General features: G+C 46.7%; 2 protein-coding genes across 3 annotated transcripts; one reads left to right on the forward strand and one right to left on the reverse strand.

Annotated features, from left to right (window-relative positions):
- Positions 1 to 1,387: 1,387 nt before the first annotated feature.
- c1qtnf6b (C1q and TNF related 6b) lies at positions 1,388 to 13,669 on the forward strand. The gene is made up of 3 exons (XM_030094797.1): positions 1,388 to 1,504; positions 5,672 to 5,864; positions 12,558 to 13,669. Exons 2-3 carry the CDS (start codon positions 5,684 to 5,686, stop codon positions 13,103 to 13,105), a joined length of 729 nt encoding a protein of 242 aa, XP_029950657.1. The 5' UTR covers positions 1,388 to 1,504; positions 5,672 to 5,683; the 3' UTR covers positions 13,106 to 13,669.
- Positions 13,670 to 31,804: 18,135 nt separating this feature from the next.
- On the reverse strand, positions 31,805 to 115,544 carry mgat3b (beta-1,4-mannosyl-glycoprotein 4-beta-N-acetylglucosaminyltransferase b). 2 transcript variants are annotated; one of them, XM_030092956.1, is made up of 5 exons: positions 114,809 to 115,544; positions 48,674 to 49,100; positions 45,130 to 45,812; positions 43,570 to 43,852; positions 31,805 to 43,491 (listed from the first exon to the last, which is right to left on the reverse strand). In XM_030092956.1, exons 1-5 carry the CDS (start codon positions 114,820 to 114,822, stop codon positions 42,994 to 42,996), a joined length of 1,905 nt encoding a protein of 634 aa, XP_029948816.1. In that variant the 5' UTR covers positions 114,823 to 115,544; the 3' UTR covers positions 31,805 to 42,993. The 2 variants fall into 2 exon arrangements, with proteins under 2 accessions (XP_029948816.1, XP_029948817.1); XM_030092957.1 differs by lacking the exon at positions 114,809 to 115,544 and adding an exon at positions 103,836 to 104,468.
- Positions 115,545 to 118,709: the final 3,165 nt, after the last annotated feature.

Below are 118,709 nucleotides of genomic sequence, written 5' to 3' on the forward strand. Positions count from 1 at the left end.
CACGTCACTGACATTACAGGAGGGTCGCGTTCATGTTTAAGTCTTCTGTGGTTTTCAGGGGGGGTTTGAGGGACCTTTTCTCTGTGTGATTCTTTGTCTTTAAAGGATAAATTCAGTTTAAACAGTTTTCACGTTGTTTATAGAATGAAATAGAAGAATATACTCACCCTGAATGCTTTTCTGATCCAAACAGGAGAAATTTAGATCCAAAATGGAGCGGCGGACATCCGTATACGTCTAGCAGACGGGGCATGTGTATAGCTGCTCCTTAAACAGCTTTAATCGTCCAAAAACTCATTAGTTTCACCCATATTTCATCATGGTCCGCTCACGCTTCTCCTCCACGACAGCCCGGGGTCGCCAGATATGTCATATATGCAGATATATGTTCGATTTGAATTTACTACTTGGCGTCCACGTGTATCTAGCACTCGGTAATCGAAAAAACACACACACACACAACACCGCGGCTTCCGTAGCTCGTTACGTTACACTGCCGCCTAGACTTATAGACACAGATATCTAGATGTAGGTGTCTAGATACACGTGCACTTCTTAACTGTGCCAAATAGTAAATTCAAATCGAACATATATCTGCATGTATGAGAATCTCGACTCCGGGCTGTGGTGGAGGAGAGGCTGAGCGGGCCGTGATGAAATGTTGGTGAAACTAATGAGGTTTTGGACGATTAAAGCCGTTTTAGGAGCGGCGTTACTGATGCCCCGTCTGCTAGACCTGTACGGATGTGCGCCGCTCCATTTTGGATCTAAATTTCTCCTGAAGCACTGTTGGGATCAGAAAAGCCTTCTGGGTGAGTATATTGTTGTACTTCATTCTATAAACAACGTGAAAACTGTTTAAACCGAACTGATCCTTTAGGAATTAGATGTTAATGAAGCTGTGGGTTTTGTTGCCTTTTCACCCCAGCAGTTATTGACAGTACAATCCTGTAATGTGAAACTGAGTTTATTTTGCACCAGGAAGCAGCAATAAAACTCGCTTTATGTTGAGATTGTTGTAATTTTCCACGGTGACTGTTTGGTTTTGTGAAAAACTCAACATTTTGATCACGTCTGTGCCATAGCGAAGAAAATCTTCGGTGTTATTATGAATTGTTTTACTGTTACTTCCCCCGGCATGAGGAAGTCTGACATGTGGAGTGACTGTTAGGGGTGTGTTTATACACACTTTTCCGGCAGTAAAAATACACACACTGAGTTTTACATGTTGAAGCTATGGAATGTAGCTTCCTCATCGTGAATCAACAACTTTACAAGTCAAACGGGGGTCAGGAGAGAGGATGGAGCGAAGGTGTGGAGGCGCGTCCTGTGGGAGACAGAGGGAGGGAGCGAGGGAGTGCATGAGGAGAGAGAGAGAGAGGGAGAGAGAGAGACAAAGAGAGAGAGACAGATTTCTCCTCCAGCTCCTCCTCGTGTCTCACAGCAGCCCTGCTCTCTTCTTCTTCTTCTTCTCCTCCTCGCCTCTCGGCTCAGACTCCTGCAGGTAAGAAGCTCCAGACGCGCTGACAGGATTCACCCAGGCGGCTTTGCGTGAGACTCGCGCGCGGAGTTAAAACAAAAAAAAAAAAGTGTGAGCGCAGAGAACGCGCTCCGTGCGGGAGCGAGAGGAACACCCGGCGGCGCGGGGGCGAGCCTGCAGCTTCGTGCACGAGGAGGGGAAAGTTATGCACAAAGCTGCCAACTCAGCAGTGCTTTTACTTTTTCGTTTTCTTTTAAGAGGGGAATGATGTAGAGGTACTTCTCCGTGCACGTGCATGAACCGGCTTTGCGTTGCGTTGTTTTGGAGCTGTGCGCCCTAGCGCGCGCGCGCGCGCCCCTGCTGATCCGCCAAGTGGATGCTCTGCTGTTGTAGACGTGGCTCCGCAAACGAGTTCATTATGACTGCGTGCGCGCGTGTGTGTGCGTGTGTGTACCTATGGTACCAATGCATTATGCGTGACCAGATTTATGCGTTTCAATTCCTGCAGACTTGCCCAGTGCGAAACCACAATAGTTATGGCTGCAGAATGTATAATTAATGTATCATCATGTCTCTGCGAAGCTGAGATGCTGCAGAAGCCTGAAGTGAGGTAGATCCTGTCTGAATGCAGTCTGTATTCATGCTGTGGAAGTGAAGATATGCGGCCAATCAGACGGAGCCCTGCTGCCCAGGGTCATGTTGACAGCAGGTTATATCAGGACTACATCAAGAAAGCAAGAAACCAAAAGAACAAAAGTCAGGGGGAAAAAAATGGCAATGAGTAAACACAGTGTTCTTTCTGCTGCAGATATGATCACAGAAAAGACAAACAGTCGGCGTCCAGTTCATAAAACCGAGTCCAGGAAGAGAAAGAAAGTGGAAATCCCAAAGCACAGAAACATTTCTGTTTGTTCCCGGCGGATTCGAGACCACGATGCTGAATCTTTTAAATGAGAGCACGGATGAACAGAAGGTTCTGAACTCTGTCAGGAACAAATAGAACTTCCCTGTGGAAACTGATCACAGTGTCAGAGTCACATCAGGATATCAGTTGTTTATGTAATGTTTTAATCTCATATCGTTTCCCTGCTTTCTGTATATCAAATATAGCGGAGCAGGTGGACTGGAGCGAGCATTTTAACCAGACTTTTGATCTCCTGTCTACTGTTACTAAGTAAAAATGAATACCTCAGTCAAACTGTTTAATGGCTCAAATTATTTGTGATAATTTACTTTATTTTTCACCAATTTTTTATTTCTTTTCCTCTTTCCCTTCATGTGCGGCGCTGTTTGTGTGTCAGAGGGCACTGAGTTGACCTCTCGGGGTGAGCTGGGACCACCGCTCTGGGTCTTACTGGCGTGGGGGTTTTGCCTCCTCTCAAGGTTATGAAAACTAGATTTACACTTCTCAGAAAACCATAATCAGATACTGAAGATTACAGAGCGGTGCCGGTTAAACTCCCCTGGGTTATTCTCTGAAACCCCCTGCTCTGTGAGGATGGGCTCGTCTGCATCGTTAATGTTTCCAAACCTGTGAGTCAGTCTGGACGGCTGGGATCCAGCGGTCCAGGAGTCAGGAGGTACAGTCACTGAATGAGGTTGTTCTCATTATATAAAGCCAGAAAAACTGCTTTTCCTGCACAGTTTTTCTACATGACTTGGTGGGAAATAAATGAATGTTACTATAAACCAAATGCTTCATCAAGCATCGTATTTATTTTCCCACCGTGAAGCTGACAATACACTCAGTGTCTGCGTTACCCCCCAGAGGCCAGATTAATGATCACACACCAGCAAACATGGCTCTATGTTAATTGTTTAACGATGGTCTTTGAGGTCTTTTCCCTCCAGTTGACCCAGTAGTGAAACGAGCGGCTGCCTGCGGCGCCCCGCCGGCCGCCAGGTCTCCTGAGGACAGCAGAACACACACCCTGCTCTGCACGGTGAACGGTAGACAGCATGCTGCTCAGTGACGTTCATTAGCCTGAACCTGTAAACCTGGTGAGCATCAATATGTTACCGATTGATTGATATTGATATCGACATGGACAAGATGTGCCATAGAAGTGAAAACTGAAAACTTTCAGTCTGTTTTGGGTGGCTAGCAATTATGAAATGTAATCGATTATTAGTTTACAGCAGATGTCATCACTCTGTTCGTTCAGACATGAGTGTTTCGTCCCTATTATTAATGAACGACGCTCCAGAGAACAGCTGAAGCCTGCAGGAGCTGGCTGGAAGGCGCCGGTGTGGAAAAACTGAAGGATAGTCTGGATTTTATAATTTCACTTGGAGAGCTGCACAGCTGGACCGAAAACATCAGGCGGTAGAAACCTTCCTGTCGGACGGCGGCGGCTCAGAGCTGGAGTCAGACTCCGTGCACATTTCCAGCCGCAGCTTCATCAGAATGACAAAAAGAAAAGGAAGAAATTAGTTTGATAACTGACAGTTGTGAGAGGGTTTTTCCAGCGTTCTGTAACAGTGAAGCCGACTCCGGCGATCGCGGACGTATTTTACTATCAGTAGTCAAATAAAACGGCCCGGGCTCTGCTCCAGTCGTCTCATTTTCTCACAGTCCTGCTTCATCCATCATATCAGCTATTACCGTTCAGCCGCGGCCGTGGAAATCCCCGTGGGAACCGCTGTCACTCCTCTCAGCTGTGTGTTTCCAGCTTGTTTGAGAAACTTTTCCTCCTGATTGTTTTAGTATGTTGAACTGAATCAGTTAGAAGTGGTCGATGAAGATCAGCTTTCTGTACGAGATGTGTTAATAAGAAGCTGTTCTGAGGAATAACGATGAACAGAGCCGACTCAGGACGGCTGTTTTATCTGTCTGACGGACTGAAAGGAATCCACAATAGCCCTTCCATCATTTCATACAGGAGAGACGGGATCTAATCCGTCTTCTATACTGTTTCATATTCGTCCTCAAACTTCACACAGGAAGTGCCAGCCCGGATTTGAACCTACAACCTTCTCCCTATTAACCACCACACACCATCTGGTTATGATCCCGGACCAGAAAATACCACAGCTGGAAAAGCTCACACTATTTTTTTCCCTCCATTTTTGGCACCTGCGTACAACACCTGCATCCCAGCAAACCCTGCACCCTCAGCCCTCAATCACACTGGGGCTGAATCAACAACCGAAGTGTCCATTTTTTCAATTAAAAGTGATAAAATGACACAAAATATTTCTTGGTTTTAGGTCACATTGAACACAAACAGCTGGAAAGACTCCAGTCGACCAGGTTTTTGGTGTCTTCTTATATTTTAGAATCTTAGAATGTTCTTGACACACATGTGAGCCTTTAATTCAAACAGCCAGAGTATTTATTATTATTATCATGACAGGAGGAAAACATGGGAACCAGTGGAGAATATGTTCTGTAAAGTAATCCAAGCCGATCGCATTGGATCATTTCAGACAGAAATCAAGGCTGAAACAGATTTTCTATCAATATTTATGCCCTCATTCACACAGACGAGGCTTTTCCTTGGTAACGGACAGTAGAATCAAACTTCAAACATGAGAGCACTCTGGGCTTTTTGGGAGTTCTTCAGTTTCTTCCAGCCCTCCTGGATTATCATTCATCTTTGATATACAGTAACTTCCCCACTCCAGCTGCACGCCGTGTCCCACATGTTTTCAGTTACACTGAAACACGGCCTCACATTTTCTGCTTTCTTTGAGCGCATCATGTCGTCTCTGTCGGGATTTTTCCTAAAGTACTGAGCCGGACCATCAGATCAGATCATCTCCTAAACTTTTGATCTACTTTTCATTGATTTTGAGAGGAGAAGAGAAAGAAGAGAATCACATCACTGCTGGTGTTTCCCCGTCCGCTGGAGTCCAGATGTACTTGTGACCACAGAAACTCCCCTTCCTGGGTTTTAGTCCGCCGTGTTTCCCCGCTGGCTTAAACTCCTCGATCCTAACGTTCTGGATCCAATATGACAAATTCCACATCTGTCGCTTTGAGCGCCGCAGCACAGTTTTCTCTTATTGGTGAAGGTTGTATGAAAACTGCAGAAGCTTCGCTCAGTCCAGGACATGTGGAGTGTTTGGGTGACCTGCAGCAAATCTCTAATCTCTAATTCCCACCATCTTGTTTTGCTCTTCAAACTCTGCATCGAACAGCTCTCCCTGTAACCTCTCCGGGCCTCGGCCTTGTCGTTGCGCCCCCAGGTGGCGGCAGCCATGTGGCGGGTGTGTGTGAGGCTGCTCCTGCTGCTCCCCGTGGTCGTCTGCGTGCCCTCCCCCTCCAGACCGCCGTCCCGGCTGTGCAGACGCTGCTGCGACCAGCAGGACCCCGCGCCGTCCGCGGCCCACTACGAGATGCCCGAAGTCCGAACCGTCATCAACATGACCATCCTGAAAGGTAGCCCAGCCTCCGCGAGCCCTTTCAAACCTCACAGCGCTGGCAGGTTCAGGTCAACCCCTGCTTGAAGTGAAAATGCAGCGTTTTTGTGTTTACATGGCGATGTTTTGAAAATGGAAGCTGCAGAAAAACAATGGCAGTCAGTCAGTGCTGTGATGTTTGTTTCTTTATAATGAAATGGTGAGTACATGGACATTCGTATAAAAGTAGTAAAAAGTACCACATTAGTTAAGATAGAATCATCTCCAGCTCTTTTCTGGTTCGGTTAACCGTCTGTGTTTAATTCTCCTGATTCCAGCTGCTTTGTCTTAATGTCATCACTGCCTTCGCTCTCAGCTGAGTGTGTGACGGGGGTAAGACTCCATCAAAAGCATAATCAAGGTATATTATAATGGAGCGGCGCTGCTAAATGTAACCATGCACAGCTGCTTAGGTAGAATTGAGACCAAAAAAAAAAGAAAAGGCGACTGTCTGAAAGGAAAATGGGTTTTTTTCGCTGATAGAATCAACCTGGAACCACTTTTAAAAATCAGTCACATTATCTGAAAGAGGCAGGAGGCCAAGTGTAGAGTGAGAACGCTTCAGTCCGTCGATCCCAGAAAGGCAGATCAGCGCACGAGTTTAATGCAAACAAATCAGGGAAGAATGCCGTTAATGTAGGCTGAAAACTCCCGACTCATGGTCCGTCAAACAAGACGTTTCAGTCCGTGCATCAAAGTTAAAACAAGCCGGAGTCTCTCAGCTCTACTGCCACTCCGTCAGGATCAATCTGAGGGATCAAAGTCCTGGTCTCGAGCTGAGGAGTCCTCCTGACCGGCCGTCGGTACAGAGGGCGGAGTGTTAAAGGGAGAACCCGGAAACAACTTCCCTCTGAAATGAAAGTATTTCAATTCTATTCAGGAAGTTTCACACCAAATGTCCAACCAGGTGATTCCTGGAACCTTCTCCCTGTGGACGTCGAAGAAAACAAATCCCGACATGTCTTTTAACATCTGCAACGAGTTTTTACCAAGGATGGAATCTGCTGGATACGTTTCACCCAAACCTTTGGTCTGAGGATCTGCTTTCACAGCAGCATTAAGTGAAAATTGAAAACTTTTGTTGTTTCATGTTTTATTTACATGACAATGGCGCTTGGAGAAACTGAAAACACAACTTTTTGAAAATGGCTTCCAAAGTGGAACTTTTCAAAAATGCTCTAACTCGGTTTCTGTGTATTAGAGAAACCTTTATTAGTTGCACTGAGGTGGAGCATTGCACAGGAGAATTGAAAAGCTTCACTTGAAGCTTTATCAAAATGTAATCAGGAAGGCCTTCATCTCTAAACACTTGGATCTGATCAGAGAGACCTTGTCTCTGGACTACGACGCTGCAATTGAGGTAACTTCAGGGATCAAACCAGGGTTTTCCATCCTACATTCACTTCTTCTCACAGTAACTAACGCTGAGCAGCTCAGCTCTGGAGCAGGCTACGTTCTGGATCAGAGATCAGAGAGTATAAAAGCTCCGCCTCCTGACCAATCAGACCTTTTTAAAATGATCCACTCATTCTTAGAAGATCATGAGAGGAGAAGAGGAGAGACAGAGGTTTTATGGAGAGATGCAGCCTTTCAGCATAATAAAATAAAGCCTTGTCCCTGCGCTCTCTGAAGGAGGGTTTATTACGTCTTCTTGACTTGTTCCCAAGTCTGTCTGGCTCCACTGGGATTACATGAGAAATGCTGAGGTTAATGATGATAATGGTCACAGGTAGTGTAATTTATGGAAAGCAGAGCTTCTCGTTCTGTCTCAGTGAGGCATGAATATTCCAACACTTACTCCTCTGAGCCTCAAACGAGCTGAAAATAGAACCTGAGGGAGGGACACTGAGGAGGCTCTGCCTGGAGTAAAGTCAAACTGAGGGAGCAGAGCGTTGTCCACTCGACTGGACCGGCACGACTTCCACGTCCAGTGAACCGGGTTCCTTCACTCTGAGACGTTCTCCTGCCTGGACGGCTGGGAATGTCCACTCACACTGGTCTTTACTGTGAGCATAAACACAGTCTCGTCTCCCTGTAAGTGGACATTTTGAAATAATAAAATAAAAAAAACCGCTGTCACCCATTTCAATGTTCACTTGAAAGACAATGAGACCTGATTTGAGTGGCAGTCAGGAGCAGGCCGGGAGATAATTGCCCCCGATCCTTCCGAGAGAGAATCTGAGTATTAGCAGCGTGACTCAGCAGGATCGTGACTGGATTAGAAATGTGGGAAACCAGCCGATGGTTTCAGTGAGCCCCAGCCTGCTCTGTGCAGCAGCTACCTGCTGCAGCTGATTATTGATTGGCAGTGTTTTAATTTCATTTTTAGAGAACTCTCTGGAACATGAAGCACCTCACGTGTACTGTGAATATTTTAGAACATATCGAAGTTGATCAGAATAAATCAACTTTAAAAACCAGCGAATGGTTCATCCAGATGTGGACGGGGGGGTCAGAGGTTACGTATTTGACATTTTCTTGAACAGGTCCTGCTGACGCAGATCAGGACTGGAATAAATCTGAGAAGATAAAATCTGGATCCCGTCCTAATGTATTCCGGCTCTGCTCGACACCGTGGACTCGTGGTGACCTTTCCCGGTTCCAGACGGCTGACTGAGTCGACCTCGCAGTCGGATCGCCGACTTACTGTTGACGCTCTCGCTGAAAGGAAATGCCAGCAGCGGCGCTCTGATTGTGCATTTGTTTGAAAATATTTGCATGTGCAAATAAGTGCCGGAGCCTGGAGGAATAAGCCGAAAAGGAAAGAAATATGTGACAAGAGAAAGGGATTAAAATGAGGTTTCTTTTTTCTTCTAATGCGAGCAATGCACATCCGCAGCTGGAGACGGGTTCGTGAGCGAACATGTGTGTCTAATACGAGCCGGCGAGCGACCGGGCGGCGTAGAGCTTCAGGCCGAACCATGTGTCACCCCTCTCCTGTTTCATCTCTCCGTCCTGTGATAACTGGACATGCCAGCCCTGTCCCGACCCTCCGTCCAGCCCCGAACACGTCCGGCTTCACGCCTCACACGCAGACGCCACAGTTCAGACACGGTTCAGCCGGAGCTGGTTATCACCAAAGCAACGCAACAAACAAACTGGTCTGTCTGCAGAATTAAAGAGTGAAGCAGATCAATCCCAACAGTCCAAATCCACCTGCTCTGATAAACAGGAAAAAGATTCACACATTCAGATCGTTCGAGATGGAATACAGGAATACAGTGGTGGACGGTAACAGACATGGCGGCCTCTGCAGAGCCACGACTCCCAGTGTTGGTATGTTTATAGTTGAGAGTCACTCATCCACTTTGGGATAATTGCAGTATGTGAATAAGATGCAATTATGATCGTTCTCCTCCGTCTGCGCTTTAATATCAAAGCAGCGTTTGGCAAACACCACCTCAGCATCAAACGTGGATCAGCATCCATCTGTGTGGCTTCACAGTTACCGCTCCAGTCTGTCAACGCTGTAAGTCCACACGCACAATGTTTTTAATGTTCCAGACAGATGTAATGGTGTCAATCAGAAATGGGTCACTTGCTAAAAAAAATGTGTAATCCTGTCTCCACGGAGACGAAGTCAGAGTGTTTTTCGAAAAGTTCCACCTTGGTAACAGTTTACAAGATGTTTTCGTGAAATTCCTTCTCTTCTGAATTCTTTATTCCTTCTGAATCATGACACGAAAATGTCATCTAGTTTTACTGACCTAAAATCAGCTTGAACCATTCCAGAGAGCTGCAGCTTCCTAATTACATTGCAAAGGCTGAAACACTGTTTTATCTGCTTCTGTTCTGCTTCTGCATCGCTGGAATGAGTTCAGTTTGAGAGAAAAGTCTGTTGCTGCTCCTGTTAGGGACAAAGCTCCAAGACGCTGAGTGTTTCTGAATCTTAAAACGTGTCGCCGCTGGACTTTTCCAACAATCAACAACTCTCACAAGCTAATTAAAGTTCAGGACCTGGGTTAGAAAAGTGTCTGTAGGCTGAAATGTGTGGGAGGTTCAGGCTTCGCACGCTGCTGTTCCGCCGTTTAGGACGTCGCTTTAACTGCTGAAGAGAGAGTTTTCATAATTACCTCCACCACTTATGAAAATCAGTTCACCTGTCTGTTGGGACAATTAAAGTAAAACAGGCCTGAGGATGAGAAAACAAAAAGAAACAAGCTGAAAATAGTCCGAACAGAGAGAATAGTATTGGATTTATTCCTTTAATTTCACTTTGAGGACTTTTTTCACTGTAAAACCCTTGAAGAAATGTAAAACTTTGATGAATGTTAATGTTGGAGTAGGTTTTAATTTATTAATTTCAGAGCAGCTCACTGTACTGGCGAAGCAGATTTAACCACTGGGACATTTCTTACCTGATATTCATGCTGACAGTGGAAAACGGAGATAGCAATGGCCGCTTCGCCGCAAAGACTAATGAACCACTAGATTTTACTGCAGCTCAAGTTTAACTGTCCGTTCCCCCCGTCTGAGTAAAAGCAATTATTAAAATACAACTAGTTTCAATTTTATCTTTTTGCAAGAAATATTATGAAAGATTCCAGTAGTACTGCAAAAAAAATCACGACAATTATCACAAAGCAAGGTATGAGGCTAACAGTTGCATTCCATGATACAATAATGAGGCTGAAACTTATCTTAGAACCCACGAGAACGTATTGAGTGGAAACACAGTGTTTTGGCATTTTCTTTTCAGAAAAGTTTCACGATCACACAGTGACGTTTTGAATATGATGTCCGTTTACACGGGAAGGCTGAAAAAAAGTGTAGTTACCCCACCCGGCCACTAGTGGCCACTGTTTCTGTAATGAAACCCCAGAAACATGCTAGTCAGAGAACAATGGACTGTAAACATGAACAGTGGCGAGGATGCAAACATTTGTATGGACAGGCGATGAAGTTGGGTCGTGGTGTGTAGTAGCAACGTATCAGAACAGTTGCATTTCCCCCGTTTCCACCGCAAAAGTTGCACTGCAGAAGCTGTTTTCGAAAAGTTTTCAGTGGCTCCGTTGTCATGTAAGCCGAGAAAACACAACTGTGTCCATGTCAAAACCTGTAAATGAAGTCCTAAGTCCAATCACGTATTTTAAATACCTGTAAATCTTCGGATTTTAATCTGTTAGTTTGAAATGAAATGAAGACAAGATGCTGTTATTAACGGGATCCGTCGTTCTAAATGTGAATTCAGTTCAGTGTGAAGATGGAGCCATCAAGCAAAACGTATTGTGGCACAAAATGTTATTTTTGAACTCTAAGCAGGTTTGATGTCTTTGAGTTTCGGTCAGAACTATTGGATCACTTTCAGTTTCTCATTATTTGAAGATTTTCTTTTCCTGTATGTTCCCGCAGACTTGTTCTTGCTGCCTTCATGTCTGATTTTTCTCGCTCTGTGTGAGCGCCGCCGTCTGAAGTCTCGTTAACGACTCAGACCCGGCGGTCTTCTGAGCGCAGAGGTGCTGCTGAGCGGCTATTTGTGGAAATCCTCCCGCCTTCGCCCTCGGGACTCCTCGTCCGGCGCCGGCCACAGCTGGAGCGGTCGGTGTGAATCTGTCGGGAGAGCGAGGAGCGGTTTGTTTACCTCTCCGGGAAGCGGCGGTCGTGGGGGGCGGCGTCTTCCTGTGTGGCTCGCTCGGCCCAGAGGTGTTTACCTCTCAGTCAGATGAGGACCTGGGTAATGCAGCGTCTCAGAGGCGTTCGTCTTTTTTCATTATTGAAGCTCTTAAAATTAAAAGACCTCCCTGTACCGTTACAGAAAAATCACTGGAACCATCAAAAAACTTTCATCAAACAATCCATTTGTTTCTTTTTCTAGTTGATGGATGTTTTTGCTGACAGGCTGATGGCATTTAGAAACGTCCACCGCCTCAGTGGCGTCACTTCTCGTTGAAATATAGACTCAAACGGGCTTTTAATGTTCTGGGAACTATAGTAACACATCGGCTTGGATATTTTTAGTCTGGAAAAGGTCAGTGTCAGGATATCCAGCACACCGGCTCATTAATCATTTTCACAGTCTGTTCCCAAATTGTATGCAAATGTGAAATATCAAGGTCGAGCAGGGACGGTTTGAACAGGAGTTCACCCGAAGTCAACTTTAAGACAGAGATTAATACGACAGCGTGGGTTTGTTCACAGAAGAGACGTCAAATTAAAAGAAGAAAGAGGAAAAGAAACCCGGACTTCCTGATGAGTCTCTGGGTTATGGTTAGGGTTAGACGCGGGTAACGCTAACCTAACCCTAACCATTTAGCTAACGCCGTGGAGTGATGGTTCCTCTTCATTTCACCGTCATGTCAGACAGAACCCGTCACCACATCACCATCATCGTTGCGTTTTGAGGACTAAACCAGTGTTTGTAGCTGCTGATCCCAGGTCAGTTTGGGTCTCAGACCAGACTGCAGCTGCTCACACCTGTCGGGCGGTTCAGCTCCGGCTCTCAGTCCTCGTCTCGCTCAGCGGCAGGATAAGCCCCGTTTAGCTAAAACCCATTCCGATGCACGGGGAGGATTTGCAGAGCCAGACGCTGAGGCTTTGCTGGAGTTGCTTCCATTTACTGAAGACAGAAACAAGCTGAGTGGAAGTTTGGGCGGTCGCTCCTGCTGCTGGAACACAGATGCTCCGTTCTTCTGTCTGCATCTTGTCTGAAACTTTTTTTGATTTTCCCCTTTAGGTGATAAAGGCGACAAAGGAGACAAAGGGACACCTGGAAAGCCAGGTCTGGAGGGCTCCCCTGGCTACAGAGGCCCGATGGGTCCTAAAGGCAGCAAGGGCCAGGCGGGCGCCCCCGGCGACCCCTGCAAGACCCCCCAGTCCTCCTTCTCCGTGGGGCGCCGCAAGTCCCTGCACAGCCTGGACTACTACCAGGCGCTGGTGTTCGACACGGTGTTCGTCAACCCCTACGAGCACTTCAACATGTTCAAGGGCAAGTTCTACTGCTACGTCCCGGGGGTCTACTTCTTCAACGTCAACATCCACACCTGGAACTTCAAGGAGACCTACCTGCACCTCATGCACAACGACAAGGAGCAGGTGATCCTGTACGCACAGCCCAGCGAGCGCTCCATCATGCAGAGCCAGAGCGTCATGCTCAGCCTGGCGCTGGACGACGAGGTGTGGGTGCGGCTCTACAAGCGCGAGCGGGAGAACGCCATCTACAGCGACGACGTGGACGTTTACATCACCTTCAACGGGTACCTGGTGGCGCCCGTCACCCAGTGAGAACTCTGGATCCGGTGGTTTAGTCTCTGCTCTCCACCGACGCCGCTGTGGATCTGAAGAGAAGGACTTTAATTCGAGGAAACTGACATTTTTGCTGCTTATTAACCTTCCTTTTTTTCTTGGGAAGGTGCCTAATCTTTATTGAAAATGTTAAAATCTGAACCAGCAGTTCAAACTGTTCTCATCCAGGGAAAAAAAAAAAGTTCAAATGCTTCCTTTGCACTAGAAAAAAAAAAAAAAAACATGTTTTTTTTGTACAGAGTAAATCATTTTTCCTCCTCCGGTGCTGCAGGTCCCTCGTGGATCCTCCCTTCAGCGACTCGCTGGAGAAACACAGGCTGTGTCACTTGTCAGGAATTATAAATCTGTGCAATCAATTTTATCCAGCATGAGCGGTGTGGAGCTTCTGTCACACCGAGTCGTGTTCAGACAGGCTGTTGTCTCACTTCTGACAAATCTTTCCTCTGTGCTTTTCAGAAAAAAAAAAAAAGAAAAAAAAAATCTCTGAAAAGGTCAGTTCATCCAAAACACAAGAGAAGAAGTGTCCCACTTTCCTGTCCTGGCGCTCCGCCGTGCAGACGGCCGACACGGGATTTGTTTGAATCCAGACGGCCGCCGTGTCGACACAGACGAGCAGCAGAGAGACGAATTATCCTGCAGCGCGACATTTTAAAACAGAATCTAACCTCAGCGAGAGCTGCAGGACCGATCAGAGGCCTCGACGCCGTGGCGGTTCGTCCAACAGCCGTTTGGATCCCGGTGGATTTGAGGTTTTTTAATGAATGTATAACAGGATTTAAACTTTTTTTTTTGCTTCCCATATGTTATCAGGAGGCTTTCACACCATGCAGGGGAAGCAGCATGTTTTACTGGACTTTCCTTTAGATGCACGACTATATTTTCAAATGGAAATGGGAACTTTTCTCTACAATATTGGTGATATTATATGTTTTTATCTCATTTCTTAAACCAAAACGTGGACTGGTTTTATTTTGGCCTTTCGGTCAGGTGCTGTTCCTGATGGGTTTCATCATTTCTGACACATTTCCTGACCAAATGTAAAACAGTGATGAATAATTAAAGGAACATGATTAACCAAGAACAAAAGAAGTCCAGCCTTGTTTCGGACGGGAAGCTGACAGTGCGGTCCGTGTTTTGGTGAACTGACCATTTCAAACCCAGCCAGGTGCTTCACAGTGGAGAACCAGGACCAATCAGGAGTTAGACCATCAGTCTTGTGCATTTTTAAGAGACATCAAGCTGCAGAGCAGTTTATGTACTGTAAATAGTTTTAGATTTTCTGCGATAGCTACATTATATGTCTAAATATATATATATATATATATTTTTCCAGTTGTGCTGTGGAGGCTGTGCTGTATGTGTGTTTTGAATTGGTTTCTTCTTCACTAACCAGGCTTCTGCATCTCCGAGCTGCAAAAAAAAAAAGACTTTTGATAATAATAAATTAAATGTTTGCATCGTTTCACTTGAAATCTGCATTCTTTAATGTGCAAAAATACACATTTTGTGCTTTTTGCATTCTCAGTAGTTGTTTTCACTGATGCTTCACACTTGACGTCATGCAGCTTCGTGCTCGGTGCACAATTAAGCCTCCGAACCCTTTGAGGGGAAAACGGCATTTGCAGTTTAACCCTCGAAATTGGCCGGCTCTCCAAAACAAACCAGCAAACAAAAAGCCATGTGGAAGTGGAGCGGCAGCGGCGTGCCAGCTCCATCTGTCGAGCCAGATCCCTCCCATTAGCCGTAATGCCGTCCTCCGGGACGGGAAAAGCAGACTGCAGCGCTGTAAATACTTTAAGCCTTCAGTGGAGAAGTGGGAAGCTCTGCTGGGAGACGAAGCGGAGCGTCTCTCCCAGTTCATCAGCCCAGACTGGCGGAGGCGTTCCAACAAGCTGCTCCAAACTGCGAGCGCTGCGGGGCGCGTTCCTCCGCCCGGCTCCGCTTTGGAGAGCAAATAAGTCAAGACGGATCTGAAGTCAATCGAACTGCTGCAGAAAAAATAAAAAGCTGAAAAAAAAAGGAAATGAATCAAATCTAAATAGCTGACAGAAACGTATACCCCTTTCACACTGGCCAAAAAACCCGTTTAAACCCGCTAATTAACCGGGTCCTCATGGCAGTGTGAAAGCGTTCACTCGGCATTACACCCGGGGTTTTCAACTTAGCAATCGACGCGGGTTTTTAGCGGGTCGCTGCTATCAGCTTTTTAGTGGGAGGGGCCAAAGGGAGTGTGAAAGGCAGACAGGAGTCGAGTGGTAACTTACGACGCAGCGCGGCTACGTTAGCGCGCTAGTTGTTGCTTCTGGACACAGCGTGAGATTTCCTTCGTCAACATGACCCAGCATTGGCAAGATAACGAGACCAGAGAGCTCCTCTGGATCCGTGGGGAAGAGGAGACTCGTCTACAGGTAACGGGGACTGAGCTCTAGTCCGTTGTTTACTTTCGCTTTGCTCCGTCGCGCTGATGATGTCATCAACGCGGGACACTATCGGCGCAGGAAAACGCAGCGACTCGGCTCGCCAGCAGGCGGGTCTGCAGGCAGTGTGAAAGGACTAAAAAGGCGATTATTAGCAGGTCGAGAACACTGGTCGACCCGCTAGCTGCAGTGTGAAAGTGTTAAACTCTGAGACGGTGAAGAACTCAAGGAAAACTGTAACACGTTCAGTTTGTTGCCAGATAAATAAAGCAACAGGCAATCGTGTACATCTACACTGAGATGACTCCAGCGGTACAATGTACCACAAGAGTCCACTTCCAGTTCATCACCAAGCAGCGAACAGGCAGTTGGAGGTTAGAGGTTAAAGAATCCAGCCAACAGGTTACCGGAGAGGGTCACTGACCCCAATGTGACCCCTACATGACCCCTACATGACCCCTGCATGACCCCAAGCTGCCCACTGCTCCTCTGGCACTGGTACGGCAAATTCATTTCTCTCTGTTTCATATGTTTATTGATATGTACAGATCAAAAAAATGAATGAATTTTAATGTAAATTATTGTTATGTTTGTGTACATCTTTTTCCAATTTTTAAGCCCCCCCCCCCCAAAAAAAGGAGGTATCTATAAAAATAAAAATACCATACAATAAAAGAAAGAAAAAGAGAAAATACAAAACCAGGAAAAGAAAAGAAAGAGAGAAAAAAGGTAATAATGCTAATAATTAAAACACACAGATGGAAATTTTTGAAGGAGGGTCTAGTTAGTGCTGAAAAATAAAATGAATGATTGCCACTTTAAATTCATTTCTATGGCTCCATTCTGACATAATTTACAGGGATTTACAGCGATTTACAGTGTTTTCCAAAGAAATACATAAAAAACACACAAGAATAAATTGATGAAGAATCTTAATCTGAAGAGAGTAAGACCATGAGAAATATTAAAGGTATTAATAACCTCATTAAAAGGAGAATACGAAATGGTAAAATCTATTGTTTAATTTAAAGTGTGATCAAATATTGTTTTATGTTATGTGACGTAATATTACTTTATGCGCCTTTGAGAAATAAAGCAGCGCCGTAATGTTGCACAAGTCAGGATTTACATCACATCTGAACAAGATCCCGGTGGTTTAGTCAGTCTGGAGTCTCCGTCCACACTCCTCCACCAATCACACACATCAGAGCCATGAGAGACAATAATAATAATAATAATAATAATAATAATAATAATAATAATAATAATAATAATAATAATAATAACAAAAATAATAAGAGTGACGTGAAGTGAGTCCAGAAATCTGATGGATTGAAAAGTTGTGCAGGATGAGATCCAACCTTCTCTAAACAGAGTTTTTAATTTAATTTAATATTAATTTAAAGGAGTTCCGTCTCTCCAGCAGCGGATGATCTGTAACTCTGTGGATAATTCTGCATAGAACTGAATTAAATGTCTGCGGTTCCACTGGGAACCGAGCAGGAACTGATCTACGACTGACTCTGTAATGAAAAGAATCCCCAGCAAGACGAATGAGTTACTTATCTGAAATTAAAATACAAAACGTGAAACATTAAAGCCTCCATAACGTGATAGTCTGGATTTTCTCTGACAGATTAAATAGCGGTGGATGATATAGAAACCCCGGGGCAGTGAAGGATGCAGACATTTTGGACTCGTGTGGGGTTTTATGTCGTGTTTTGTATTTAAATCTTCACTTTAATAATGCACTTCCAAGTGGCTTTAATTTATCGACTGTTAAGCGCAGCTCCATCAAATCATCCATTCATCTTCCACACTTTCTCAGCAGATCTTTCATGGAAGCAGAACTTGGCCAGTGTCACACTGGAATTGGCTGAGCTTCAAAAAAGAGAATTTAAAAAATGCGTCGTTTGTCTGAATGTGGAGAGACATTTTTCATTAAATTCGTGTTAAACTTTCAGAATCGTCACTGTGCCGAGTCCAAAAACACAGAAACCATTTCCCCGGTGAACATGTCTGATTCGTCTTGTCACATGGACGATTTCCCGGGAAATAAACGGTGCTGAGAGTGAGGCAGAGCTGGAAGGTGACCCATGATTCCCAGCTTCACCTGAGATGATGGATCTGTTTCCTCAGAGGTTCAGGACGGCGCTGCAGGGCTCCGGCTCCATTTCCCTCACAGTCATGATTGTTTTCGCTGTTGTGCGTTAACATTTTTCAGGGGCTGACAGTCTCTGATTCTCCCGGAATAACAGCCGAAGTGGAGCTTTTATTGTGGTAAGAGATTGTTGGAGTTTAGTTTCCAATGCAATCCAACTTTGTTAAGTACGAGAACCACTGAAAGAAGTTAAAACAAGACTTTTGGCCTCATGAAATACATCATTGTGCCCGTCTCCCTCACTTAGATCCATGTGCAGCTTATGAAATGACTTATAACCTCTGAAAATGCTTCTATTTATTTGTTTGTGTTTCTGTTTTTACTCCATTTATGAAGGTGGTGAAACCAGGCTCCAGGCGTTTCCTCAGCTGGCCCGCCACCACTCTTACTTGTCGACTTTCAGAGCAAGATACAAAAAAAAAAAAACAAAATACAAAAAAAGAAAACAACAACAATATAGATAAAATTAATATAGAGATGATATTGATGGTCTTCTAGATTGCATCTTCTACTTTTTCCAGCTTCAGATTCGTTTTTTGCTGTTAAGCCCCAATATGTTTAATGACTTCCTCCACCAACAGGGGCAGCGTTACAGCCAGTCCCTCCACAGCGACCAGTTCACCGAGCCTGAGTCTCGCTCCAGCTTTGAAACAGGATCGAATGCATGAAGAAAAACAACAACAACAAAAAAAAAACCCATCTGATTCTGTTTGTCACTGATGTTACTCATAACGATATTCTCACTTCATCACTCTAAAAATCCACAAAAAACTGATTGTTCTTCTATTGTTCGTGATTTGGCACGCGTTCTGGAGGGTTTCAGTAAATCGGGTCCAGAAAAAGAGCTGGTTGTTTCTTTATGGCTGAATTAATGCTCAACAATTCCACTAGGTGAGATGTTGATGTGCTTTAAAGGTGCCTTAAGGAGTTTGCCCCCTGCAGGCCTTGGGCGTAACGCAGCTTAGTGAAAAACTCGTCCCTGTGGCTCCCGTGCACGGAAGAGGGGAACTCCGTCTTCGCTCGTTTAGTAGCGCTCAAGTAAGATTTAAGTTTCTTCTACCTGGTGGAGTCTGTGTGGAGCTGTGGCAGTGCTAGAAGCCAGTCTGTTCTGACTTTCTGGAAGCTCCTGCTCAGTTGTTGCTCACTAAGCATCTGGCGGAGTAATGGCGGACAAAGCGAAACTGAACAAGCCAGAGCGCGCATTATGTCATTCCTTTCAAATTCTCCCCAAAAAAATGCTGGTGCCAGACCGGCACTGTGACTTTCAAGTGACAATTTAGCGCTGTTAGAGGTACTGGTAATGAATATGTCAGGGCACATTGTACACATCATTAAAAATGTGTAACAGATTTATGGTGGAAAATAAGTATTTTTAAGGTTTTAAAACTCCTTAATGCACCTTTAAAGAGAAACTCTGTTGTGGCTTTGGAGGTTTCAGGCTTTGTGTTGTTTTGATTTCTGTCTTTTCAAGTATTTACCTTCAAAACTGAAATCCTTATGTCACAAAACAAAAGAAAAGATACGACTTGGATTTGTAAAAATCTGACTGGATTTTCTGCTCTGCCACTTTTCCAAATGCCTGAAAGGAATCTTGTTCTTCTGGACAAATAACACAAAAATCTCAACATTGCTCAGAAAACACACTATGGACAGAAAACACACTACTCTCCAAAAACTGTAGGAGGTAGGAAGAAAGTGCTGGAAGAATGAAAAACACAAAGGGAAATGCATGAAACTGCATCTGATGACAGACACACTCCGGTCGGGTCGGACGGATTTTTATACTGTTCAGTGTGAAAAGAGTGAAGTTCCAACACAACATCCCAACAAATGAAGCACGGCGGTGGCAGCATCATGCACCTGGCTGCAAAATGACACAGGCACCTCACAGAACAGGTGAGTTCATGAAGACTGAGAGTTGAGGAAAACACGGACAGAAAGGCTGAATGAGACTCTTCTTTACTTCCTGTATATTTTTAGATTGAACCAGACGACCTGAACACAACAGACCCATTAAACTTAAAATATCTGGAGAGATCAATGAAACATGATCTGTGCTTCATCTGAAAACAAAACGGATAACATAGCATTGAAAGACTCTGAATATGAGAGATTTGGAAATAAAAATGATTATTTTTGGCACTTCTTGTCTGCGGCTAACAAACTTCTGATTCCCACAAAATTAATGCAACACTGAAACACTGAAATAGCTCCAGAAACATTAGTATTCCTCATTCGACATTTAAAAAAAAAAAAACAACAGTCACCACTTTGATTCATGGTCCGTCAGTATTTTTCACTGTCTTCACATGAATCAGACCTCCGGGGCTGAGGCTGACAGCTGGACCGGAGCAGAGCCGGCCTCAAGATGTTGGACGTGGTTTAAAAAAACCAGCTGAAGGAGGGACGTTCGCCTTGATCTCACCTAATGATCCAAAAATAACAGACTCATAAAGCGTCTCTATAAAAGAGGCTGGATTTACAGCCCGGATGATCCAGAGCTGGAGGTAAGCTCTGCAGCCTCGCCGTGACGCCGCCTCGTGCCAGTGAATGGAGATCAGGGGGCGGAGCCACTGGGAGCATGAAGATGGATGTTATGAGGCCGGGGAGCCAGTTTAAAGACAGTTTTATTTCAGTTTGAAGGCCAAGCCGAGCCCGAGGCAAACAGCTGCTCTTCAGGCCTGGCTGGGCCGCAGCCCGCTCTGCTGCAGACCAGAAACAGGAAGTGGGGCCGAGCGGCGAGGCAGCGCTCCCCTAATCGCAACCACACGACCTCTGACCGGCTCATCTGTCAGAGCGTGACGGGGCGAGGAGGAGGAGGAGGAGGAGGAGGAGGATGAAGGGGGAGACTCAGGTAGAAACGAGAGTTTAGGGGAAAACCCATGCCAAATGAAATCTGTAAGGCAGATGTAAAGACATCCCTCAAATCCCAACAGATTCTTTAAATCCCCGACTTAAAGCAGAGGCCTGAGTTTCTGCGTCGGTGACGTGGAGAGTTAAACGGACGTTTACGAACTGCGAGGAAACAAGTGGATCCACAGACGAGGCGAGGAAGCTCCAGCCGGCAGAGAGATCCAGAGACGAGGAGCAGCTTCAGCTGTTTCATGTCTCTGCTAATTTAGCAGAGTTTGCACTTTTCAAAAGAACATTTCTTCATTTTACTTTAATAAAAAATTCCGTGTTTGTGTTCCCAAAAAATTCCTCTCTAAAATATCAAAATTACAGAAATGCCATTGAATAAAAGTTAATACTTTTCCTACTTTTTAGTATCTCAACACATCTTTCTCGTAATTTTTAGTCATTCTCAGCATGGAAATTCACTTTGTAATGGATTTAATATTGATTTTATCACAGAAAATATTTTAATGTTGATTTTTAGACACCAGTTGGATTATGTTGACAATGACAAAGATTTGAAGGTGTAGTTTTAAGTCAGTGAAATAGAAATACATCATCGTGCTAAAAAATAAACATTTGTGTTGTCTTAAAATTCAGTGGAAACTTCAATTTTTCGTTTCTTTACAGTTGTTTTTATCGCCCATATATCTGAACTTCTGTGGATGAAAACATCGAGTACAAAATCTATTCTCAGTTCCACTTCAGATTTCAGCATTTTCAGGTCTTTGGTAATCTCTGATGCACAGAGTAAACAGGTTTATGTGTAGCGAGTGAAGAAACAACCGTATTTTACTGAGAGTGTTGTGTTCAGTGTGTTCTACGTATCGTATGTCTTCTCAGTAATGAACGGCTGCAGTTTGTCAAACTATTAATTGTGTTCAGTCTGTAGCGGAGCCAGAGTGGGGGCAAGGGGGCGGTCGCCCCAGGGCCCACAAGGTCATAGGGCCCCATTTCATGTGATGTGTTCACATTTACTCGTAAATAAATTATTATAATAAAATGTGCAGTGAGTGCGAGAAGGTATACACATATGATTGTGGGCTCCAATTTGCCAATTCTTCCATTAGACTGTCCATGAATGCATCAGAGCTGTAAGCCAGCGCTGATTGGCTGTGCGGCATGAACCAGTTTTTTCTTTTGCACTTGATCTGAACTCTTTGGAGGGAAGTTCAACAGTATGCTAAACACTATGCTAGCTGCTAGCGGTACTACCCAAAACCTAACATCGGAGCCACTGGTGAGTCAGTGAAACCTTCAGAAATATTATCTTTATCAGAATGCTGTGGTCTTAAACACCTGCCTATTTGAATGTGCCTTGTGTTGCTCTCAACTACAAGAGACTGCTGAGTCTATTTTTTTCTAATATACATGAATTCCCAAATATATAGATAGCTGTGTCTATATCTATCTGAATAGATTGTGTAATTTTAGACCAGCTGTGTTCATTTTATATTTAAGCTGTATCAAAGATGGTCCAAATATAGCCAGTGACTATTTATCTGAGCTTTCAGCACCATGGACAGCGGACGATCTGAGATTGACACCTGTGAGGCTGCAGTTGTGTGTGTGTGTGTGTGTGTGTGTGTGTGTGTGTGTGTGTGTGTGTGTGTGTGTGTGCGCGTATGTGTATTTTTTCTTCAGAACAAGTTTGTGAACTGGTTTGTGACTTTATTCTGCTTTCTGAGGCATATAGGTTTGCTTGGCTCAATAAAAGTTAGCATTAGTGTTGTTTGATGGTAGCATGAGGGATTGTTTGAATGGTAAAATTACTGTCATCAGGGCCCCTCGAGAATGCTCCACCCCCTCTGTACTGAGACCCACGCTCCGCCTCTGTGTTCAGTGAATAAAATTCCTGGTTTTTTGTTTTTCAACTCAGTGAGTTCATCTGTTGAAAAGAAGTTTTATCTATTAGAATTTAACGCGTTAAAATTCCAACATGAGTGTGACCACTTAAAGAAAAACTTATTCTAAGCAGTAGAAGCTAAAATGAGCTCAGAAGACTGAATGTGTTTCTGTTTTTAATCAGCTGGTTTGTCACAGTTTGGATCAGAGACACCAAACTGGACCAAAACTCTAAAAACACAAAATCCTGGAGATTCACAGGACTGTGACGATCACAGAAAGAAAAACCTGCCAGAACAGAACCCACACAGACCAACAGTCAAACAGAGCCCAACAAAGATGCTCAATATAAACTGGATCCAGCAGGTGCAGCTGATCAGACTATCTGGAACGATCAGGAAAGAGATAAGCAATCAGACAGGAGGGGGGGAAAGCCTGGAGCCTGGAATGAGAAAATCAAAACGACACAAGAATCTAAGTTAGCCTAATGTGGTCGAAGATCATCAAAAGATCGCAGTTCAGAAAAATCTAAAACTAAATGGAGGCATTTCAGTGGTGCTGGCGACGCTCATTCACTTAGTATTAACAGAGGTTTAAAATTGGTAGATTATTGTTGGAATAAAATACATTTTTGAACTAATTGAAATGGTAAAACGAAATATTTGATCTTAAAGATCTTTCAAAAATGAAGTTTCAATCCAAAAATATTGAAATTAGAAATGTAGAAGAAACAAATGTGAAGTTATCTCGGTACGAAAACAATTAAAATGCTGGGAGAAAGCAGCAGCGAACACACCGCACCACATCAGCAGACCCGTATCAGTTTCTAAACTACATGAAGACGAAGAAACAGAAGCACAGAGGAGTGCAGGCCTACAGGGGAGTGAGTTATTTCTATATTTACTTTATCATCCAATTTATTTAGACTGACAGCAAAACTCAGTTTAAGTGTTGGATTTATTTGCCTTGAAAGTTTTATTTATTTTCCAGATTTATATTATTATGAAGGACTGTAGCAGATAGAGCATTTTTATGGTTCAAGTAATAAAAATGTTCATTCTGATTTAACTGAATCGGAATTTTTCCAGTATTTTGTGTGTGTGTGTGTGTGTGTGTGTGTGTTACCTAATGAAGACACATTCAGGTCATTCAGAGCTTTCCGTGGGCACCGCTCTGCAGCTGTTTTTCTTTACTCCTGACAGTGAGGCTGGTGTCAAATTACAAGTGATTAACCTCGCCTGTGGGCGGGCTCAGCATTAAAGATGGGTGACGAGGGGAAGTGGGATTTCAGGCCGAGAGGTCAAGAATGGAGAAGCTAAATAAAGGAGGTTTGTGTCAGTTTAACATCTGAAAAGCTTGTGGAACATAACTCTTGAAAATGACTTGAAAGCTCAGTTCAGCCATTTTCTTTGGTGAAAAACATGGATTAAGTTCTACTGGTGACAGCTGTTTGAGACATGAGATCTCCATTTCAAATGCATCTCCTCTCAACGGTAATCAAGTGTCCCTTTACATATAACTTCAAATGCTTAATCTGTCAGGATGCTTTATGGAGTCGGGCATTTCAACGTCTCTCTGTCTCCGTCAGACATTTTCCATTGTTGTTTCTGTCCATCCATCATCCCTCACTCGTCTGCGCTCCCCTTGTGAAAGCCCCCCGGCTTAATGACTGGATAATGGCCGAGCGGAGGACGGTGCCAGAGCGCCGCTCGAAGTGACGGTGGAGCGGCTGAACGTGGTTCTGACAGACACGGCTCCGGCTCCGCGCTCCACCGGCTTTAAATTATCTCTGTGTGAAGGTCATGAGTTCAGCTGAGACGGGCAGATTCAGGACTGGGTGAACGAGGGAAAATCTCATCCTGAGCCAGAGACTCGGGCCCGTCCATGATGGACAGACAACGGAGAGAGAGGCGTCCAGAACCTGCTCTGGAACATTGTGGGACTGAGTTCAAGATGATGAGGATGTTTGAGGTGTGTGATCTGAAGAAAAACGTGAGAAACAACAAGGAATATGTCAAAGTGAATATTTTTCTTTAGATATTGCCTCCACTTGACCTGCCTCAGCTCAGCCAGCGTCCATCACTGCACATCTCAGTCAGGACCCGTTTCATTGGTTTTCACTACAGTATTGAGTATCTGGAGTGAATGATAAGCCTTATCCTGCCTCGTCCCCCACTGTCCAGTACCTCATTCTACTGCCTTGCTCTCTCTTCCAAGACGGGTGATAAACAGGACCTCTGAGACATCTGAACTCACTGCACCGAGCCGCATGACAACATAGAAAAACTCAGATGTCTGACCTCCAAGTTCAAACCGAGGTGTTCTGGTTGCTTGTTTGGCGTTCCGACCACCGCGTGCTCAGCAGACACAAAACCAGCAAAACACTCCGTCTGAGCAACTTCCTGAGGCGAAAACACTACAACTGCTAAACCTTGTGCGTTTGCACTCAAACCAGTCAAACAGAGAACCGATGTTTGCAAAATGTTTGCAAAATGGAAACAGAAAACTTTGGCTGCTTTTCAGGTGTTAGTTGAGGTGGAACCTTTCATAAACTCTCCGACTCCATGTAAACAGGAAATGGAACTTTCCTGAAACACAGCTATTTTTGCATGTATCGCCACAGCCGTAGTAAAAACTTCTTCTGAACACTCAGGAGTAGATGGAAAACAGCAACAATGACTAGAGATAGGTACGTAGGTATCGTTCACATTGGGAACCGATACGGTACCAATTCCCGGCACCTGGGAATCGATACCAATTTTTGGTACTTTTGTGTGTTTATGTGTTAATAAATGCTAATTTGTTGCTGGCTGCAGATGAGTTGCTAATGGATGCTAGTATGCTAACGGAGGCCAGCATGCTAATGATGCTAGGAATGCAGGAGTTGTGGGCGTAGATCTGAGGCTGGTCTCTCCTCAGCTTTGAGAAAAATCTTGTTCTTAACCAGGAGCTTCCTAAGATTACAAGTTTTCCCACCGCAGCGAGCGTAACCTGCATTGTGGAGCCCTGCTTTGTAGCGCTTTCTAGTCACATTTGCTTTGTTTGCCTGCTTGCTATTATGATAATAATAATGTATGACTTATCTGGACACTCAAAGATGCTTTATTCATTAACTCCATACCCGGTGGTGGTTGGCTATAAGTAGCCACAGCTACCCCGGTGTAGACTGACAAGGCGAATGCCATTCTGCGCCATCGAACAATCACACACTGCATTCTCTCAGGCTTCCTGATGTTCCCTTGAGTTCTCCCGTCCAGGTACTGACCAGGCCCTCCTCTGCTAACCCTCTGAGACCTGACGGGATCGGGCATCAGCTCGGCGGTATGGCCATTGACGTTTGACTTCATTGCGCTCTTGAGCGTGTAATGCTGTATTCAAGTCCAGCATGGAAAATCGCCAACTCTTCCACTCCCTCACAGTCACAAGGATGTGTTGAGGTACCGAAACATAGTGCTGTTTGATTTTACGTGTATCGGTACTCGGTAGTGCCGAGGGAATTTGGTCAGTACCTTGAAAAGTACCGAATTCGGTGCCCATCCCGAGCTATGACTATTATGACGGGATTTTCACTGGAAACTTTGTATAAAAGGAACCTGAAGTTTATTTGTTTGATCCCTCTGCTGAAAGCTCACCACTGTGGCGATCTGGTGAAACATTATCTCTCTCCTACTTGTTTACTACCCTGGACTTCTGAAGGTCATCTGAAGGACAGATGTAGGTTTACAGAGTGAGAAAAAAACTCTCTTTCACACTGACTTATCTCTCTATCAGAGACTAATTCAGTGGTTTGGCATTCTGAGGCAGAGACAGCAGCTCAGAGCGCAGCCCTGAAGGAGAAGGAAAGGTTTTCTCTGCTGATCCAGGCCCTGATCTTCCCCGACGCTCTCTCCGGGCTAAAGAACAAAATACCAGCTCGCAAGCACACGCCTCAGGTCAGAGCTCTTATCTGGTCCCTGCACTGCGCGGAGTGTTGGGTTGTGGAGGAAGGAGGAGGAGGAGGCCGATTCTCTGGTCCACGTGCACACTTCTTCTGTTTCACGGTCTGATTCTGGGACTGAATGTTTACGCAGTGCTGCCAGAGATCTGTGGAATGTATATGTATGGGTCGTGTTAGGACGTTTATGCTGGAACAGAGAAAAAAAACAAACCCAGTGTGAACTTGTCTTTAATCTGTAAGGTGAAAATCTCACTGGAATTCACTGAACATGCTGGAGGAAGGTCTCGTGGGAACCACCGTCTGTGTAATTTATGTGTCTTTTTCTCCTTTTTAAAAAGAGAAGGTGAACTTTCATGAGTTGATGAACACAGTAGGAAGAGAAGACCAGTTCGTCCACGTCTGACAGACCAGCAGTCTTTAATAACAGCATTTTGTTCCTTGTGGGACACCCTGAGTTTCCTGTGCCTATATTAAGACTCGTTATGTAAGAAAAGGGCCGCGGCGTTGATCAGACGTCTGTGCGACCTCGGCCAAGTTTGAAATAAACCAGCGATGAACAGAAAGTTTCCAGCCGCCTGCCGTAAACATATGTGTGAACTCTTCCTACACTCAAAGAGTGTTTATGTGGACTCTGCACTCAGCAAGACATGAATATCTCCATCTCACACGGTATTTACTGTAAAGGCAGTCAAATTAAATCACAGATTCCTCCACGGGGCCAAAACGCGTTCCGGCATGCGCAAGCATCCGTCCACGCTCTGAATTAAAAGGCTGAAAGCTGCATTTTTTCCGTGCACCTGCGTTTTCAGGTGGTAACACGTCTGTCATGGCGGAGCGATTTACTGCAACGACAGAAACTGAACTGACTGCCACCCTGAGCCGCCGCCGCCGCCGCCGCCGCCGCTGCCGCCGCCGCCGCCACCGGCCTCAGGCAGTGGTGACAGAGAGACTGCAACAAAAACACTGGCCTGACATGGAGGGAGTAGCTGTTCTCACTTTCTGGAAGGGTCTGGTAAACACAGCGACGAGCCAAAAAGCAGAGAGAAGACATGCAAATTTATGTATGCTCACATTTCCAAATGCAGTCTTTTTTAAATGAAATGTTTTTGCGTTTCACACTGCTTGGTTTGAGTTGCAGAAGACTGGATTTGTGCAATAAGTACAATATTTAACCAGGAATTAATGTGCATTCCTCCCTCCTCATCTCCATTTTTCATCACTTTCATCTTTTCAGATTTACCTGCTCCACATTTATGAAACTTAAGCATACAGCTAAGGCCCCGTTTACGAAACACTTCGAGGGAAAATGCGTTTTTGTGTTTCCGGTTCAGTAAAGTTTTGCATTTACACGGCAACGTTTTGAAAACGATTTCCTTTTACACGGAAACAGCGAAACTGCTGAAAATGCTGTAGTTAACATGCCAAGCCATGGGGTGGCGCTGTTGGTTGTTTCTGGAACGAAACCAGATGGCGAGTTCACAAACGTTCAACCTGCCTGGACAGGCGACACGGTTATGAAGTTGGACTGTTACTCCAGGTGACTCTGAAACTCTAAAACTACAATTATTGATGGTTATGTTGAACAAAATAACGACTGGGTCATTTATTTTTGGACCCAGCAGATTCTCCAAATCACTAACAGTCATGTTAGTGAACAGCCGGCTGAGGTGATCCAGAGTAAATATCGGGGCTGTTCTCTTCCTGCTTCTGTTCTTTTCGTCAGTCTGTACACAGCAGCCGCTGTGGACCGAGAGTTTTAGTAACCATTTCAGTGTTTTTGAACTAGAGTGCCATTTTTCTGTGTGCATGAGAGGCAAAATGAAGAGGACTGTTTTTCAAAACATCCTTTTTGTTGTGTGTTGAAGCAGCCGGTCCCTCTGCCCACATGAAGGCGCGCGCACACACACACACACACACACACACACACACACACACACACACACACACAATCCCATAGGTACTCATTTCGCCGTGCACACGCTCACATGCAAAATAACTCCAGCTCCATCTTTCTGGGTTTTTAAAATTACAGACTTGCTTTGTCCCAGTTAGGCTGACTCCACCCCGAGCTTTTCTGAGAAGCCACACATGCACACACACACACACACACACACACATGCACGGACGCATGCACGCGCGCGTGTATGTGTGTGTACGATGCAATACTGAAGCAACCCCGCTCCACTGGGCCCGAGGCCCTGCGTAATCTCAGCCATCCAGCACCGCTGCCCCGATCCGGAGGTTTCCGTCTGCTGCAGGTTTCTCTGAGCTGCGATCATTACTGCCGACACGCAGCGCCTCCGGCCATCTCCGGCTCCATCTTCCTGTAATTGATCTGGCGTCTCTGCTAAATTTACTACATTGTAGAATTTTTCAGGAAAAGCACAGTCGTCCTGTTTAATCTTCAGCCACATAACAGAGTAAAATCTTTTTTTTTTTTTTTTTTGGATTCAGCTTGGTGAAAATGTCAGAAGAGAAGAACGTCAGTGTTGCATTGAAGCTTCTGCATGATGTGTTTTAAACTGGTGGCAAACTGCTGTAGATTTAGATCTGATGCACCCCTGTTATCCTCCCGGCGTCTGCTGGACTCAGCTCCAGCTGCTGCGATACCAAGTTTGATAAAGCAGCGGGCTAAAGTTAAAGGGCCGGCCGGAGGAAACAGGATTCGCATGGTGGAGTGGAAGAGGCGGAAAACACAGGCGGAGCTGAGAGAAAGACAAATCTCTCAGGGTTATTTTGCTGCTTCACGATTCAATTTAGCACTGTGGAACATTTAATTACGTGTCTCTGTTTGTCAGACTCGGCTCGCTTACTGCAACTTGAGGAAAAAAAAAAAAAAACAGCAGCATTTTAATTCAATGGTCATTAGCAGCTGTGGCGGCTGGTATCGGCCATTAGCCGTCTGCAGAAACACAAAGGAGAATTCACAGTGGAGAGATGGACTTTGTTGATGAATGTTGCCAGAAAAAAGCATTTTGAATGAAAAGTGTTGGACGGAGTTACTTAATGGCCTGTTTACTGCGCTGATGCTTTGTTTTCCTGATGACGGAGGAATCTCGATGGGGAGAAGTGAAGATGCGGCGCAGTAAATGTATAATTCTGTGTTGTGATGGCCTGAGACGAGCTCCCTGCGAGAGTGACGGCAGTCAGCATCGTCCCTGCGGCTCCAACTATCCGCCTCAATTATGATTCCAACGTCACTTTCAGGGTTCAGACGCCACCTGTGAAGAGGAGCGGCGCTATTCCCCGGGAAAGGAGTGCCGGGACTCAGCAGGCGGCGCGACGGCGTCTGAGCAGCGGACTGATTGGGACGCCTGTCAATGTCGGCGTGTTTGACGGAGCCCAGCCGAGCTTTTACAGCTAATCAGGCCCCCGTGATTTAATGTGACTTTGATTTATACGGCGAATCCACACACAGCGTTCTGTAAACAGGCGGAGGTTCAGCGCGGCGATCGGCCCGCTCGTCTGCTCCGAGTGGAGAGGTGAAAGAGCGCTGCTGATCCACCACGTCCAAATCCAGGAATAATGAGGCTGGTGTCCAATTACCGCACCATGACGCATGTTTGGGATTGCCAAAATTGAAGATAGTTGGAGTTTTTTTTTAATTAGTTATTTCTAAAGGCCTTAGAGACAGTTTCATTGTTAAACTGTGGCTTTAAAGCGGTTTGTGGAATTTGTGTGAGAATTTTGTGCATCAGGTGTGAATTAGTAAATCACAACGCCCAGCTTGTCTTTAATCTATTCCTTTCAGCTCTTGCCACAGTTTTAGAGGTATTTTCCTATTTATTCATGACCAGAACCTCTCTCCTCTTGGTCATTTACTCCTGAATGTGGTCTCATCCTGAGTGGTGTGTGTGTGTGTGTGTGTTTCTCTGTATTTGATGTGTAGATCTGCTGCGAGAGTCTTCAGATATTTAAAGAAGTTTTGTTTGCGGCTCCAGGAAGCACATATTTGGGTTTGTGTGGCCGAGCTGAGAGCCGGATTCCATCTAAATGTTTGGACGTGGCGGCTTTCCGTGTGCCGCCGGGCCTCCAAACACACTCGCTTCTAAACTTCTAGCTTCCATTTGATGAAAATCTTGAGAGATGCGGTTGAACTGCAGACTTTAATTGTCACTTAGTGCCTTTCATTATTTATTTGGACTGTGTGTTTCTGGTTAACAGTCACACCCGCAGACACAGGAAACATCTCTTCTTATTCTCAGAGTGTTTGATGGAAGCCGTAACAGGAGGCCTGAGACCGGCTCGCCGTTTACTACACGGCTTTATGGCTTCGTCTGGATTACCAGTGGCGCATTACGGGGCTCCAACTGAAGGAAACAAACCCACGTTTATTGCACGGGAGTTATTCTGATAAATTAACGAAATGGGCAACATTTGAAGAAGTCGTTTCTCAGATCTGACAGTCGGCTCGTTCCTCCTCGTGCAGACAGTGAAAGTCAGATTCCACCGTCGTGTTATGGACGTGCGTTTACTGAACAGATTCCAAAGATCACCTTCTTTTTGTACAGTTAAGACTTTCAGCCAACGTGGAAACACTTTCATTGTGTTTCGGGTGTCGGTTTCCATAGCAACGGCGCTCTGAGCCACCGACGACGCAACTTTTTGAACATGGTCTGACGATTGCTGCTACTGTCTACTACGAAAGTCTGTGTTCTCGCATTCTGAATGTTTAGAATGCATTGTTTGCACAGTCAGATGAGATCAGCTGAAGTTGGATAAGTGAAGAAGATGAATGGATGAAGGTAATAGTTAATGTTCACAGGCTCTCTGGTGATAATACGGAGTTGGAAGCAGTTTCCATTTTATTTTTCACAAAGATCAGTCAGTTAAAAATTGATTAAAACCTTCATTTAGTTACGTGATCATATAATTGTTAAATCGTAACAAAGATGACTTTCAGGCCGACGCGTTGATTCATTCTGATTTCTGATCAGACCAGACATTCTGTAAATGTAGAGCTGTGATTATAGAACAGCATAAGAGAAGGGTTCATGATTAATAGAGCAGTGAAATATATCTGTCAACAATGGTGAATTCTTAGGTTTGATTGTTCTTTGCAACAGTAGAATAAATGTTTACACACACACACACACACACACACACACTCACACACACCCATCAGGATGAACCCGGAGCAGTTCAGAGTGAGTTCAGCTGTGTGGAGCCTCCTAATGAGATGTAATGATGTGTGTTGCAGTGCTGCCCTCTAGTGCGCCGAGCAATGGATGATGCAAATCACAGCAATCCAGGACACACAGACACACACACACACACACACACACACACACACACACACACACACACACACACACACACACACACACACACACACACACACACACACACACACACACACACACACACACACAAAGCATGGGTAAAATTTTAAAATTAATTTATTATATGTCTTTGTCATAGAACTCAGTACTTTTTGTTCATGGTTAACATACAGCCATTCATATAGAGAACAAATGAGCTTTTTTTTTTTTTTTTTTTGAAATTCATCATTTTCAATTAACTTAGAAATTTACACTTTTTTGTGACGGCGCAGAGGAGAAAAATATCACTTTTTTTCCACCCAAAAAAGTATCTTGTCACTTTTGTATTTTTTTGTCCCTGTGAGGGAAAAGGCCCTCAGCCTCCTCCTCCTCCTCCTCCTCCTCCTCTTCATCTCCCTCTATCTCTCTCCATTTGGATGAGTGGATGTTGAGGCAAAGGGAACACCTGAACGCACCGGCACAATCAGGAAACACAGGCCAAAGGCTGATGGGGGCCGGACATGGAGCCACTGAGCAACACAGACAAAACCTCTTCTCACACACACACTCACTCACACACACACGTAGCCCCGACAACCCGTTCAAAATAATCAAAACGAAAGAAATAAACTCAGATAAAAACCAACCCCCCCCAACAATGATATAAAAAATAAAACTATGCGAGCATTTACAATCATCATCAGTGCACGGGGACGGAGGGAGTCCGGGTCGTGTTTGTGGGATCACAACAGGAAGCGGGGTTCGCTCATATGCAGCCATCGTGTTAAAAATCAAACAAAAAGAATCTCGTGAAAAAGTGCTACCAAACAAATTTAAAAAACATACTTTTAATCATCCTCCTCATCATGTAAAATATAGATTTTCCTTCTGTGTGTGTGTGTGTGTGTGTGTGTGTGTGATGAACGGAGGGCTAATTGCGGGCCGAGCAGCAGGGAGCGTGTGGCGGATTAGAGGATCTGGACCTGGCAAACGGCCCTGCTGGTTAATTGGCTGCAGACCGGCTCGGCCCCGGGGACGTGAGGCCGAGTGGCGGCGGCGCCACGCCGACTTCCCCTCATCTGCCCGAGGCCGACTGCCGGTGTGTGTGTGTGTGTGAACAATACGGTGCTGATTTTTTTTTGGGTTATTTTGACCTTTTCCGAGGACAAGCTGGACGGCAGGGAGAAGGGACACTGGCCGGTGTGAGAGTTCAACGATATGCAGACGACGCTTTACTGAGCAGCAGCGAAGAGCCGGACGAGCAGAAACAGCAGAAACAGCAGAAACAGCAGCTTCTACTCCAGATGGTGATCTAAACAGCTAGCAACTGTCTTGAGGTCTTTTTACAGGTTTTTTTTTTTTTTTTTTTTTTTTTTTTAATTTTCAATATAATTTTTCAAAAAAGTGCTAATAGGAGAGTGAAAAGCACCTCTTTTTTGATGTATATGATATGCTATAGAGGTGGATTGGATCCAATTGGAACCAAAGGAAAAGTCAGAATTTTTTCAATGAGAAGGAAAAAAAAGACGACTGTGCTGAAAGAGACAGTATTGTTGTTTTTCCTCTGGCGCTCAGTCTGGACTTCCTCAAATGCAAACAATTTATAAAGCCTGATCACAGGAAACTGACATTTCCTATGGATCTGTCTGCGTTATGCTCTCCGGCTCGGTTTCTGATGCTGCTTCGTGAAGCCAGCCTCCGACAAACAGTGACTCAGTCAGTTATATAAAATCAGGCAATTCTTTCAATGTAAAACAAATCAAAACCCTGTTTTAAGATGCATACACTGACTGACTGGCTGACAGTTACAGTATGCATATGAATAAAACAAAACCACATCTCGCAAATAAGGTGCAATTCATAGTTTAACAGGCAGAAGTCCTGTCAGCATTTCAGCATGCAACAAAAAAAGCAAACAAAAAAAAACAAGACATTTTATCATCCAAATGATTTTTTGACTGATTTGTCAGCTTCGACAACAAAAAAAAAGAAAACCAGTGATAAATGAAGTCAAATAAAAAAACAGTACAAACCGGAAATTAAGAAAAGATGAAAATCAAAGCTGTTTTTGTCCTTTTCTTCTGCTTCCTGGGTCGCTCCGGGGTCAGGACTCCGGCCACAGCCGGTTCTGAGCGGCTGAGCGACGACAGAAAGAAAAAAAAAAAGTTTTTTGTTCACACAATGGTGAGCCTTCATAGCGATCACATAACGGCGCCTACAGTGGTCGGACTGTTTGACCAGCAGGGGACGGAGCTGCAGTCAGAGATCACTTCACAGTTCTGATTGTGAGCATGTGTGTGTCTGTGTGTGTGTGTGTGCCCGTTATGTGTAAACAACCTCTGTATGATTAAAAAACATAAAAAAAAAAGAAGGCAAAAACAGAATCAAATCAAGTGGTTACGACACGGTCAGGAGGAAAGACGGCGAGGAAACAGTCCCAGAGATACGACGGAGAACCGAGTCCCTTCAGAGGAGGTTAAAACACGTCTGTGAGGTGAAGTGGGAGTGTTTCCTAGCAGTAGGCTGAGACAGTGCTTTGAGCTTACACACACACACTCACACACACACACACAGATGCCTTAAAAAGACATTAAATATCAAGCTGCCAAGTGGATGAAGTTTCCAAAAAGAAGTACAAAAATAAAGTTAAATAGAAAAACAGATGCGTTGCTTTTCCCTGTTTTTTTTTTAAACGTCCACCGAAAACAATATTAAACCTTTTCGAGAAGGAAAAGACTCGTCGATTGATTTTACATAGAGAGAGAAAAAAAAAAAGCGCGAACCAAAACAAACCGAGACGATGAAAGGTGGAGGGTGTGTGGAGGTGGGGGTGGGGTCGCGGCCTCTCTCGCTCCGTCTGCCTCTCTGGTTCTGATTTCGGGGGAAGGGGAACCCGGGCCACCATGTGACAAACAAGCCACACGTGTTGGGAAGTGAACGTGGGCGGGAAGTCATCGACTCTGAAACATCTGCCTGGGATCTGTGGGCAGAACGTCTGCAGCCAGAACAAAGTCCGGAGATCAAGTCTAAGTCAAAATGTTTTCTGTTCCCATTAAAACAGCATCAGACTGAGGAACGGCCGACTCGCTCTGAAGGTGGACTCTCAGGTATCAGACCTTCGGTTTGGGCCGGGATTCCGGCACAGATTTGCTCCATATGCCCGTCTCCTCCAGACGCAGCGGTGCCTGACAAAACAATGGGGCTGGTGTCAAATTACAAGAACTTGATGCTGCCCGTTGGCAGGCTGGGCACTGCTGAAACAGAGAGCGTCTGGACGCCGGCCAATCGGGACAAGACGGGCTCTGAAGCGGGAAGGCAGGGGTGGTAAAGACAGGAAGTGAGACGGCCGAGGGCTGGGAGGAAGAACCAGCCCGTTTCGTTTGGGATTCAGATTCAAGTTGAGCTGGTGGAGCTCCAAGAATCAACATTTGATTTGAAGCCATGAAATCGGGATGTTGTTGACTCAAACTGCAGCCAGTTCGAGAGATCTTAAACTCCTGGTTTAAACTAATCAGACTTTATTAATCTCATGAATCGAACCTGCAAACCCCCGGTCTCCCGTCCATCCTCTGGCCTCTCGGTCACCACCGCCCCGAACCACTGGCTGCTCCGTCCGTCCTGAATCCCGACACGAACCGAACCCGCAGCGATCCACTCAAACCGGCGCCGCGACAGGAGCGCTTGTTTACAGCGTGGACCCGTCACGTCGTCTGTCTCGCACCGACGCCCGCCCCTCTCGTCCCGGTTCCCGATGGCGTCGGATCAGCAGCCAGGTGTCGGCCCGTCTGCCGGCGAACGCCGCGTGTCACCGCGTCCATCTGCCTCGGCGGCGCCACACCGACTCTCCTCTCTTTGATCTGACGCCTCCCAGCATATGGACTCGGGGACCAGACTCGGCCCGCGCCCCCCCGAAGCCAACAATCTGTCCCTGGAACGCGCTCCGAGTGTTCCGAGTCCCGACTCCCAGAGACGGACTGACACACGCCTCTCCTCGCTATTCCAGACACGTCGGTGTTTGTCGCCCACTCGCCGTCGCTGTTGTCTCCACGTTTTCACGTCGGGAGCTGCTCCTAAACGCTGCCCAGCTTAATGCGTTTTGCTGCTCAGGCGACGCCGCTTCACCGAGTGAAGTATTTTACTGGCACTTTCATCAGACTCCTTTTACAAAGAGGTAAAGACGGAGTTATTAACAAGGCGGGCGGTAAATAAATGAAGGCTTCAGCGACTCAGAGGGGAGCTGCAGTTTTAGCTGATCTGGTTTTCATTCAGCGGCAGCCTTCAATACTTTCCATTTTGAGATCGTGGCATCAATTTGTTGTGCAGACGAAGTGAAAAGTACAGTTTTTGTTGGATTGACTGCAACGTGTTTTTAAGGTCAGCGTCTCTCTTCCGCTGAGTAACTCAACCCATCAGTCTTCACCACGATTTCTGGTAGAAAGTTCGTTCAAGTTCATTGATACTGAGCAGAAATGACAAATTTAGATAGTAGAGTAAAAAAAAAAAAAGATGCTACTTGTTTGTTCTGTTTGATGATCTTGTCTGCCGACTCCTTAGAGGCAATCAGTGAGCAATACAGACCAGTTTGTTCTGACCAAATCCAAGCCTGAAGCACCAATTAGGCTTAAAAACCATTCTGGAGACTCTCCCTTGTTTGGGTGCGTCACTCTCGGTCTGAAACTGAGTTCGTTCCAATCAGCAGTGACACATCGGCGCAGCTGTCGGAGGAAACGTGGCTGCGCCGTCTGTGGAATGTGAATTCATTCATTCATTTGCTTGCATAATGACATGTTTGTGGCGCTGCTGAGAGAAACGCTCCGCTTCCTTTTGTTCGCTGAGAAACCTTCTCCACACCTAAACGTCCTCCACACGTCTGAAGTTCCCACACTTCTCAGAGCCGCACAGGAACCATCGAGGCAGAAAGAGCAAACTGCTGCAGCAGCTCCGCTCGTAACAACCCCCCCCCCCCCCCAACGCCCTCCGCTCTTTGATTTCCGGCCCGCTCGCTGCTGAGGTTTCTTGGAAAAGATCAGTTGGTGGAAGCCACGGGGCTGGAGGGGGTCCAGGGCCGTGAAGGCATGTGAGCACCAGCAGCGGTTCTGCTGGTGGCTGGGAAACCCGACCCTGCAGAAACAGACGCGCCTGAACTGCGTCGATGCGAGGACGGAGGAAGAGCGACGGCTGATCAGATCCGCCTGCCGGGAGGACTGGCCTCATGTAAACAACGCAGGTGAAGACTTTCTCCAAGAGGCTCTTTTTCCAGATATTATCTCGTGTGAAATGAAGATGTCTGGATTTTACACTGTTTGCTACTGAAGATAACTACAATCTGGACATTAAGCCCATTTTAATGAAACCTGCTGGTGCAAAATATAGTAAAATGTCCAAAACACATCTCCTATAGCTGTTGCATTAAGCATGTTTTCAGAAACTCAAAAAAAATCATTGTTTTCTTTCGAAGTTTTCACCATTTGCTTGGTGGTTTGACGGGCTGGACCGGAGCCTCTTGTGGGCCGGTTCCATGTTTGACACCCAGAGTAGATTATTGTACATTCCTGACTTTGTAGGAGTGGAATATTTAAAAAAAAAATGAGTGGGAGTTTAAGCCTTCAGAAATAAAGCAAAGCCAGATACTGATAATTTGGCCATAAAATGTGGCTAAACTGGAGGGAGTGGCTGGCTGGAGCCCAGCTGTGGACCCAGGCCTGATCGTGACCTGATGCAGGCAGAACGATGCAAACGTCTCTTCAGAAAACATCCAGTGATATCTTCAGCTAGGACCACTCCACTTCCACACACACACACCTTCCAAATGGGTTATTTCCTGTTATCAGAAACTGAAAACAGCAGCAAAAAAAGAAAAAGACATAAAGAAAGGGGGGAAAAAAAAGCCTGCACTGAGCTGTTTCCTAGCAACACATCTCCAAACCTGTCTGCAGCGGCATCGCTCTGTCTGCTTTACAGCTCTGCATTTCACACTTAATTTATTCCCTCTGTTCCAATCAACTCCAGCAAGCAGCTGTGTTTATTGCACATTATTTGTTGGAGGGTTGCCCAAGAAGCCGGATCGAATTAAAAAGTCAAAACTCGCATCTTTGGCAGAACAGAAAAAAAAAAACGTTCGACACAAAATGCTGAAAACTGTAATCAATAAAGTGGTAACTAACTAGCATGTGGGCAAAACCGAGTTTACTCCATCGTCTCGGGCGGTCTGCATGACTGATGCCAGCGACCCAAGAACAGCCTCATCCGTCCTCGACCGGCCTGCATCCGCCTGGTAATCTGGGAGATCTGGGGTCGGGGTCGGGGTCGGTTGTACCGGGTTAGTTTCAGGGGTTTCAGGGCTACAGCTGCCTCGTCTCCATCGGGTCAGGCGCGAGAGGAGCGCTGCTTTGGTTCGGGTCTCTGTAACGGTTAGGAAACGTTCAGTTCTCCCATTTTTCAGCTGTATCGACAAACTGTACCCCGTCTGGAAAGACAAATGAACGAAGCCACATTGTGTGATTCGTTTGGACGTTTGAAGTATTTATTTATTTTTTTACTTTTGGCTCTCTGTCGGATTCAGATTGGATTTTCAAATATGAACAAGTTAGACTTTAAAGGTTTTCTCAGCCTATTTGAAGCCGCTGCCTTAAATCTCACAGTCGGACTTGGATTTTCTTTGCTTTGTTCTGTCTCCTCTCCCCCCGCGTGCCGCTCCTCTGTGCTGCAAATCATTCCCCCGCCATGCTGACGGCTCCTGCAGTATTTACAGAAAGCTCAGCGGCTTCAGACCGAAGGGTCCGGTCAAATCTCGCCTGTGTGGACGGAAGATTCGCGGCCGTTCCGAGATAAAGCGGCGCTAAGATGGAGGATATGGGAGCGTCGTTAAACTCAGCAGAGGAAGCCTCCTTTTCTCGCTCTCACAGCATCAACTCCTTCAGATCTGCAAAGGGCACTAATGCAGATTCAACCTCATCCTCAGCCGGGATTATTTATTTATTTATTTATTGAGTTTTGCTTCCATGATTCAGATTTCTGCGTCTGCAGAAGCTCGACACTCGGAGGAACCGCGTGTCGTTGCAGGGAGACATTTTAAGACGAGTCGAGAAACACTGCAGACCAAGGATTAGAACCGCGGACTCGTAAGAGCATCTGCTGAACGCTCACAATCTGAAGTGTCCTTGAGCAGCGCAGGCTATCGGCAGACGCACTCCGTTCTGTCAGCGTTACAGCTCAGCTTCACTCAAACTGTCGCCGCTCCATAGATTTTCTTTTCGGGCGCTGGGGGGTGAGAAGCTGCTCCATTCATTAGGACGCTTTTCCGTTTATCACAGGGACAACGGCGCCTCCAAGAAGTGAAAAATCAAAGCACTACGGTCCAGATTATCACCTCTGCATGACTGGCACTGGGATTATTGATGAAACGTCTTTCTGGTTGGTCCCTATTAAAAATGATAATAAATAACTCTTGTTTTTCATGTTGCTATTCACTAGCCTCATGTTTAATTCTTGAGCCCACCCAAGTTAAATAAATAAAATGAATGAAACGAGTAAATCCTGTCCTGCTGGTCTGGATACTGTGACGAGTCGGTCAGAGTTTCTTCTTCGCGTTGTTTCAGCCCTGCCCTGAGCAGGCGTGTCTGGGTGGATTTTCTCTGACATTTGCAAATAAAATGAATGAGGTATGAGATATTTTACATGTTTGACTCAGGTCACAAGCTACAAACTACTCTGGGAGGAGAACTGTCTGTGGAGACGCTAAATGCAGAATTTTTTCAAAGCATAAAAGACCAAACCGATATCTGTGTATGAACTGTGACAAACAGAATGCTTGGGTTAAGTCTAGGGTCAAAACCCATTTGGCTGGGTCAGTCTTTCAGAAGTTTGCATTCATAACATCTCAATCAACCAGTCTGGGTTCCTAAACCTCAAAAAATGTTGTTCTGTTGGCTTGAACTGTTTGGAATAGTACAAAAATCAAACACACGTTGGGTTGGAATACCAATCTAATGTCACAAAGGCTGACTGCAGATCAGGAGTGACCTTTGAGAAAAACCATCCGGCCAGCTCCGGGTCTTCCCTGCAGTCTAAACGGGGCGGTTCCTGCCTCTTAAAGCCTACATGTTCCTGAGCAGCCATGTCGCCTTGTTTTTCCAGATTTATGACAATATGCAGGAGCTTCAGGTTTGCGGTCAGTGTTGTTTCCACAGTGATAAAAGAGGCGACAGGACATGTGGAGTAACCCCCAACCACCCCATTTACCTGTTCAGAAGACGCAAAATCTGCTTTAGACGTGTTTGAAAACCGCCTCATAAAGCCTGGCTGCTCTCTCCTTTGTTGTCTCACGTCGAGTCCTATTTAGAGCTCATTTCTCCGCCGCCCCTCTCGGCTTCGGGCGGGATTCTGGCTCTCAGACAGCGACCTCAAACCCCGAACAGCTGCCGCCGAGTGCAGCGGGACGGACCGGCACAACTGTCAGCGGCCTGCTGGCTCATCTCATTCTCGACTCCGTGAGCTGACCGCCACCGGGAGCAGAGCTGAGGGGAAGAACGACTCGACGGGCAGAGCGGAGAGCTTCTACGTTAAAGGATTATCAACAAACAGGCCACACCTCATTGGCTCGTTTTGGTCGATGTTCACAATGCTTGAGTTTTTCAAGGTTTGTGTCTTACTGTAAAATGACGCAGATGTACCAAAAGTAAAACTACAGCCGCCATCAGTACCTTCCAAATCTACACTCATTGTACAACAGGGTGGTTTTTTTTCTCGGGACTATGGAGGACGGCCCGGTATTTCATGAGGGACTTGTTGTGTTTGTCTGCTTCCTTTCCCAAATCATCAAGGCGATAGTCTCTCTCAGGAGAGACCCTGGCTTATCTACTGAGGATGTTGCAATAGTAAGGAAACAAGTGTTTGAAGTGTCTGGAAAACGGCCGTTTAGTAAAACTCTTGCAGTTTGTTTTTTGTAGCTTTTGGTCTTTTTCTTTTGGATCAAACTGAAGTTGCCTGTCGCTGCAGTGTGAGAGGGAAAATCCTGTGACCATGAACACTGAGCTGCACGGTGACAATAACAAATAAATGAGTCTGATTAACGAGGCCTTTAGGAGACAAAGTCAACAGGAACAGAACAAATGAGGAGGAGGAAGTTTTAACTCAAGGACACTTTAAATGAGGTGGAAAATGAAAAAAAAAAAAAAAAAGGTTTTATGAGGTATTTTGTACTGAAATGATCACCAGTGTCTCATGAAATTAAAGCTACCACCTCAAAATGTTTCTATCTGAAGGATCTGATTTGTTTTCCTAATCTTTCTCCTCCCGAGGCGAGCGACAGCATTTCTTCCCTGAAACTTTTCATTCCTCTGGAGAAGTTCTTCACCTTGAAACCGCATCGCGCCTGAAGCGGCGGTAAACAGCGCGTGTGAAGCCCAGGCAGGCGTAGAGAAAGCAGATGGCGGCTACAGTCAATCTGCAGTCAAAAGAAAAATCAATGCATTTGCTCTTCTTTGATCATTCCTTGTCTGCTCCGTGTATCGCTTTGCGAAGCGCTCCGCGGCACAGTAAACACCGCCGCTACGATTTCCCTGCCCTTGACGGGAACGCGGCGAGGCTCCCCGCCGCCCTCAGACACGCATCACACACGGGTTAGCGCACACACACACGCGTACAGCCGCGCTCGCCAAATTGTCCGCAACGACGCCGACTCCCGCCGGAGCGGGCCGGGGCGGGGATCCGGGCATCCGGCCACATCGACAGCTGTTCATGGCGGCGGGAGACCGAGACGCGAGCCAGCGGCGCTCATGCCTGAATGTTCAGAGGACCGCGATTCGCGGGCGAAGGGAAGGCATCGACAGGTAACGAGCGGCGGGCGGGAGGAAGGGAAGAAATGAGGCTCGAAACAGACTCCGGCTGATCAAATGGGAGCATTCTTGGGAGGATTAACAGAAAATAGATACACGTCGGAGGGAGAGAGCCAGTGTGTGTGTGTGTGTGTGTGTGTGTGTGTGTGTGTGTGAGGATAGAGGAAGATTTTACCAGCTCTGACATGATGGAATGTCTGTAGAAACCCCACAAAGAGCAAACTGTTGATGTGGAATAAAAGGAAACGAAGACATATCTGGGAAAAATCAGAGCCGACGGAGAGAAAACAAGAAGAGTTCCGGCTCTGCGACTGGCGAACCCTCACACTCTGTTACCCCGAGGCGACCACGGTCCCTCAGCGGCCGGATGGACGATGGCGAGAGGGAAGAACTGAGAGGACGGTCTTTCTCCAGCCACCGGGCCCGAGCCGTCCAGGATCGGACGGAGGCAGAACGCCAATAAAACCTCAGATGCCGTCAGCGGGGCGTGATTTATTCAGAGCAGCATGTAGGCTCTGAGAAACACACGTTCACACACACACACACACTCTGCACACTCATCCCTGTGACACTCGTGCGTCAGCTGATTCCTTCTCATCAGCGCTCTCTTCCCACCTCATTACGCTCCTTTCTGTCTCGCCTTCTGTCTCGATCTCGCCGTCGGTTTTCGTGCCCACAAAGCCTCACAGCAGGACGCACGGGCGGACCGCGCACAGCCGCTTGTGTTACACAAACACCCCGCTGGGTCCGACCTGCCTGCAGATGAATGCAAGTGTACGTATGAGCCGACACTTCTTCTATATGGTCTTTCCTTTACATTTTGGGGGGGTTTAAGACGGATTTCTACCGAGACGCGACACCATTCTGAAGCAGAGTCTGGTTCTGGAAGTGAGGGTCACCATCATGACAGGAAGACATCTGAAAGGTGGGGGGTGAAGCGGGAAACATCAGCCGGTTTGTAAACTTTTAGTCGACAGAAAAAAACAAAACAAAAAAAACCCGACAAAAGACAGTCCTTCACTTCAAAGTTTCTCGTCTCCACAGGCTCCACGCGCCCATGAAGAATCCCTGGCTTTGCTTCGAAGCTGCCCCTTTCTCTCAGAGAACAGGCGAGTCGAATCGGGGGTGAAGGACGGGAGGACATGGGGCGGGGTGACGGACACAGAGATAGCTTGGCCCTCTCCCTCGAAAAGGAAGGAATGAGGAGATCCGTGACGGTGTTCGTCCAGTGGTTGAATCCTCTCCACGCTCGCTCTGCAGATCCACGGTGAATGTGACGCAGTGTTCCCTTTTTTAGCCCAAAATAATGATTTTTTCTTTTTGTTTTTCTTGTTTTAAAGAGATTTCAAATCCCTGCAACATCAGTGCTGCCTGGTGGAGATACATTTAGTTTTGTTCCATTAAGAGTTCATCAGTACCGCTGCAGACCTCCTAACTCAGTGCCGTGGACTCAGCGAGGCCCCGTTATTTATTTCACATGTTTTTTGTTTTTCTCATTCTTTCCCAGTTGAACTCCTAGCCCTCGTTCAGTCTGGACGCTTTACTATAAGGGTTCTCCAGGAGGTAGCGGTACCTGTCATAGTGCTCCAGCATGTACTTTGGGGCGTACATGTGCTCTTTGGGGTCCACGGGGGGATACTCCTGCAGGGAGCCGTCGAACCAGCCCCCTGTCCGGATCAGATCGCGGATGTAGTTGAGGTCGCGTTTGTCCTCGTAGTCGCCCCACCGCGGAAAGTCTCCGTTCTGCGCCGACACCAGCTTGAAGTAGATCCCCTCGGGCGTGAAGCACCAGGAGCAGTGCCAGCCGGCGAAGTGGAAGGGGCTGCCCACCGACCACTGCACCAGGATGTGGCCCGTCTCGTTCTCGTACTTGCGGAAGCCGGGCATGGTGTAGTACTCCCGCCGGCGCAGCTTGATCCCGTCGCCGTCGTAGACGACGCGGAGCATCCCCAGCGTGCAGCCGGACACCACCTCCAGGGAACCGAACTGCTTCCAGAAAAACCCGTACAGGGACTGCAAGGGAGGAAGGCAGCGTTAAAACCGACGGAAACCAATGTAGGGGTGCACTGATCCCCTTCATCTTCCGCTAACCTTGCGCATGTGGATGGCGAAAGGTTCCGTCCAGCCGTCGAACAGCTTGAGGAAGAGGAGGCCTTCGCGCGCGGGGATCTCGTCGGCGTCGTTGATGACGAAGACGTCGTCCGGCCGCGCCCCGACCACCCGGGACATGCCGTTGCGCGTCAGGAAGGTTCGCAGGTAGTCGTCGGCGATCCAGCCGTCCTGCCGGCCCCCGTCGGGGAAGTGGTCCAGGAACACGTAGAGGATCTTGTGGCGGATGTAGTCGTACGTACCGTTGAGAAGGAGCCTCAGGAAACTGGGGGGAACAACAGGAATCATTCAGCGGCTCCTTTCAGGAGGAGAAATTATGCTTTACACGACATATTTTACACATTTAGGGCAATACGAGGACTTCTCCTGGAGCACTTCACAAATGTTGAGATTAACAGTCACCACAGAAAAAAGATTGAACTTCTCCTCGCTTTTTTTTGTTAATGCCTTCAGAAACTTTTGACTTGTCAAACTAATTTCCACCTTAAGCAAAACCACATTAACATACATCGTTGTGTGTTCACTCGGTTCTTGCATTTATGGTTTTCTCTCATGGAAGTGGAGCTACTTTAATGATTAACATCAAACGTAGACACTGGCATCTAGCAATACTCATGAAAGAACAGATACAAGAGGAAGACCCAAAAACAAGGAGAAAGAGCCTTTAACTGTCATGAATCGCATAAATGAAGTTTTTCAAAAGGACACTAATTGATTTTCAAACTCTCCATCAGACAAAAGAGTATGACCAATTTGCACAATACTGTAAAAAGACTGCCGAAAACTTGCAGTGGAGATGAAGGACCAGCGGTCAGAAAGGCGCCTGTTTGACAAACGAGGCCTTTCAGCACGGAAAAGCGGCGCTCGGCACACCGGAGTGACTGGAAGAACAACTCAATTAACCTGTTGATATGCATAGCAAAAAGACAGCGTTCGCCAAACACAGCCGCTTTCACGCAGTGTCACATTTTATGATTGAATACACCAATCTCTCGCTTCAAGGCTACACGCAGAGTCAATCACGTCTCTCGTGTCGTAATCTGCTGTAAAATTGCTCTGGAGGCATCTCGTGTTGTTGCCAGAGGAAGCCCTGTGTAATTGTTATTCAGCACACTGACACCCAAGAAGCATGAAGGTTGGCTGTAAACAAAGACTTCTAACGGTAAGCACCGCCGCCGTCAAAGCTCAGCAACGAACTGGAACTATGTGCGCCAGTGGCAGCTTTTTGCTATCTTGATTGTAAAATCAGAACATTCAAGGGAATTCTGGGTGTCCGTTGAATTCCTCCATGCATATGAGTGCATTGTAACTTATGTGGCTTCTAGAAACCAAACAAATCAGGGTCCTGGTGACCATGGGAGGATAATTCTTAGATTTTCCTGGAAAATATATCATAAACCAAAAGAAACCTACCCCAAAAAATCAATCATTGCTCTTGCTGTACTGTTTATGCTTGAAGACGTTTCATTTTCTTTTGATTTTGTTACATATTACACCAATACTAGACGTTGATATTTATGCGCCCGAGACAGGAAGTCCTACCTGAGAGGCCGTCTCTCTCCATAGGCAGTGAAGTTCGATTCACATATGAGGAAGAGGTCCACGGCCTGGGCCAGCTCGTGGAAGCGGACGTGCAGCAGGTCGAACTCGTGGTTGACGTTGATGGCGTTGATCACCCTGCGCGGGGTCTCCCTCGGCGTCAGCCGCTCCTTGGTGGGCAGGTTGGAGTGGTACACCATGGTGGGAACGCCACAGTAAGGTCCGTGCCAGCCGGGCCGGCACACACACTTGACCAGGCGCTTGCCGCCGCCCCGGGACCTGGCCTTGGCCTTGGGAGGGCTGGGGGTCTGCTGCTGCTGCTGGAGCTGCTGGAGCTCCAGGAGTTTCCGCTGCGCCGCAGCCCCGGCCCGGGCGCCCTCACCCGCTCTGTTGGCCACGGTTCCCCCCGCCTTCCCAGAGGACTCCTTCTGGGTGGCCACCTCCGTCCCCTGCTTGAAGCAAAGCGCTCCGGCTTTGGTGCGGACAAAATACGGCGTTTTGTCATTTTGTAGCTGGTGAGTGCGAGTGTGGAGGTCTCCCATGGTCTCCAGAGGGTCCGACAGCGGGTCCTTGAGGAACACCACGCGGTGCTCTTTCCCCACCAGCGGCGCCTGAGGGAGCTCCGGCACGGCGGGCTGGCCCGGGTGGTTCTCGCTTTGTGGATTCAAGTGGTCTTCAGCTCCCCTCTAGGAGAGAAGAACAGTCAGAGAAGAGTCGGCACAAGGTTCAGATCACATCAGTTCAGTATCAGTGGATGTTTCTGACAAACGCTCTTCAGCTCCAGTTTAAACCACAATGTTTTCAAGAAAAAAATGGAAAACTTTCATTTATGAATAAAAGGTGTAAACAAAAGTAAAAAAAAATGGAAGTACAAAGTCAAAGAAAAGAAGGTGACAGTAATTAATTCAAATATACTGAAGCTGAACATTAATATTCTGAAGGACTAAAAGGCAAAACACGCTGTGACGCACCAACAAAAATAACTGAATGAAGCTTCCAGAACATCAGCTGTGTCAAACCAGCTTCATCTGACCTGAACCAGACCAAACCGGGAAAATGACCATAATATCCTGGATTAAACACAATAACACAAAAATACCAAGAACTATGTTTTCATTTTAGTGTATAACATTGATTCCATCCTGAAAGCGTTTAGATTTAATGTAGTTTCTACTGAAGTCACCACGAACAACCCGAAACCATCTGAAGTCCAGCCTGAAGAGAATCTCTTCAGATTAATCTGGAAAAAAACACGACCGCCTCTCAGGATGCAGGATTTAACTTGCATGTTTTTTAAAACATCACACTTTCACAGCCGCAGCACTGAGGAAATCTGCTGTTTTCGTCTCCCTCTTCCTTTAACGGCTTCGGGCAGGATCCACCTTGGAGAGGTCGCCGCTGTGGTGACCTCCAGTCTCACTGAGACCGGGCAGCAGCAGCTGTTACTGTTACTGCTGCTCTAAATGAAAGTCTTCTTTTTTATTATTCCACGTTTCAAGAGGCAGCCGCAGCATTTCAGAAAACTTACGTTTTCTCCCATCTACACAGAAGAGAACCACAGGAGCCACTTTGGGCACCGTTTTAAAAAAAATGCGGTTTCGGTGATTCCGAGCTCCGTCGCCTCAAAGTGCAACAGAAATGTTTGTTTCAGCCTCTATTTCTTTCATTAAAGATGCTACGAAACAGCCTTTTCCTCCCACGCACACATCAGACTTCCATGTTAAAAACAGCGTCTGACCCCGTGAGAAGACCTCTGAAGGTTTATTAAAAACGCACGAGTTGAAAAGCAGCATGCGAGGCCGGCGTCTCCTGACGGCCGAGAGATCCTCTCGGCGCCCTGACGGCGGTTTCAAAGACGGGCTGATGATAGTACTCCAGGAAAACAAGCGCTCTGCGGTCGAGACGAAGAACGCCGCTTCGTGTTTATACGACTTTACTGACCGGATCACAGAAGAGTTTCACAGTGACGGCCAGTGAGGGGAACGGGAACAAAGAAAGAAATAAACCTGTTTCTGTTAAACGCATCTGCATGATGAGCTTGTGAAAATGTCATTCAAGTCTAAAATTAGATCATTTAAAGGAGTTTATTTTACTACAAATTTGGACAAAACTTAAAAAACATCCAAATAACTGAAATACAAAACAAAAAGATGGCACTAACCGGACGTTTTCTAGAGAAAATAGAGAACGTTCGTTACATTGTGGGTGTCTGATTATTTGAAAATGTAACTTTTTCAAAACGCATGACTCCGTCTCAGTGTAAACAGGCGGAAACACAACTTTTTTACTAGTGCGTTTGGACACCACAGCTGTGATAAGCACGTCTTCTGCCCTTGCAGGCGAGAGTTGAGAATCACCTGTAAAACTACGTCGCTTTCAGTGTTTCTTCCGTTTTCGTGTAAATGGAAAAACAACAGTTTTCACTTGAAACGTTGTCGTGTAAACGTGGCCAGTGTTTAAAAGGAGACACCAACAATACCATCTGTACTCTAATTACTTCCTGAGCGATGCTCTGCGACCTGGCTGACGTCAGTACAAGCTGCAGTGAAGAAACTGCTCAGCGGCTGGTCATTTCTGTTTAGTTTTTAAAGTTATTTAAACAACCTGAAAAAGCGAATCTGAATCGGTTCAAGATGACGACGCAAAAAGAAAAGCGGATTTCTGCAGCTTTTAGCAGCACGTTAACAGTTACACCTCACAGTATGACTTTAATGCTAATCCGCTAACTAGAACGTCGTGTGACCCGGAACCCAGAGGGCAAATTAAGATCTGCTGGTGTTTTTATTGGAGAATTACAGTTAATTTCTTATTTTAATTTCATCTGACAGGTTTGATTTAACCTCGTCTTTCCATTGACCCACTGGATTAAAGGACCTGAATGATCTGTTGTTTTTATAACTTTGAATCATCTTTCAGAAATTATTTCCACATGACCAGAAACAAGTTTGAGATAAAAAAAAAAAAAAAAACTGTTATCAATAAAATAAACACTTGCCAGATAACCATTTTTCTGTGTTTTGAATAAAATCATTTCCAGACATCTATTTTTATCGTAGGAATCCTCGACAGCAGGGCTGATCGGCCTGACAGCCGATTGGACGATTCAGAGTTAAAATTAGAAGAAGGTCGAACTGTGAGATTAGCAGGCAAGACAACGCTGACCGCAGCAAGACGCTGCAAGTAATCACCAAATTATACTAGCATCGAATCACACTACAGTCAGGTGAGAGTTTTCTTGAAGATATGGGAGGTGTTTTGTTCAGACTGATATCAATGAGAGCGTTTTGGTGGTTTGTGGTCTGGCTGAACTGGCCGAGCCGCTGGACGTACGGAGGAGCTGCTGCTGACCGGCGTCTGCTGTGAACCCGTCCGTCCACAGCGCTCTGCGTTACTCCTCACTGAGAGCCGCTCCAGGTTAAGAACCACAGCGGGAAGATAACGCTCTGTTTTAATCACGGCAGCCGAGCGAAGCCTCATTAGTGTGCAGAATCCACCACGTCTTTCGTAGAGAGAAATAAAAACGCGCTCCTGGTTCGGCTCCTCCTACCTCGCTCTGAGCGTCTCCCAGTTTGTTCTCCTCGGGTTTCTCCCAGGGGTGAGGCGGCGCCGGCTCCTCCCTCAGCCTCGTCTCTATCGCCGGGAGGCCCGGGATCCCGGGGCCTCCGACCACCGCCGGCCCCGCCGCCCCTCCCCCGCCCCCTGCCGCGCCGCCCCTGGCCTTGGGGTCCGGCTGGCGGAGGACGGGGAGGGGAGGGGCCTCCTCGGGCGAGGCGGGGCTGAGCGCCGTGGCCGACGCGTCCTTCTCCCGCCAGAAGAAGCCGGTGACCATGATGAAGGACTTGATGTTGGGGTACGGCGCGGAGAGCTCGCGCAGCAGCGACACGTAGTGCAGGGCCTTGTAGTAGTGGAGGAAGGAGATGACGCACAGGCCCACCGTGCACAGCAAGAACACCCTGTGCCGCCGCATTTTCATCCTGCAGACAAACCAGAGGGGGGAGGAACGTTAGACGAATCCCAAGCCACACTTCTCTCCATTTTCAGTTAGGAAAACAGATGAACCACGAGCTGGAAGTGAGTACGATCAGCTGATCGGCGCCGCGCCGCAGCAGCAGCGTGATCGCTCCGACTTCCTGACGGCGGCCTGGAACCGGCGTCCCGGCGGGACGTCGAGCCACCGATTCAGAGCCGAGATCAAAGATAACGAGACGATCCTCCGACTCGTCGTTATCTTTCATCTGGGAAGGTCGAAAATCACACGGCGACGCCAAAGTCTGGAGGAAGCGCCCGGTTTTATCAAGATACACAAGAAGAGGCCTTGAGAATAACAGCAGCGCTGCTCTAGTTTTACAAATGATTCTTTCTCTTTTCCTTTTGACATTTGCACATCTAATTTTGGCATCTGAGCCGGAAAATCTTAAAAAATACACTAATCATCTGGAGCGGCCGTCAAAGATGTCTTCATTACACGTCTCTACGCCGAAGAGTTCATTCTGACAAAGAAACCGATAAGTGTTTATGTTCCTGCTCTTCACCTGGAGCAGGCGATGGCTTTACCTCTGGGATTTGTTCTCTCAATAAACACCTCTACTGTTCTAAGTGGTGTTTTTGCTTGTGTGTGATGTACCGAGCAGCTCCAATCACAAACTGGTTCAGCTTTCATCTTCATTTCGTTCTCTCAAAAAGGTCTCATATAGATAAAAGATATGAAAGTCGTCTCAAAGCTTCAGACTGAGAACCTGAAGACTGTGTCTCCGCTTTTAAAGTGGGATTTCCTTTTCAGCCCGGCACAGAGAACGGGGACACGGCACTTAATCAGCAAGTTTCTATTTCCACTCTTGAATTCATTAGAAGAGGAAAAAAAAAAAAAAAACAACAGAAAAACAAAAAGCAGTTGGACATCCGAACACATTAAGCAGACGGCGTTCAAGGTGGAAAGAAACAAAACAGCAAGGAAGGGAAAGGCGAGTCTGCGACAGGAGGAGCTGGGCGGAGGCGGAGGTCTGGTGAATGATGCGCGAGTACGAACCCGGCTGAGCAAATGTCAGGACGGAGACGGCAGAGGAAGCCAGAGGCTCTGGGGAACTGGTGCCGGTTTCGACGGACTGTTCTGTAATTCTGAGAAACGTTCCGATCGCACCGACTTGTTTCAGGGACTGGAAACCTCCTCCTGTCAGGCCCTCTTAATGACCCGGGATTTGAATTTCTCTGCGGCGATACAACAAGTCGAATGCAAATGAAACACGGTCAGTGACCAAAGCTGTCGAACTGCATCATTAGATACAGCAGGAGGGTAAATGTAGCGCCGCCACCACTTCACCAGAGCAAGCTGCCAGCCATCAGGAACACGCCTCACTTCTTAAAAAGACACTCATGTCCCCGACCGTCCTTTCAGATCTCCACCAGGCTTCTCCTGAACGACGTCTGCCTCGGTGAAACACACACCGCCCGGCAAGCAGGAGGTTGATCTGATCTCGTTTCTTCCTGCTAACTGGAGACCGTAACACAACATCCCTCCCTCCTTGACCTTCAGCGTGTTTGTTGAGCCGTCAGGAGGCCGTGCGGCCCGTCTGGAACCCGGACGCAGACACAATCCAGAGAGTCACGTGTGCAAAAACGCAGCCACCCACGTCTCGAACGCTGAACGAGGCAAACAGATAAGGATCACGCAGCGGTGAAGAGTATTTACAAGTCTGCCGGTTTGCTCTGCCAATAACACCTTTTCCTCATACGAGTTGTTTTTCTTCCAGGGTTTCAGCTTTCGGATCACGCAGCTCACGATCACTCCTTCGTAAATAACCTTTTTTTTTTCCGCCCCAAAAAAGGAAAGGAAAAATATCTCTGATCCTCAGCTCAAGATATGCATGTAGAACCATTTAGAAAGTGAACCTGTGACTTCATAAATAAAGTGGTACAGAGGTTAAATGTAGAGTCGTATCTGTCAGTAACAGCTGCTTCCTCCTGAAGCCCCAAAGTCTCCGCTCAGACGGTGAAATGACAAACGCACAGCGCCTCAGCCGGCATCAACGCAATTATACATGAAAGAGAGGAGGGGGTGGGTGGGTGGAGGTGTGTGTGTGTGTGGGGGGGGGGGGGGGGGGGGGGGGGGGGGGCGGTGCAGGGAGGAGGCGGTGTTCGCTACATCACCTCCCTCCACTCCCCGCTTTATTTGTCATCTCTAATTCCCCTTCAGGTTCGCTCCCTCCCGCCTTCACTCCGCTCCGTACGCTGCAGAATACAAAGAGCAGGGAAGTGAGGAGTGAAGGCTCAGCCCCCAACCCCACCCTCACCCCTCGTGAAAGGGGGTGGGGGGGGGGGGGGGGGGGCACCAAAGAAGAAGCATGGCGCTCTGGAGGTGATGGAGACCAAAGTTACACTGAATTCAATTTCATTTAAAAACATTACCACTTTTAAAATTTGCCATGAATTAAAATATTTTTCTGTAATTGAAATGTGGATTATTTTCACTTTTATAATAATAGAAAGCCTCATGAATCACGGCGTCATCTCAAAGCTTTCGCTGCAGTAACGCCTACTGGAGCCACCAGACCGATTCCACCGCTTTCCAGCAGCTGAACAGACGGAGCATCGAATCATGACAGAAAACACGGCGGCTGAGAGAGAAATGTTACAACTGGTTGAGAATAAGGATCTTTTAGACAGAGTTTTCAAGAAAAACGGAAAACCTTCGTTGCCGTTTGTCTTTTGATGTGAGTGTTTGAAAATTCAATCTTTAGAACGCAGCATCCCGCCTGTGACGTTTTCACACAGTAAATATGATGGATGTTTCTGAATTTGAAAGTGCTTCTTCAGCTGTTTCTCTTCCCATTTTAAACCATCGCATGGAAGAGTGGAGAGTGGAGACGTATTTCCCACATGCCCATGATACTGTGAACCTCTGTGACGAAGAGAGAGCTAATGTGTCGTTACATTACAAAAATAATAAAAAAAAACAAATCAAGCCGACTGGAGGCATTCAGTGTTGATTCCTTCTAGAAAACAGAAAAAAACCGACGCCATTCCCAGAAGGTCGCTCTTGTTTAAACAGGATGTTTGTGCAGAATTAGAAAAATGTGAGTTCAGCCTTTGTGACATGGTGGAAAATAGATGTTTTTAGTGTTTTTCTGCAAAGCCGAACCGTCTGCGAGACACAGAGCGTGGACACGTCAGGAAGATAAGACTTTAGATTATCTGACTCTTTACAACAAGACGGGGCAGAAATGACCCCTCAGGAAAGTTTAACCTCAGAGGTTCCATCTTGGACCCTTTTCCTGTAACCTGAGCGACCCCGGAGCTGGAAATCAATCCCCAGCAGGACCGCACGGCGATTGAGAAAACATGATAAAACGTATTGAGTTCTCAGACGCTGCCTTCACTAAACGGGACGTTAAAGTCGTGACAACCTTGACCTTTATCAGACACAGAGCGAACACGTGTCCCAGTTTTATATTTACGGGGGAAAACGCTGCGTCTGTCGCTCTCGGCGCCGCTTCACACGCCGACACGACGTGAACCAGAGTTAAAAATCGCAGTGACATCTCGTCTGCGTCCGTTCTGTTTTGGGTTTTCCGGGAGCGACATCTGACTCGGTCTGATCCGGTTTCTTGTATTCCAGGCGCGGCTGTTCGACGGTGGTCTTTCTGTTAGAACCAGACGTGGCCCGGTTCCAGCCCAGAGACCCTCGGAGCCGCAGCGGTTAAATTCTGATAAATTACTTGCAGATTAAACTTTGCGACGAAGCTGTTCGGGGAAAAGTGACTTTTTTAAATCTGCCCGGCTGATGTGTGGGGCGCCACCCTCCTCCGGGGCGATAAGCCAAGCAAATTAAAACTGGGCACGAGTTCAGAGCCGGAAAGCCTTGAACCGACGGCCAGAAAGAAATTTTCAGAAAAAAAAACCTGCTTTATGTGTATTTTCATTCTGGCCGGCTTAAGTTCCCGTGTTTATACAACTGAAAGCTTTTATTTGAGGACAGTCTGATATCAGGCGAGGTGGAGGAATGGCTGTTCTTCCCTGAAATACTGTTTATTTGTCCTAGATTTCACACCCCTCCTATGCTCGGAGAAACTAAGCCCTTGTTTCTGTGGCTGTTTCTCCTCGTGGAAAGAGGCAGAGAGAAGCTGTTTTATGCACTCAGAGGAAACCGGAGAACGCTTTCTCTTACTTTCAGTTGCTAAACACTTGCAGGTGCAGATAGACGAGATAAAACTTTAGTTTCTCCAGTGTTGCATTATGGGCCATCTGCAGCTTTAAGGCAGCAAAGCATGTAAGAGTCTGAGATCTGATTCAACAGAGAAACAAAACAATCACATTATTATGAAGACAAAGAATTCATCCATCATGGACATTAGTTGGAAGGTTTTAAAGCATTTGTGCATCGTAGCAGCTCACAAATCCTAATTTACACTCCGCAGAGCCTCTGTGTCGCTCAAATATTTCTAAATATCTCTTTCATCTCATCACTGATCAGAGCAGATGGACTAATGACGGTCACGGTCGCCTCCTGCACTACGGATCCTCCAGGAAGCTCTTGATTGAGTCCTGAACCCCCCCACGGAGACGCTCACGCGACGGTAACTGGGTTCATCTGCGGAGCTCGGAAACAAAATATCCTTCTGTCAAACACGGAGGGGGGGGGAAAAGGTGGAGACGAGTGCTTTCGGACTGCACACGTCGCTGCGAGCGCGGGAACGCCTCGCCTGCGGGTCGACAAACACACACCAAACATTTGGTTTGGGGGCCGAGAGGCCGGTCCGAGACATAAACACCCGCCGAGAGCAGGAACAGCTCCCCGTCAGCTGCTGCTGATTCCATGTATGTGTGTGTGTGTGTGTGAGTTTGTGTGTGCACGCGTCTGGCCACTGCTGGCCTGGAAAACAAATATCACATTGAACTTGGCTTGGATTCAGGCCTGGGGGTCACGGGGGTCGCGGGGGTCGGTCTGGTGTTACAGCGTGTGTCAGAGCAGCAGTGTGTGTGACGCGGCTGAAACTTTATCAGCGTTTATTGACTTTATTCACTGATAATCACAACACTCCAACACATTTTGGAAAATTAGAATGAACTTAACAGATACTGGCTGTGGAATTAACCACCAACCATCAAGTTAGCTCTTATTATGGCTGCCCAACTTCAATCGAACATGTTTGTATAACTCCGGTAATTTTAACCTTCATTAACGTAACTGATGATCATAATGAACTTAATCGCAGTTGAAATTAGTGTTGTGCATTATGTGCATGCAGGAGAAACACGACTTTAAATCATGGGAGATTAACAACAATTAATCCAAAATAACACACGTGCAATAGAATTTACCTTCGGCTGAACTTAATGAGAGAATCAGTCATCTAACTGATCCACGTCCATATTGAGGTTTTCCCAGACGCCACGTTTTGAGGGTTACACTCGTATACACACATGGACAACATTGTTGGTGCCCTTCGTTTAATGAAAGAAAAATTCACAGAGAAACAAGTTGAATCTGACAAAAGTAGTAATGAATAAAAATTCTATGAAATTTAACCAATGAAATCAGGCATTGCTTTTCAACCATTCAACAGAATTTTGTGTGTGTGTGTGTATATATATATATATATATATATATATATATATATATATATATATATATATATATATTTTTTTATATATATATATATGTATATATATAAAAAAAATCATGAAAAAGGCCTGGGCAAAAATGATGGCACCCTTAACCTAATATTTATTTGCACAACCTTTTCAGGCAACCACTGCAATCAAACGATTCCTGTAACTGTCAAAGAGACTTCAGCACCTTTCAGCAGGTACTTCGGTCACTCCTCATAAGCAAACTGCTCCAGTTGCCTTTTCCAGACGGCTTGTTTCAGCTCCTTCCACAGATGTTGGATAGGGTTTAGGTCAGGGATCATAGGAGGCTGTTGAATCATGGTTAAAAAGCAATGTCTGACTTTCATTAATTAAATTTCATAGAATTTTTTTACCTCCGCCAGGAGGTTATGTAATCATGTCGGTTTGTTGGTTTGTTAGCAAGATCACGGAAAAAGTAATGGACGGATTGCAATGAAACTTTGTGGAAAGGTGGGTCTTGGGCTAACTTAGAATCCATTAAATTTTGGTGATGATCTGGATCATCACGAATTTTTTAAAGGATTCTTTATCATTGACCGATAGGGTGTACCGCCCAGCGGAACTTTAGTTTTAGTTCCTAGTCGGACCTGTTTCACGGACGGAACAGTCGCGCAGCAGCACGACAAAATCGCCACAAGTTGGCTTCTCTTCAACACTTGATCAGAGCTCCGTCTGTCATGATTCCACCCCATGTTGGACTGGTTCAGGGTTCAAGGTTCAAGTCATTTCTCTGACCACTGTGAAATTTTTCTTTAATTTAACAAAGGTTACCAACAATTTTGTGCACGTGTGTATTCTCTCATTAGCTCAACCCGGAGGAGACGTTTGAACTTTACAAGGCTGACAGAAGCCCTGCGGTGGAACTGAAGAACACGTGGTCGTAGTGAACCAATCGATCCGTCCCTGAGCGGAACTGAACAGGCGCGCCGAACAGGAAGAGAACGAGAAATATGGAAAATCAACATCCAGCTGCCAAAAAGCTACAAATACCAAACAACACCGTCATCGACATCCATGCATTTCTTATTACTGTACGGCCATTTTAAAAGTATGGTTACGTTACGTATCTGAAAAGGTTTTTCTGAGCAGCTCAGTGTCAACTGTACATTTATTGTAAAATTTGATTTATATTTTTTCATAACAGGAAGCTCAGCACGAGGAAACTGGTTTGTTTACCGGAGGCTGCGCAGAAACGACAATATTTCGAATGAAAACGCATCGTTTTAATTTAAGTTTTGCGTTTGCAGGGCAGCGTTTTGAAAATGATGTCGGTTCACATGGAAATGATGCTTTTAGCATGAAGGGCCATGAACGGGCCCACATGCTTTTAGCACAGTACTGAATTAGGATGGTTGTTGTGGATGTCCGATCTCTTCTTGACATACTGAAGAATGAATATTAGTTGAAATGAGAGTTTTAGCAGGTTAAAGACTTGATACCACCACACACCCGAAACACTGCTCTCATCCAGGACAGGTATTCAACATGCAGCTGTGAGCCTGACGACAGCAAAAGAATGTGTGTGTGTGTGTGTGTGTGTGTGTGTGTGTGTGTGTGTGTGTGTGTGTGTGTGTGCTTATATACAAGCATTTACACGCACAGACATTGGCGAACACACTCTGACACACACCGGCTCGCGCTCGCTGGTTTGCGGCTCTAAAAATTTTTCCCACGTCAGCGAAACTGTTTCATGGGTGGAATGATAAACGATGCGCCGCCTCTCCAAAGTGCTTAAAGGCCTTTGTTTCAGAAGAAGTCGACGCGCTGAAGCTCCGGTGTGTGCGCGCACTCTGGGAGGAGTGAGCCACCTCATCCAGATCTGCCTTTTCATCCTTTTAAACACCAAACACACAAAAAAAAAAGAAGCTGAAAAACAACAAAAGTAAAGATACAACGGCTCACACACACATCTCCCCTCTCACGGGAGACGCTTCGGTTTTGCCCCGTCTGGACTGCAGAGCGTCTCCGAGCGTTCGGCCGGCCTCACCTAACAAGCCCCCGGGGGGATCACAGCGGTTAGCAGGAGACCAACCGGACGATAAGGAGCTCGGCCGGTCAAATCGGCCTTCATGGAAGGGAATTGAACCTCCAGCTCCAGGCTCGCTTCTCTCCCAAACACAAGAAACAAACTCCGAACTGATCTAAGATGAAATCCTCCAACTCGATTCGACCTCTAAACGTGTCCTCACACGTCCTCACTTTGTGTTTTTCTGTTTGTTCTCTGGTAAAAACAACCATGAAGGGACGGGACTCTGCCGTGGACAGACGGGGCGTCCTGTCTGCATTAACAAACAGCCTGTGATCATGTATACTGTCCCACGCTGAAGGTCGGGGACTCGTAAGGTCAAGCCGGGCGAAGGTGACGTGTCAGGTGGACTGGATGAAGACGCAGTTCAATGCGCTTCAGATTCTTCCTCCTGATCTCAGGACAACAGGAAAAAAAAATGAATAGATGTCTTTATTTCACAGCAATCGATGCACGGGAACATGAATTAATCAGCATTATCAAATATTTAACAGGGAGTAGGGAAATGTTGAGATAAAACAAAGCATATTTTTATATGCTTAGTCTGATAAGATTAAAAAACATCTTTTCATTTTCGTTTCATGTTTACATGACGACGTTTTGAAAACCATGTCAGCAGAAACGCTGAAACGCTGTTTTCACGGTGGGACACTGACCAAACAAAACGCTACTGGTGCTTTTGGTCGAGCTGGAGAAGCTAAATGTTACCCATCATGCACCAAGGCTCACACTCCTCCCAGACATCCAGACTGAGACACAGAGCCAGTCAGACGCCTTTCCTGCCATCCGCTCGTCCAACTTGTTAAAAACAGTGGGAAACCGTATCGTTTTATCATCTTCACGCCACAGCGATGCACATCTGGTGGGACGGATGTGTTGCTGACATGAAGGACTTGTTAGTTCTCAGCGCCGTCCTTTACCCTCCTGTCATTCGCACGCCGAGTTGTGGACACACAACTCGATACTCCGGTTCAATGCGGCGTCCGGGTTCGCGGCCACGACGGTCCTGCCTCGGCCTGCCTGGCCTCGTGATCGAGTTACTCCTCACATCCAGGACTGCCGTCAACAGCCGGCTCATCAAACGTGAACTCAGCCGCCGAGGCCAGACTCCATAATTCATGCACGTCTTTGTTCTCAACTATTAAGGTGCAGCAACACGAGTTGTTGGGTTTTGATCGTGCGCGGCAGACGCCACAACCAGACCCTGACTGAACGTTCAGCAATGGCTGAGAGGACCGGGCGCTGCGGCTGCATTTGTTTAAGGCTCTGGTTGAAAACTGACTCTGTGGTTAAAGCGGTTCAGTCCAGAGGAAAGAGTCTGAGTCTTTAAAGAGTGAAAACTGTTTTCAGGAACCAAGGTCCAGACCGAAAAACACCCCAAGTCAAAGATTCTGGGTCTTCCTGTCAGAAATGATCCTGCTCTGGTTTAAGGAACCTATATGGACGTGAATTTGTCCATTCCTTATTACTTTCTTTGAGAGGATCAAAATGAGGTTTTTACTTCCTCCATATTTATCACCGACCAAAAGTCAGTTTTCACGATTTAGCAAGAGAAACTTTGGTAAAGTTCTTTCTTTGAGGACACAACCTGAAGATTAACCAAACAAACGAAGCGAAGATGAGACACAGTCACAGATGCAGACACAATGCCTGACAACTGAAGAAGAAAACTGTTTTTTTTTTTGTGTTGTTTGCGCCACTTATCACAACATCAGTGCAGCTGAAAGCTTTCAAAAGCTCTATCAGCCATTACTTTAGTGCCCAGTCCATTTTGAGCCTTTTTGGCGTCCATTTGGACGCCTGCCACGCCTGATTGAAGGGATCCAGTGCGGCGGTCCGCACGGCTCCACGGCCGCCACGGCGCGATAAGCTGTTTCTGAATATACAGTATGTGCCGGTTCGAGCTGTTGTTTTTGGATTAATGCCACATGGATGGATGCCCTGCAGTTTTTTTGAGGTCGGCGTGTAGCGCAGGACCTGAAGCGAACACACACACACACACACACACACACACATACACACACAGACACACACACACACACACCAGAGGTTTTCTATGGTGTATTCTGCCACTTGATGAACTCGCTGCAAAACTTTACTTAATTAAGCAAGTTTGAAAATGCCTCAAAACCCCACAGTGAGTCCTATTGTCCTTCCATCAACGTCAGCACCAGAGCCCGCTTCCTCGCACAGACACACACGCACGCACGCACGCACACACGCACACACGCACACACGCACACACTGCTCCTCTTGTGTCTTTTCCTGCAGAAATGGGGAATTCTTCTTCCTCTTTGGGCTCACGGGTCACCGGTTTGGTGAGACAGACGTCAGGAGAAAGCCAGCTCACTAAGTGGGTTTCAATAATGCAGGCTCTGTGAGGGCCTTACAATGTGTGTGTGTGTGTGTGTGTGTGTGTGTGTGTGTGTGTGTGTGTGTGTGTGTGTTGCGATACAACCAGGCTCTAGCTGTACATTAAAACCGGGGGAGCGGGGGTCTGAAGCTGCAGTGTGAGCATGCACCACCGCCCCTGAAAGCAGACCAGAAATACTGTATTGAGTGTAGCAGGTATGATTTAGTGCGCGCATGAGAGTGCGCATGAGAGTGTGCATGAGAGTGCACGGTGATCTAAGGTGAGAGAATGGGAAAAGCCAGCGGAGCCTCCATCTATAATTCAGGGCTGTGGCGGTCCACGAGGTCTTCCTCTCCGCCCTGCTCTGCTGGGGGCGGAGGCCGGCGTTCCACGCCACGCCTCACCGCCACGCCTCACCGCCACGCCTCACCGCTTCTCCCCGTCGACCACGAGCAGCGGCGGCTCGCCGAGTTTCAGCGGATGGAGTCATCCTGAGCTCAAGACGCGAAGCTTCGCCTTCTCAGACAGGTGAAAGCATTTTGCCACGATTACCTGTGATGGAAACCGCCGCTTGCTGCTCAAATTTAAAACATACTCAACTTTCCTCATGAGAACGCTTCAGGCCCCATTTACACCACAATGTGTGGAAAAAAGCAACTTTAGGAAAACGGTTTCTGATTTCTAATTTCCACATATTTCAATAAACACACTACGTGAAGTGTAGCCTTGTGCATCAAGGCTAATTTTCTCTAAACCGTGGCTGCCATGTTTTGTTACACTTACAACTCACACACTCTTATACACTGCAAGTCCAAACAGCTGGAAACACACACTGCAAACTATTTCAACTGCTCAACTCCAATCTTGTTTCAGCCTCAGAATTTAATTTACACGAAGTGATATTAGAGGGTTCCAGAGAGACATCCAAAGCAAAAGCAGGCCGTCGATGTCGGGTTCGTGAGCGACCAACATGGAGTCTCGGCTTTTCCAAACAACTTGAAATCATTAGCATCCCGTGGGCAAACATTTACAACTTCACACTCTGTGTTTGTTCCCCAGTCCTCCAAATAAAGAGCTGTAATCTCCAAACTGACTGCTGGATGACTGAAGTGGTTTCTGCTTGAGTAATTTTCACCAACTCAAAAAAAAAAAACCCTCATCTGAATCAGCAGAGTTTCACAGAGACGCTCTGAGAGGAACTCCTCCTGCGTGGACGGTAAACAGACTAATAACAGTCGCAGCAGCAGCTTTATTGGGAAAACGATGACTAATAGCCCGAGACCGGCGAGCTCTCCTTTCAGCCGAGCCAGTTTGTGTTTTGCTTGTATGTAAATGAAACAGGCGTATCCGTCCGGCCGGGGCGCCTCCGGGACGACAGGCGCTCATTTGGCTTAAGTCTCCCTCGCCATTCGTCACACCTAATTTAGCCGTTCTCGCCGCTCACCTCCAACCTTTCCGTCGGATTCTCAAACGCTGTGACACCAACCAATTGACTTGATCTCCATCTTCCCCTCAGCCGCACTGAATAATTTCCCCCTGTTATTAGATTCTGTGTCTGCAGCGCCTCGCTCCCGCGGAGACGGCGGCTCTTACTGTAATGGCAGACCCTCCTCCTCCGCCTCCTCCTTCCACGATCGCGCTGCTCCCGTTTAAAGGTCGCGTATTCCTGCAGACTGCAGTGATTACAGCTCTGACTGATGCTGTTCGAAAGGCTGTCAAGTTATGTCAAGCGATGATTTATTATTCAGGCGGTTATTTTTAGGGAGAAGCGTTTTGATGCATCTTGGGTAATAACTGTACTTCAGTCGCTGCTGATGTTTTGATGTCCCAGATGAGTTTAAGGTAAAGGGTTCATTCGAGGTATCGATATATCTGAAAGATGAAACACAAACTAAACACCACTAATCAGAAAAAAGGAGAGTTTACGATCCAGCTGTACTTCAGGTACAGCACCTGAAAGTGGCGCCGTTTACACGGCAACGGTGTAGTATTGCGTTCATCCCTCGCAGGTAAAACAGCTCTGATCGGTCACAGTCTGGACTCCTGCACCCTTTCCAAGGCATCCCGCACTCAGACTTCAGTAGTATTTCATGTTTTGGTTGGAGCAAAGTGTGGTCTCCACGGATTACTTATTTATCCAAAACATCCCAGAGAAGCCCGATCCAAATAGTATCAGGGGAATTTACGCCTCCCACAAACTGCACGGTAAGAAATGGCACAAGTTAATCACACGCTCCGCTGAGCACCGCGCTGCAGATAAACCTGGGTCGCTCATCAACAGTCATTTGTGCGAGTTGTGATATTTTCCCCGTCTCTCAATCAGAGGTAGTGATTGCTAAAAAAGACCCCGAAAAACATGTCATCTAGGAAATTAACAAAGGAAGCTACTTTTAAAAGCATTAATGTACCATGACCAGCAGCTCCTTGCATTACAAAGAAACACAGAAGATGTGGCGTTTGGGATCAAGTCGTTTCTCAATTGCAAATCAGTCCTTTGTAAAGTCTGTTTTAATCATTAATACACCAGGGACTGATGCACAGAAAGGCTTCCTCCTCTTGGTCAAACTATCATCGATTCCAAGAGTTGCTGATTATTAGTCGGGCATGTTATGAGCTCCTACTTGATTTCGCTCATTAGGATGAAGGTAAACACAGTTCACTCTGTCCGAGGTTCCAGTTTCCTCCCTGCAGCAAAGAAATTCAAGCAAATACTCTGTTAGGCCAAAAACAAATTGCACTGTGTCCTCGACTGTGCGTTTGCAGATGTTGGGTCAAACACGAAATATAAATCTCCCCACGCGGATCAATAAAGCACTTATGTGCTGTTTCTCTGCTTTATAACGACAAAAAAAAATAAGACTTTTAGTTTCTCCAGAGCTCTAAAGAGAAAATACTTCCCTTCCTCATGTATAAACCTGATGAAACTCTGCAGATCTTCAGCATCATTAATTCTCTGCTGATTGTAAATCTCAGCTGAAGCTTATCTCTGAAGCATAAACTACTGTGGAAGTCTTTTTTATGCATGTTGAGGGCTCCGGATAACGGATCTTAAACTTTGATTAGAGTAAAGTTAAGAGCTCAATGATCAAGTGTAATGTGAGAACTTGTAACTATATCAGACTTTTGTCTTTTGAATTTCAAATAGAGGGCCAAGACAAAAAAAACAGAAAAAAAACAGGACTTCCCATAATTCACTTGTGCAGCACTTGTCAGCTGGCGTTAGTGGTGTTATATAAGACGTCTTGCATATTTTAAGGGGGCCGGTCGTGATTGAAAAGCCAAGCAGCGTGAAATGTCGGGATGAGGAGCATTTGCAAAAAAGGCCTCCAGACGAAACGACTGACAGGGAGCCGGGCTCGCAGGGGGATGGAAGCATGGCGAATGCAGCGCCCATTCACCATCAACATCATCATCATCATCATCATCATCACCCTCTCAGTGTCGTCCCGGTTCAGTTTCCTTTCCATGCGACCTTCCCGGCGTCTCAGTTCGTTTACCATATCCTACGTTCGGCGCTCGACGCTCCGCTAATGAACCCCGCGCTTCACAGGCGGCTCCGCCGCACTGATTCACTTCTTCACTCATTAGCAGCATGTTCGTCCTCCTCTCTTGGCCACGCCCACTCAGTCCTTCTCAATCGGAGGCTGAAAGGCCGAGCGCCGCGCCGAGGCCGGCCTCCGGCTCGTTACCGCGGCGCGGACGCCGGACCGACTGACTCACGCTACTGTTTGTGTTTAGCATCAGCGGTAATGACGGCGCTTGGCGTGTCAACCCGACAGTAAACAAAGACGCTTCGCGCGCAGCAGAGCCTTCCCCAGGTGTGTCATTATTTTCAAGACAGGATGAAAACACCAATTCTGTCAAGTTTTTCTGCTTCCTTCCCACCTTCCTCTCTTCTTCTGAGGTGCCCGCCGGAGTGAGAATTGTTTGCGGCGCGAGGACGCCGCGCTCCCGGAACTCTGAAGTCATTAGCTTTGTTTTTGTCTGAGGGAGCCGGATTGAGGGGCGGCGGGGGTCTTCGCGGAGGATATCTGGGAGTACGATTGAACACATGGGGCTCGTTCTGCCGATCCACGCGGGGCACGGAGAAACGGCGAGCGGGTTTTTCTGCAGATTCTTCCCTGACTCCGCTTGTTTACTCGCGGGAGAACAAATCCCCGGCGCGAGAGACGGCCTGGTACTTGTTGCCTTCTCATCCTCCCTCTGCGTTCGCTCAGGCCGTCAGGAAGACGGACGGGCGTCCGTCGGTGGAGCCGCTCGGCGGGGTCGAGGTGCCGGCCCGCTCCGTCACAGACACACTCCCATTACTGCTTACTTGTAGATTGAGCCACACAGAACAGAGCACACACACACACACACACACACACAGGCCTGGGATTAACTAAAGTAGGTCAACACCCAAAAAACACCAGGCTGGGGATTCACTGACACACTCCTATTGTCTGCCGCCCTGCCATTGTTATTACGGAAACAGGAAGACGGAGGCTATTAGAAAAGGTTCCACTCCGGCGGTGGTTAGGCCTGACGGCGTTTGCATTAGTCCGGCCGGTTATTGCTGAACGCACAGAAATCAGGCCTGATGGGTCCAGAGAACGGCGCCATTGTGTCCTGCATGGCGCTGCGTTGTGCTTCAGAAGCTGGTTTAAAATGCAGCGAGCCGCGGTCGTGAAACTGACAACCGCGCGCTCGTATGTTTTATTCAGCGTTCCGTTAACCGTCCCCCGGTCCTCCGGTAAACAGGCAATCCGATGCTGGTGGCGTATTCAGGAGGAGCGGAGCGCTGCACCTGAACGCAGCCCGCTCAGCCCGGACAGCAGCTTTTAATTACAGGCCATCTGAGGCGAGCGGGGGGAAGCTCGACCCCGGAGGAGGAGAGAGAGAGAGAGAGAGAGAAACAAAGGGGAGAGGGAGGAGGCGGCGATTAGAGGGAAAATTAAAAAAGAAACAGCTAGGGGGTTGGAGAGAGAGAGAGAGGGAGAGAGAGAGAAGGGCAGATTGGACTGAAAGCCTGAGTGTCGGGGAGGCAGAGGGAGGTCAGTGCGGCAGGAAGCTGTGTGGCTTCAGACGTGAGCGAGCGAGCGAGCGAGGGAAGGAGGGAGCAAGAGACAGAAATAGAGAGCGAGGGAGAGAGATGTGGGGGAGGAATGTGATAGCAGAGCTGAATAAAGAAAAAAAGCCAGAAGCTGTGTGTGATCGAGATCACAGGGAGAGCCGAGCGCCACGGCGAATCCGGCAGGACGAGATAAAACCACACACTCCGCGTCGCCGAGTGCACCAAGCGTCGGGGACACAGGTTCAAATTAACAGTCTGGTTGAAGATATCAGCCTACTGTCATGTTTTTATGCTTCATGGAGACTGTACATTGAACTTTTCCTGCAGATTAATTTCCTAATTTCACCGAAACAAACCACATCTTGACCGTAAAACGTCCTCATCTATCAAAAAGGATCAGGAGACGAAGCAGCCGAAAGAGACCTCACGTCGCCGCTGCCTGAAACAAACTTCCTGGATGTACAAAATTATCCTAATTCGCCGTCTTCTCGGAAGCCTGTTTGTTTTTTGTTTTTGTAAGCAACACTGGGTCTATTTGCATGAAGCCTCTCTTATATGGGGAAGCGACTGATACACACTCCTGGCTTCTACGGTGCGCAGCGGACTGCAGCGGCGAGCCACCAGCTAGCTCCCCGCACGGCGTCGGAGGTGCAGACGGCGCTGCCAGCAGAACTTCTTGCCCTGCCGCTGGTGCTTCTTTTACTGAAATGAACCTTCAACACAAGCTCAGTAAACCAAAAAATATAAACCGCTGCTTCTGCTGCCACCTCGCTCCGAAAACGGCTCTTCTGCTGCGTCTGCTCGCTGACATTTTCCCCCCGGAGAGAAAGAAATCACTAAGCCGTATAGGTGCCGAGAGGAATCGGAGTAATCCAGCCGAGTTAATCGAGTTCTGCCTCCCAGATTACAACCTTAATGCCAGTAAGATAACTCTAAAGGGGGCTTATCTGACAGCCGCAATATCACCCCACTGGCTCTAATCAAATTATTAAAATGGAAGTAAACACAGTGAGTGGCTCTGAAAAGGACGGACGGGGCGGCGGCAGACGGAGGTGGATCAAAGCCAGGATCAGGTGATTCTTCATGGCAGCGCTGCTGTTCGCCTCTGATTGAGGGGTGAGTCGTCACGGGGCCTAATCGCACTTCCTGTGACCTCTGACACGCTGGAGGTGTATCCACCTGGCGGGGCTGTACGGAGCTCGAGACGGGCGGCGGACGGACTCACCAGCTCGCTTTCTGATACAACACTCCACAACCGTCTGGTAATTCTCCACTTCAGGGATTTAGTCTCTAAACAAAGAGGACTTTGGTGGGATGAGCACCCCAGCCACACACACCCAGGGTTTAGCGCACGAGGAGACGAAATGTTACTGGAAATGTAACAGATCTGACGAATTAGCTCATAGCTCCAGGCTCCATTTGGGGTGTGTAAACAAAGCCAGAGTGCCTCGCATGCGAAAACCAACAAGTCCGTGCGCGCTGAAGGATTCTCTCCTTTATATTTAGCAGAAACTAACACCCTGGCAAAAGCCCTCCACTTCTCAATCCCCGCATTTAAAATCCACCCAATTGTATTAGCAAACTTCTGTGTCCAATTTCAAGCCAGATTCTCTCCGATAAAGAAGTTACAGAGACAGAAGCAAAGCCTACATTTTTCTCTCTTTCAGCCGCTGAAAGCAGCCAGTGAAGGCGAGCGAACAGGACTTCTCCACAGAACATCACGCTTTTCCTCAAAGACCTGCTGTCCTCACTATAAAGTGACTTTTAACTCAGTTGGTTTCATATGAGTTTCCTTTAAAACAGAAATATATTTATCTTGCGTTGCCTCTTTGAAGATGTGTGCAACTCCTTCCTTCAGCTACGAGGAAGCTTTAAAAAGCGCCGCCCTTTTAAGGAAAACCATGTAGTGTTTGTAATTTGACACCAGCCTCGATGCCTTAAAGGCTGCTCTTGAAACAGGAAACGGATGCTTCCTCACTTCCTCATTCAAACTATCAAGAACACATAAAACTGGGTGAAATGAAAACAGAACCAATGTGAAAACCTCTCTACTGCCCCTGCTGGGTGGCTGTGGAATAGATCATAAATGTCCAAAATGCTTTGTGATCTGTACTTCTATGTAAACGTGCTTCTTCCATTTTTTTTTTTTTTTTTTTTTTAACAGCTTTTGAACGGAAGCAGTGGTGATTTGTTCTGCAGGGTTAAGAAACATCGTTTGGAAGGTCTGTTGAATTTAGCAGCTGCTCATTTTTCTTTGATTTTTGTGCTTCTGTCCCCCTGATTTCTTGCCTGTTGTTGCCAGATATGAGATGATGTTGAAACGGTGAAGTGAGGTGATGCTGATGTGCAGAGCACGGTGCATGGCAGAACAGAGTCTGTCCAGGTCCAGTCAGTCTGTTGCAATAAGTATCATTGCAGGTCGTTCTCCTCTTTATATCCGCTGTGCAAAATCCGCTTCTCATCACAAAGAAAAGGAAACTTTGGGTGTCAGCAGACACTGCTCAACCAACATGCCTCTGTAAATGAAAGTCAGCGGCCTGAAGCCTGAGCGGCTGCCACAAAACCTGTGGTTAACCCAGCCAGAAGACATTTCTGCATGTTTCCCCTGAAACATGCAAAAGCAAAGCAAAGCAAAGCATCAAATAATCACTTCAGTTATGCAAAGCAGGAAGTGTCTGATCAGCGCGGTGGCGTGAGAACGGCTGATGTTTACCGAGGATGTGAAAGACATTTGGTGGTGGTTTCTGTGTCACTTGTGCTACCTGGCCGGTAGCATTCTGCGTTTTCCCCAAGGAGCTTTTTATTTCTACTTCCACAAACCTTGAGTCAAGGAAGCGTTACCCGTCAATCAGTAAAACCTGCAATATTTCCTCAACATATCCTCACAAGGACCGGATTTTCAGGCCGTTCCGTTAAAGGAAACAATAAAAAAAGGGGGAGGTGACAAATTTTCTGGCGATTCGTTGTTTCTCGGATGGCAATGTGAGTCTAAACATACTCGAGAAAACCTCTGCACTGTGCCCTCTGACACGTCTGAGAAAGTGGAAACTGATTTAAAAAAAAAAACTAACAAAAAACATCAGCAGTCGAGGCCAAAGAGAGGCTGGAAATTGTTTGGCAGAGTGTGAACCGTGCAGAGGAATAATCCCGTTTATGTTGGCTGTCAGATTGTTGCACGAACCCACACAGCTCCGTCACCCGGCTTAAAGAGCTGGCAGCACTTAAAAAATAATGACAAGATGAAACCCTCCACAGATTTCTTTTTCGTTCTTCTTCCGAGCAACTTTTCAGATGTTTATGGAGACATTTCTCTCTTTCCGGTCAAAGCAGGCACCTGCAACTAATGAAGCGACTTCTCCGGAGGGTTTTTATTCGCCGCATGCAGCTTTGAAAACTGACGCCTGGAATTAGTCTCTGTTCTGTGTTTTCTCTCCTTCTATTCCCAAAAACCCAATCAGAGCGGAGGAGCTGCAGGGTTCAGACACGGAGAGCTGTCTCCCTGAATCACCTCGTCTCACCTCACACAACCCCGACACACACACACACACACACACCCGGTCCTGCATGACTGACACACGCCTCCACTGAAACTTCCTCTGTTTCCGGCCCGCTCTCCCTGTCGCCCGCGGCTCTTTTGTCTGTCCGGCGGGGGAGAGCTTTCCCGGCGCCGTCACGGGCCGATCGGCGGCCGCAGTGTCCGATGCACTCTGGCAGATTTCGTGAGTAACGAGTCCGATGCCAACTGCGATCACGGGTCCCGTCGCCGCCGCTCACTTATCTGTTACGGGCACAGCTCGTGAGGCGCTGTGCACGCTGGGAATTCAAAGCTGTTGGTGTGTGTGTGTTTGTGTGTGTGTGCGCGTGTGTGTTGCAGGGAACATAAGGCGTCCTGTGTGCGCCTGTTCGCTGCACAAGTAAATACACGTCTGCAGAACAAGAGCGGCTCTTTGTGCGCTGCTGCCGCCTGAAAGCTGTCTCACCACACCCCGTCTCACTTTCAGAATTCGGGGAAGTTGTTGTTAGGTACAGAAAAGGGAAACAAAGCAGATGGCGAACACATACAGTCATCACAATGAGAGAAAAAAAATATAAATCAGGAAATAGAACTTGCAAACGGAGCCACAGAGCAGAGTGAAACTGCTCTCTTAACCTCGCCGTGATCCCGTCTGAGAGCAAAAAAGAGTCCTCTGAAAAACGGCAGCTGCCTGGGAAAGAGCTTACAAACTTCACCGCCAGCCGCTCTAAATGTTGAAAAACCAACAGGAAAAGAAAGACTCTGGCAGGTTGCAGAGACCGCTGGCCTATTTCAGGTCCTACAAACTTCCTGAGTGATTTTAATCTGAGCGTATATGAAGGACAGGAGGCCGCGATGGTAAATCCTGAGCAGGAATGCTGCGTTTGGCTCAGCAGCAGCAGCAGCAGCAGCCGCGCATGTAAACAGTCTGAGAGCGACTGGTCAGAGCTGCAGGCTAAGAGGTCGATGCTGCCAGTTGTTTTGATGTGTTTTACTCGAGCTAAAGTACCATCAATAACTTCACAGAATGAATATTAGGAGAAGGAAGACGTCTGAGCGTCACGGCTTGAGGAGAAATAAAGCTGGTGATGTTCACTGAGAAGAGATTCACGGAGGTAACACAGCTGACAGGTTGTGGGTCTGATTTGAGTTAGATGTCTGCTCCACAGATATCTTTCATTACTTCCCAACTTGTTAGCATTCTGCACTCTCACCTGCGAATACAATTCCATGTGAAGATTTAGGAAACCGTTTGCCTAGAAATGCTAAATGTAATGAAAAGAACCTGTTTGTGGTAAACAGATAAAAAACACCTGCAACATACTAAACTGATACTTCATCATCTTCAGCGTCTTCTTCTTAGTAACAAGCAGTCTGGGTTTTGGTTTTTTTGCTTGCTAATGACGCCTCAAACACACACCTGTGCAGGGAACAACACACTCGAGGATCTTCCTATTTCCACAAGCGTGACAAAAATTTCCAGCTTGAAACAATAATATGTTCATGTTGGTGAACATGTCCGCTTGTACAGAAACCGTCTTTCAAACAAGTAAATCCGATTTGTTTTTGTTTTTTTTTTGCTCGTTTGAATTGTGTATGGTCTCTTTTCTCTTGCTATTTTCCAGGTTTTTTTTCCAACCATGATCCGGAGGTAAACGAGATTTGATTCTGATCTTGTTATGACATATTTCAGCAATTCTGCAGGCTTTTTTTTTTTTTTTTTCAAATGGATAGGCAAATCCTAAAAACAAAAACAAAGCAGTTTATGAAACAGAGGAAAGGATCTTGCGACATCACCGGCAGCACTGGTGCAACTGAAGAGCCACTCGTGGCGACACCTCAGATCTGCTTCCTGCGGTGTTGCCATAGAAGCCTGGGAGAAAACCAGTGACGTGCATCACTTATTCTATTTTCACTCTGCAGCCCGAGCCGTCCCGCTCTGTGTTTTTACAGGGGCTGCTCGATGGGACCCCCGGGGGTGAAGAGTTTGTTAATTGCACGCTGGAAAAAAAAAAAAAGGAAAAAAAAGAAAAAAGAATGCAGCCGTCCTTGACCTCGGCGCTGTTATGTAATAACCCAAATGGCTGCAGAAGCAGGAGGGTGTGACAGAGGGGGGAGGAGGATAATTACACTCGTCGAATGCTGAACGAACTATTTCAGACCCAATAATAAGCTGGGAACAATTTCGATGCGTCAAATGGAGTTTTTCGTGCTCCTCTACGCTCCTGCTAGTGGAAATAAAAGAAAAGATAATAAATCGGGTCAAAGAGAGCTCAGTAAAAGTGATAAGAGGACACAAGGACAGCAAATAAAAATGCAAACAATGTGAAAAGAGACAGGAAAGATAATGAGAGCAGCAGGTGGCTGCCATGCGCAGGCCACAGGAAGTGTATTATCCCCCGCCGATGGAGAGGTCAGGGTGGCTGCAGTGTGTCGTGTCGACAGCAGACGCTGTCAGAGTCGGAGCCGCCTCGCCTCGCCTCGCCTCGCCCGCCGATAGCGGCGTTGCAGTGATAAAGGCGGCACAGGAGAGTGGAAGACAGACTGACTAATGCACTTTTGAAGCTTTTAGCTGCCAGCTGAGAGGCTGCAGTCTGTTACCGGACATTCCTCACGTCAGCTCCTCACCCATCACACAACAAACAGAACAAAACTCCTTCTTCTGAGAGTTTGAAGGCTTTTGATCTGTCCTGAAATATCGAGATGAGATGACAGAAACTGAGGCAGGAAGTCCTGAAACTGAGCGGACGATCACCCTGAGCTTCAGTCGGGTGCTGTGAGAGCGTCTAATCATGTAAATAACGTTACAATTACATGTCAGGGAATTGGTTACGACAAGCTGTTGTCAAACCCAGTATAAGGATGAAGAAGAAAGGTGACTTTAGTGACTGAATACGGAAGACGGGCTGGTCTGAGGATTTCACAGACTGCTGATCTACTGGGATTTTCATACACAAATAAATTCTCTGGTGAAAACATCCAGTGAGCAGCGGATCGCTGAGAGAAGACACCTCCTCGATGCCAGAGGTCAGAAGAGAATGGCCAGACTGACGCCAGTTAATAGAAAGGCAGCAATAATTGAAATAACCACGGGTATGAAGAAGATCATCTCTTAGAGCTAACGGGCTACAGGAGCAGCAGAACAGGAAATTGGGGCTACAGTCTACATAGATTCATCAAAACTCGACAGCAGAAGATTGGAAATGCTTCCTGGGCGGATGAGTCTCCATTTCTGCTGCCACATTCAGGTGATAGGACCAGAACTTGCTGTAAACATAATCAAAATATCCATCTAGCTACCAGGATGGGATCATCACCTTGCCGTGGTGGGAGAGTTTGTGTGTCTCTAGGACCCCTAGAGCTACGTCAGCTAGAGTATTATACTGATAACAGAGACCAGAGACCAGTAGAGACTCTTGTGAAACCTGCCTATTACAAAAATCAAGCCAGCGTTACCAAAGCAGAAGTACAAGATGTAAATGCCTGACGGGACTCGAAAAGCCTCCATAGTCATCAGATTTCAGTCCAATAGAGCACCTTTGAGATGCAGTGGGAGAGGACATGAACATTGTGCATATTCATTTGACAAACTTGCAGCAAATGTGCAAGAATGACACATAAATATGAACCACAACCTCCGAGGAACAGCAAGAACAAGAGCGAAGAACAGTTCCAATTTCAAAACAGGGTCCAACCTGCTTCTAGCAATGTACCATACATCTAATGTTTTGACAGGTGGATGCTGGCCTACATAAATGTTTACACAGGTTTGATTGATTAAATTGGTGTTTATCTAGCCCACAGTTTGGTACAAACCTGTTTTCTTAAATACACATTTCAGAATGCAATGCAATACAAATGTAATGAGAACAAAATGAAATTATGATCTAAGATATAACAAACAGTCATCAGCATATGGCCGGATCCCAACACAACATCCACCAACATGTGAGTCCAGTGTGTGGTCTTTGAGTATTTAGTTTAAGTTTAAAGATGGATTTTATCCCAAGCACGATAAAAACAACTCTGCAGAAGAAGTAGGTTCTGGTCCGCATAGTTGAGAAAATGCTGTCCGCGAATAAGCATTTGCATGTTCCTGCCACAGTGACGAAGCCATGACACAGACGACAAACTGCCGTTTTTATTTCATCACAACGTCCAACCTGTTTCCACATGGCTCTCTTACGAAAACATTGCTGTATGACAGTACTGTGAAAACTAACGCAACTTAGTCATCACAGCTCACAGCTATCATTTCAACAAGTCGCTGCACTCGCTTCCAAAAAGCAAAAGTCAGTAGTTATGTCAGAAAATACGATTTTATAAGAAGCTCCTCGTCCTTTTAACATACTCGTCTCAATAACCATCGTGTGACTGAGAAATCCTAACAAGATAATCCAAGAAAACAGACCCTTCCTATTATTGTGGTGTTGCTGCGACACATTAGCTGAGCTGTCAGCACTCCGAGACTCAGACTGGGTGATTCAGGTTCGGCTAAAGAAGCTGCTGCAACGCTGGAATAAATACATGAACGACTTTGGGGCTGTGGCTGTTTTTCAAACAATTATCTTTTTTCAAATAAAGATGTGTAACAGTGACCCTCTGCAGCCTTGCACGGTACCTTCAAAGTCATGTGACCATCAATGTCCAGCAAAAATCTTCTGAAGGGTGTCAGAAATCCCACGACTGCCAACTCACCACCTCACACTCACTAACTCATCCAAATGCAGCAGAATGCGGTTTATTTTGTCCTTGTTCTAAGATTGTACTGGGTTGAAACACAAAAGGAGAAAGTTTGTTGGATCACGGAAAACAGAGCAACCGTGGAAAGAAGTTATCTTCTATAAAATCGATCATCCAGCTCCTACAAAAACTGCAACGTCATGGATCGATGAGGCTGTCGGTGCTGCCAAATGTCCACAGACATCACCTCTGATTGACATGCAGTGAGTTGTTGTACCCAATATGAGGCCAAACCTTTCCACAAAGTTCACGGTTTTCTCATGACTTTGTACTTGAAGCCTTTAGGAAAGAGGCTTCGTCATTTACAGGAACTTAATCTCTTCTGCTGCCTTCATGCAGCTGAGAACTGGGAGAGTCACCAGTCTGGAAGACCCCACTTCAGAGTTCACAGCGTTCACATGACAATGACAAACAAACAAACATGTCTGCCTCCAGCTGCGTGGCTTCATCACCGCCGTTCAGAACGCAGACAAGGTCGTCATCCCGTCCCTCAAACCAACAGGGGGATGAAATGAAGCTCCCGTTTTGTTCATCGCTACATTTACGTTCACTTGTTGTACATCCCTCACTTTGATTTGGTCGTGAAGAGATCAAAACGGACATAACTGCTGACATAAAGCTTCATTTTTCCAAAGCGCAAAACTGTTTCACTGAACTGCTGCAGTTTATGCTCATTGGTACGAGCAGAAAAAGGAATAAATCCAGATTACGGCCGTTCACGTCTTGGTTCTACACATTTCCACTGCTTACCAACCAAACTGGCAGGTATAATATCGTGGACATTTACAGTTCGGTCATCTTCATCCTCACCTCTGGAGTCCGTTCAGTAACTCCTGCTGTTATCACTCAGTCTTCTGAGCCAACGTTAACCGGCGAGACCTCCAGCGGTAATGTATTCAAGTTTTGCTTGAAAAGCGCTGCTGAATATGTATAAAATCTCCTCACCGGCGAGTCCCACTTTCATCTGCATATAAACTACATCACATCCAACTCTTGAAGGGAACAATCATAAAGGAAGATAGATGAAAATGCTGCTTGCATGAGTGCAGATTGGGAGAAAGAAGAAAAAAAAAAGCTGCTACCTGAGTGATGACTGGGAATGCTATCTACTGAAAGAGCCTCCAGGCAGGCTTTCTACCTCTGTTGTGTTTGTTGGGACAGAGCAATTGGTCGAAACTTGGTGAGAATTGAGCCGAGAATAACCGCCAGGCGGACACAGAACGTGTGTTTTCCGCTCCAACACGGACGAGCAGATCCGTCAGCGTCGGGATCATTCAGGTATTTTGTGTTTGGACGCTCCAGTGAAACAACAGACATTCACTGAATGACCACAGCTCTGCATTCAGCTCAGGCTGCTCCCTGCCAGCAGCCTCCACCTTGACCGTTTGGCAAGGCCGGCCAACCGACTGGCATCTCAAGTGCTCTTATCTCTGCCGACCCTTCTTCCCTTCCGACAGCACGAGACCCACCAGCGTCAGCAGCACCGAACGGAAAGGTCAGCAGAGGGGGAAGAAAACAAGAGAGGGGGGGGGGGGGGGGGGGGGGGGGGGGGGGGGGGGGGGGGGGGGGGATGGAGAAAGAAAAGGGGGGGAGCGCGGAATGTCAGGCACCCCGAGCTGCCGCTCGGCAGGATGCATGTTGAGGCGATGGCGTGCTAGCATGTCCGAACCCTCTGAGAGTTTGGTAAATAACCCTGGGCTGTTTGCTGCGCTGCTTCCCCTGCTAGCGCTCATTGCTAATCGTCACACACCTAATACCTCGTCTCACCGTTTCCAGCTCTCCCCTCGCTCACGTCTCGCCGTCGTCCTCTTCTCCCTCCACCCATCGACTCCTACTCTCAGTCTTCATCATCGTTTTCTCCCCTCTGGATGTTCAAAACTCAAAATACGATCCGAGCAGCTTTCGCCACACTTGTCACCCTGAGCCGACACAGAACGAGAAACAGTTTTCCTACATTTATAAGCCGACCCCCCCCCCCCCCCCCCCCCCCCCCCCCCCCAACTGCTCACATCAGCCTCTGTTTTTAGAAGCCAGAGCCGAGCGTTGCATCGAAATGACACGTTCTTCATTAGCGTAGCTCTAATCGCCGAGCGACATGACAACGGACTGAAAGGTGGAACACATTGTATTAACACAGAGATGTAAAATAACGATCGAGCCATGAGGGAAACGAGATCCATGGGCTCGACTAATGAATTTGACACAGCAGCAGATCATGTCGTGGTGTGAAATTAGCGCTCCGCCTCAGAATTAGCCGTTTGCGGCATTTCCTGATTTCCTGCTGTTGGTCTAATTTTATCAGACCTTCACATGAACCTGAAAACATGTGGAAGATCAAGTCACCGTGCGAAAATGTGTTCGCCAGAGAGCTTTAACGTCTGCCGGGTTCACGCGGCCTCGGGGTGCAGGATGTGAGTTTACACTGCGGGATATAAGACGGCCAAGGGGATTAACCGTGTTGTTCTCTGCCCGGGCATCAACTTCCAGCCGTAAACGTGTGAGATATACCAAGAGGTTCGGCTCACGGCCGCGAGCCATTCCACAGCCTCTGAGTAGAAACCTTCCCAGAGCCTTTCTATCACAGTGTCACAAGATCCTCCTCAACAGATGGAGATCGCTCTGTTGTCATGGAGCCACGGATCTTCAAAGGCTGCTATTATTCACGGCGAGGCAGGAGATCTCCAGGAAAACAAAACAGAGCTGCAGGTCATTTACACCAAACTTTAAATAGGCTCAACACCGATGCAACAAACCACGTCTGATCTGCACGCATCACCTGATAAAAACACACACGGCACAATGCAGCAATTTCTTAAAACAGGACTCATCCAGTTGTGTTGTAAACATTTGGCCTGAATATTGTGTGCCTTTCAATCCGACGCCTGTCATCACGATCATCAGCTACTAAGTCATATTGAAAAGCTGATGAAGTGGAGGCCAGGGTTTGCATTTTGCCTCTCTTACACGGTTCATTCAAGCTTGACATGAACTTCCTGAAGCCGTCGCCTTCAACACAGGAAGCAGATGTGTCATGTCAGATCAGGCGAAATAAAACACCAGCGACCTTAAACGAGGTCAAACTAGCCCGAGGCCACATTTACATGCCAACGTTTCCAAGTGACAATGTGCAGCCCCGAATGTGGAACTTTTTAAAAACACTCCGTCTCCATGTAGACGTGGGAAAACACCACTTTTCTGAAAAGCTGCTGCAACACAAGAGGAAGAATGTTTCCCTCCAGAGCGTCTCGACTCCCAGTCCTCGTTCTGCCGGACTTCCGATTTCAGAAATGACTCGTTATGCACGTTTCCATATTCCCTGAATGTCTCTCAGAGGTCTGCTCATCAGTGGAGCGCGGCCTGGCTGACGGTGGATCACATCATTCCTCTCTGAGGACAAACAAGAAAAACAGTTTTTTCCTTTAATAACTTTTAGCAGTTTTTCTTTGACAGCAGCAGGTTTTCTTTGAGTGAAACTGTTCCGTCTGTGGACGTTTGAGAGGAACTGATTTGAAATGAAGGACTTCACTGTCAATAAAATACAGCAATACTGCAGATATTAACCTCAGCGGTGGGACTGAACTGGTTTGACAGATGCTTGTAGATCTACTGGACGAATCCCAACAAAGATCCACAACAACGGCGTGAAAAGTTTATCTAAAAACCGTGACGAGATCCAAGTTATGAAGAGACATGCAGACAGGGTCAGTCGGGTATTAGTAATAAATTACAAATGAAGTGGAGAAATGTCCACTTTATTTCATTAAACCTAAGAGCCTTCACACTCACAGTATTTAAATGTTTGTTGTGGGAACGGCTTGAACGGTAATGTTAAAAATTTGGGAACATGGTGCTGAAAGCCATTTAGATTTTTAAGTATATGCCTGAAAAGCAACAACTGCTGACGAAAGCTTCCTGAAAGTCCCGGAGCCTCCGCGCTCGCTGCTGATTACTGCTTTTGGCTGAGTCTCCTGAATGGAAGTGGAGCTGATGGGTTAAAGTGGTTTTGATGAGTTACTTGAAGCTTCTTTTGGCTTCGCTGATTGAAAACGAATAGAACATTTCAAAATGTAAATACATTCACCACTTTTCCTGTGGATTTTTTTTTTTTTTTTGCTTTAGCGCAGTGATTGCGAGAGCAGAGGGAGTGCGAGGTGTGGGGGGGTCCATCAAATAAACATGATGCGTCTCCGAATAAAACCTCAGGCATTTAATTGCTTCTTGTAAAGCCTTTTCGAACCACGCGGCAGAGAAAGTGGCTGCGTGACTGTCCCATATTAATTTTCTCTGAGGGGAACGTAAAGGTCAGTAATAGCGAATCAGAAATTAACATCCACAAATTGAATCTTCCGGTTTAAAAGGGTTTAATCTGATCGTACTGCTGCAGGGATGGGAACTGTGCAGGTTTTCATAACCGCCTTAAACCCCAGCTGAGTCCACGGACAACATGTCAACAACTTGCTTTTAGTTGTACATTCATATTTCAGTTTTGCGTGAACTTTGCAAACGCTGCTCACGCTCCATGAAGTCCTTCAGCGTCTGCAGGTCTTGGAGTAACTGACGGTCTGGAACGGCCACATCTGACCAGCGCTGGTCACACAGGTCGCTCAAATTACACACAGCCGGCAACAAGGAGGGCTTTGAACCACCTGGCATCAATCCTCAGACCACGAAACAAGGGACGGCAAGGATACAGACCTTAAGCATATCGTAAGAATCTTTTATGTTGAAGCTCGAGGAGCTTGAGTCACATTAGCATGCGTTTGTTTGGAGGTGGATGCAACGACAATGCTGCCATTTCTAAACTCCTGATCAACATGAAACACAATGACTGACGAAACACTGAAAGGAATATATTCAAATTTGGCTTAATTGGATTAAAAAGGTAAAAATAACATTGTCACCATTCATCTGTCTGGTCTGTGACGCATATTATGACTTTACAGGAGTTACAGCTCAATACAAATACGGTGGTTTTCAGAGCAAGAAATTCTAATAAGTAAGAATGTGAGCTGCCTTTTCACCCCAGACTCTCTCAACCATCCAGCATCAAGGTCATAACACCCACAGAAAAAAATGCTGCTTTTGGCCACTAGCTGGCGCTGTCACTGATTCCAGGTCAGTAAGACAGAAGGTTGATATACAAAGCACAAAGGCATTACCACCATTTTCCTCACTATTCATTGTTGTCTTGAGCACTCATGTAGATTAATGAAATATTTTCTAGCTCAAACCATTTGTACTGATTTTGTTTCCCTGAAATAGCGAAAAATCTTTTTTTTTTCCCGGTAGTGTTTAGGATTCAGTCAAAATTAAAGTCACAATGCAATATAGGACACATATAAAATACACTGCATTAAGCAGAAGAGGAAAAATGAACAGCTTGCATCAGTACAGAGTAATCTCATGATAGTTGGCTTTACTCATCAGTAGACAACGTGCTCTTATTCACGAGTGCTTTGTAATTCTTGAGAAACAGTCTTGTCTCCTTTCAAGACCCTGCTGCTGCTATTATGCTATAAAAACAAGAAAAGAAGAAGCAAAAAAAAGCCCCGTCCTTGTTCATAATGAATAGCTGCCACCGTGTTGTTAAGGTAAACACCGGCCCTGGTCGTAGTCACATGGACACCGAGCTGGCTGCCTGGAGACGAATGAGGGACTCGCAAAATTGAAAAATTATCAAATGAGCACCTGTCCCATCAAGCCGCCCTGCAGTGTCCTCGGCGAGCGTGAGAGGACGGACAGGAGACTGGCAGCTCATTATACTCTGCGAGACAGGCTGTTAATAATGCAGGCGGTGGGTGAGTGTGACACTCGGCGAGCGTCTTACCCCCGCTATTAGACCGCGAGGGGATGACTGAGGACGCGCGTGTAAACACAAATAAATCTGACGAGAATGCACACCAACCGGCGAAGCACGCGGCTTATCAACATGGCTGCTTCAGATGATGCGCGCCCGGTGCGAGGACGCTCAGTCACACCACCGCATCATCGCCGTAAAGCAATGACGTCTTATTCGTTCGGCAACATCTGTCCGCTTCTCATCAGCTCTCCTCGGCATTCAATCAGCCGCACACGCCGCAATTACAGAGCGCCTATTAGTGAGTTTAAGCCCCTGTCCTGCGCACGGTGGCAGAATGAGAGGGAGCGCTCCCTGGTAATGGCTGCCCCCCCCCCCCCCCCCCCCCCCCCCCCCAGGGGGGTTGTTTTGCATGCAGCCACACAGCTGGGGACGATGCCTGATCACACATGCACCGTCCTCGGTGAACTGAGCCTTTTCACACAACTTCTAGCAACTTCTTCATGTTGAGTAATTAATATAAAGCACTGGTGTTTGCCCTGCGTTGTCTCTGCAGCAGACGAGGTGCAAAAAAAGGTCAAAATGCAGTTTGAGAGCTGTGGAGCCTGAAATAGCTCCAGCGGCTCGAGCTGTGGCAGATTTCAAAGGAAGTCTTGTTTTTTTTATGTCGTTCTGATGGCTGCTTCTAAAAGCCAAGCAGAGTTTCTGCGCTCCATGTGTCTCGCTTGGAGATGACATTCATGTGTTTCCAGACTCATGACAAAGACATTTAGCGTCATTGAAAAAACATGTTTCCTTCTGAGGCCCGTTGTCACCGAACAGTAAAAATAGCTCATTGAGATGTTGATGAAACTGAAGCAGAGTTAGATGAGTGTGGCGGTTTGCGCTTTCGCTTCACAACGAGACGGCGGGTTGAATCTAGAGTGACATTTTTATTCTTTCAGCGTGCGCGACGCTCCCCAGCGTGAACACGGTGCTGCTCTGGCGTTGGCTCGGCTCGGCCGTCGTGGCCTTGGTCGGTCTGACCCCGACAGTTCACTTCACCAAGAAAATAATGAATGAACCAATCAGAATAAATTCAGATTGAACGGGACTATTTCCGGTCGGCGTCTTCCAGGACCGGGGTTCTGAAACCATCCATCAGCTGGAAGGACCTGTCCGGTGCCCCTGAACCGAACACCTGCCTCTGCTTCCATTACATATTCTGAGACGTTTTAAAACTGAGATTCGTTGCTCCTGGTCTTCATTTGCCATCTGCATGCCATCTGCTCCAAAGTAACTTTTTAAGCCTGAAGGTTTTGGCTGAAACTCTACATATGGAGCTATGTAGACATACCAGAGACTAAAAAGAGGGATCGTCCTGCGGTGCTGCTCCGCAGCTTCTTGGATTAGATTCTGTTTGAGGATAGATGTGTAAAAGATCATCAAACAAAATTAATAAGAGAAAGTTACTTCATGTTCGTTTGAATAAAACCATTTGAGATGTAGGAACATGAGTGTGTAACTCACTGACCTCCACCTCTGTCTGAGCTGAATGACAGTGTAACCTTCTGCAGAGCTTCATCAGTGCATCTCCCCCCCACCCCCCACTTCAATGCTCAGTCAATTTCCTGCTCCCTGCATTGCTTACATTTTACATTTTTTGGCATCAGGAGGAGAGAAAGCTTCATTTCCTGGATCCACTTCTGTTTCAATCAAACGGCTGCACGAAGAGCAGGAGGCGGAGGGGGGGGGGCCTCTCCTCCCCGGAGACCGAGGGGGGAAAACAAAATTCCTCTGACCTAAAACGGATCATGTTAGAAATAGGCTCAGCGGAGAAGCCAGCGGAAGAAGGTGGACTCCTTTAATGAGGGTAATTAGTGTGAGCGGAGGAGGACAATGCAGGAGGCCGGCTCTCGTTCCGCGGGGTGACGTGAGGTCGTTCTTAACGTGGGGAGTTTGCAGCCCGAGGCGTTCCGTGTTTTGGCAAAGGTGAGGCGGCCATTGTGATTTCCAGCGTGTCCCATTGCTGCGCATGCTGAGTGAATGTTCATCGTATTCTCTGATGCGTTCCGTATTAAGTGTCCCATTAGCGGACAAAGAGCGTCTACAACCGACACACGACAACAAATTCCTGGGTGTAGCCGGAGACGGTGAGGCAGTCCATCTGCTTAATCGGTGGTGCGATTTCAACACAAACACAGCTGTATGCTCAAATAGATAAATTGGATCACTTAGACGCAACAAACAGCCTCTCTGTCTCTTTTGGGATAAAATACTGCATTATGTTCCCTGAAACAGCGAGGGGTGTGAAACAGTCGGCGTGCTATCCTCCCGCTCCGAGCCTCGTCAATGAGTCTTTAAAAGCAAATTATTGATGTTCGAACGCGCGCACGCGTCGGTATGAATGCACAGGCACACAGCCCTCACTTAAAGTCTCGTTTCGGGAAAATAAATGGCGAGAGCAAGAAGTGCGCCACAGACGGAGAAGCTGAGCGCAGACTCTGTTTGCTCAGTGCAGCTGTTGATGCCAACGAAAGCACCACAAGCCGCCCAAAACAGTTCAAGCACGCTGAATTATTTATCCAAAAGGTATTGGCTTTTAAACATCAGCGATTCCTGCCTCGGCGAAAGAATCAGCCTCATCAACGTTAACGTGGCGAAAAGGTTTTAAAAGAGGCGAGAACCACGGAACACAGCCACATCTGCCTCTTTAGCAATGTCCTGTGAGAGTTAAACTAGCAACCATCCACAGAATGCAGCAGATATATAGAATTAACCAATCTTCAATCCTGTTTTCAGTGTTTTAGCTTCCGCTCGAGGCAAGGCAGCGTCTCTGTGAGCTTCCTGTCACCATTTCACAAAGCAGAGCGGCTGCTTCCAACAGCCGAGTGATAGATGTGTTCAACAAACAGAAACTCTGCTACAAATGTGCCATGAATATTCATTTAAATATGTTCTTTCCTCCAGATAATATTCACTTTTAGTACATGTTTCTATATTCGGATGGCCGGTCCTCGTTTAAGGTGAAGCATGAAGCGCGTCATCGGCGCAATGACAAATGACACAGCGTGTGGAAAGTGTGTGTGTGTGTGTGTGTGTGTGTGTGTGTGTGTGTTGGACAAGCTGCTCTGGAAATAATGAATCAAGTTGTCAGAATGCTTCATCCAGCAAAAAGACAGACACACCAAAAACAAAACCCTCAGAAAAAATCTGCTGCAGCCTCAAGTGAAAAACACAAAAACAGATCTGTCACTGAATTTAGCAGCATTTCTGACATTTAGAAACTAGAATACAGTTCGGGGAAAAGAAGCAAATGGCACTGCCCAGGGTGTTATTTAGTCCCAGGTCACTTAAAGCCACAGGTATTCATGGACGAGCTACCGACTCTCTCTCTCTCTCTCTCTCTCTCTCTCTCTCTCTCTCTCTCTCTCTCTCTCTCTCTCTCTCTCTCTCTCTCTCTCTCTCTCTCTCTCTCTCTCTCTCTCTCTCTCTCTCTCTCTCTCTCTCTCTCTCTCTCTCTCTCTCTCTCTCTCTCTCTCTCTCTCTCTCTCTCTCTCTCTCTCTCTCTCTCTCTCTCTCTCCTCAGCCTTTCAGAGCAATTTAACTCTGAGATGAAAAACACTGATGCTGGATTGGCAGTAATGGCAGGGGGCCTGCAGAGAGGCAGCGTGACGCTGTAGAGCAACAGTCTGAAAGCAGGAGGAGGACAAGAATAGGTAGAGGAAGAGAGGGAGGGGGTGGCGGCAAATCAGTACAGGAGGGGGAAGGACTCGGCACAAACCAAATTTAACTAGAGTGAACTCTCCTCACCAGCGTCAACGGACCCAAGAGGTTCAAGGGAAAAAACTGAAATGGTGTTTTTTATGAACTGGGCACAAGAAATAAGGTCAACTGAGACAGATTTAAAGTAAATAAATGTAAAAACACAAAAAAAGGATGTATTTTCACTTGAAATGTTGTGTAAACTGGGCTTTATGGAGCTCATTTGAAACCTTGAGCAGCGTCAACTTTAACCGTCGCAGCGATGGGTGCGGCTGCCACGCAGTGTCTGGTGCGCACAGGGGATTGAACCTGCAACCCCGAAGGTGAACCACTATACCAACCGAGCCCGAGGCAGCAGAATATACTGACCGACACCACACAGTTACACTGATGAGAAGGAACACTGACGTTTGGACACGAACGACTGAAAGTCTGATGAATCCCTCTCAGGTGAAAGACGGTAACAGAAAAGTGAAATGTAAGAGCAGACTTCACTGTTCAGAAGATACAAAAAGCATGTGCATGGTGTGATTTATTCTCTGAGTTTTCTGAACATGTCGCTGAAGGTGTTACCTTGAGCGTGAACTACAGGCTTTCAAACTGCCTTTCTTTAACAGAAATGCAAAGAAAGTGATTATAAAAAAGAGAAAAAAAAAACTGACTCACTGCATAAACTGGGAGCAGCTTTCAGGAGGATCAGGTGCTACTGTGTGCCGTTCAATCAGAAAAACTTCAAATGTGGAAATGTTAGTGAGCCGATGCTCCAGTCATTCCATGTTGGTTCATGCGAACAAATACTTGAGTGAAAAAACAAAAACTGTGCACATCCAGCCATTTGTAAATGAATGATTCAATATGGCCTTGATTTTTAATTTTCAAAGTATTCAAGTGAAAACTGGTTTCAGAAAAGTTTCACGTTCGCATGGCAACACTTTGATAACGACGTCCGTTTCCAAGGAAACAGCAGAAAACAATGTAATTAGCATGCCGGGCCTCGAGTTGGCGCTGTTGGTTGTTTTTGTACTGAAACCACACAAACACAAAACGTCCACAGCGGCGTGTAAAAACTGCACTGCGGGGAAACGGCTCCTTGACGGCGCCTCGAAGAGGACGGACTGTCTCCGTCTCTGCAGCGTCCTGCGCGCGGAACAATTCCGCGTGCGATTTGCTGGTGTTGATCGAGTCGGCGGGAACGCCTCCACCTGTCTGCGGGCTTCCGCCTCCCGCCGGCCGATTTATCCCGGAGAGCCGCTCTGCCGGGTGACATGGAGCCGGCGCCTCGTGTTGTTCCAGATATGGAAGTGTCACAGCATATGTGTGCGGGAGAGAAGACAGATCTAACAGCGTGTGTGTGTGTGTGTGTGTGTGTGTGTTTCCTGCGCCGTCCTTCGTCATCAGCTTCCTGTCCCTCCTGCTCATGCTCACCAGGCAGCACCGGTCTGCGCTCGCCTGATGGCAGGAGCGTCGGGATAAAGGCTTTTAAGTTGTCAGTACAGTAAAAACGACTGCGACTCTTAATGAGACACTAAAATTAACAAGCTCCAGTAATTCAGTCGAGTCTGCCGCCCGGCGGTTTGACTAAAACGCGTCTGTTGGCGCGTTTGATGTCGTCAGAGCTCCCGCGGTTTCTCTTATTACGCTGCACCTATCTAAATCCGCAGCAACACGCTGCTTTAATTTCACCCCAATTTGTTTTAACCAACCTCGTGCGAGCAGCTCGCAGCAGCAGATGACTGAGCGTGTCCGACGCTGCTGCTGCTGCTTCAGAAGCTGCATCTCCGAACCGGGAGACGCTGATGATACCGAGGGGCGTCGTTTCGCTTATTGATTTCATCAATTATGAAGAGCTTTCTTCAGGGAACTCAAACTTTATAATGTATGATTGTAATTACACCGCACTGAATTTTACTGCTGAATAATGCAGCAGACGAGGGGTTTCCAGAGGAGGGTCAAACACGGGGCTCGCGGGCTCAGAGGAGGACCCTGTGGTGAGGTGAACCAGGCTTAGATAAAGCTTATATTTCAAATTACTCTGATCAGAAGACTGAAGCAGCTGCGGTTCATGTTCAGCTTCGACTCTCTGTGCTTGTCAGGCTATTATGCCAATATTTGATAAGAAGCAGAAAAAAAAGGTAAAAGCTGAGTTTGCTGGACGTGTGATTCATTCTGTAAAGAGGTGTAATATTGACAAAACACTGGAAGCGTGGAAACTTTGACCCGGCGTCAGCACACGATAAAGACTGAGGATCATCAATCAATCGGGCTGAAAGTGACAGTAAACGTTTGTTTTAAATTCTATAGCCAAAGATCTTTTCAAGCAGGGCTAAAAAAAGGTGGAGGCCCAAGCAGCAGGGCTAATATCGCTTATAAAGAAGTCAGCTGATCTTATCCTGAACAGAAAATCAACTGGAAACTTCCTCCATGACCCTGATATGTGAAGCAAACAATCGTAAAACCGAATCACCTGCCTCAGCTGATGAGGAGGTAAAGAGCCGTCTCAATCCGCCGGACATAAAGATGTCTGTGTTCACACGATTCAAATTACTTCCTGGTTGTTGCTTCTGTTTCCCTGGTCTGAAGATTAAAAAGCAGGTTAAAGGGTGACGTTCGAGCGTTACGGCCCGGACGGAGGGATTTCTGCTTCTGGACTTCTTGTTGTCTGACATCTCTTCTTGACATTACAGACAAAACGTTTAGAAACGTTACAGCCGTCCGAGACTCCGTTTCTGCTGGTTTGTGTAGAGTACGACTCTCTCTCACTCTGCCATACTCAAAGAGAGCCTGGACATTTCCGACTGAGCTCGCAGGTTGTTCATCTGAGTCTTGCTGAAGTAAAATGAGTTTCTTATGGAATTTCCCACTCTGGGTGGAACGTTCCCAGTTTGACCACGTTGTCAGTGAAACTCTTCCAACGCAACAGTGATTACATTTTGGTGATCAATTCGCTGTCGAGTTCAGGACATGTGATCTCCACCGAAGTCGTTTTGCAACTTACACCTCGCAGCTTTGTCATCTCGGTCGAGTTGACAGGAAACTCGTTTTCGGGCGGCGTGCAGGGAGTGAGTTACGGCGGTAACTAAGCCACAGTTTAATTTCTCTCCAGTTGTCTTCGTATCTGGGTTAATGAAGTCACATTTCTCTCAAACGGGTCCCTCGCCTGCGTGTCGCCTCTTAAAACACATCACGAGTGGATTTTTAGACGTACGCAGAGCTGGAGCTAATGTGACGAACGCTTATCAAATATTGAAGGAGAAGGCGTCTCCAAGCAGAGATCCTCTCATTGTGATTTCATGTGTGTGTGTGTGTGTGGTCTGTCTTGCTTTAACTCCTTTGTGAGGTCCAAGCACAGGTCCTCTGAAGGTGTGGGGACGGACTGAGGCTCAGGTTGGACCGTTGGGCTTTAGCCGCTTGGCGGGTGAGGTCTGAGTCACAGACTGAGGAATGCATTATGTGGATGGGTGGGCCCCATAATGATGGATCCATGAGAGTGTGTGTGAGTGTGTGGGCGTGCGTTCGTCTCCAAGACAGTGCTGCTGGAACACAATGAAGTCCATTCAACTCCGTGCACGCTTCCTGTCTCCAGAAAACTGCTGCATCACAGCTTCTGGTAAGGAGAGTGTGTGTGTGTGGGGACGCATGCATGTCCATATATGTGAGCTGAGCTGACGCACACACACACACACACACACCTAATCCCTCAATAGTCAAATTTCAGTTGCCATTACGTTGATGTCAAGCCCCGGTGAGCAAATGTGACGGAGGAAAGGCGCGTCAGGCTGTGAATCTCATTAAGCAAAGACCTCCATCGTGTAATCGAAGTGCATGTTGAACTGGCACAATGCGGCTTAACGCTCCTCAAAGCTCTTCACAGACGGATGATCATACATTAATACTGTTTAATATATTAAAACGGGACACAAGGCACGATTACATGTTGGGCTGTAACCTCGGCGACAGCCTGCCTTATAGATACTCTCGTCTCTCTCATAGTGAAATGGAAATTAATACTGAAGCTGGCATGAGGAGGAAGAGGAGGTGTAAAAAAACACTCCAGAAACATTTATCGAAAAGTCCCTATGATCATTTTAAGACGGGACTTTTTTGATTAAACCTCCCCAGCTACACTGGAGGAGGTGTATTCAGTAAATGTAGTCAGTCGTAAATTTAAATTGCATTTAATGTGCCACCAATCTGTCTGATTACACCAACGAACCCCTGGGAGTGGAGACAGTGAGAGGCGAGACTGTCGAGTCATTCTGACTGTAGAACAAGACACTTATTCCACAAATGAAAGCTCGATTTGGATTTTGTTCAGAGTAGGATTGTGTCATTTCCTCTGAATTCGGATTCCTCGCAGTAAACTGAACCTCTGAAGTCAGTGCACTCGTCATTGTTAATGTGGGGGTTTCATTACAAAAACAACAAACAGCGCCAACTCGTGGCCTGGCATGCGAACTGCATCATTTTTCAGCGTTTCTGCCATTTGCATGAAAACAGACTTGGTTTTCAAAATGTTGCCTTGTTGACGCTAAATGTTTCTGAAACAAAAGCGTAAAAATGATGCATTTTTACATGAAACGTTGCAAAACAAAACTCTGTTGCATGAACACATGAGCAAGATTAACATGAAGAAAGGCTTGACTACATGTAATAACTCCAAAAAGAAAGGATGACCTAAATATAATATTTTCTAAGTTTGAGTTTGACACTGTCTCATAAATCTCAAATTTTCTCACATTTATGAACAACAAGCGTAAAATTAGACGCTGTGGATGACTAAATCTGCCTTGTTTGTTGCCTTAAATGCCCCCAAAGGTGACGGCGGACACACGGTGACACACGATATTCACGCGGGGCAATGTCCTTTTGAGGCATGTTTACTTTGAGTAATCACCGATCAAAAAGCGGCGTCTTGAGTTACAGACGGAGCATTCAGGGAGTGTGAGACCGACCTGTTATCTCACACAGCACGTAAAGACGAACCAGCTCCCGTTTTGTCGTGGGTGTCCTAAATGCTGCAAGGAGTACAAAACAGTCCCAAACACACCTGATCCCTCGTACGACCTTTTCTCACAATCCGCCATCAGTCGGTCTCTGTCAGGTAATCGCCGAGGCTCATTCACACCAACTTAGCTCTCCGTTGTCTCTCAGGTGCCGACGAAACGGGGAGCGGTGTCGGCTTACCCAACCTTTGAGGAACAATGAGCCACCGGCGGAGTGAAACGTCAGACAGAAACACTATATTCAGAGCTGGACTGTGAGGCCGGGAGGGCAGGAAGCTGCCCCGGTCTTACACGGTGCTCATTGTTACACTGGGAACCACAGGAGTGGATGGAAATCTGACCGAGAGACATGGAGCCCGACCAACTGCACAACCAGTCCCGAATCCTGAAGCATGGAGCCAAAATCCCACTGTACCACGTTAACCGCACGGCTGCTAAGAGGAGCCTGGGGCGTCCGAACGCACCGCTCCGCACGGTCATGTGCCAGTCTGACACGGCTTGACGCAGTTCCTGTCTCGCCGATTGTTTCCAGTTCGGTTTTGGGCGGGCGGCCATGTTTTCTCTTGCCCTGTGGGTTCTGAGATAGCACTTATCAGACAGTCCTGAGGTTTCCTGAGCATGTGCTCCATCCACCTCCACTTTCTTCTCGGTATCTGGAGCGCCGTTCTTTCCTGGTTGGCAGCCGCCCACAGATCTTCATTACAGATTAGGAAAGGCCATCGGATCCCAGGCACTGTTTAACAAACCCCGCGACGCTGTCTGATTGTTCTGGTTGCCTCCAGGTCTCAGCACTGTGGAGTCAGACGGCGTTGATGTTGCTATGAAAGACCTTCAGCTTGGTCTTAGGGCTGAAGTTTCTGGATCTCCAAAGGAAAAGCAGCTCCAGCTTTACCAGTTCTTGCACGCTGGGGTTGTGGCTGGTGTGGATTCTTTTCAGTTTTGCTTCTTAGATGTTCAAACCAGTTGGCTCTGCCATTGCAACTCGTGACTGGACCTCTGTTAGCGCATGCCGGTGAGTTGGGAGAGCAGAGGTGATGAAGTTCAGCAACTGGATGTCACGGCTTTACTGCCCACTGCTGAAGTTGTAGTTGTGTCTTTTGTGGCACTCTTTGCCATTCATAACTTAATTCAATGCATCTTTTAAATGAAATGCTGAACATTACATTGAAAGCGCTCCTTGTGCTTGTCTACAGCTCATGGCGAAGTAATTCATTAGGTATATTTCTCAAATCTATGAGTCACTGTGTGCAATTCATGGATTAATGGATTGAGATTGATGTTTTACACAGCCTCGCAAATGAACCTGTACATCGTGCATGCTGACGTCGATTCAAAACTCTGTCATAATACTGTGTACTTTAGTCTTTGTCTCTTTTCAGATCCAGTAAGTTGAATCATCTGATGATCGGGAAGGAAAACGCCATTGTCCACTTGTGGTTGTATGGCTCCATCATCCAACTGGCGATCTGATTCCTCTGGATAAAAACCGCAGACACTGCCAGACCGCTAGGAAACGTTTTTATAGTCTAATCAATGTAATGAGAGAAGGACTGATTACAACCAATACATTTTTAAAGCAGTGGTGTTATACTGTTAATATTTACTGTTTCTGTGAACAATCAGCTGAGCAAAAAAATTACCCCCCAAAAAAAAGCTTATTTCCAAGAACTTGAGTCCCACTTATATATTATTAAATCAATGATTATTTCATTTTAAAGTAACTTTTAAAGGGATTTCAAAAATGTGTTAACCTGTCAATAACAGTGTGTAAACGTGTGCCGTTATTATATCGGTTCCAACATTTCATTGTACTATTCACAAGTTATTGCATTAGCCTCGGCAGACTATATTTAAAAAGTCCAAAGGTGTTCTGTTCTTGGCAATTGCTCCATCGCTGGTCAATAAGCGTTTCCTTCATAACTCATTAATCCAAGCACTGACTATTAAAACCTTGTAGAGAAAACTCATTGCGGGGCTCTTATCTCCTTCATGAAGAGGCTGTTTAGTGAGGCTTGTTGAATAATGTAATAGGAGAATGAATGATTTCCTCCAATAATGCACTGAAATGAGGCCACAAAGGTTTGAGAGAGAGAGAATACATGTGCTCAACAATTAAAAACAAACTCCTTCAAACAATTCAGTTTCTCAAACACGGTGTTGTTGGTTTCAAGCTGTAACTGATTACGCTTCAGAATCCATCCATCCATTCACACACTGGGATATTTGCCAAAGCCTGTACCTCCGAATTACTGCGAGGCACAGATGTTTTATCGGGTCTGAGGTCACAGACGCTCAGTAATGTGACTGGAATTCACTTTCTTTCTGCGTGGAAGGAGATGCAGTCACTAACACTGGTGAGAATCGAGCCGTGTGACGTGATCGGCTGGCGCACTCCACACTCACGCCACTAACCTGGGACTTGGTCATTTTATTGTTGAGAGTCCCTTGTAATAGAAGTCCGACCTGCTTGTCTGCCCAGACGAATGTCCATCTGCTTGCCATTGTTAATAAAGAATGTGGTTCTTTAGACTCTTGTTCATGGTTTTATTACAAAAACAAAACACAGCACCCACTAGTGGCCTGGCATGATAACTACATGGTACACCTCAGTGAAACAAAAATGGGTAAACAAAGTGTTTACACTTGAAGTTTTGTGTGAACAGGTTTGTGTATTTCAATTTGAGAAAATTACAATTTTTAGGTTCCAATCAAATGTTCACGTTAGCAGTTAATAATAAGATACAGTCCTTGTATTTTTTTTTGCCAATAAAATGCTAATAAACATAGTTTAAAGTGACACTGTGGACTGGTCCCTGCGCACTGCTGCACAGTCGACTGTACATAGAGAACAATATTATTTCTGCTGCCTGAAAGGCATGTGCTTTTGTTGAAAATTAGCTTGCAGCATCCAACAGAGTGTCTCGTTTGCATAAGAAACTTGAACAGTTTTTTCCCTCAACATGTCCCTTTAGGGGCTCCGCAGCTTTGAGATTTCTCCAAACCGAAATGAACACTGGCAAAGAGAAACGGTTAAAAAAAAAAAAAAAGAAAACAGATCTGGACAGGCCATTCAAAGGCCTGGTTAAAAACTGAAAAGAGCATATGCAGCGTGAAGGAGTGCTGGGTGACTTTCAGAGTGTTTTCCCGGGTTAAGAGAGAGGTTCCACTGAAGAGGGTTAGTGTTTGAGAAGAGCAGGAGTCAACATCAAGCTCTTTGAGCGCTGCATTAATGCGCTGCCAAATCTCCCAATATTAAATCTAATGAAGGAACATCTCTCATCTCTCATGGGCGGATTCAACCTGCTGCCTGAGCAGGGGGTCCGAACACACCGTCGACGGCTTTAAGAAGGACTCCGGTAATTACAACCCTGCTTAGTGATCAGCTGTGAGAAGCAGCAGGGTCTTTCTTCGGGGAATCGCCTCCGTATGACTTACGTTTTCATTAAAACATGGCAGAGAGGAAGATTTTGACTGTTCTCAGATCTTGCTGGAGCCATAGAAACCTAAAATATTCATGCAGAAAGCTTTTAAAAACACTGGCAGGCTCTCACAGGCACCAGTGTTCATAAAAACAGAGCGACTTTAAAGGGTGAAAGTGGGGTCCATTAGGGAGCGAGGGAATGCGAGGCAGGAGGCATCGGACCTGAGAGAGCAATGGCAAAATCACCCAATTCACACTTTCTACACAGAAACCCTGGGCGAGCACAGGGTCAAGCATACAAACAGGCATCATGAGGCAGCGACTGAACAGTGAGTACTTGAAGTTGATCTTGCCGGAAGCAGGAAAAATGGGCGAGCAGAGTGATGTGAGCCACTGTGACAGGGCAGGACTGTGATGGGTCGACGACACAACGCGGTAAACACACTTGGTCTCGTGGGGAGCGTTTCTGGTGCGCGACGGTTAGCACGCACCAAAAAAACGGGTCCAAGGAATGTAAATTAGACAAAGGGAGAAAGGAAGGAAGGGAAAACTCAGGAACAGACCGCCGGAGTGGCCAAGGCCCACTGCTGCTTGTGAAAATGAAGCCCCGGCCTGTGGGGTCAGCCTCAACAGAAGAACTATTGTTGGGTCAAATTGCTGAGATCCTTCGTGCTGGCTATGACAGAAATGTGTCTGAACAAGCAGAGCATTATAACTTGCTGCATTTGGGGTCAGGATGCCCATGCCAAGCATCGTCCATCACCGAGCACTTATAATGGCTATTGAGCAGTGAGAGGGGGGAGCAGAGGACTGAGGTCTGGGCTGATGAATCTCCTTTTTCTTTAACGTTTGGTTCAGCGGGTGCATGGGTGCCGTTTCTGTGGGTACAAGATGTCGACATGACCTGGAAAAGGTTCTGGGGGACTCAGTCCTGGCATTTAGGTGTAGGTTAATTGTTCTTGTGTCAACAGCTGATGCTGCAGAGCACGGACAGTAGTTCAGAGCACATGAGCAGTCGATGAAAAGGTTAAACCTAACCTAAGTCCGGTCTGCTTATCATGACAATTCTCTAGGAAATTACACACAGCACAGTTGAAGGTGGAAAAACTTGAAGAAATGAACCAACCGAGCCTGAATATACTGAGTAGGGGTGAGCCGAATACTCGTTTTAAACGAGTACTCGTTACGGATAATGCATTTTTTCCGAATCCGAGTACAGCCCGAGCATTGTCCGTCATTATTCGTCCTCATGCTGATGGGAGATCCTCATTGGTCCTTCATTCTGCTCCGTGCTCCACCGAGACAACAGGATCCTTGTGAGAGAAGCCAGTCGGAGCTGATAAATTAAAAATGCAGTATTTTATTTCTTTGTAGCGTGCACTGTGCCTCAGGAAAACCTTATAAGGTTGAAACGTCGGGCGATTGTGCACGCTCGGGGTTTTTTTTCGGGGGTTTATAAGTTTCGTTCTCCCTCGCGTTTTTTTTTTTTTTTTTTCCTTTTTTTACAGATAATTTGGATGGGTAAACAGATACAGATACAGATACAGATAGTGGTGTACTCGCTCATCCCTAACACTGAGTCATGGTTTAATACGGACACACCAACATGCAAACTCTGGCCAAACCTTTCTCAAATACGGAGAAATCAAAGTCCAACAGGAGAATAACTGCATGGTGTATTAGTGTATAGTCTCAACTTTGACCTTTGAATCTGGCAGGAAAATAAAAATCCTTGGCGGTTTGACTCAGTGAGGAAAAATGTTGAATGATAAAGACTAATCTGGTCCGGAAGTTTTTTTTTTTTTCTTTTTTAATCCATATTGGGGTCCTAATAAAAAAATCAGGCAGATAAAAGACTAGAAAGGATTTTACATTCAGTAAACAGGGAAGGGCTGATCCGAGAAAAGGAGTGAACAAAGTGGCTTTGAGTGTGATTAGATCATGAAAATTCAGTCCTGCAATGCTGCCTTTCAGTAATCCTGAACGAGAATGAAAGAATTAGTGAAAGAAACAAAGGAAAATCCAGCAGGACGGCTCTATCGGGGCAGAGCTGAGGCAGGGCTACCACTGAAAGCTATGAAATGAAATGGAGTGGATTGTGAGTGTGAATGAGGAGCGCTGCCCCGACGCACAAGGAGGCAAATTATGAGAGCGCACAGCTGAGGGCAAGTGGAAGGCATCATCATCAGCAGCAGCGAGACCGAACGAGTCGCAGCACAGAGCGAGGGAGAGCGAGAGAGAGAGAGAGCGAGCTCTTTACAACCCTACAAATGCCCAGAAGTGGGAACAGGGTGAAGTCAAGTGAGGAATATCAGCAGGAGTCCGCCGTGCCTCTGCGGCTCAGGGATGTTTACCACAAGTTCCAGACAGACTGCGAGGAGCGCAGCTCAACCCAGCCCTGCAGATAATCCTTAATGTGTCAGAGTCAACCTCTGCAAGCAGAAACATTTAGCAGGGACGGACAGAGACGTACCAAACTGTGGCCAGGAGGAACTACAGTCAGGAGGAAAACTCAGAAACACGGCAACTTCGGAATGGAGGCTTTGATATCACCAGTGGGGCAGCGTCCCCGCTGGGGAACTTAGACACAATCTGAGCAAAAAGCCTAGAGAGGGAAGAGTATTTTCTCCCATTGTCTAAGAGAAAGGTGCCATCCCAGACTCATGTACTGCTTTTACTGTGTGCACAACGTTAAAGCAACACCTGGGACCAAGTTCCTGACTCTCAAACTCTCAGGTCTTTGACATTTAATTTTCCCCAAAGTCAAAAGGAAAGCCAACAGTCAGTGTGGAGTTTGCATGTTAGTTGATCTATAAAGATCAGTATTAAAAAAAAAGCACCGACTGACAGACTCCCACTGATCCTCTTTGACCGTTGAGTATATCCTGCTCTTACTTTAGTCACTGTTCCCACAGCTTCTCGTCTTCTCATTGCCTGAAGTCAGCAAAGCACGTCAACAAACCTCATAACGGCAACGTGGCTGAGAGCGTATATCCACCTTCTATACGGCTTAATCCTGTGCAGGGTCACCGGATGTCGGCACAAATCCGGCTAACTATTAAACATCCTGGACAGGACACCGTCTGAACCCGCTCTGAAGATCTGGATGCGGGAGAACAGCTGTGGAATACAAAGCGCCGCCGCCGCCGCCGCCGAGGCTTCTCCTCCTGGCTGCAGCCTGCTGGTGGGCCGGAGTTTTGGGGACGCACGGCGAATAAACAGTGTAATCAAGTGGGAGGACATCCACTCAGATTCAACAAGGAGAACAGATGAACAAACCACACACACACCGACACACACATACATTGGCAGCATTATACACTGCATTAGGCTCTTTGTGGAAGGACCACAGCGGCGCAGGCGGCCTTAAAGAGGGGCTTTCCTGTGCATCCTGAGGTGAAGCAGAGCTTCTCCACTTTTTGTAGACAGCTGAGGCAGCTTATGTGTGTGTGTGTGTGTGTGTGAGTGTGTTTATTAAGCACTGGGCCACTTTCCCAGATGAGATCCTCTGCAGCGGGATAATCCTGATGAAAGTATCTTCCCTCCTCCTCCTCCTCTCACTCTCCATCCATCCATTCATCCTATACCACACTTGGCCTTGCTCTTCCTCTCCCACCTTTGTTCACGTCTCACCTCGCTCACGCTGACGGCGGCGGCGGCCCCCTCACTGCCGAACAAGTCACTCAGCAGTCAGGAAGAAAACTAATGCGATAACCGTGCGTCACTGACATTCTTACAAATTGCGTCCAGTGTCCACACTACTTCTTTTTTATGTCACATGAAATTAATCACAAGCCGTTCTCGGACTTTCTTCATCAATTTTCCTTTCTGCTTCGCGTCACCGATTTGTCCACACTTGCTTTTATCGTCTTCACTCACCCTCCTTCAGAGAGGACGTAATAACAGGTTAAAATGAAGAATCTCTGTCATAAACCCTCCTCTCCGCTCTGCACTGACACCAGATGCTTTGTGAATAAAAAAAAAACAAAACACTTTGTTCTAACAACATGCTGGATTTGACAAGTATGAGAAGTGTGTTTTCAACCACTGTGCTCAGAAACAGTGCAAGTATCGGCTGCTATTTTCAGGCGGCGAGTCATTCCGGGCTGCGCCGTGAGCCGCAGGATGTAATGAAGTACATGTGTGTCAGGAGTGAGCGCGCATCGACGACCTTCAAGGCAATCAGACGCGGATTCAAAACGACAACAATGGAAACAAACACAATGGGGGACTGGCTGCAATGTCACACTGACCTCCATTCTCCTGGTCGCCACAATAAATTCACTTAAGAGCGTCATGTGATTTGGCAGCAGAGCTCAATGTGAATAATTCTCAGGGTTCTTCTGGCACCAGCGTCCATTAAATTAAGAAGTATTAGATTAACAGCATGAAAACACGATTCGCTGCCAAGGCTGTCAGCACTCTCAGCGGCCGTCTGCAAATCAAGAGACATGAAAGTGTCAAGTATTTATATTAATCTATAACCATTTGTTGACAGTTCGATGAGAATGAGAGCCTGTTTGGACGTGAATGAGTTGGCTGGTCATGGTAAAGATGGCCAGGTTTTCAAAACGCCACTGAAAACACAACTTTTGGAAAACGGCTCGATTCGGTAGTTTTATAGTTGAGAGTCAATCCAGCTGTATCATCTGTCCACAGACCATGTCCAAAGTCCGTGTATTGTTAACGCGTATAGTGTATTGTTATAGTGTGTGGTTTATTACTGAAACAAACAACAGCACCAACTAGTGGCCCAACAAAAAAACTGCATCGTTTTCCAACCGTTGTTCCGTTTACACAAAACCAAAGATGGAAAAATGAAACATTTTCACTTGAAGCGTCACGTTAGCGAATGTTTCCTGAAACCTGCCTCACTTTTCCACACGTAGCAATAAAGTTATATTCCCTTTTTTCTATTTTTTAAAAAAATGTAACAGCTTTCAACCACACATTCACACACACACACACACACATACACACACACACACACACTCAAACCATAAAGTCTGGCTCCTCATTTCATCACTTCAACTTTCCCCTCTTAAGCATTTTGTTCTAGCAAACACAAACCATCTGGTACACCGCACACACGTACACACACATGCGCGCGCACACACACAGAATATCTGCATATTCATCTGTGCCCCGGGCGTGACTCGTGCTCCAGTCCCGCCTGGCACCAGACAAACGCAGCCCTACAAACTGCGGCGAGCGCCACATTCCAGGAACGTAGCCTCCATAAACACACACGCCGGGTCGAGCACAGGTCAGGACGGCTTCCTGCGGCCGGGGAGCCTCCCGAGGTGTCCGAGGCTGGAAGGTGACGCTGAGGCGACCCGGGCGGACGGGAGCAGAGAGAAAGTGGGGCGCTGAGAGAGAGAGAGGGAGAGAGAGAGAGAGAGAGAGGGGGAGAGCCAGAGCTGCATCCTCCAAGGGCAGACTACTTCTATTTTGGCCCGGTGGTAAACTGGGCCTGGCTGCCTGACAGGAGCACTACATAGTGACGGTGTGTGTGTGTGTGTGTGTGTGTGTGTGTGTGTGAGGAGGTGGTGGGGGTGTGAAGACACGGCGGGAGAAAGTGCCTAATTTAGAAAAGAGGAGCGCCCGGCGGAACAGCGCGAGTGCAGAGAGGAGACGGAGCAGACTCCCACGCCGCCGCCGCCGCCGCCGCCTTTGATGGTCGGTTCCCGTGTTTGACAAGAGGCAGCGGTGTGGGGAGCGCTCTTCATCCTCATCCTCATCCTCATCCAGACCCTCCAAGTAAAGCCCGACTACACTCGGTTTGACCCGCAGGAGCAGAAATCCATACTTAATCATCACAACAGCGGCCCCCTCCAGACCCAGGCTTCTCCAGTGTGTGTGTGTGTGTGTGTGTGTGTGTGTGTGTGTGTGTGTGTGTGTGTGTGTGAGCCTTCCGGGAGTCACTTAGTGCTGCAGGAGACACACAGCACGGTTTTTACATGGAGCGCGACGGATGCAAATTGAGGGAGGCGGAAGCGTCCAGCGTTTGTGAAGCGAGCCGCCTCGGTCACCTGCAGGATTGTTATGACGGCGTTTACAGTGTTTACACCTGCAGAAGCTCGCAGCTTTACAATCATGCAAATTGCTCGCAGGGGAACTGACAGTTAGGGGAGAGGGCGGTAAAGAAAACACAAGAGAACAAGAGAAGTCGCTGCGACGTGTCTCCGGCGGCTGCTACGTCTCAGAACAGCTGAGTCATGTAAGAACTGAGGGTGTCAAGCAGGTTTAGAACGGGTGTGATAAAAAGGTGAGAAGAAGAGAAAAAAAAATCAATCATCAACTCTAAAAAAAACTATCACACTGATTTTGACTGGAAAATAAGGTCGTCTGCTCCTCAATGTGAGGAAATGATGACTGTTTTTACAAAACAAATCCATTTTGATCGTGTGAGAAACGACGCTGTCGCCACAGAAGCTCAGAAAATCCTGCAGAACAACGAAAGCCTCCGTTCCAGAAAAGTTCAGCATCTACAAGGCAACATTTTGAAAACGATTTCCGTTTACGCTGAAACAACAGGAATGTTCCTGCTTAGGTGGCGCTGCTGCTTGTTTCTGTAATGAACATCCATTAAAAAATAACAGATGAAAGCTGCCAAACAGAAGGAGGCGGAGGTCTGAATACTTTAAAAAAAAGAAAAAGTAAGACCCTTCTGACACCTGTTACATTATGAATGCATTAAATAACTTGCTCAGAGGCACGGAAATGTGGCTGCGGCTTCACACACCAGCCTGCAGAGAGATAGGAGTGTCACTGCAGTTCAGAGGACTCACAAGACTTTTTTATCTGGCAGGTGAGCCAAACGCACAAACACTTTCCGACCCACTAATGACGGCTTTCAACCATCAACCAGAGGAGAAACACACAGGGGCTGGAGCCCATTGCTTCCCCTTTAAGTCAACACAGGATTTGCAGCGTGTGTGTGTGTGTGTGTGTGGAGGGGTGATCGTGTTGCAGAGTGTGTGTTCGCTCTGGCGGGAGAGTGAGCAGTCAGGCGGGAATTCAAACACACCGCGTGAAATAAGTGTCAAATGAAGGAGAGAGACGCACGTCTCCCTCTCTCCAGGAATAGTCTGAGCACGGCCCGCGGCCCAGCAGTGTGCTGCCTCGTGTGTGTGTGAGTGTGAGTGTGTGTGTGTGAGTGTGTGTGTGTGCTTCAACAGATGCAGGATCAGAGGTCTAGCACAGCTTAATTCTCCCTGCAGCAGCAGCAGCAGCAGCAGCAGCAGCAGCAGCAGGCCACGCTCGGCTGTACGTAACCTGTTGTTGGTGTCTGGACTTCCTGGAGCCTGGGACGACCCCGCATGCACAGTGGAGATTTCTCTCACTCTCACACACACACACTCACACAGCACCACTAACGATGCACGTGCAGCTCGGCTCTGCGGTGTGATTCAAGTCAAACAGAAGGGACGAGGTGCAGGCGAGCGGGACGTGAAAGTGCTGGGAAGCAGATTGTTTTCCAGTTTTTCTTTTTCCCATGTTGCAGCATGTCTCGCTCGCTCTCTCCGCTGAGCTGTGTCTTGTAATTGCTTTACTTCCCACTAGGGTTTTCCCGCATCTGTCTGAGCGGTGAGGAACCCATTCATCTCTTTGTTCTGTGGATTACCTCTCAAATAAAGAATACCACTCAGGAAGTAGCACTTTCACTTCTGTTCTGCTTCCTTTTTACCAGAATCTATGTTTACCTAAAAAGGACACATATTTCTCTAGCATGTTTGGATTAAAAGGCACACTGTGTCAGAAATGCATCTACAAAATGTGAAAATTGTGCCACAGCTAGCAGTCCTGCAGTACCTGTTTGTACCACAGCGATGAGGCAGCGAGTCGTCTGGCGAGGAAAGACGTGTTGATGTGGGTCAATCAGCGGAGTTCAGAGCCACACAGCAGAGAAACCCGGCAGTCCGACACCGGCAGACCAGAGAAAAGCTGGACAGCAGCAGGTTCAGGGCTGCTGGACCAACACATTCCTGCTGCTCCGCTCGGAGTTACAGGATATCAAGACCCTGGAAGCTCAACAACTCTCCCTGCATGCATTGAAGTGACACTGCTTCAATCTGAGGTGTTGAACGTGGTCATATTTTTTATTTGAACTCCTCTGAGTTACAAACTGAGTAGGAGATCTCACCCACTCCAATGAAGACGGATTATTTAGCTCATAAGAACCTCTCCTGGATTCAGCCATTAAGTTTTAACACACCTTGTCTACATATTTTTTAATCAAAGATGTGACGCAGTTCTGAGTTCCAGGTTTCTAAAAGGCGAAATCTAAAATGAGTATCGAGAAAATTCCTTTCTAGCAAAAAAAAAACCCACTGCTATTTGTTATCAAAGTCTTCACACACATCAATAAACAACCATCCAATGACAGAGACGACAAGCTGAACACTTCAGTAAAGAGAAGATCCGAAGTTGCGTAAGCAGTTGGTACGTAAGTCGTAAATATGTGAAGTGTGGTTAAAAGGTACTTGTGTGTTTTCTGGCCTGAAGAAACTATTGCATTGAGCTTATTTACAATCAGCCCAGCCTCTCCGGTAAGAAGTACCTTCTTCAGTTTGAATTGGACGGCTCTGCCGGTGCGCAGCAGTGCTGGCCGCCGCTGTTCACACGCTGCAGGATATCAGATGTCCGCCTCCGTCCGCTTGCAGCAACAAGCCTGGTCCGTGGTCGCTTCCTGCCGACGTCCTCGCTTTCCAGAAAGCCTGGGAGGTCGACGCTTTCCTCGAAGACCAAACATTTTCAGACATTCTTGATCTGACTGCAGGCCGGAAGCTGAGGTTACGAGACGTTCGCCCGCCGGCTGATTCGGGGGTCCGGCGTTCCAGGGTTCCAGGCGCGCTAAACAGGGCGCCGTGGAAAAGGAAGACGCTGCCGGCGGCCGCGTACCCGGATCACCTCTGGCAACACGAGCCGGCGGCCCCGCTGCCTGCCAGCACGGCCATTTGTTCTAATCCTGCAGCTCCCGTCGCGGCCAGCGAAGAGAGCAGCGGCGAACGAGAGAGCCGACGGAGGAGGGGGACATTCTGCCCATCCGTCAAAGAGGCAGAGCGGTGGAAGAGCTGCACAGAGTCTGGAGGGCAAATTTTACCACAATGTGATCAAAGTTTTGAAAGTTTCAGTGATCAAGACACCCCGACTTTCCTGTCCGAGACGAAGGACGCGCTGCGTCCAACAGCAGACATGGGATGAGCGATGCATCCCATCTTATCCTCTTAAAACAAGCCTTCAGTGTTTTGGAAAGAACGCAGAGGAAGAGAGAGAAACGATAACTTCCAGCTGGACGACCAACCCGAACTGCTCTCATCAGATACACTTTTGCACTTTCTGTTCCGGGACAGATCGAATAAAGATACAACAGACCGTCCGTCCAGCGTATTCCAGACCCAGAGGGCAGCGGGGCTGCAATCCGCCCTCTCGTTATCTTTAAGCACGATTTACCAAATAGAACTCTGATAAATGTAGAGACGGTAATCTAACTGTAACAGCAAATAATCACTTCTGCAGAAGCATTCTCTAACAACAGTGAAACGAAGGCGGCGCCACCTGTGGTCAACCAAAACAACAGGCCTGGATCCTCTTTTCCTCAGTGAACGTTCGGGAACGACGTTCTGCAACAAGCACAACCAGGATCTGAACATCTGATCATCTCTCCAATAGTTTTACTCAAAGAATCAATATTCTGCAACTTTCCAGTTAAACAAGAAAAGAACGCGCTGCCAGAATTCCCTCAAAATCATTTTTAAAATATCAGCATTTCTCCAGAGTGTGTTTTTTTCACCTTAGAACTTTAACTAATGAGTAAAACTATCTTAATCCCCATTTACAAGACATTTTCAAACTTCCATGTTCTCCCATTGTTAATGTTTGTAACGTATTGTTCTCTGTATGGTTTCAATACTAAATCAACCAATGGCGTCTATTAATAGCCTAGCATGATAGCTACATCATTTTCACTTCAAGTGCTGTAACTGTGGTGAAGCGTATGTCCCAGCTCCAACATTCAAAATGAAAGCTCGTCTGCATGGAGGAGACTGTGGAAGCCGGACGTCGAGGCTGATTCTGCTTCGGGTTGCGTCTCAAAGTGCTAATAACAATAATAAGATCAGGACTTTCAGTTTGAGTGCAAGCAGAGCAGCAACCCAGCCAGCAGCTGGAGACAGAAGAGCTCCTCTGAAAGGTTTCCCTTCAGAATCAGTACGTTTTGGGATTTTCTTCTTGAAAGAAAAACCTGTTTTCTGAATGTGATGAAAAAAATGAATTCTAAAAGACACTCGAATGTGGCTGAAGACGGATGTTTCAGCTGTGGGGCTCAGGTGGACGTCCCGAGCTCGTGAGCTGTTTTTATGCGGATGATGATGAATTATCAATCCACTGTCCAGCTTTCCTCGGTCTCAGACTCGCTGTCAGGACCAGCCGGCTGCTCAACATGAATCAGAACTACGCCGTCAGCACTGAGCAGTAATCAGTGAAAATGGTTTCACCAGCAAAACTAATCCGCCAGGGCCGTGCAGGTCGCTCTCGAAATCATTAAAACCTTCGACCTGTGCTGATGGTATGAAGTGACGGTACTGGGCACGGGGCCGTCGCAGGTTCAGGTCCGAACACCAACTCCTCAAAGGGGAGAGCGAGTCCAGCAGCTCGCTACACGGTGGCGTAGCGGTTAGCTCTCTCAGCAAACATCAAGAAGACCTCAGATCAACCACAAGCCCAACTGCGTGGAGTCTGCATGTTCTCTCTGTGCATGCTGTGTTGTCAGTGCTCCAGATTCACACTCCGACTAACGACAGTGTCTCTGTGCGCCGCTCGCCACGGTCTGACGACGGCAGCTCCACGTCACACACGGACTTCAAGATGCAGTTTCATGTCAAAACCTTGACAGAATCAAAAATTGGAGGAATGGCATTTCATAAATGTCATCCATAACAATCGCACATGCGCCCCCCACCCCCACCCCCACCGAGCCTCCGCACAGTCCCATTATTTCCCTGCTGCCTGTGAATCTTTCTCTGGAAAGCTGCTTTCATCCAGACGCGACGGCACTGAGCACGCTCGCCGGCGATGCCTTGCTTCACACGCTCACACCTGGGAGCTGTCAGGTATTACAGCCTGCTACTGTTGCACCACTGAGCAGCGCTAATGGAGTTACTGCTGATTAATTGCAACGCTCAAGGGCAACATGTCAGGGGAGAGCGGCGGCGGAGGAGGCCGGATGCGACCCACCGCGCTGAAGCCTCCACCTGCTCCTCCGCGGCCGGCGGGCCACCGGTCCAGCCGCCCCGTCCTTCATTTGCACAAAAATTGCGCCGAACCGCCTTCTGGGGATCGGCTTACTCAACCCCTCGCGCTGCTGCAACCCCCGCCGGAGCCCGGGATCAATACCAGGCCCTCTGGCGCTCGCCAGGAGAGCCGGAGCCCGCTCTCCTGGGAAATTAGAAATGGATTCTGCGGCTAGAAGTGGTAGTGGAGGGGTTTTTCTTTTTTTTTTTGGTTTGTTTCAATTTGATGAGACATCAGATGAAAATAGTCCTTGTCAGAGAGGCCTGCGGCCAGCGCATGCAGAAGACAGCCACCCGCAGGAGGGTGATTCAGACGTGAAGTGGTGCGTGGTGCGTCGCTTCTCCAGAGCAGGGACCAGACTCAACACCACCTATCGGTAAAAACGCGCCCAGCGTGGCAGCAAGAGGCGGGACTGAATCACAGCTTATGATACAGATCAGGCCAGGAAACAAAACTAGAATCCATCCGTACACTCCTGCAAAGTCAGGCTGTGAAGACACAAACTGAAAAGGCTTCGGAAATTCAGGCGTTCCAGTTTCTTTGGAACTTTAAATCTATTGAGGCTGGAATTTGGGGATTGAACCTGGAACACTAACTGATTAGGCTCACGTCTACTAGTGCATGTGCAGAAGAAGTATTGACCACGGTGTTCATGCGCTGTGGCCGTGTTTCAGAAAAGTTTTCCTCCATGTGCATGGAGACGGAGACTGAGCCATCAACACGTTAACACTCACTCACACTCCATATTAGTGTAAACGAGGCCCCAGAACCAAGATTCTTTTAAACCTTAATGTGCAAATATGGATTCAGTGTTTTCATTTAACTTATTCTGAACTTTTTTCAACGACTCGTACATACTGAAAGATGTTTTTGGGGGCGTGAAAGTCGCTCCTGGAGACACACACATTGTTTCCTACGACGCAGCGTGACCAGCTGGAGGTGTGTATTGTTTTCTCAAGGAAGTAGCCTCAGTCCCAGTTATAAACTGTTACCTCCACGACACCAGGAACCCAGCGTGCTTCTGGATTTGAGTGAAATCTCTCTTCATCTTCAGGCCAAAAGCAACATCGGCTTAGTTAATTCCACAGACTCAAAAAAAGAGTGTTTACGTGGAACAAACAACATTCAACCCCATTTCCTGTCTTTCCTTCGCGCTCGGGTTTATATTAGTTTAATTGTCCTATAGATGCATGATGCTGATTGCAGAGGGGAACTGCCTCTAACCTTTTGATCGAGGAGCAAATCATTCAGCATCATTCTGCTTTTGGAACCAACCTACTTGGTTTGCATTTATATTTTTGAAATATTCTACAAAACATTCAGCGTTTGCGGGACAGTTGAGAGAATGTAAGGGAAACAAACAAACGACAGCAGAAGTATCGTTGACGGTAACACAGATCTGCTGTAAGTGTTGCGCCTGCAACTTCCTGTTTTCAGCCAATCCACCCCGATCTGAACCAAACCGTGTCAGAGTTTGTTTAGAAGCAGCTCCAGAGCCCGTTGCGTCTGAAAGGGTCTCGCTCTGCTTGACTGTCGTGCGCCTGGTCCAGATGGCGTCTCACACACACACGCAAAAATAGAACGCAGAAACTGAGCAGCCGCAACCAAGTTCACCAAAAAAAACCAGCCGGTGTGAATCCAGATGAGGTACGGGTGCAGGGCAGAAGTCTCCGGGGAAGCAACAGAGGCGGACTGAAGGCCAATCAGAGCTGCCACAGCTTTTACATGTTATTTACATCTTTCTTTCTTTTTTTTTTTTTTTTGGTGCTTTCATGTCTTTTTGTGACATTGTGCAAATAAAACGACGGCAGCCCCCCCAACATGATCCTGCTGGGTCCACACACTCCAAAACCAAGTACTGACACACAAAACTTCCCTCGTGAGAGCCCATCCATCCATCCATCCTCCCATTCTGAGGAGCAACTGTACCAGCATCAGCAGCGCTCTCTCACACACACACACACACACACACACACACACACACACACACACACACACACACACACACACACACACACAGACAGCAGGTTTAGTGTCAGAAGCAATGGCAGGTCGGCTCCCCCCCCCCCCCCCCCCCCCCCCCCCCCCCGTCATCCCCATCAAGAGGCAGGAGGACGGAGCGCAGCGTCTTACCCATCCGTGCCTGCGTCGGATGCCTTTCAGAGGTTCATGGTGGACTGCAGCCCTGCCGATCCGAGTCTGCTGTCTGCGTCTTGCTGCAGGAGCCGCTATGCCATCGCATTGGTGATGCTGGAGACTCAGGGGGGGCCGTGCGGAGGAAGAGGAGGGGTTCTCTCTCTCTCTCGGTCTCTCTGCCTCGGCCGGTTACTCCACAGTCATCTCGCCCCTCGGTTCGCCCTCCTCTCCGGTTCTGTCCGGGGGATCGGATGCGCCGATGATCGTCCCGGGTAGGACCCGACCGGAGGAAGGGGAGGAGGAGGAGGAAGAGGAGGAGGAGGAGGAGGAGATCCTGTCGGCGGTGATGGCTCAGCCTCCTCTCTCGTGTTGATACTACGACTCGAAAAGATGCGCAAAAACAGGACGGCGTCCAAAAATCCAAAACATAAAGGATGGAGATGAAGAGATGAGAAGAGACGCGGGGGGCGGCGGTGTGTGTGTGTGTGTGAGAGAGAGAGAGAGAGAGTGTGTGTGTGTGTAGAGGGAGGATGATCGCCGTTGTCTGTCGTCCTATCCGTCGTGTTTACGAGCCGCTGTCGCTCCTCTCCCTCCTTCTCTCTCTCTCTGTGATGCGTCGGCCTTTCCGTCCTCCGCGCTGCGCTCTTGCGCGCGCCGTGACGCCTTTTCCGCTCGCGGGACAAAAAAAAAAAGAAAAAAAAAAAAGAAGCGCCCCCTCCTCTTTCTCTGTAATCGCCTCGCTTTTTACGTCTTCTTCATCATCTTTCGCCCTCGCTATCAGAGCAGGAGGCGGAGGAGGAGGAGACGATGCGTAAAGGAGGAGCCGCGCATGGGGGGAGCTCCTCCTCCGTTCCGCTGCTGATCGGCGGCGCGAGGAGGGACAGAGGGAAGCGGAGGGAGGGTCGAAGGGAGCGAGCACGAGGGGAAGGTGCAGGCCGCCACCTCTCAGGACCGCGGACTCTCCGTGTTTCAGGTCTATCCGCAGCTGTACGGTTCCTCTCTCTCTGCATGCAGCGGGGAAGTGCAGCACGTGAAGTGGCTGCAGTGCAGACAGCGGCCTGCAGGCGGCGCCAGAGAGGCAGCAAGGTGCACGGGTAGCGGTGTGCGATGGAGAACCGTTCAGCCCAGACAGGGTGCACCAGGGATCCGCAGCCTTCATGACCAGGAGAGATGTTTTTCTGGGTAAAAGCTGCAAGTGAATCTGAATCCGGATCAGTCCCGGGCCCGAGTCCTCCTGAGCAGGGCCGGAGTGGGTCTCACTTTCAGACCTCAAACCGGCCCACTTTAGATCCCAACCTACTGAAATCATGTCATTCATCTACAATAGCAATGTTCTGTAAAGCCTTTTCTAAAACATTTCAAATTCATTGCAAGTAAGGGCTGCTTTACAAGGCAAATTTATTTCAAAACAAGCGCATCAACATCATATACTACTCATCTTTTTTTAAATCATTTCAGAATTTATATTTCCAATACATGCTAACAGATGTCCAAACCTTAAAAATTGAAATAAAACATAAAATATTTGATTTAGGAAAAAAAAAAAATAAAGACAATAAAGAGAATGTGCTTTCTCATAACACTTTCATCTGGGTTTCAAAGAAAAGTGGCCAACCCTGAAACATGAATAAGCACCTGAGCCTTTACTGGCCTCTGCCACTTTGTTCATGAGAAGACTATTGTCCAAAGACGAAGGATCTCATTCTCAGTGCTCACGAACACAGTCACCTCAGGTTTTTCTGGGTCAAAGGGCTCCCGAGTCTGTTTCTAATGATTTCTGCTGATGAGGAACTTCTCTCACAGGATACTTGTGTGCTGGACAGTGTTACTAGCAGCTTGTGGGCCAGTTCAGTCACACCAGTGAGCGGAAACAGAGAGAATGAAGGTGAGCACAATGCCGTTACTTTCATCCTTTTTGGTTTTCAACAGTGGGCTTTGTGTATTTATTACTATCTTACTTTTAAAGCCTCAAAAACTCAACACATCAGGTTATTACAGTGCGTCGTTCATTAAACAAACCTCAGCAGTGAGTCTCAGTCGGGTGTGGTTGACCAAGAAACTGTAACATGAGCGTCCTGAGGCCGCTGAGGGGCGGAGCCTATTCTTCAACCAGCATCCGGTACCGATCAGTAAACAGGGCTGTGCTGACCAGTCCAGGGTTCACCGGGGGTTGAGCTCAGGTCGTCTCATCCTATTGTTGGCCGCTGTTGTTTCTGGCTTCAGTTAAAAATGTTGTGGAAACGGGGTTTACAGGTCCGGCCTTCACAATGGAGCGGCGAACTGAACGTCAGCAGCGGGAATATCCTCCATCAGCCTCGACCCCACTCTGGATGAAGCATGTAGAAGCTGGACTGACGGAGTGGGAAGTCACTGGCCGACTTTAGAGATCATGAAACAAAAAAGCTGTGATCATTGAAAAATTGTAATTCCCTCAGTTTACGCAAGTTGAATTATCATGAAGCAGAGGCAGAGGGGTTTTTGGACAACCACAGATGAAATCGACCAAATGTGTCAGATGAACAGAGTAACCTCACAGTATGAAGAGATCAGCAAGGTTTACATATTTTAAACAATCCTTGTAGATTCTTCTTATGAAAAGATTGGACTGCAGAAACCTCTGATGGTAAGTCCGCCAGGCGATCTCAGGAGGATTCTGTAGTAATTATTTAGAGAGCTCCAACACTCAGAAATCTCTTAGCAGTTGTTTTTGTGCCATTTCACAAATCAGTAGTCAATGGAAACAGCATTTATAACATTTTCCTCCTTATTAAGTCACCCTGGAATCACTGTAATTAGGCCTAATCTTGTTGTGTTGTCCTCCTGACAGATGTAAGTGTACAACACACAGCGCTTCAATATTTACCCGTTAAGGATCAGGCTTTAATGCATGATTTAATTTCCCTCGGTTCTGACATTTATTCATCTATATTTCATGTGAAAGCTGAAGTCATACGACGCCCGAACGGCCTGCAGCTCCGGTGAAACACAACACAGCCCATTAAAATGTGTTTCTGAATGTTGAGAAATGGATCTATAAAATCAGAAGAAGAAAATCAGAAATGCAGTAACTTTTATAAAATTAGTACCGGTAAACATCAACATCAGCTAACTGCATGTCTTGAAGTGGCTTCACTGTATTCGGTCCCGGTTTAAAATGCCGCTACATGTTATGTTAATGCATGTCTGCTTGTTTTAAAGCCTGAATGTTTCTGTGCAAGTAAATGAGAATTACTGCACGGCTGAAAGTGCGTGAAGGTTTGTCTAATCGGTGTAAACGCAATGAGCACCGTAATGACTTCAGTTGACTCATTCTGCATCAATGTGACGCTGCCAGTGGCTAAAGAAAAGAAATCTCATGCAATGGCTACTCAGTGGCTGTAGAAAAAAAATGTAGAAAGTCGAGAAAACGTCAAGGATAAACAGCCAATCATGTTAAAATAACCTGCAGTAATAAGCTCTGGAGTAATCTCCCACGCGTCGCTTTTCCCCGACAACCATTGAAGGAAGCAGTGAAGGGTGGGAATGATCAGCAGAGGGCAGACTGACCAGACAACACCCACTGTAACCCCGCCTCAACTCTGCATGACTTAATCCTCCACCATAACCAGCATGCACGGCTGCCAACGCCACTCCTTTGTTTTGTCACTGGAGCGAGCGTGAAGGAAACATTTAGTCTGAAACCTGTTTAACTTCATGTTGACCAATGAAAACTGATTTTTATCTTCATTCATAACGCACTTTTCATCTTACAAAAACAACACAAAGAGCGTTACAATTTTACAACAAAAACTCAAGATGTAATGAAATAAAACAGCTACACTTTCACCAAAATTGCGCACGTGCTCACAGACACACACACACACACTCTAGTCACATACATTGGGAGACACGGCATGGCACTGAGCATTATGGGAAACACCACGAATTGGGCCGTCCACTAAGTCATGGGCCAAGACCGGTCAAGACTGTCATTTAACATCTTTAAAAGGGCCGCCTGGGTACAGTGGTTCACTCTAAAACCAGACTGATGTCCTTATAAAATGTTATTTCTGATTAAAAAGTCATTGATTTGGTTAAAAACCAGTCTTTCTAAAACTTCAATTAAAAGCAGTAAGCTGTATACTGGTCTGTAGTTATTAAGAACGTCGGGATCCACATTGCTCTTCTTCAGAAGGGGCTTCACCACCGCTGCTTTAAAGACACCAGCCTGAGGAGAGCATTTCATGATATTCAAAAACTGTTCCTCAAAGAATCCATAAAAAGATTTTAAAAGCGATGTGGGAATGGGATCTAAAAGGCAGGTTGCTGGTTTTACTGGGGAGAAAACTCGACCAAGAGTCCTTCATTAAGCAGGTGAAAACTGGACTGTGCAGCTTAACAATCTGACTTTTGCTTTTCTTCACACCACTAATGATTACGACCAGGCACTGGAGAGGTCCCCACCCACTTGCTTTATGATTTCCAGGCACGAGGAAGGTCTTTCACCAGGAACAATGTCCAAGTCTGAAACCACTGGTTTTCCTTTTAATCATCCTGTCAACACACAAAGAGGCTCTGAGCTGTCGAAAGTGATGCAGAATCAGAACGAGTCTACCTGGTGACACATCGTCAAAACTCTGGCATGAACCCAAAAAACATCATGGACACACGGTTTAGAACCACTGACCTACATCCATCCCGGCAATCATCAGCCAGACCAAAGGCAGCGCTCAGACTGGTGGTTCGACTTGTTGGCCTCGTGCCCATTCTGGCATTTTCAACACTACGTCACGAGACGTGCTGGAGAGCTGTTCCAAAACAACATTCTGCATTCTGAGCTAAATGCAACAGAGTGCACGCTGAGAACACTGTGAACATTTTATCAGTCCTTTGACGCACAGGTGCAGAGACTCTCTCAGTATCTGGCCTGTAGAAAAAGCTGTAGGAAACGTTAATAAATGGAAAACATTCTCCACTCCTGTGGTGGAACTTTTCAATAATGATGCGACTCGGTCTCCATGTAAACAGGGGAAACCACAACTCCTCTGAATCAGTACATGTTTACAGTGTATTGCTCTCCGCGCACGTGTGTGTGGTGTTGTCACAAAAACTACCCACAGCGCCAACTCGTGGCCTGGCATGCTAACGACATCCTTTTCAGTGTTTCTGTCGTTTCTTCAGAAAAGGACTGACAGACTGCTGCTTTGCAAAGGTTTTCTGAAACGAAACTGTGAAAAACAAAGCATTTTCACTTGAAATGGGGCTTAATAAACTTTTTTTTTCATCCTGATTACACATTTTTGTCATGTGCAACTGGGGCTGCCAGCGTCGACGCCTTAACGCGATAAGATCAATGCAATCCATAATATGTTAATTTTTTTTAAATTGGAAAACCGACTTCAGGTTTTTGTCTTCCCAGCATGCAACATTTCACCATTTTCACTTGAGATTGTTAAAAAAAAAAAAAAAGAAAAAGTTGAAAAATGCCAGTGGGAATAACGCACACAAACGAACGTCTGAGAGGACTGAGCGCTCCATCCTGCAACGCCGAGGACAAAATGTGTCTGTCAAGCCTGACAGCAGAGCGGCCCACAGATCAGCTCCCTCTTTACAAGCTGCTGCTGCTGCTGGTGGCAGATGAAGGTAGTGGCTCAGGGAAGGGGCAGAGGGGCAATCTCTCACCGGCGACCTGTGATTCTGAGGCCTTTAAAAAATGATGACGGTGCTCAACCCGACAGCAAAGAGGGCAGTGGAGCACAGAGGGGCAGCTCCAACTGCCTCTCGCTTTCTAAAAAGCTCTTCATACGTCTCTCTCAAACTGGAACAGTGACTGTAATGCGAGGGACTGGAAGACGTCTTGGTCTCGAGATTGACTCCGTCTCGGCCCCTTCGAGCAGATTAGGTAAGATCCAACAAAAATGTTCAGGACGATGCAGAAAACCATAAAATTAAAGTGTTCAAAAATCTTTTCCCACCAAGTCTAGATGTTCCCAACATATTCCAACTGAATGAACTCCAGAGGTCAAAGGTGAAGGTCTACAACCATGGGGAGGATTTTGGAAAACTTTAAACCTGAAGCGTGTGTCAGGTTGATGGTAAACACACCAGATCCAGAAGTGAAATAAGTGAAGGTTGTCATTTTCCACCTCTGGTCTGGACCCGTTCGTGCCTCGCCGCCTCAGATTCATGGATTCTGGGAAGGTTTCCAGCCGCTGACAGGCGGCGAAGACGAATGTTCCTCCGCTGTGGAGTTTGCTATAATTTGTGCAGTTTTGATGCTGTAGCTGTAACAGCTCCAGGTCATTTGTTTCACAACACGGCCTCTGCGTCTCGCCCTCACTCACTCTGCAGAAGCTCTTTCTCATGTTTCCCCCCCCCAACGCCGCTCGCGGTGTCGCCGCCATCGCTCCGTTTTCTGACCGTCAGTGAGCTACACGTCAGATGATTTGGTTTTCTTCTGTCTAATCTGTGAGCGAACCCGCCGCAGGGCTGGCATCAGGCTCCAGCCGGGCTCGTGGGTCTAAGCCTCACAGCGGGATTCAACCGTTCACTCAAGTGAACAAGAAGTCCAGGTGCTCATTATTTGGCAGCTCAGCCTCTGACCGCCGACTACTTCCTAATGAGCGTCGCAAAGTTGGCGGCGGCGCAGCTAGTTAGTTTTCCAGGAAATCCCGCCGAACGGCGTTGCCTCCCGGAGAGCAGCATGCTCCCACGTCAGCCCGAGATCTTCAACCTCAAAGCCGGCGTTTGTTCTCCCTCTGAGCAAATCAGCAGCCGACAGCAGGCTGCGTGAAGACGCTCGCGCTGTCTCACGCTGCTTCTGCCTTTAATCAAATATTGATATTAGCCTGTCTGCACCAGCCACAGTGGCAGTGACAGGGGTTTTTTTTTTCTTTTCTGGAAGCCTCACAATGGGAGACAGTGGCATAAAGCGTGGTTATAAAATCTGTTTGGGTCGTAAGTGGAGCAAAAAATAATAAAATAAAAAAATCTAATCTGGAACGTGGTTTGAAGTTAAAAGAACAAAAGCGCTGCCTCCAGGTGTTAGTGTGCTGTCACGGTTGGAGCTACGCTGCTGTGAAATTCAGGAAAAGCTGTTTGCACTGTGCAATTAACACTGGAAAAAGAGACTGATCACAAGGGGAAAAGAAATTAACATATTAACAAAAAAGTAGCAACCTACATTGTAGACGATGCAAACCATCTTGGATGATATGAAATTATTCAAGTAGAAAATATGTGATTCGTGATCAGTAGAAACAGGTGAGCTTTAATCGGGTTTCTGGGATTCTCTCCTCGTTTCAGCCTGTTAAAAACTTATTCCTCTGATTAAAGCTGTGAACGCTTCATTTGAAAAGAAACAACTAGTTTTACTGGAAAGCGAGTGTCCATAATTTTCAAAATATTTTTTGATTATATATATTAAATAAAAATTATTGGTTGGCTTTAAAATGATAGAAAACAAAACAAAAAAAACAGATGTTGAAAGAAACATGCATTTCATTTAAAAGATGGATTTTTCCAGTTCCCAACATTTGTGAAGCGAAGCAGCCTGTTGACTTGGGGTCGTCTTTCCCCCTTATGTTGCTTCTGAGTGCATAGAAACAAAGTTTGTCACCATTCTGTCTGTCTCCTGTGACAGGATTATTTCAGATATCAGACTGACAGTAAAATCTTAATATAGAGTTCAGTCCTGATCCCGATCCTCCAACCGAAAAGACTCTGGTTCAATACAGTGGCTTGGCTTCATGTGGAACAAATTTATAATCCAAACATCGATGAAAGAGGCGAAAAACTGATAAAATAAGTATTTGCATAATTTAAGTATTTGCATAGTATAAGTATTTCTGCCGGTAATGAAGGCAGAAGACGAACTGAAGGCTCCATCTGATCATTTGAGGCTCAGATCTAAACATTTCGAACACACGACGGTCCCATCGATCCGCCCCGTTCTCCTCTACGCCCAAATACAGCCCCTCTGTCTGCACCCTGTCAGGGTTTTCGGCTTGAACATGTTTGTTTCTTATGCTCCTGGTGAGTTTGTCTGTCTGGCGGTCTGATGAGTGGAAAGCCGTCAGAAGGTTTTGTGTCGGGAAACGAGTTGAAACAAGTCACCTCCACACGGACACTTGCAGGACTTGAATGAAATGTTGTTAATGTGCTGATGAGTGATAAGCACACACACACACACAGGGAGGCTTCGGAGAACCCACGCCCCGCTGGGACGCAACTATTTTTCCAGCATGACTGGATCCAGCAGCATATTAAGGCCATGTTGGCCACACTGTTTCAGCTCATTGGTGCAGAAGCCTCCAAAACAACTCAATGGAGCATTTCTAGGCTGCGAAGTGAAATTAAAATTTCACTTCAACTAAAAATCAATGTGTTATTTAACAACTGGAAATGGAATGAGTGGATTTATTTCTTGGGAAACTAGTAGAAATACAACAAAACAAACTTTGAAAGCCGGAAGAACAAGAGAAAAGAACCGTGTCAGAGCAAAAATGAATTCTCACAGAAGAAGCTGAAAGCTCTTTGGTTCAAAAAAATTCAAACTGAAAACAATACGAAAAGCGCACTTTTATCCAAACAAGTGAAATGTGAGAAACGTCGGGTTCCTGCACACACTGATCTCACATGGAGTGGAGCACACACTTCGTGCCATGAGACCAGAGACGCGGCGGAGAATGAAACATCCTCAGATAAAACTCCTCAGCAGGAGAGCGAAATGTGAAACGGGAGACGGATTGAGACACAAGCTTTAAAGTCAGGTGAGGCGAAGAAAGAGAGCACGACTGAGACGTCACAGGTGAATCTGCTGAACAAACACTGAAGCAGCTTCAGTTTTACTGACACTGTTCACACTTTCCTGCCTGAAGTTTGGCTTTTTATATTTGCCCAGTAATTCGTGCGACACAGGGAGACAGCAGTCAGAATCCACAGGACTTCAAGGACGTTTCATGTAATATTTTTAAATACTACATGAAGTGTTAAAGGTGCTGTAGGCAGGATTCCGCATCTGCGCCATCTTGCTTAGGGTTACCTAAGCAAGATGGCGATTTGACCCATCTAAGATGATGATTTGAAACCCAGCACAGCCAATCCGGTCCTGTTTTCTCTGACATCACGCCCTTTTGCAAGTTAAGCCCCTCCCACAAGAACGTGCGACGAACGCCCCTCGACCAATCACGGTTAGAGCCTCATGGGCTCTTCTGATTGGTCAAAGATACCTGGAGCTGTGAGATTCCTTTTCAGCTCAGAACAGACAGATGGAAACGCTGCGCCCTCGTGGTAGTGCTATTATGCTACACTCCTAAAGGATTATCAAGGGATACTCTAATATTTAATCCAAAGAAAACACAGAAAAATTAGCACTGACTAGCAAAATCCTGCCTACAGCACCTTTAATGCAAGACATCAATTAAAAAAAATAAATAAATAAACCTTCAGAGACCAATTTTGTAAACTTCTGTTACATATTTTAATAGCATGGTAAATTATACAGTGAAGTCCAAATGGTTTCCGTGGTCATAAACGGGATTAGTTTTCTGGAGGCTGATATTAGAAAGTTAAACAATCTGAACTCGGACATGTTTTGCAGAATGATGTTCTACTGAGGCCCTTCTCAGCTGAAAATGTTTTGGGTGTCCGTTTACACAACAACGGTGCCCGGAGCCACTGTAAAGGCAGCTTTTTGAAAACGGCTCCCATGATGGAAGTTTGTGAAACACTCTGACTCCATCTCCATGAAAACTAGTAAACACAACTTTCTGAAAACGCTCCAACTCCCTAACAGTGTCAAAGGTGAAAACACAACTTTTTGAAAACACTCCGGCTCTGTTTCCGTGTGAACGGGGAAAACGTAGCTTTTCTGAAACACTGCACCACGGCATGTGCAGCAGAGCAGCGAATAATTCTTCTGCACACATACGAGTTGATGAACAATAACATTTCCCTCCTCAAGCTCCGCCGTTCCCTCTGACCTTATCTCCTGTGACCCAGCAATAAAAGACACACGTGAAGCGAACAGATAAGCAGTGAAGTTTGAGCTTCATGCAGCTGAAAGACTTTATGGCGGATATGAATATCCTGTGAGAAGTAACTGAACAGTGCTCTTCTTTATTATGGATATTTCTAAATAAACCTGTTGAGGTCTAAATCAAATGTAAAACGACAAATAGCCTTTCTGACGATCAGAAGTCGTTCTTAATCACACCCATTGTTATGAATTACGATAATCCTTCATGATGAAACTGCCGATTTCCTGAATCCTGCAGTAATTTTATTTTTCCAGTTTCTGCTTTTGGTGTCTTTGATCTTTCGAAAGTTAACAAACTTGATCGTCTGAAGCAAAGAAAACAAGGTGTTGTGGAGGATGTGGATGACAAAACGAGGTGGGGCGGGTCATTCATTAACCTCGAAGCTTTTAGGACTGTGGAACAAAGACACACGCAGATTGTAACTCCACACTGAAAGCCTCAGAGCCTGCCGTGAGGTAAAGGTGCAACAACGCCGGAGTCTCTGTTAATTAACATCTAAATATTGCAGGTGTAATTTGAAGTCCTGAATTCATTCATATTTTTTCCTTAATGTTTTTTTAATAATCAAGTTTGTCTGTAAATCCATATTTCAAGTCACTTTTAACATTTCATGTTTTTCTTCTCACTGTTTTATGACTGTGATATTGTTATGCTTTCACCACAGTATATTAAAGGAGATTTTCTGTGGCTTTTTTGCAGAATATGAATCTCTATTATGATTTTATACAGAATATTAAAATGTACTGTTTGCCAGAATTGATTGTGCAGAAACAGAAAATTACATAATACAAGTATAAAACCCTCAGAGACATTAAACTCGCAGCAACACCTAAAAAAACCCACAGAGACAGGATTTCTGTCAGAAGCAGAACAGAAAAACTTTGTGTCACGCCTTCACCCGGCATGTTGCGGCAAACGGCCACAGTGAAGTAACAGTGGAGGAGTTTTTACCTGATGAACCTCATGTTGGGAGCGTTTCCAGCCAGACGAACAGTGGCGGCCTGCCGGGTCCCGTCCTGAAGCGACTGCAGCCAGCAGCGAGGGCGAGGCCAATCAGGCGAGCGCACTGCACTTCAGGGCTTCCCAGGTGATAACCTCCAGGAAATAGCACATCCCTTCTGCTGCGTTCTTACAGAAGGCATATCTGCAGCACCGCTGAATTGATAATCAGGGTGATGAGAGGAGGCGGCGCTCCCCCTGGTCATCTCTTCCACTCGGACTCTGCAGGTTCAAAAATCCACTTGGCGTCGATGAAGTTGCTGAAGCCGGTTGGCATGGCGGTGGCGCACACACGCCTCGGGTTACAGGGCAGCGAGGGCTGCTGCTGGAGGATTACCCGGCGCTGCATCTGATAGCGCAGCTCCACGATGCCATCTGATGGACTGCTGGGAACAAAACGCCTCTCAGGTGAGCGGCGGGAGGAGAGGAGGGCTGCGTTCTCGCAGTATTACAAACCACAACTTCCTCCTTTAAGCCGCTCTGTGAGCGACGCGCTGTGCAGCTCTTTCCCTCCATGCCTGGAACAAGCCTCAGCATTGTTTCTGACTGACTGACGTTCAGTCATCTGAAATGAACAAGACATTCATCTGCATTTAAATGAACTCTGATGTACAGGGACTTTCCTGATGTCTGCAGGCATTCTAACTATGAACAACTTATTTCCTGTTCAGGACATGAGTGACACTGTTGTGGGCGAGTTTGTTTACACTGTAACTCGAAGTGAAGTCATTCTTTAATTCTGTGGCAAAACACGGTCAGTGAATCGCATTCACTATTTTAAAATCACCTTTAAATAAAGAAGAACACTGTTCAGTCACTTCTCCCCAGGACATTCATATCCGCCATCAGCCATAAAGTCTTTCAGCTGCATGAAGCTCAAACTTCGCTGCTTATCTGGTCTGTAAGCGTTTTGTCTTTTATTGTGGGTCAAAGGAGATTAGGTCAGAGGGAACGGCGGAGCTCAGGAACCTCAGGAACTCTGTTTCCATAGACTGTGAGCAGCATTAATCCAGACGAAGACCCTGTTTACACAACGCGTCATTTTGCTTCAGAAAACTGCAGACGGCTGAAAAACACCTTTGACCTGACGACACCGCTTCAGTCCTGCTCCATCAGAAGGAGCCGCGTCTTTGATTCCTCCACGTTTTCTGCTGAGCGGGCCGCTTCCTATCAGGCTCCAGCAACAGGAACTTCCTTTCATCTCCTTTTCCTTTCTCGCTCCATCATGTGTTGCTCGTCCCTTTCCCCCCTTCATTCACCGAGAGAAAAGAAAGAAAACCTGGCGCGAGGCGTCCTGAAGCTCCATGGGAATAAAGAGTTAAAATAAAGAGTTAAATCAGCGTAATGCTGCAGTGACCCTGTTTTCCATGACAACGTTTTATCAGACCCGGACTGAGAGTCCCTCTCATCCACATCATGGTGTTTTCTTTTTTTGTTTTTAATCTTGGCGAGCCACTCCAGCCTGCCTCCCAGCATGCAGCAGTGATTTAGTAGTTTTGGCACAGCGTGAGGCACACAAACGAATAAATCATGAGAGTTAAAGGCAGGAGATGAAAGTCAAGACGTATCGCGGAACGGATCAGCTGTACTTGATCATTAGCGTTCCCAGCCTCGGTGGCCCCGTTCCACCCTGTGAGTGGCGTTAATAGAACGCCATTAAAGATTGAAGTCATGCTGCCGCATCACTGATGAGTCACTGTGGCTTTAACAGTCTTTTTCTCTGTAGTCTCCAAGAGCTCCGGCAGCCGGAGTGGAATTCAACGTTTCATCTTTAACGCTTCTCCTCTGAAGTCGGACGGAGACTTAACGCTGCTCACTACACCGCCATGTGGCGCCGAGAGGAATCACACGCCTGGATTGACGACGTTCGGCTCAGAAACTCCCAACGCAGAGCTTAAATAAACCTGTGTGATTGAGGTTAAAGTCAATCACCCAGCTGTTGTCAATCTGAACTGAACGGTGTGTAGTTTGAGACCGGTTGGTCCTGTTGGGGGACATTAGCACCAAACTCTGAACTTGACTCAAACCAAGATGTATCTTTACCCACATCTGGTTAATATCACCGACGTTTCTACTCCGCTGCAGCGATATCACCTCTGACAAAGTCATTTAATGTTTGGAAAGGCAATAAGCAGATAGATGGAGGACACCAGATGAATCCAGGGTTAGGGTCCGTCTAAACTGACAGAAACCATTTATGTCCACGCCGTGTTTTGACATATGGTGCATCTTCATGGGCTTCCAGCGGCTGAAAACGCCACCAAAATTAAGCCCACGTGCATTTAGAACGACTTGACGTTGCAGCTCCATCCCAGGATCTGCACCGCAGCGACTCTCCAGCCTCCGTTTTCTTTCCGCCTTCTCAAATAAACGCCAGAGAGAGTAAAACGAACTGATTAGAAACAGAAATGCATTTTTCCCTCGGTGTTGATTGGGAGCCGAGCACGACTGAGCAGATAAAATCCAATAAAAGACGGATTATTTCTGATGCAATCATGTCAACATGGAGTGGTGCAGTCTCCCATTCACTCTTTTTTCCTGAGGAATCCATAAAAATTGAGTTTTTTTGCTGAACAAAAGGAGGCCCTCATGCGCTCATTATGCTGGTCGATGAGTTTAGAACTCAGTAATTGCATAAACTGAGTCGTGAGTTAATGTTTTACGAAGTTGTATAATTTCACAGTCAATACATCAGTCAGGATGACACGATTTCTCTTTTATGCAAGTTTTTTTTTTTTTTTTCCAGCTCTTTCAGTCCTTTTTATGAGTTAATAATATCTCTGATGAAACGATTCGGTCTGTTTTGAACATTTCCGACATGATTGTGCCTTCTATTATCGGTCTACGTCGATATCTTCCATGAGAACCGCCGAGTCAGGACCTTTTGGTGCTCTCTCTGCTCTCTCAGGCACGTTTGTACGAAAACATCTGAAGTAAAAATTCCTTCTTAACTGTTCATTTCTGTTAAAACGACAACTGAAGCTTGTCCAGATGTTTCAACTCCCATTGCGAGAATGATTTCCCTCTGATTTCAGAACTTTAATACAAATGTCTTGCTCACATTTTACATCCATACCATGACCTTTCCCCTGAATTTGACCATCAGATGAGTTTTCATCGACATGATGCCGAGTCAGACGGAGGTTTTAACACAGTTTCCGAATAATCCTAGTATAAGCGAAGAAACAGACTCGACTCCAGTCGCCTCACCTTTGGATCCACTTTTAGTTTCCACAAGACAATAAAATTAATTGAACTCACTTTTCTAGAGTTATGTCACAGCCGCAGCAGGAACAAAGAACCAATTACCTCCTCAATGGGCAATTAGCGGTATTCCTGTATCTGCTTTGAAACCAAACAACCCGGTGTTTCCGCACAGCTCCGGCTGGTGAGGGCAAGCTTTTAATTTGACAGGAATTCCCCCCTCCCCCCTCTGTCTTTCATTTATTAGTCCTTTGTGTTTTCTAATTCCTTTCCTGATTACAGCAATTACAGTTTTATAACAGTGTGAAGCTAATTGGAGGCATAAGATTGCATCTTAACTTCCGCGGAGAAGGAGAAGAAAGAGAGAAAAGACTTCCAACACTCGCAACGTGCGATCATGTCAAGACATCTCGGGGTGGAACAGCTGGAAGTTTGTCTATTTTCAGCACAAAGCGCCTCGCTTTGCTTTCACAGGCGTCGGGGTCTCGGCACGCCGGAGCACAAAGCAGCTCCGGCTCTCCCTCCGACAGCGGCGGGGCGTCTTCACACATGAAAGTATAAGAAAGAGGTCGGGTCTGCTGGAGCGTCGGGGCTCGCCGCATCGACGCAGGATGGAAAACCTGAGTTTGAGTGACGCCCCGGCCCGACG

Source organism: Salarias fasciatus, chromosome 6, assembly GCF_902148845.1.
Source record: "Salarias fasciatus chromosome 6, fSalaFa1.1, whole genome shotgun sequence".
Lineage (NCBI taxonomy): Eukaryota > Metazoa > Chordata > Actinopteri > Blenniiformes > Blenniidae > Salarias > Salarias fasciatus.

What these genes read in the sequence shown, in the direction of transcription:
- c1qtnf6b (XM_030094797.1), top strand. Translation starts at nt 5,684, where the DNA reads ATGTGGCGGGTGTGTGTGAGGCTGCTCCTGCTGCTCCCCGTGGTCGTC. An exon ending in CAACATGACCATCCTGAAAG is followed by an intron (nt 5,865 to 12,557) that starts GTAGCCCAGCCT and finishes TTTCCCCTTTAG; the next exon opens with GTGATAAAGGCGACAAAGGA.
- mgat3b (XM_030092956.1), bottom strand. An exon ending in TGGGAGACGCTCAGAGCGAG is followed by an intron (nt 45,813 to 48,673) that starts GTAGGAGGAGCC and finishes CTTCTCTCCTAG; the next exon opens with AGGGGAGCTGAAGACCACTT. An exon ending in TCGCCATCCACATGCGCAAG is followed by an intron (nt 43,492 to 43,569) that starts GTTAGCGGAAGA and finishes CCTCCCTTGCAG; the next exon opens with TCCCTGTACGGGTTTTTCTG.